This window comes from Lathamus discolor, chromosome 2 (assembly GCF_037157495.1).
Source record: "Lathamus discolor isolate bLatDis1 chromosome 2, bLatDis1.hap1, whole genome shotgun sequence".
Classification (NCBI taxonomy): Eukaryota; Metazoa; Chordata; class Aves; order Psittaciformes; family Psittacidae; genus Lathamus; species Lathamus discolor.
This window is the reverse complement of record NC_088885.1, coordinates 27783596-27927774: the sequence shown is the minus strand read 5'-3', so window position 1 is coordinate 27927774 and position 144179 is coordinate 27783596. Positions and strand designations below refer to the sequence as shown.

The following is a 144179-nucleotide window of genomic DNA, read 5'->3' as shown; positions in this document are numbered from 1 at the left end:
AACGGGGCTGTACAAGCAGAACCCAGAAATCCTAGTAGGAGGAGGACAAACATCTTAAAGACAGAAAAGGGTTCCCTCAAAATTCAAACCACTTTAGATGTCAGAAGATACATGAAGACACACCAACCTTACAAAGATACTGTTCAACAGCCAGATCCTTCATTCCAGAGAACTACTTGGCTTAAGAATAGTTGAGGTTTTTTCAACCTTATAGAAAGGACTTTCCAGCTCTAGGAAGGCATGGATATTGGTATGCTGCTCAACTTCTTGTAAAAGTAGAAACACCATACACATTCTCTTTGGGTATCTGGGAAACACTCACTGTCAGAAGTGTTATATCAGAACCTGTCATTTTGTGACTCACTCAACACTGTCTAGACATGGCTGTCATTTTATCAAAACCAGATATTGACACAACAACTAATAATTGCTCCCTACACCCGTTTCAAGTGCTGTGTAAAACAGTGTCACCTTCTTCAGACTTTTCCTTATTGTGTATTGTCGCAGAACCAACCACATCACATCTAAACCTTCAAAGCCAGGGAAAAGACCTTGGAAGTCCTTCAATATTTAAAGAGTGACAGTACTTTGGCTGCCATGTGTAGTCCCTATCAGAGATGCAAAGGCAATTTATTTTCACCAGTCCTTCCCAGTAGCAGTTTGACATTTAAAGGAAATAATGAATTAAGCTTTGTTCTACCTATTGAAGTGAATCATTGGAGTATATGAAGAGATGAGCAGGCTGGACCAAAAACACTTTAGCATTTCCCCAAATTTATATTTGCTTTGTTATTAGTCTTGTTTTAAACAAGACTGGGGATCTCTCTAGTTGGTGATTCTCTCCTCCTTACGCTCTATTCCTTTAGCAGGACTCCTCTAATCTACTCGGGAGCAGCAGTCATACAGAAAATAGTCAAACTGCTAAAGTTCTCCTTCCCATCATTCTTTTTTCCTCTTGCTGACCTGGCATCTCACACATTCTCCAAGCCTTTTGTCTGCCATGTAAATGAGCAATTAATTCTATCTAATATTTTAGCATCCTGATGAAATATCATTTTCCCGTGCTGATTTCTCATCCTCTGGGACTTATTCTACAGCTCTGAAGTAATCCCTTTCAGTATAGACAATACTGGCATTTAAGAGAGACATTAAAAAAGAATAAACCACTTAATAACAAATTAGTCCTTCAGCTTACGTTAGATACTAGAAAGAAACAAGAGCTGTGAATTCACAAGAGGAGGTATGAACTATTCTTTCCTCTTAGAGCCTGCTTTGATCCTATTCTAAGAAAAGGAAACATTATTCCAGATCTCCCTTATTTGGAGTTGCTCTGTAATTTGTTTCTTACAGAAACCTCTGCAGGCTTGAAGACCCCAGGGATTCTGCAGGTGTGTTGAACTGCAGTGCCACACATTTCTGACCTTCAGAAGTGTATTCTGCTATGCTACTGAAGTCTTTTTTCTCTCTGCATCTGCATCAATAAAATGCTGTTCAACTGCATTTTAGCAACTGAAGAGTTTATAATGTAGCTCTGATTTCTTACGTGTCATACACACGGATTTCCCCTGGCAAAACTCCGAATGACGCACTAGTCTTACTGTAACCAGATAGGAAAGCAGAATAATTTCCCTTATGTAGACAGTAATGTCCAGTATATACCACAGCCTGAATTCCAATCTCAATAACATCTCACTTATTTACTGGCTGTGGTAAATGTGGTTTAACTAGGTTAATGCTTTTTGTGAGAAGACGTCTGTAGACCCCACATACTACATCAAAGTATAATACTGAATTCAAAGCAAGGCAGATTCACCATCAAGAATTATCATAAATCTCTTTATATATAAATATGGAAACAGCAAATATATGTGCTCTATTCTCAAATACTTACATTGAAGTCATACACTTGGTATTCATAACAGTTGAATCAGTCTGAAAGCTGGCTATTATCAAGGTCTGATGCATTCATAAACACTGCTGTCATGTTTCAGTACCCTCTTGGTTTCCAGTATACAACCTAAGGAGCTGACTTGAACAAAAATAAAACCAAACAAACAAAAAAAACCAAACCACCCAACAAACAAAAAATCCCACCCCCACACCACACACCAAAATGTCCAAAATACACCCCCCAAACCAAAACTTTTATTCCAGATTTACAACTTTTAAAAATTTGTCTCACCTCTCTGAAAGCCATTAACACAGGTTCTTGTGCTGCCACTAAAGTAAAGAACAAACCTTGTGCGAGGGGGCATGTACTATCAGGATGTAGTGAGGTCATGCATAGGGCATTAAGTCTTTTTGTGGCTTTAAACATTTGTCCTCAGATTAGTCAAAAATATGCAATGTAGTTGCGCGTGGTTTCACACTTCTGATTTCACAGAACCCTGTTCCCTTAGTTACCATTCTTCATGCTTAGAGAGTAGGGGGGCACAGGGAGATGGAAAAGTCCTTGATTGAAAGAACACTTCTGGTGAAGCACTTACTCTGTAGCAAGTACTTTAGGAGGAAGTATGGTTTGTAACAGAGAGGACGCACCCTTTGAAAACCCTCATCTCAACACCTGCAGGGGAGGGGTGTAATAAAAGAAAAAAAACACTAATCCTAGAGGATCTTGATGTATCCACTGCTCTGCACCATTCCCAACCCTAAACGCAGGGGCACAATCCTATCCCCTTCCAGCTCATAGCTTAGTCTTTGGGACACTGCTTTAAGAAATGAATGTGGGCTGAAATAGCACTCAGATTCTGAATGTCTGCTTCCCATGTGAAAGCAGGGGGATACTGAAAATAGGTCAGGCTATAGGGCTACACCTGCGTGCTTGACAGCAACTGCAATGACCAAAGTTTACTGTGAGGAAATAAAGTTACAGCCTTAGACTCATTACGAGGGTATCCTTCATTGCATCAACACAATACTCTCAGATGCCAAAGAACAGCATAGCCTGAGATTTATTGCAATTGGGACATATAAGGCATAGTAAATAGAATTGGTGGTGTGCCTTGGCTATTATCCATCATCTGATTAAGAAAAATAAGGCCAGAAGGAAATAACTAGAGGATCAGTACAGAATTGGAAAGATATCCCTGAAGGACAGGGTACAGTGAGCCTTGGAAAGGCAGAAGCAGCTTATGTTTCTTCCTGCAAGAGTCTTAACATCATCTGTTCTAAAAGCAGCTGGGACTTGCTAGCACCCTACTTCTAGTCAGGGCATTATAGATGACCAGTGCCTGAGAGGCAGTATAGAAGCACCTGGGAAGACTGCATGCTGTAAGAAAAGGCTGAAAGTCAGATCTACAAAGGAAACCTGAAGATGGTAGAAAAGTGATGGTATGGCAGGATATGTAGAGTACAGAGTGGCACATAGAACACACTGAGGAGGAGGAACAAATCCTATTTCATACTTTCTCAACTGTAGCCTCATTCCCATTTGTAACAGATGGCACATCAACCATGTGCTGGGGGAGCTTTGCTAAAGTTTAACATTTTGAAAACTGGTTTCCTTTCAGCTAGCTGCTCGTGGAGATGCATGTGACAGTTGTAGTGAGTGAAAGCTGAAAGGCTGCTTTTCTGGGCTGCTCATAGCTTATAAAGAAAACACTCTCCCACTGAGGAAGACTTAAGAGGGAATTGAGAATGCAGGGAGCCAGGCATGGAAGGGAATGCAAGTAGTTGTCCCAGAAGCTTCACAGGGAAAAAAACCAACAACCCAAAGCCATGAATAAAAGCAATAATAACTGGATGGGAAACCTATATGAGGAGAGAAGCCTACAGGAGGCTGCAGGCTGTAGAAATTTTATATAGAGAAGTGTCTGCAGCGTGGTTAAAGTCTTCAGTTAGAGCAGAGGGAGACCCTCCTCACTTCCATAGAATTATCCAACTGTGGTAAAAAAAACAAACCAAACAAACCAAAATAAAACAAACCAACCAACCAAACAAACAAAACCCACAAAAAAAAAAAAAATCCCACCAATTATGGAAGGCACTTTTTTGATAAAAATAAATCACTGATTTCTTATAGGAGATGTTAGAGACACAGGGGTATGGGTCTAAGCCAAGAAAAGGATTAATAGACATTTACCTTTCATGTCCATGCAAGTCTTAGAATACACTGACTCTTTCTGAGCCATCGATGATCTTAAACAGCCATAGGGAAGCAGAAAGGGAGACCAGAGGGAGCCCAGCAATATACAAATTAAAACGGAGCATGGGGAGCAGCTGCGATTAAAATAATATAAAGTTGGACCAGATTAGATCAGCTAATATGAACCTGCCTCTTACTGTTTACTAAAATAAGAATGAAAACTACTTTTGATGCTGTGCATCAGAAACAAGCTTCAATTTCACAGCTTCATTAACCAAACATCACTCTTTCAGGTATTTTCATTTTAATTTTTATGCATCTATTATTTAAATACAAGGTACAAAAGACAAAAGGTCTTGCATTAAATCATGGTTTATTCATTCCAGTGAAGATGTTGCTTTATGTAAATGGTACCTTTTGAAGTTGGAACAGAAATTGCCACGAGGCCCTTCTGGGATCCATTCTAATTTCCTAGGTATTTGCTCTATTTCTATACATGACTGATGGAATTGCACTGAAATAAGAGTTTCTCTGTTGCTGTCAATTCAAAAAGGGAGAAAACCAGCAAGTAACAAAAGCAAAATGCAACAAAAGGCTCTAAATCAAGCACTCTAAAGAGTACAGACTGGATTCAGATGACTTATTTCAGAACTGCAAATGTACACAGACCAACCTTACAGAATTTAAGCTAGGAATTTTTGTTTCCCTTGCATTCAGTAGAATGAAATGAATGCCTCTGAAAAACAATTCTAAGTGTTTAACTGAGGCAGATTTGGCTCCAAACTCAAAGTAAAATTAAACTCGGCCATCTGATAGGGTATCAATAGAGTAGCAGTAGTGTAACTACTAATCAGAATGTTCTGATTAAGTAATCAAAACACAGGCACACACCAAAACCCAGTCTTTGGGCATGGAGCACTACTTCTGTTCTCCAGTGGACGTCCCAAAAACACAAAGCACAACACACTTAGGAGAAAAGGTGCTGGGTCATCCTTTGACTTGGTGGCATTACCACATGAAGCTGCTGACGCAGCTGAAGAATCAGGACTTGTCTGCACTGAAGAACTGAATAACTGTGGGGATGTCACAAAAATCAGACCCAAGAGTATTCCTTATAGGTGTGCAGTGCAGAGGGGTAGGTGTTTCAACAGTATAATCACACTCCCACAGCCCTCAGCCTGGAAGAGTACAAAACCTGCAACCAAGTATTGCATCCCAAGATCTTCCAGATGTGATTTGAAAGAATAAGTCCAAAATGGATTTAGGAAATTAATCTGATGGGTTGAAGTAAGCACACGCCACAGCTGTGGAAGTGTCTTCCCAATGGCAATAACACATCCTACAAGAGCAGCATCTATCACAGAGTTTCGCTGCTCCCAACAGGACTGGCTGGCTGAGCAGCAATAGCTCCTTGCTGGGGATGCAGTCCCTTGGCATGATTTTAAAAAAATGGGTCAGTCTTGCAGCTTAGACAAGGCTGATCTGCTGTTATTGGCTTTTCTGAGCCCTTCTGACCTTCCAGGGAGAAAACTAATGTGACACAGTCCCACAAAACTCCACTTGAACACTCCCGGGGGGCTGCTGTTTTGTTATGTACCAGTGCTCCAATACAACAGCCATAATGAGACCTTTGTCTTTCAGAAGCAAGTTAAGGCAGCTTTTATCCCAGGTTCCTTTCCATCCTCTCAGGAACAAGCACAAGACTGACATGGAGGAGGAACACACAGTGGCCCTGCCAGAGACAGAATAAGGGAGTGTGAAATCGCTGTTCAAATACTGCTATTTTGAACTGATTACGTGATGAACAACTAAAGAGAATCTCATCACTGCACACAATAAACCTACGAAACCTTGGCAGGTTTCTTTTATATGTCTGAGAAGCAGCTTGCTGCCATAGTGATTTTGCTCCTCCCTCAAACTGACACACTGTGAAGGAGGAAAGATTGGGAAATACAAACAGAGATCAGGGACCATTTGCAAGGGGATTTAGCAGAAATCTTCTCTTTAAGCAGAACAAACACGATTGCTTTCAGTGGAGGGGGAAAAGGAAAAAAAAAGGAAAAAAAGGAAAGATCAAACTCCAGCAAAAACCTACTAGCTCATAAAACAGCAGTGGGAATACTAAATGTGGAATTACACTGTACTCACTTCTGAAGGTCTGCCTGTAAGGGTAGCTGCAGTATGACCAGCATTTTCTTTCTCTCCCATTGCTGCTACCTCAGGAATAGCTCAAGGAGTGAAAGTGGGAGAATGTCAGGTGCCTGCTAGATTTTAACCCCAAACCTCATGTAAATGATGTTCAGCCTGGAGAAGAGAAGGCTGCGTGGAGACCTCATAGCAGCCTTTCAGTATCTGAAGGGGGCCTATAAGGATGCTGGGGAGGGACTCTTCGTTAGGGACCGTAGGGACAGGACAAGGGGTAATGGGTTCATACTTAAACAGGGGAAGTTTGGATATAAAGAAGTTCTTTACTGCAAGGGTGGTGAGGCACCGGAATGGGTTGCCCAGGGAAGTTGTGAATGCTCCATCCCCGGTGGTGTTCAAGGCCAGGTTGGACCAAGCCTTGGGTGAGATGGTTTAGTGTGAGGTGTCCCTGCCCACAGCAAGGGGGTTGGAACTAGATGATCTTGAGGTCCTTTCCAACCCTAACTATTCTATGATTCTAAATCATTTGGGCTCATCTCCACAAAGATGATAGTAAAGTGCACAGCTATGCTAGCACTAGTGAAGATGCATCATTGCTGAGTGAAAGAAAAGGGGTGTCTTGCAGCATGAAGGCAAAGCAACCACGTTTTAGACCCCCTTTTTACTGTGAATTGAAGAGTGACAGGCAAGATAGGGAAATCTGAAGACCACTAAGAGTAGTCAGATCCAGGAATTTATTAATTTTTTGTTTTCATGCCATTCTTTTTTTATGAATAATCTTTCAATGCAGTTAAAATTATTGCTTGGATCAAGGTCAACAGGTTTGAAAAGCACCACCACTAATAAGGACTTCTACACATGTAACATTTCATTTCCATGTTAAAAATCCCTCTTAATTGGAGGCAATCATTTAAACATTTGATTTTCTCTAGTGCCTCATGATAATTATTGTGATGCCAACACTTTAAAAGGGAAGGTCAAAAGTCAGTCACATGTTATCAAGAATGTTCTCTGGAGACTTAGTCTGCTAAGAGTCTTACCCTAATCCTTCCAAGGTATTCCTTAATGCTAACAAATCTGCAGCGAACCCTCTGCAGGAAACTCCTGTGCAGAACACAACGCCTACTCGAGTTGCTATTTATTGCGGAAAAGGCAGAATTAAGAACAGAAGAAAGATTTTGCTTCTTTCAATACAATGAGATTTCATCATCTCTTTGTGCAGTCTCTGTGAGCACCATTCAGCACTGGATTTCAGATTTTTCTTCTGGTCAGCTTTAAATTGTACCTTCCCAATACAAAATAACAGCCTGTGACCTTCAGCCACAGAGACTCCTGGAACAGGCAGCATACTGTCAGTGTTGCACAGCAGGACTGAGGCACACTGATACATCACATGGTATGCGGCTCTTGAAGAAGTTCCCATACGCAGAATGAAGCAATGAACAAATTTTCACACATATCCCCCCCCACAAGCTTCCAGAGTAAATGGGGGGGGGGGGGTAGGACACAACACTCAGACACAGATGGACACCACAACATGGACAGGGAGAAACAACACACACCACAAGCAAACAACATATAAAGTACCATCAGACATAATATTTTAACTTGTTCTCAGTTCAGAGACAGCAATACAAAAACCTTGAAAGGTCTAAAGGCCATCAAGAATAGGTCAAGTGCAGCTCTGAGCAAAGTGAGTAAATACTTTAACAAACCAAGTCTGTGTAGTTATTCAGTCAAGTAAAACTACAGAACAAAGTTATATACTAGAAGATTAAAAAAAGGAGAGAGTGGGGATTTCATTGTGGGTTATCATGATAAGAAAATCTCAATTTAAAGGCAAGCATAAAGAAAATATAGAAGTAGGGTTAAAAAAGTTTGCTTTTACTCTAAAGCAAGCCTTATACCTAGCTGCAGTTAGATTTCCTCTCTTACTACCCTTGCTGACAAGTAGTATATCATTCAGATTAATAAACAGCAGTCAACATTGTCCCATTACATGCTGGAATTACAGCAGAATGGGCTGATTTCTTCCTTGTTCTATGCACTGGTGAAACAACTAATACTGAGGAGCTTAACAGCTCTTTTCTCCCTCTCTTCTGCTTTTTTCTATACATTAATTAGTCAAAGACGGCTAATAAAAATGAAATCAAATTATGACTATTAAACTATGCCCTCGGGGAAGATTTTCAGCATGGTTAGCAGAGAATTCAGCAAACTTTTCCTTTAGCATTAATAAGAGTTTTGGTCCCAGTTCCTCCACATTGCATTTACAATAGCCTCTACCCTAGCCAACCCCTACAACTCCATCCTGCATTTCCTTGTTTAGATTAGGCTTGTTAAGCACCATGAAACATGCACACTGATCATTTACAACTTCATACATGGGCAAAGGCCCAGGGAGATTCCAGGAATATGTTTTATTGTGAAATAAGGAAGCAGAAGGTGTACAAGAGCTATTACTGAAGATAACCTCATTTCCTTTACTGTATGAACGAACATTTTTCAGTGTTAAAGAGGATATCTTCCTCTGCAAAACTTCACCCTTGACAGATGGGCGGGACAGCCTGGAATAAAGCACAGATACACAAATAGCATGGGTCTTCCATCTGAGGGGCTCAGGAAGGCATCCTGCTTCTCCAGCGGAGCAGATATCACCATGGTGCTACTCAGGGTACTCCCCTCCCTCCACAGGTCCTCCAGGCTAAACAAGGACAGAGCATGAAATTACCCACCAGCGATGCTGCTGGTGGTGGTATGATGAGCTCAGGGACAGTAAAGTCCTCCATTAAAGCCAAGAGCTCACCACGTGTGCCCACATCACACCAGTGTTAGATGAAAGGAGGTTATTACAGCACCCATTTTTCTCACTGTAAATCAGTTTTCTGCTGTAGGAAGACTGAGAAGTGGTCGCTGAGTTGCATTTTCTTTGTACCAAACACAATTCATTGTGGAAGAGAAGCAACTGCCAAAACTGCATTTTTGCTTACCCTGGCACCATAAATGACAAGACTGAGCATACTTTCTTGATTTTGCCCTTTTTACTCACTTTTCCTTCTTTGATTTTGAGAGAACTAGGAAAAAATAGGGAAATGAAAAGTTGGCACATGCTCCTCTTTCCTTCCTGAGCACAGAAAAGGCTTAAAAATCCTCCTTTTAGATATCATGATCAAAAGCAGAAGGATTTAAGAAAACATGAATCGTTTTCAAACACTAAGTGGAATTAATTTGCATTTCTAACAACTTGTTTTTACTACATGCCCTTGATAGGTAATTTACCTTTTAGAATTTAATAAGAAAACTAGTAAAAGTATTTTAGAAAAAAAAAATCTGGTTTATACTATGGACTCGAAAATTACTCATAGAAAGGACATTTCCTATTGTTATCCCATTTCCTAGTTTTCTGCTACTTTTTGCACTTATCCAAAGGGTACTAGAAATAAATCTTTTTCCCATGTCTATAACGTTTCCCTGTAAGAAAACAGACCTCCTCTTTTTTTTATTTTTTAATTTTGTATAAGCTTTTATACAAAAAATCTTATACAAGCTTGTCAATTATTTTTTAAGCTTGTATACTACATAACTAAATAACAATTCAGAAACACATCCTGATAAGCAGGCAAGAACTGAAGCACTAGCTTGGTGTAACTTAAGTTCACAGGCAATGCAAAAGTCATTTATGTGAGTAGAGAGAATTGGATCTTAGAAGGAATAAAACATTGTGAAACTTGGAGCCTGCACACACAACCTGAGGCATTCAACTGTCTGCTTTGCTGGAAACTAAAAATAAACAAATGAACATAACATACAGCAGCTTTTACTGGTATCTCTTCATAAAGAATACTTTCCTTCCAAAACCAGCAAGAAATAAATGAGCTGGCAAAAATATGAAATCCCTTTACACACAATGTTTACACTGAAAATACTAACAATAAAGAGGATGTCAACTGAAGCAGCTCCAACCTTGTTTGTCACTAGATTAACTAGAGAGCCAAGGAGGACAATGACTCAACCATTCATGCCTACTAGGCTTGCTGTGAAAGGCTCCATTCACTCACCAGCTGGCATGGTGGAAAGCTATCTAAAGTTGTGAACAAGTGCAAGGGGTTGAGACAGCCTGGCCCTGCTGCAGTCTGAAATCAAAGCTGCAATTAATTATATATGGGATACAGCCAGGCACTCCTAGCATTGTAATCAAATGGGACCACACAGAGAAAATCCGTTATCACAGAACATGCACTACAGAAAGAGTTAGGGCTCTTGCAAGAGATCTTTCTCGTTTAAACTTAATTCTTTACTGCACTATTCCCATTGACAGGCTCTATGAGTTTACCTTGAAACTTAAGTCTGCTGCTTCCGTTCTATTTCAAATAAAAGGCTTATGTGCCTGTTTATCTGTTGTCCTGCCACCAAATCAGCCACGTTATAGTTGTTTCCTTTCATACATGCCTCCTGTCCTCACACTTATAGCAATAATTTTATACTATTCCAGTGCTTATACCCATTTAGATCTTCTGGATCACCACTCAAACAGATTGCAGATCACAAGTCTAACCTGGGAAGTTCAACTATACACTGTCACAGTGTACAGAATTCAAGATGCTGTAGGCATGTTTCAGATGAGACCAGCCTCAGATAGTTTCCCCTTAGTGTAATTCTCCAAGACTGCACAACTATTTTTCCCTTGGTGCAAACTGAATGTAAAAAGTGCACCTCAAAACAAAATTACAAGAACAGCTAAGGTGAACCAGAATGCTGGAATCTCATCAACATCACCCACATCACGAAAGAAGCAGCATTCCCAACATTTATCTGATGTGCAGTGCTAAACTTGTATCTTCCTATCATGATCATCATTAAACACTATTATAGTACTATTTTGAGTCTGTAACAAAATTAGGACCCCAGGGCATACATATCAATAGTAACATACTGTAGATGCAGAACTTTGCAATTTAAATCAGAAAAAAAAAAAAAAAGACAACCCAAAACAGGGGAGGAAAAGGGAAAAAAGTGTCCTACACTGTTTCTTTCTTCTGAAAAGGTGAACACACAGGCAATGCACAGCAGGGCCAGGAAGCAAAGGAAGCTTCAGCAGGTATTTAACCCCATATGTATCCTTCTCTATCTTCATCACTCTTTATTCATTATTTCTGTAATTTGTTTTCTTGATTAATATTGCAAGACTTATTCCAATATACTTATTTAATAATCTAATTTCTATTCAGAGTGTAACACTGAAATCAGTAGGAAGCTGATCACTTTAAATAGAAGTGGTCTACAGTCTTTGCAGAATAGGGTACAAGTTATCTGAGAATGGGGTATTACTTATCATAGAATCATAGAATAGTTAGGGTTGGAAAGGACCTTAAGATCATCTAGTTCCAACCCCCCTGCCATGGGCAGGGACACCTCGCACTAAACCATCTCACCCAAGGCGCTGTCCAGCCTGGCCTTGAACACCACCAGGGATGGAGCATTCACAACTTCCCTGGGCAACCCATCCCAGTGCCTCACCACCCTTACAGTAAAGAGCTTCCTCCTTATATCCAATCTAAACTTCCCTTGTTTAAGTTTTAACCCGTTACCCCTTGTCCTATCCCTACAGTCCCTAGTGAAGAGTCCCTCCCCAGCATCCCTATAGGCCCCCTTCAGATACTGGAAGGCTGGTTTAAACCACGACAGGTCTCCCTGCAGCCTTCTCTTCTCCAGGCTGAACAGCCCCAACTTTCTCAGCCTGTCTTCATATGGGAGGTGAAAGTTTACTTCAAGTTTATTTTTTACAGTATGTCTTGGGTTTCAAGGTATTAAAATACTGAACAATAACTAAATAATTTTAATGATCAATAATCATGAAGGTAGAGTGAGGGGTGTTAATGGCACAAGTTGTGAGGATGCGCATCTGGTTTACTACAAATTACACACAACCAAACTTAGAACCATTAAGAAAGGTACCAGTGCAACTGCCATCATTTAAGAACTTATAGTATGCATTCACCATCTAAAAACCTTCCTGATTCAATGCCATAGTGGAAAGCACCAAAAGGCTGAACCAGACCAAGCTCCCTGCTTGCAGTACAACTCTTCTTTTACTGCCTAGTGTACTTTTTATTGGCAGGTGTTATTTTCATGAACTGTCACCATGTATTTTGACTCCGAGGAGAAAAGGGCCTATTCAATGTGCATTCATGGATATATACAGTGGTAAAATATGCAAAGATCTGAATTCCCACATACTACAGCATATGAGCACCAGTTAGCATCTCTCGGGAACACTGGCTTACTAGCAGGAAAATACACTATTTCTGAGGATGTTGGCGGGTGGTTGTGTCTTCTTTTTATTTCTGATTTTTCCTTTACTTATCATTGACAATTGAGGTTCTCCATAAGGCCACAACATGTTGAAAAAATGAATTTGAAAAGGAGAAAGAGAAGTTGCAATGACCAGGTCTGGCAGCACCAGCACCCATTCAAATGTAAGAGCCTTAAACAGACCTTATCAATGAGGTAGTGTAAATAGGTATGTCTGAGATACTCTCTACTGTCAGTCATCTCTGTGTAGTTAGGTAGAAATATGACAAGCAGCGGTGGGACTGCAGATAGAGGCAGAAGAAATGTACCCCCTGGGGGCAGAGATCCCAAGCCACAGTCAGAACGCAGCTGGCTCAGTGCTCAGACAACATGAAAAAGGGGAAGAAGGTGCACAAAAGGAGCTGCTTGGCAGCAGCCTGAAGTTACATCATCTCTATTGTAAAGTTTGAACTTCTCCTTAGAGTCAAAGAAATATAAACACCTTCACAGCATGACTGGGCAGCAAAAGCAGGTGCCTCCCATCACATGGGGAAAGAGACTCATCCCCCAGCATAGCTGAGTGCACTAAAAGGAGCCCAAGTAAATAGATCTTTTGTTTGGTTAGTTTTTAACCTCATGCAGGGTATTACTGGGGCATCTTAGGTTCCCCCAGCTGTGTAAAATTCCTTCATTAAAAGTAAGAAAGTATTATCATCCTTCACAAATGTAGAAAGGCTAACGGCTGTATTTTCAACATTTCAAAAGAGTGAATAAGGATGAAGTGGGATTTCCAAATGCCTGCAGGTACTTAAGACTACTGATGATTATGCAGAAAAGGGAAGCAAAGAGAAAATTAGTACTGGAAATCCTGTATGACTAATAATTTGAATCCATTGTGGTAGATTTAATGCACGTGGAAGAAATGGATCTGCCAGCTGACCACTGTAACCCACTCCTCAGAGAAGCAGAAGCAACATGTTGATCATGTATCGATACATAAACAGACACACAAACCTTTCAGTCCTTTTAAATTGGACAACCTACAATATAACATGAAAAACACACTGAGACCAGTTGTCCAGTGATCTGGGAGGTGAGCAAGGAACAAAAGACCCAAATGAAAAAAAAAAAAAAACAAACCAAACATGTAACACAAATATTTCATTTCTAAAAACTGAAAAATTACCACATTCAGCTGGGCTGACCACTTGAGTTCATAATGCAGAAACACCCACATTCTGCTTTAGGATTTAAACGCTTGTTAAAATCAAACATCAGATACAGATATCACTGGCAAGTGTAGCCCAATCCAATCTCTCACTTTAAGCTAAGAACCTAGGAAACTTGCAAGCAGCGAACACAATGCCAGCATGGGACATGTCTGCTTTGTACCATCTTAATTTATATCAGTGACCAAACTGAAAAGGAAGTGCGACCATGCAAGGCAAGTCAGACATGGGGGGCCAAGGTTAAAAAGGGAGGTAAGATGCTGGAACCAAACAGCAGATCTCAGATAGCTTTCAGGTGCCTGAAGACATCGTAGTTTGGATGCAAAAATCACATTGATACTGTATTCCAGTTCCCTAGAATGCAAGATTAACCTAATTGCCTAATAACACAAGTACTTAATAGTCCTGTTTTCCCCACTGGATGTGAAGCTGAATCCAAAACACTGCAGTTCAGGGCCATTTATACTGCCAGGAGACCTGGTCTACAGCAGAAGGCCTCTCAAGGCAATTGTGTAACATTTTAAATTGCTTCTAAATTACAGTTATTCTAATATATCCATTATCAGAAGAAAAAGTACACACAAGATCTGTGAAGACAAAACCCGAGAAAATAGGCTGTTCTATTTTGATAATACATATTAAAGTATTCTGTCAGCCCTACTGTTGACAAGAATCCTGCCTCTAGTTCTCACAAAAACATCTTTCTTTGTAATCAGAACATCTTGTGCCCCACAGAAGTTACTTCGGGAGCACAGAGTTTGGAATACCTCAGGACACAAAGTGCCTTGCTCCCATGGAGTAGGACTGCGTTCCTATCCAGGGAACAGCAGCTCCCCATCTGCGCACTGCTTCAGTGGTGACTTACTGGCATTTAGGAGGCCAGTACAACCAACCCTGAATAACATGCTTATAATATCTAAAGAAGAAGAAAAGAAGTGCTAATGAGAAATCAGCTCATTGTCATCTCATTTTTTCCACATCTTCAGTTATTTGTCATTTGCTTATGTCTCCTGACTGACAACATTCATGGCAGCTGCTAGCTGAATAGGAGCTTTCCAGCGACTGCTAAATAGACTGTTTGTCTTCATTAGCGCTTTGTACAAATTCATGCAGCAAGGACTGTCATTAGGCAGATCCAGTCTTTCAAGTTCTGCTACCACAGTCCAAGATGTTTGCTTTAGCAGACTTTCCCCTAGTTTTGTTAGCTGGGCATGGGAGAACCAGTTTCTATTAACCTGAGTTGTTCTTTGTTGTGACCCATCACAGTGGTTTCCAAGCATACTTTCACGTTGCATTATAAGGGAAGAAGATAAAACACACATACCACATCTTCGGGGTAACAGGTTTCATTGTATTGCATTTATTTGCTTTCCACTTATTTTTTTACATAAAAAAAATTAATAATGAATCCATATCAACTAGATGGTTGAACAACCAAGAAGAGAGACCTAGCCTGACCTTTGGGTTTTTTGCAGAGAGACTGATGAGGTGACATTATAGTAAGTGGATAAAAATGGCACATAACCTCAGTAGCTGAAATTGAATGAAAATGATTTTTAAAGTCAGGGCAACATTACAGCTGTATTTCAAAACAAACATCCTTGTCCTTCAGCATGCTTGGGAAAGGACATGCAAAGCTGGAGTCAGGCTTTAGATGCAAGACGTATATTCAAGAGAAGCATCAACTGTTTTCTCTGTGGTTCTAATTCAAATTTTTGTTGTTTTGTTTTGTTTTTAAGAAAGCTAAACAGCAGTAGCAGATCCTTCTTCTACTTGGTTCTCTTTCTAAGACCAAACCCCTTATTCCTACCTAAAATTGTGGCCCTCCTGCATCAAGTTTTTTCCAACAATTTACCACCTTCTTAGACTATTCATTATAGGGAATATAGAAACATAGAATCATAGAATAGTTAGGGTTGGAAAGAACCTCAAGATCATCTAGTTCCAATCACCCTGCCATGGACAGGGACACCTCACACTAAACCATCCCACACAAGGCTTCATCCAACCTGGCCTTGAACACTGCCAGGGATGGAGCACTCACAACCTCCCTGGGCAACCCATTCCAGTGCCTCACCACCCTAACAGGAAAGAATTTCCTCCTTATATCCAATTTAAACTTCCCCTGTTTAAGTTTTAACCCGTTACCCCTTGTCCTGTCACTACAGTCCCTGACGCCCTCCCCAGCATCCCTATAGGCCCCCTTCAGATACTGGAAGGCTGCTATGAGGTCTCCACGCAGCCTTCTCTTCTCCAGGCTGAACAGCCCCAACTTCCTCAGCCTGTCTTCATACGGGAGGTGCTCCAGTCCCCTGATCATCCTCGTGGCCCTCCTCTGGACTTGTTCCAACAGTTCCATGTCCTTTTTATGTTGAGGACACCAGAACTGCACACAATACTCCAGGTGAGGTCTCACAAGAGCAGAGTAGAGGGGCAGGATCACCTCCTTCGACCTGCTGGTCACGCTCTTTTTGATGCAGCCCAGGATACGGTTGGCTTTCTGGGCTGCGAGCGCACACTGCCGGCTCATGTTCATTTTCTCATCAACCAGCACCCCCAAGTCCTTCTCCGCAGGGCCGCTCTGAATCTCTTCTTTGCCCAACCTGTAGCTGTGCCTGGGATTGCTCCGACCCAGGTGTAGGACCTTGCACTTGGCATGGTTGAACTTCATAAGGTTGGCATCAGCCCACCTCACAAGCGTGTCAAGGTCCCTCTGGATGGCATCCCTTCCCTCCAGCATATCAACCGGACCACACAGCTTGGTGTCATCGGCAAACTTGCTGAGGGCGCGCTCCATCCCACTGTCCATGTCAGCGATGAAGATGTCAAACAAGACCGGTCCCAACACCAATCCCTGAGGGACACCACTCGTTACCGGTCTCCAGCCGGACATCGAGCCATTGACCACAACTCTTTGTGTGCGGCCATCCAGCCAGTTCTTTATCCACCGAGTGGTCCATCCATCAAATTGATATCTCTCCAATTTAGAGAGAAGGATGTCGTGTGGGACAGTGTCAAACGCTTTGCACAAGTCCAGGTAGATGACATCAACTGCTTTACCCTTATCCATCAATTCTGTAGCCCCATCATAGAAGGCCACCTAATTGGTCAGGCAGGATTTCCCCTTAGTGAAGCCATGCTGGCTGTCACCAAGCACCTTGTTTTTCATGTGCCTTAGCATGCTAAGGCATATAACGAATATGCACTAGCCATATTCGTTCATGCTATTCATTTCCCTTTCAGGTGCTGCTCTTCAAAAAAGAGTATATCTCCACCATAGTTCCAAAGCACTACCAAGAGAAAATGGTCCTTAGGACAAGGCCACAATCTGCTATTATACTATACACCTCCATGAGACACCAGGGGTTTGCAAGGGAACCATACAAGAGGAGCTGAAAGACTACTGCCAGCAAGATTTTAAAGAAGAAATTAACTAACCTTCCTACCCCTAATTTAAAGATTTAGGGGCAGGACATCAAGTCTTTTCTCTCAGTGTCAGAGATGAATACACCATATAGATACAATAACTGTTAAATTATCGCTGTACACTGTATTCAAATGTTTATTATAAGAATGTACTGGAGGAATGCTCTTAGGGTAACTTTTAGCTTAGACAATAACTCATGATCAGTCCTTGAATTCATTCTTAAATGTCTTCTTGCTAATATTTTATTGTGGCTTCTATGATATCTGAAGTTTGTTGGGAAATGAAAATTCATTTTCAGAATATCTACAAGAACGTTTCAGCCCTTATTCAGCTTTGCTTTAACAAGAACTGCTTCTAGATTTATTACTTTATGCCTGTGAAGAGAAATTTAAAAGTATCAAAGTGTGGTCAGAGATAAAGAGAAAAAGAACACATTATTTTAGGACACATTTTCAAGGAGGGTCTGCATAAGTGACGTTTCATTGCTAAAGAGGATAATGCTTTAAACATTCCTGTAATGTAGTGACACTTTAAAGGACAGAAAATTCAGTAGAAATTAAAGATAGCTTAAGAGACTCTTCTGGAAGACAACAAAGACCAACTAGTTTTCTGGAGAAAAAAGGAAACAGCGAGATCATTCTTACTAAATGACAACATTTCCTGGCAAAGGTAGATTTTCCAGAAGAACAAAAGCATTCCAAGAATTCTTACACACAGTCTTTAAAATAAAAAAAAAAAAAAAAAAAAAGTTTTTAAATGTTTATATTTATTACTGGACTTTCAGAGAGCACAGCCTGGTCGTTAACAGTATTGTCTTTCTTTAGTCCAGTTTAAAATACACTAAACAAATACATTCATCAACAATAAAGCATTCTACAAGTAAAAGAATGAAAACAGGTTTCAACAGGAGTCTTTAGGTGCCATATACATTAACATCTGCATCCAAAATCTCTGGATTTTCAATTTTCAATTTTCAGTTTTCAATGCTAAGTATAATGCCTCATTAGCATTTTCTTTCAAATCACTTAGCCTAATTTAATAATTTTTCTGCATTTGATTTACTGCATGTCAGATATAATTGCACTTCTGAAAGGCAAGAAATAAAAAGAAACATCTTGTCAATGGAGCAGATACGTACTTCCTAGATGAATTAAAGTTCTTCAGAAAAACAGCAATAGCGACAGATAAAATTAAAGCTACGATGGTATTTTTATTTTTGCAATTTATTCAATTTTTGCTCTTTCAAAGGACTGAGTTAAAAGTAGAGCATTTTATTTAATTGCATGACAACTTCAACATGGATAGCAGAAATGCAAGCTTCTATGCATTTCCTAAGCTGCTGTCTACTCTGTCTTGAAGAGACTGCTCTGGAAATTGTTTTCCATATATCTTGTTTGGTTCATGAGCTACTTTTATTATTCATATCACAGTTTCAAATTCTTTTATTTGATCATCAAAAGGCATGAGCAGTGAAAGCACAAGGTTCCTGTTGCTACTCAGCCATATCAGACCAGCCATGTCAACCTTTCACTGTTTTAGTCCCATGCTAGATGAAGTTGCCTTTGCTGGTTTCTTTAAATATCACCACTCCATCTCTACAACGGACAAACAGCATCTGTGGAACTCAAGCTTTCACAATGTAACCAGAACCCAAGAAACCTTAAGATATTATTTTCTATGATCATTAAGCTCTGCAATCTTATCACAGCACATAAAAATAACAGAAGAAATAGGAACCATTTCCTCCAATCACAGAGGAAGATCATGCTTTCTCCCAGAGGAGATCCTGTATTACACTGTCTTCGGAGTATTTCTCAACAGTCAGATCCATCTCTTCTAGGAAAAAGCAAAGAGTTCTTTGGAACAGGAGGATCTTTTCACTGGAAAGATGTGGCGTGTACAAAGAAATTGGTTATTTGCCAGAGAAATTAATCCCAGTCAGAATTTTTCAGGCTTTGCATTTTACTCAGCAATTTGGTTAGGTTTTGACAAGTTAAGTAACAAATATTTATACCATATTTGCAAAAGCATACATCTAGTTTTGGACTTAAAATGGACGCACAACTTCTACCATACAACCTGAAGAATGAAAAACCTCTGTAGAAAAGATTCCAGATGCTACCTGCAAAGAAAAAAAAAAAAATCACAGCCCACAAAAGACTTGTCAATCAATTTAGTTCCTTTGGGACTCAAATATTTCTGGAATAGTATCTTTTTTTTCCTGTAGTCTTTGATGCTATAAACAATATTTTTTCCCCACCAGGAAGTAAAGAACAATCTATTAATTATTACCTTATTTTGTTAAGGTTAGGAAAAGAGGATTCTCAAAGCAGAAGAGCATAAAAGGTCCTTCATGCTTTCCAATCGTTTTTTTCATACTGTCCAGGCACTGTCTTATAGATTGAAGTTATGCTAATAGAACAGTAGAATATCTATAAAACAGAAATATGCTTCTTTCACTTATTGTTTTTCAGTATCCTCATTTAACAGGACAAACACAGTAGGGTACATTTCCAGTATTTTTAGAGCAATAGTCTTCCTTCAGGCACACCAGAAGGAACGTGATTTGCTGGCTGTTAAGGAATATCAGGGTTTATTATTCATTGCTTATTCTTTCTGTCTTGGATTGATTTCCTCCCCCACCCCCTCCCTTTTACCGCAAAAAGTAGAATTTAGGAACTAGTTTTTTGTTTACAAAATCCTAATACTCCCACTCTCCCAGTACTTTTCTCCACAGATTTAAGTCCTCAAGAATTTCCATAAGGCTACTCCAAGGACTGAGTCTTGGTTGTCGGAATATGTTCTTAGCTCATTCTAATTTTTATCAGCTACTTCTGGAAATAATTAACAATTATATTTCTGTTTCCTACTGGTTAAAAAATTAGCTTCTAAACAGTGAGAAGGTTGCTAATAGACACAAGCTAATACCCAGTGTCTTCTCCTGTCCTAAGCAGGACAAAGAACTTGAGGTCTGGCAGGCACTTAATTCTTTAATTATAAAAAAATAAAAAAAAATAAAAAACATAACATATTTTAAGATGGAGAAGTGAACCGTGAGAAGAAGAGATAAAAGTAACCCCCAATTATTTCAATAAAGAGATCTGTCTAAAATGTGGTTATGAAAGAAAAAATCTCTGGAAGTTCCAGCAGCAAAGAGGGTGTCAGAAGGAACTGGTCAACATTCAGGGCTTTGGGTATGACATTAGTCTTAGTAACTGTAAAGTTTAGGTGCTTGCCTTCTCCACCCCCACTCCCCCCTCCAGTTCTGTAACTGTACAGTTTCCTCCATGAGGAGATAAAGAGTAAATGTGTCTAGAAAAAGTAAAATAGGTCATTTTTCCCCTTTTTTTAACCTATACATATGATTATTTGCACCCAGACAATGGGTGTTCTGGAGCATCCTGTCACCGTATTTCAAACAGTACCAAGGCTATATTTGTGTGAATATGCTGAAAGTAAGCTCTGTTGACTTTCACTGCTCAACTGGAAGATGACCAGGAGCACATTACCCTGACTAAAACCTCCAAGAACTCATTAACCATATAATTAGAAGGAAGGTGGAAAAAAATACAATTTCTACTGCTCTCAACTTCTCATACTATTTATTGAGTTGCACTGTGCAATGCCTAGGAAGTTTTATAAGGGCAGTATATAAAACTATCAGGTCATCCTTTGCTACTTTGCTCCATGTTATGAGTTATCATCCCACTGAAACAGTCACATATTGTCCCAGTTAGCCTATATCTATTATACAAAGGCAAGCAAATGCTTCAGCACAAGGCAATTAGTAATTATGTTGTATGTTAATGAAGCTGAAATTTCTAAGCAGTATTTCCTACAACTGCTTTTCATAGGGTTGATTTTTTTTCCCCACTTCTTATGTGAATGCCATTTTGCCAAACATAATGCCAAGCCATTCTATTTGCCAGCAACAGCTGCACTTACAGCACCATCTTCTAAGCAAAAACAGCTTTACAAATGTTGCAATGCTGCTTTCTCATTGCGATCTGTGATAGAATAATTATGATAGACTGTGGCTGAAACTCCACTTTCTGCAGAAACAAGAGCTCCAAATCCCTGACAGTGTTTAGCATGACACTGATGTACTACATCCTGAAAGCTACCAACTAAGCCTTCAGACAAGGTTTCTGCAGCTGTCAGGTTGCCGTTATCTAACATCTAAGACCTAATAATACATCTAACAATGTAAAGAATTACTCATTAACCAGTTATGATTGCCAGTAGAGATACATCTTAGGAAGCAGGGTAACGCACAGGAGTCTCCAGGGGAAGTAGATATTATGGACCCCTTCCTAACACAAGGAGTGCTGTCAATACCTTAAGGAATTTACTGGGTGGTATCTGCACATCAGGAAGGTGGAAGTAGTTTCATTGCTTTTCTGTGATCTGTTGCTCTGCACCAGCATGCCTATCTGAGCAGCTACTCAGTGCAAGAACCTTCATCTGCCCTTTCCTTCAATGTGCAGGTCATTTTCTTCCAGGCAGGCAGAATTATTTAGCTATTATGTGTGGCATGATGATTGAAAGCCTAGGAGACCTACTTTTAGCAGGTCAGCCCCAGTGTTGAAAGGGGCGCCCATAGGGATTCACATGTAAATAGGTTTAGAAATGACTGGTGGGGATGAAGGGGAGGGGAAGAGAATTGCTGTTGACATGGCAAGGTCCACATATCCATGAGAATAAAGACAGCTTAAGAATTACACACATTTAGACCTCAACATTGTTCCTGCCCATCACCTCTCACTGTTGTAGGAAAGCAAACCACAATCAGTGATTCTGCAATGCTGGCCCTCCACACACCGGCTCTCTTACTGAATGCAAATGCAACAAACAAGTAATTTCAGTTCAGCTTTGTGCTCACTCTCCCTGGGAGAGAAACTGGCCGCTCCACTCACATAGCATAAATATTTTCTTCAATTCAACACTCAGGAGTACAACCAACATTCTTAATTTATATTGCTCTCACTACAGCTGCTGCTCACAGCTACCGTGAGGCAGGGATGAACAAGCAAGAGGTACTGTTTTGAAGAGACAGACAATTAAAGATCATCATTACTTAAATCAATTTTCTTTAATTACAACAGACACCCCTTGAAATCTGTTAAGGTGCATCATTAACAAGTGTTAAAACTTCATGATTCTTAACTAAAAGTTAAAAGCTTGACCACAGATACGGCAGGGGATTTCCTGTCCTTTTGGCTGATTTAATAAATACCTGTGGTGGGAAAAAGCAAATGTGTTTGCTGCTGAATGCCCATAAAGTGCACAGGATATTAGATGGGAAGGGGGTGCAAAGGAACTAAACAAAACGTGAGGACTGGTGTAGGATCCGAAACTAGAGATAACATTTACACTTCTTTTCCCAGTAGTATTTGATTAAGTAATCCATACAGACCACATGATATTCTAATTAGGAATCTTTAGAAGGAGACATCATGTTAAGTAAAACATTCCTGCCCTATCTCAGTCAGGAGAAATAAGGTGGCTGCAGGAAATACAGGATGACACTTTCTAGATGATCATAATGGTTTCACTGGTATTCATACCTCTGAGCCCCTCCTGCATACTGCAGAAGGGTCTGGTGTACTTCCATTTGTTTGCCTTTATGCAGGAATCAAAAAGCTACTAAGGAATTTAGCTTCCCTTTAGCATTTTGCAGCCTCTCCCTCTGCCTTCTTGATTGAGCAGCTGTTCATGTTAAACCAGAGGAGCACCACAGTAAAATTCAGTTTTTGGAGGAGTGCAGGAAAACCAAGTGAGAAATACGCAAGAGGGTTATAGAAAGGAGAGAGGGAAATTAAACAGCATTTGGATATCCACAGTGGAAGCTGCAAGGATATTATAATTACACTCAAAGTGTGTATCTGCAGTTCATAGCTCTAATAAGAAGTCTGACCTGCTAGACCCCATTTCTACCACAACAAAATTTCATATGTGAAATTTAGAGAACAGCCGAAGTGAGGGGGAAGGGGGAAAAAGAAAAAAAATCAACTGCCATATTTGATTAGGAGAAAAGAAATGGTGCCAGAGGCAGAGATCCAATACAGTTTTCAAACTGAAAGAAGACAGCAAGCAATTATTTTTCATGGCCACTAGGAACAGAAAACAAGAACTTTAGCTTAATTCACAATAGCTAATAGTCAGCTTAGGTACTGGAGGAAATTCTGAAGGCACCGAGAAAGAGACGAAACACAGACTAGCTAGGGAGACTGGAAAATCATCCCTGAAGGTTTTCAAGAGCAAACACTAGGAGAATATGTGTTAGGGAGGGCTGAGTACACTTGACCTCACATCAGTACAGAGGCATAGATTAACTGGTCCCTGGGATTCCTCCAGCCTTTGTGTAAAGACAGAGAATAGAAACCCTCTTATCTGAAGAACAAAGTAAGTTTCTGTTCTTTTTTCTGGAAGGGAACACAATATGCCTGTCTCCACAGTCAAGATAACTTTTAAAGCAGTCACCAAACTATGACTATTTCCAACACTTTTGCTGAAGGGAATGGAAATTTCTGCTATGATTGGAAGTCAATCTCTACCAGATTCTCAATTAAAAATACATGTGTTTCACTGCACACATATTGTAAAATTCATTTTTTCCCCCACAAACATTGCAGAGAAACCTCGGGAAGGCATCAAATAGTTTATCTTAAGTAAGGTTTATCTTAGTTACAAGCTCTGACAAAAAATCCACCACCACCACCCCCCCAAAACCAAGAAAAACAACCAAACAAAACAACCAGCAGTGAATTTCAGTCTTGCTTCATTGTACAGTAGGGTTGGCCCAAAAGGAACAGCAGCTGCCACAGCACTGGATCTTGTTCTCTGAGGAGGTAAAGATAAGAGCTAAGCTGGGGGGAAACACAACAACAAAAATAAAGCCATCTTCACTTTCTTACATAAAGTTAATCACACACCTACAGTATATTGAAAACAAAACCAAAAAAAAAGTCAACAAAACTTTCTCCTGCAAACAGGAAGGAGAAACAGAAATAGTTTATATTACGCTGACCAACTGTATCTGGGAGGGAAGCGTTCAAGCCCATACTGAAGATAAACAGGCTTTATACTGAGGTCATTATTTGTAAGCAGAAAATGGTATTGAAATCAGTCTCTTTTGCTTTTACACACTTCATTTTGAAGTTACACCCACCCTTTAGCATCTGTAGAGAGGTATCCTGTGGACCTCTGTTAGTACTTGTATAGCATTCCCAATCACTACTCCATTAACAAAATGCATGTTTTCTTACCCAAACCAGACCTTTCAAATTATGCTTTCAAGATCAAATGCACCTAAAGTTATTCAGCAAAACTGTCACATTTCTTGCTGTTTGTATCAGGATCACCAAGAACATTTGCTTTCCTTTTTTCGTCATTGCAAGGATTGTTCCCAGTGCTTTGCTGAACAAGTGTTGTCCGTTGGGTCATGCCTTTTCTTGCTGTTTCCCTTCTGCCTTGACCTCCTGCGCTGTCACTCACAGCTGATGTGCATTTCCCTGGCAATTTCAGCTCCAGGCCACCTCCTTTGCCCATGTTAAAAGTCAGCCCTTCCAAAAAGGTCTCTCACATTCCATGCCCTACTACAGCTTCAGTCCAATCCCACCCCTTCCTCCCCACTGGCACAAAGCATGCCAAACCTGTGCAAGTCCAAAATTCACACCAATCCACTTGTGCCTACACCTTTGTATTAACTATGCACTTTATGTATATTACACGTGCAAGCTTTCATAACTTGTTTTCCTTGGTTTCTAGTAATTTAAAAAGTCCAAAACTAGTATTTTCTAGGATCCCTTCTGCAGCAAGAATTAAACAAAATAAAACCAGACCAACACACATACAAAAACACCCAGCCACCTTCAAGATTTCTAACTTCCAATTTTTGTGTTTTAAGAAATTTGTTAACATTAATTTTTTCATAGCTGCATTAAATCACCTACACTTACTGTAATATTAAAACTTTTGTTGTATGGGTTTACACAGTAAAAGAGCTTCTGTGCCTAATAGGCTTTTACACTGATGTAAACATGGCCCTGCTAGGCAGAAGATACACTGTGATTTGGTTTTAGTTCAGTAAGTGCCAAGGAAGTCATCATTCTGACAGGGAGAGCTCTACTCTGACCCAAATGGCATTAGATGTTCAGCCTTAAGAAGTGGAGAGGTTGGTGGCCTGGTAGGAAAAGTGTTTAAACAAATGTCATGAACAATTAATTGATCATGAAATTTACAGCAGGGGGATGAAGAATGTTGGATATACACTCAAAATATCCAGTTTCCATGTGAAGAAGGACATGCAACCTCTTAATCAAGAGCCCCCCTATAACAAAGGCAAGTTTTAGGATGAAGCATTTACACTTCTCACAAGTATTCCAAAAAACTCTGTAGGTCAACAAAATGGTTGGGGAAGACTATCCATTAGAAACAGAGAAAGACTTCTTTCTGCACACCTCTGTAGCCCATGACTGTGGTCAATACTCAGGATGTATAAGGTTTTTAACTGTAAGCCTCAGGTGGTAAAGGATGCTTTCAAAGTGATGGTCAAACAGCATTCCATTCCTAAGGAAATGGCCGCCTCTCCTAACAGGGCCCTGGATCATTCAGCACCCAGCCCTAAAATTAATAGGGAAAAAGAAAGGTGAACAACTATCCTTTCCATCTAAGCCAGTCTAGGAACTGGTAACTCATGATGCCTACACTGAGTGAGGGTTTCTGTTGACAGGTATTAGCCAGGAACTCCTTGGCGTGCAGGCATGATTGCAAGGAGCGTGCCTGAACTCGAATAGAGGGTTGCCAACAGTAAGCTGGCAACTCAGGATTAATTTATTTACATCTACACCTCTCGGGAAGCAAATATAAGATTACCACTGCAGTGCACACTGCTTCACTTGAAGTCAGCCGGCGCTCTTTACAGACAGCCTTGCAAGGCTACACAGCAAAAATAAAAGAAAGAATCCACATTCCTTGACGGTGCCAGCAAAGACTACAAATAAAGACAAAAAAAATCCACCCCGGAATAACAGCTGGATTGTGTTCCAAGTCTGAACCACTGCCAGTTACTACAGTTTGAATTAATCAGCAGAGTTTCACCTAGTCACTACACAAACCACACTCAATTTCACACATACATCTTATGTGAGACCTCAGCGCCACAGCCCCTTGCCCTTGACACTGTATTTCTAGCAGCAATCCAAATGCCTGGATGAGCTAGTATGGCTGAAATACTGCTCCTGATCATTTAAGAGAAGCTCTTTTGAACAGAGCTGCCAAGGGCAAGGCTTCTGCCCTGCTTCTGAAACAAAGCTCTGTTGCATCTCTGGCATGGGGTACAGCAACAAGCTGTGGACTTCTGCTTTGATCCCAGCTGTGGTGCTGCCTCAAGGCTGAGTGCATGAGGCAGTCAGCCCCAGCATACCCTGCTGCACTTTGTGTGTGGTTGTTTCCACACAGCGCACCAGCTCTGATGATTTTGCAGCAAGTTAAGAGATGTATTTTCCTTTAAGCCCCAGCTGCTACACATGGTGGGAAAAAAAAAACACCAACCCTCTGACACTATATTTCAGGTTTACTGCCCAGCATTCAGGTTAGGGAGGTGCACTGAAACAATGCAAAGCTTTCGGGTTTCCAGCAGTACAATTACAAGACAAAAGCCAAGCCTTGCTCTAATTATATGTTCATCTGACTCAGGAAGCTGGAGCTTTCAGGACAAAATCCAAGCAGCCCGTGGCTCAACAGTACAATCATCTGCCTCCTGCACAGCACTGCACTGCCCAGTATGAGAGCTGGCCTTTGTTAGCCCCCTGTGCTTTAACTGTTCCTGTCCCTTCACATGAAACGCCAAAATATTTTGCTCATGAACCATTGGGGAAAGCTCAATCTAAGCCAGTGACATAAAAATGAAAAGGTGAGCTTGTTTGATAGGCAAATAGTGTTTGCCCAATGCAAGGCTGTTCCATTTCTATGGGCTTTACAGTATCTCATTCTTAAACTTGGAAAACATTATTTATGTTAGCAGGGAACAGCACCTAGCAAGAATGATAACGCCTCTTGCAGGAGATAAGTAGCTCTTCTGATAGGCCAACTAACATGAAAACATGTAATAAATTAGATGCAAAATGGAGTCCCTCTGGATGTGGTGCCTGAGTACATTTGCTTTGTAATTTATTTTGCTGATACATACAGAATTATTCAACCATTGAGACCAAGTAAGGTTATTTGTTTGCAAGTGACTTCTCATTACACTTGTCTCCATTTTCTTTTAATAAAACAAAGATCCTGAGGTCTTAATTCATTAATTCTTACTTAAGTATCTCATGAAGGCAATCTGGGAAGCATGCTCAGATACAGAGTCCATGTATCCTGTATCAATGCTTGGAACAGAAGAAAGCACAGGGCAGCTCAGACTGCATGAAAGCCGTAATTCACTTACTTTGGACACAAGGAAACTGATTTCTTTGGTCACAGTTCTCTATATTCCCCCTGCGCTCCTGAGTTGCAGAGCTGAAAGGGGGGGGGGAAGAAGCAACCAACCAACCAAAAATGCTCCAAGCTACCACCCCAGCACCTTAATAAAAAGGAATAAACAAATAAGGCAAATAGAAAACAAATCAGAACTCAATGAAGTCTGCAAAAACTTTTCAGTTTGAACCTTAGGGGTTTGTTTGCCTGCATTCATATTTTAGAAAGAGTTGACAGAGTAAATTTGCCAATGTGGACATTCACGGTAAATTAAAAGCAAACATTGAAGATCATTCATGAACCAAATTTTGATGCAGTAAACCCAACACATATATAGGATGTCTATAGTTACCTGATCAAAAAATGAAGAAGTCAAAGACTATATGAACAGCCCTGCTGAAAAACACAATGAAATGGAAGCACTTTTAATCAGTATCACCTAACTAATATAGAACGCTTTTGGCCAGCTACCCATGTGATTTATGTATCTGATCATAACAGCTCAGCTTTCAAATATCAAAGGTTTTCAGCTCATTCCTAGTGAAGCAGCAGCAGACCAAGGCCTTTTCTATAATGTCAGGGAAAATACCACTGAGAATAGATGATCTCTTTCTGGAAAGCTGCTCAGGGAACTGTTTCAAAGACTGAGACCCACACTTCAGGCTTGCAGCCCAGACTCCATGCAGCCAGAAGCAGATCAAAACAAATAACACTAATTTGAGACAATTATTACTACTGTCTGGGGCCAGGCCACCCACAGGAGCATTTTTAAAGACCAGGTGGGAGAGATGCGAGACAGAAGTGGAAACGAAACGCTGCAGTACAGCCCTGCTCACGTCCTCCAGCCAGAATTTTCATCTATATATCCCTTCTGTCAATTTCTTACACGGGGAAAGGGAGAGGGGGTGAGAAGAATTAGGCAAGTGAGCTCTCCCTTCACTGCAGGGATTGCTACAGGAGGTAGCACATCCTTAGGCAACTCCAGCACAAGACAGAAAGGAGGTGAGATACTGAGGCCACATCATGAATCTTGCACAACTGCACTGTCCAACAAGTGCCATCCACAGAGCACTTCAGTCACACCAGCACTTGTCTATCACTACCAATTAATTCATTGATAGGATGTTTGCCTAAAACACAGGGAAAGGCTTTCAGCAAACCCTGCCAGAGGAGCACTACCAGCAGGGCTCACATGAAGGGAGCACACCACTTCCAAACTTGCAGTCACCTTGACCCTAAGGTCCTACTTGGGCAAGTTCCTAAACTGCAACCTTGATGTAGCTATCAAAAAGAAAGTATTACTTGTTTGTAACCTTTTTTAAAAGTAAACAGCTCCCCTACCAGTACTGAGCTGAAAAGGAGCATCTGCAGTGAAGGCTGCTCAAAAATATTCTTTATCTAAGGAAAACACTTCTCAGGCACACCCAAAGACACTGCAGAAAAACCCCACTTACCTCCACAAATAGTGCAGGATATCAAAATCAGAAACAGAAAACCTAGAAAACTGGGGGTTAGAGATAACCACAGCCTTTATAAATTGCAAGTAGGTAAGAATATTATTCAGTCTCTTGAGGTTTCCATGTAGCGGAAAACTACTGAAGCTATGCAAATCATTTTGGACCTGCCCTTGGTATAAATATATCCTCACTGTGGCACTGCTGTGTTTCACCTTCTAATTCCATTCAGCTCTATTAATAAATTATATTCAGAGATCTCAACTCCCCATAGATAATTAACCAAAAGGTACTAGATATTCATAGACTTTGTAGCATATATGCATACACGAAATTATGCAAGCCGAGTTGCTGCAAAAGAAATAGGAAGAAATGAGTTTTGGAAGTAGGCAGGAGGATCTCTTTGTTGCAGTCAGTTTGAGACAGACTTAAAATGAAGGATGAAATATTCGCTAGGATACAATTTTATATACCTACTGAATGGTGTGTTTGTTCACTTTGCTCATTGGAAGTACTCACTCTTGAGTAAAAGGTTCCCAGTGTAAGAAAACATGAAATCACCAGGTACAGCTATGTTGTGGTTTAACCCCAGCCAGCAACTAACCACCACACAACTGCTCACTCACCAAACATCACAGTGGATAGTGGGGATAGAATCAGAAGGATAAAATATGAGAAAACGTGTAGGTTGAGATAATAACAAATTATTAATTGAAATAAAATAATAAGAATAAATTGTAATGAAAAGGAAAATAACAAAGAGAAATAAACCCCAAGACAGACAAGTGATGCAAATGAAAATAATTGCTCACCACCAACTGACTGATGCCCAGCCAGTCCCCAACCAACAGCGCCCTAACCAACCTTCCCCCTAGTTCTGTTGCTGTGCATGACACCATATGGTATGGAATATCCCTCTGGTCAGTTGTGATTAGCTGTCCTGGCTGTCTCCCCTTCCAGATTCTATATCTCCATCTTCCTCACTGATATGAAGGTGTGAGGAGCAGAAAAGGCCTTGACTCTGTGTAAGTACTGCTCAGCAGCAGCTAAAACATCCCTATATTATCAACACTATTTCCAGTGCACATACAAACCATAGACCCATACTAACCACTAGGAAGAAAATAAACTCTACCCCAGCTAAAACCAGCACAACCTATCCAGTAAGACAGATAGGTCTCAAGGACAATCTCTACGTATCTCATCCCACAGATTAATTCTTACATTTTTCACAAAATTGCCTCATTCTACACATACACAAACACAAATGTAGTCAACATTCAAATTGTTGACTGTCAAGCTGTCAAGAATTCAGCTATCTGTACTTCCATAATTTTACTTCCCTAGTTACTTTACTAAGGAGAGATACGTAACCAAAAAAACCCTCACAAACCCCCTTTGGACCTTCAAGCCATCCATTGAATTTGACATTGAAGAACACACTCTGCAAGCAGGTGGGGACTTTGGCTGACACATGCTTACCCCAAACAGAGCATCTTCAGGTCATAATGAACACCTGCTTCACACCTGCATTAAGTGGGAGGTAGTGCCCTTAGGAAAGCAAATTGGGCAAAGGGAAAACTGAAAAAGCAACTCATGAGCAGAAGTTCACATTAGGAACAATGTTTTTCTCTCCAGAGCACAGAATTTCTATTTATATTTCTTCATATTTTCCCGTAGTTATCTACTATTGGCTACTGTCCATCTTGAAAACACACAGACAGGGGAAAAGAAAGCAGACATATCCTAATAATAAATCCTCACCCAAAACAGAGACACATGCTGAGATCAAAACCAGAGAAAACAGATGGTGTGTGGGGTGGAAAGGCTGAGGGTCGCAGGAGGCAACTTGAAGAGAAAGAAGGGAGAAAACAAGAAAGAAGAAAATACCTGATTGCTATTCAACAGCACTGAACAGCAGCCAGCAGTTTCTGAAGGCATCCAAGGGACAATGAGCAATCCCCAAGAGCAATGAGTGCTGCCCCAAGCCACCAGATATGAGATATGACCAATTACTTGTGCACTGATAGAGATGCCTGGAGCCCCTTCCCTGCTTGCAAAGCAATTAACAAAACAAAAAGGTTTAACGGCAAGAGCCTGCATCTGAAAATGCTTTGCCTGATCACCCTCAATCTGTGGCACTGGGCCATACAGCACAGTCTTTGGGGGGAAAGCATGCATCACTTTCCTCACAAATATCCATTGTCTGCTTTTGCTTTATGGACATAAACCACCTTTTTTTTTGTTTGTTTGTTTGTTCGGTTTTGTTCTATCCATACCTCTACTCTTGACCCCAGTGAAACTGAGGTAACTTTAATTATATTCATAACTCTACAGAAAACTTCTTTTGAAATACTTTAACCTCCCTTTGGGGCAGATTTTCCACCACCAGATACCTATAAGCCTATTGCTACAGAACTGTGTCTGTCATGACTGACAGGTAGAGAGTTTGACCTACTCTTCTTGCCCATTTACTATTTCATTCCTTGGAAGAATAAAGGAAGAAAAAAAAAGAATCACACTCCTGTTGTATACCATACTGTTGACAACATGCCACGCAACAAGCAGCTCATGTTGAATTTATGACAGTATAGCTGGCTGTAGTTCCAAATTGGTGAGGATAAGCAACCTAGCTATAACATCATAATAGCTGCAGGAAAGAAGAGTTACACTGACTAGCTATCAGCCTTCTCAAACTAAATCCTGCTCATAGGCAACTGACTGTCTCTTTGACAGCTGCCTGTTGAGTTCGTTTTTGATGAAAAATTGTCAGTTGCTAATCTGTAGATTAAATCTCCACAATTTCACTTTGCAAAGACAAGACTCTGGTAGGCTTCAACTCTAGAGCCTTTCCTCCCCACCTTCATCTTCCCCACCTCCCCTCAGTAGGGTTAGGTCTGACTGTCTGCACAACTCCGCTGTATATTCATATCTGGCTGGGTTCAAGAGCAGAGTGTACTTGTGAGCAAATAGCCAGAACAGGAATTTATACCTCATTTTTTGTGCCTATATCTCCTAAAGATGCATTTTGCTATAGTGCCAAGCCAGGTGTACCCTTATTTTATGCAACAGTAAGAGGTAACAGTAAGATCCTTAGTCAGGCATAATTGATGCAGTTCTGCAGATAATCTTGACTCTGCACTAACACTGTCAAGCTAAAGCAGTTTAAAACAAATAATTGTAAAATAATGGTCCATAACCCTTTTGAAAGTGGGGAAAGTCCCTTGCTCCCATCAGTTATTTTAGAAATAGTTCCTACTGTGAATACAGCAAGGAGACTAACCGAAGTACAGCGAGGGTTTAATTGTATGATCTAAGTTCAGCTGACTTTGAACACAAGTTTAAACGAGTTTTCTTGTCATAAACACTACACATCAAACCAGTTGTTAAAGAGCATCTGCCCAGATCTGCAGTTCCATGATGCTAGAGACCTGCTATGATCTATACAGCAGTGCAATGCAGAAGAAAACACAGCCCCGTGCTTCCAACTATGTGCTCTCAGACAGGCCTTCCAGGGCACAGCTTACTGCTGTTATCTTGCATAATATACTTCTGGAAGGGAGCCAGTGCTGCAACTTGGTGTAGATTTTTATTAACATACACATCCCAAACAAGAGGGAAACAAAATTAACGAGGTTTTGTACCGACTGGAACTTAGGAAACAAATTATGAGATCAAACCTAGTTATTAGGTTTTGAGGTGCTCCATTTTAATATCAGATCTTATGCAGTTAGAAATTTATGACTGGAGATGGTGAAGAGTACCTGATATTGGGAAAAAAAAAAAAAAAAAGGAAAAAAAAGAATAGAGCATTTCCCAACTTTGGAGCCGATGTACTATTAGTGAAGAGAATTTTTAGCTGCTCAAGTAGATAATAGAGAAATCTCTTATATTTCAAGAAACTGAAAACATTGTTTTTAATTTATAATTCTCCATAGTACAATATTAATGCAGCAAATGGATTCCCAGAGGCTTTAGATTTTTGTTGGAAGTCTTTGCACTCAGTTCATTGGGGTATCCAAGACACCTGCCTAAGGCTGTGGATGTAATCAGACACTATGGGATCTGTACCCTGTTGGAATAGCAGCTAGAGGCAAGGCAGAAATCACCAAAATGTCTGGTGCTGTTAGAATTATCCTGTGTTATTATTCAAATGAACTGAGGACTTCAATGATTCTATGACTTTCTGGCAAGATTATTTGGGGCGGAGGGTGGGGACGGGACACGAAGAAAAAAAGCACCCTTAACACAACAAACCCAACTTTTCTGTAACAGAGCCTTGCATTTTCTTTCCTTAGTAGTTCCACAGCTGGCTGAAGCAAATTCCTATAAAATGAACTGTTTCTTTATATAGATTTTATTCTTTCACAGCTGCTTTCAAGGATGTAATCAGAATTTCTAAGTTTATCAAGCTATAGCTCAAAAACCTGATTTGTACCAGATTACATACAGACTCCTCATGGTGAACTTAAATCTTTTACATCTCTGATTTTTGTAGCCTCAGCCATTTCTTTCTTTTATTTATTTATTTAAAACACATCCAATGCTGTCAGAGCTAGCCTGCAGTTTGGCATTATTTGGGAAACAATATACATCCTGTGCCAAATATGTAACAAATCAGTTAATATTGTGATTATTTATACAAAACTGTATGTGCTAGTACACGTGCAAGCATTCAGACCATGAATATGCTAATCTACTTCAAATTCAGTTACTTGGTGACTTTGCAAATTGCTGCAGTGCTTATCAGGCATTAATACTCCCTTATTCTTGCTTTACCATCTGCGTCATAGCTTGTAAAATAGCAAGATGAGCTAGCGAAAGCGAGAGTCACATAGGATTGCAAAAGTCCCACAGGGTGACTTGTTAAGACTTCAGTCTCCATCCCAAAGCCTGGTTTGCTCAGTTTTAAGTGATCTCTTAAACACCTGAAATACCAAAGGGGCTTTCCTAACTAACCCTTGCTTATACAATTAAATATAATAAGCATCTGAAGGCTGCATTTCTCTTAATTCAGACACCTTCAGGGAGACTCAAATTCCATTTCTTTCTTCCCAGGGCTTCTGGCAGATACTAGATAATGACTCCCCTCATCAGGATTTTTTTAGGACCTGCCAGGATTGTAAAGCAGTAGTTCGCCCTTAACAAGTCTGTTCATAACAGCACGATGCAGCCACAGGGCCAGGGAAGAAAGGAAAAAAGAACTAGAAAGGGCTGTTTATGAAGTGGTTGGTTTGTTTGTTTTCGATGAGCTTGTTTTCAGAAGATAACATCCCTCTCTTCTTACCAATCCCAAGACCTCTGACTTTATCATCAATGCTTTTATGAGAAAGGAATGCATTGGAACTGGAGGGTCCTGGAGCTGTCTGTGCCATGGACTAAAACCAGCTAATTAAACCTGACAGACACTTAGAACTGTGGTACATACCCTCTAAGCATACTATCTGCTAGGACTTCTTGCATTTGCAGCCTCTGATCTCCCTCACAAATATTGGTGGGGCTGAAAGCTTTCCTGGGAAAAGCATAAAGAAAATAAGAAAAGGCAGAAAATGCTGATTGGTTACAGCTGAAGACAACGAGAGACTACTTATGGCCTCCAGAATAAGATGCCTTAGCAAGCAGTGTCTTCTTCAAGGAAAAAAAAAGGCACTAGGGAGAGAAACCTGACAGTGTTTCAGATACAAAGAGTTCTGGTGCTTGCTAAGAAAATCTGTTAAAGGCAAAGCCTCCATTTTACTGCAAGTTAATCAAGGATGTTTAATGCTGCTGGACAGAAGCAGAAATTACTTTTCCTGTTAGAATTAGGAAAAGCATTAGTACAATCAAGGTAAATCATTAGGGTGGTATAAAACAGCAACAATTCCATGAACTCAGGGATATCACTTCATGAAGACCAGTCAAAACTTGTTCTCTCACTGGAGTAATGCCCAAGATGAAAAGAATTGGGTTGTATGCCAGCAGCACGAGCAACTGGAAGCAACGAGGTACATTCCTAGCAGTAAGACTTTACATCAATTAAACACCTTTCATCCAGGACGTCTTACAAAAGGAAGAAAGAATTACCCTCATTTTACAGAGAGAGACTGCGGAATGCACACTTGGTATAACTCACTTGGATGTCAGACAGGTATCTGTTTGCACTGCACACTGCAGGCTCCTGCCAAGCAGATGGAAGTTTTTTCAGTTCACGTACCATTCTGGAAAAAATTAATGTCTGTGTGATCATGTCAGAACAGCACCAAGCCCAGCATGCAAAGAAAGCCTTTCACCGTTACTTTGTAGCCTTAGGCATGGCATTACCTCAGCTAACACGGTCACCTGGTTTTAGAGCAAAACGTATAGGCAGATATGTGGTTATATATGCCTCTGTCAGAGATTAGATTCAATGCTGCTATTCAAATCTCTCACCAGTTACAGCACTGGTTCCAAGAGCTTTCCTTTTCATAGAACAGTTGGGTTGGAAGGGACCTTAAAGCTCATCCAGTTCTAACCCCCTGCCATGGGCAGGGACACCTTCCACTAGACCGGGTTGCTCAAAGCCCCGTCCAACCTGGCCTTGAACACTGCCAGGGATGGGGCAGCCACAGCTCCTCTGGGCAGACTGTTTCACTGCCTCACCACCCTCACAGGAAAGAACTTCCTCCTAATGTCTAACCTAAATCTAAGCTTTTTCATTTTAAAGCCATTGCCTCTTGTCCTATCACTACATTCTTTTATAAAAAGCCCCTTTTCCAGATTTTTTTGCAGGCCCTTTAGGCACTGGAAGGCTGGTATAAGGCCTCCCCAGAGCCTTCTCTTCTCCAGACTGAGCAAGCCCAGCTCTCTCAGCCTGTCTTCATATGTGAAGAGCTCAAGCCCCCTGATCAACTTCATGGCCCTCCTCTGGACTTGCTCCAACAGATTCACATACTTCTTATGTTCGGGGCCCCAGAGGTCCTGGACACAGTACCCCAAGTGCTGCTGATCACACTTCTTTTGATGCAGCCCAGGATACGGTTATCTTTCTGGGCTGCGAGCACACACTGCTGGCTCATGTTAAGTTTCTTGTCAAGCAACATCCAAGTCCTTTTCCTCAGGGCTGCTCTGAATCTATTCTCCGTCCAGCCTACAGATGTGCTTGGGCTTGCCCCAGCCGAGGTGTAGGACCTTGCACTTGGTCTTTTTGAACTTCATGAGGTTGGCATCAGCCCACCTCTCAAGCATGTCCAGGTCCCTCTGGATGGCATTCCTTCCCTCCAGCATATCAACCAAACCACACAGCTTGGTGTCATCAGGAAACTTGTTGAAGGTGCACTCAATCCCACTGTCCATGTCACTGAAAATGTTGAACAGTGCCTGCCCCAGTACGTACCCGAGTGAACACCACTCAGCACTGGTCTCCACACAGCCATCAAGCCACTGACAACTCTGAGTGTGAACATCTAGCCAATTCCTTATCCAGCAAACGGTCCACCCATTAAATCCATGTTTCTCCAATTTAGAGACAAGGGTGTCATGCAGAACTCCGGATAAATGACATCAGTTGCTCTTCCTTTGTCTCTCAATGCTGTAACATCATCATAGAAGGCCATCAAATTTATCAGGCACAATTTGGCCTCATTACCCCCTTATTTTACATGTGCCTTATCACAGTTTCCAGAAGGATGTGCTCCATGATCTTGCTGGACATAGAGGTGAGACTGACCAGCCTGTAGTTCCCCAAGTCATCCATTTTTCCCCTCCTTAAAAAAATGGGAGCTTTGGTTCCCCTTTTCCAGTCAGTGGGAACTACACCACACTGTCAGAATTTCTCAGACATTATGGAAAACGGCTTGGTAATTTCAACAGCCAATTCCCTCAGGCCCCATGGATTCGTCTCCTCAGGTCCTATGGACTTGTACACCTTCAGGTTCCTTAGACAATTCCTAAATAGCCTGTATCCTTCCATTCAATGCATCTTTGTGATGCCAATAAGATCACAGCCCTGCAGACTATGCATGTCTGTAACTGCTTTCACGTTAGCTGCATTTGCATAGATGCACTTAAGTTAGGCCCCAGTGAAGCTGACTTACTGGCTGGAATTCCTCTGTCCTGCTCTTCAGGTGCTCTCCTGCTGACCTGTGATCACTTCTCAAGGCTCTGGGCATCTATTGCTGGCACTAGCATCAAACTGGTAGGAGTGGGGTGGACTGAGGCTCCTCTTCCCGCAGCAACTTTGTTTAACAAGAGTTTGATACTAACTTTACTAAAGCCAGGGGTTTACCCCAGAGCTCTGACTGGCATTAGCACTACCCAAATCTCTCTGTGGTATAAACAAGCAACAGGCAGAGACAAATTTCCCAGTGCTCAGCCTAGACCACATAAGAGTCCAAGAATAACAGCTTCAGTCCTCTAGCATAAAAATGAAACAAACAACAAAACAAAAATCAAAGTGGCAAGGGGCCATCTTAGTTTTGTTCAAGGCCCAGCAGGTTCGCACCTGCACTGTCATACCAGCAAGGCTATTTTTGTTTAGAAAGCCAACTGGTGCCAAAATGGGAAAACCCAATCAGAATGCCAAGCGTAGAGCGAGTTATTGAGTAAACATATCGCACTACAGGAGCTTTCAGAGAGAAACTCCTGGGTAATTATCAAGGGAGGCAGATGTTCTGCTGCTCGGGAAGCCCAGCCCATTATACAAAAAAAGTCCACTAAACATAATAAAAGCCTATTGTTGAAAGGCACTGTGTAAAAATAAAATGAAAACATCAGGTCACAGGACAGGAGGAGCAGCTACACCACCTGGTCCCTATTAGGAGTGCTATTTACTAGGAGTTTTCAACTACCCACTCCAACAGATGACAGTCAAACAGTCCTTTATTTCAGAACATTCTGTTACAGTCTGAAGAATTCAAATTAATTTCTTCTAACTCCTCCCTTCACATTAGCAATGTATTTGTTGTTCCATTAGACTGTATCACAAAAATCTCCAATTAAAAAAAAGACACAACTGGCCAAAGTGTAGCTGTGCATAAGGCTTTGGCATCAGTTCTCAGCTTTCATTTGTACTGACCCCAGGGAAGAGCTCAAAGCTGCTCCAAAGCAATTTACAAACAAGAATATGGAGCTGGCTAACCCACTGTGTGAATAGAGGCCATGCTCATAAAAAGAATAATGTTATCTGAGAGAAAAGTACGGTTACACAGCACAAAACTAACACACACAAACACTGTTCACTGCAAGAAATTCCACCTAAACTGCAGCAATGTGACAAATATGTCCCTATTGGAGCCACAATATTTAAGCCATATTAGCTCACCCAATACGAACAGGAGCAAAAAGTATTTCTATCCCAGTACAGGGGGGAATTAGATTATTATTTACCTACAGAACCATTCATACCCCAAATTAGCTACAGACTGTAAAAACAAACCCACACTTTTAGGAGGCAAAGACAATACTCACTACTGCTACTCTTTACCCTTGCCAAGGAGAGTGTTTATGATTCAGAGGGCAACAAAGCCTTTGTGTCTCAGCGCTGTGTGCATTTCAGGATGTGTGCTATTCAAAACAGCACATTTCAGAACAGTTCAGAGATGCCATGGTCCATCATGTCACCCTGAGTCACCTTGACATTTCTGAGATTATGCATCATTGAGATGATAGCCTCAGGGCTATAAAACTTCTTTTTAATACATTATTAATGATAATAGCTGTTCCAGACTGACTGCAGAGTCCTAACATCTCCTTTTCCTCTCAGAAATCTAACCAAGACTATTGTGTGCACTTAACACAATAATGCCCTGCAGGTCTAGATTAGGTTCTTCCAGGATCACAGACTTAAGATACCAAAGTGTCTCACTGTTAGCGTGTCTGCTCAGGAAAGCATACTTCAGGTCCCCAGTTCACTCCCTTGTTCTATGAATCAAAGGATATGGGTGCTACAAAAGCACCAGCAGTGTCATGTTATATCTAACAGAGGTCTTGGACCTAAGTTTGCTGTGTCAGTTAGCCCTGTTGTTAACCTAAGTTGCCCCTGACAGTTGTTGTGAAAAATACAGGCAACATACCTATTCTACATCTAGAAGTAAATGCTTACCTAGTTCTAAAATTGTATAGAACTGGAAAGTAACATTAACAGAGTATAAGGGAGACAACACTGAAGGCACCCTTCAGTGTATCAGGCACAATTTGGCTAGGTATGAAAAAGCAAAACCAAAAAAAAAAGCCCCAAACAACCAAAAAAAGAACACAAAACCACCATCACACAAGTACCTGAAGACTCTCTATGGAGCCATGGGTTGTTTCCAGGAGCACAGATAGCGAGTTATTGGTACCAAGAAAAAGCCCTGAACACGCCACCGGTTTTTTCCACCTGTCTCCCATTAGCATGTCCTTTGAGGGCTGCATCCACCCAAGGGCTGCAAAGATGCGTAGTTTATATTAAAACTTAGTGAGCTCATCTTATTCTTGCCTGGGGTTGGGCCCACACACTCCATACGCATACTATCAGTGAAAAAGGTTTACAAATACCCTCTCTCCCTTTAACAAAGTCAACAGTGTTGCTGTTTACAATTCCAAGGCTCTTTTAGGCTGTCTTCTCAGGCTCTCTGTTCATGAGAAAGAAACCTTAGAAGAGCAGTAGCTAAATTCCTGCTGCTTGCATTTTGCTTAGTTGTTGGCAATGATACAAGTCTGATGTGGAACCTCCTCTTCTTTTACCTGCCTAATTACACTGCGTAAATACACAAGACTACAGCGGGGTTTAGTTCCTTTTTAGCTTTTTGGGTTTGTTTTTAAACAGTTATCCTAAAACCGGTCAGAAATTTCATGCCCACCCCCCTTCCTCAGTGGGTTAGCCCAGCCTACGTGTTACAAGCAGAAGTGCCTGTCTGAAAGTCTTCCATTAGCTCTTCAAAGTCAGCACTTATCTGACTATTAACAGCATTACACGGATATTCATCTCCTGCTCCGATAACATTGTTATCTCCCAAGCTGCTGGCAGTAGAAACAGCCGGCTCATGCTCCCGCTCAGCTTTGCACATCAAAGGGAACGCGACAATAGCACGGCCTTGGAAAACGCCCCAAACCGGCCCGGGCACACAGTCCGAGAGCAGCCGGAACGCCGTGTTTATCTGGCGGGCGGGCGCGGCCCGGGCAGGCCGGGAGGGCTCAGCCACCGGGGCAGCCCTCAGGAACAGCTCTGCGCTGCTCCGGCTCGGCGGAAAGCGGTGGGAAAGGAAACGTGCGCTCCTGCTCCTGAACCCCACCAAAGCCACGCTCGCCTGCCCGATGCTGTCACAGCGAGAGAGGAAAGGGGCTCCGCCAATGCAAGAAAGGAAAAAACCCGGCGTTTATACAAGACCAGGGAGGAGGAAGGGAAAAATAAATCACTTGGAAGAAAAAGCACTGGATTGCACCAGTGCACTTGACTCTGCCTTTGACCTCATGCTGACGCTCGGCTTTACAATTCAGGAGGAGCGAATGGAGACACACACACACCTTCCATCCCCCAGCAGGAACCTAGGCCGGGCTACAGCAACCCAGGGCTGGCACTGGGAACTGCTCTGCCTCCCTGCTCTCAGCAGCTGCAGGACACGGGGGTCAAGGAGGGGTGGTGTGAGGGGCAGCCACATTGCACACACACACGTGCATTTGGTTTTGTGCATCTGCATATGCATCTGTATACACCATCACACACAAATTGCTTTTGAAGAGCGCTGAGCCACCCGCACTGTGGGCTTGTTCCTGCACTGTGTTTTAAACAGCTGCCAGAGTTCAGGAATAGGAAATCAAAATATTTCCACCTTCGCCTATGTTACTCCAGAAAGTCACATTTCACTTTTATACAGATTTTCAGATATTCAACTATGGTTTTTTTAAAGTACAGTATTTGTATATATATATGTGTGTGTGTGTGTTATGCAAGCAGACAGAGGCATGACTTAGCAGGGGATGAAAAAAAAAACAACACCAAATCAAACAGGGTCATGAAATAAGAGAGCAAAGTAACAACACGTTTCCTTCTGCCTCCATTTGTTTTGCTCAGAACACCACTTCTCACTCAGGTCGAGCTTTCCAGTATTCATCAGTAAAACAAGATACCAGGGACCAGCAAGAGCCCTAGAGGTGTTTTATCTTCCTCTTCTCTGAATCATATTTTCACAAGACAAGAGGATTGTTCATCAGTATCTTGTAGATCAGCAGCATGACTTCAGAGTGATTGTTCAAAAGCAGAAAGGACAATAGAAATGCAGCATCTCTCCAGAGCCTCTAGCCTTTCTTATCAGTCTTACTCTAGATATGTCATCCGCTCCCCCCTTCCCCCCCCCCCCTCCATATAAAAAAGAAAGGCCTGTTAATAGTACCTAGAGAACCTGGCACGATTTTAATGCTATAAATAGCCCAGAGAGGTTCTCTGGCCAGCAAAAGCAGTCCTGTGTTTATACCGGGAGAATACAGACACAGGAGGATAACGGTTTGTTTTGTTTAAGATGGAATGACTTTGGCATGGAACAGTTGTATTGTTACTAATTTTTATACAGTTAAACACAACAATAGAATCTGAAGTGTACATTTCAAGACAGTTACAACACAGACTTAAAGACATCTGAAATACGGCTTGTATATGCAGTCATCAGCATAAACACACAGAGTCACAGTGACTGCAATGCTGATGGGTTGCTTTGCTTGTCTTTGCAGGGCACACCACTGTACATCAATACTCTGAACCTTGTGCTCCTACAAGAACCTTGCAGAGCCAGGTGGGAGCTGCATGTTGCACATATTTGCACTCCAGTAACGTTACCTACTTTAGAAGCCTGCTCCTGCATTGCGCCCAGCTCCCTCTTCTCCGCACAGCTCACTTGTTTTCATGCATTCACCTATCCATAACTGCTTGGCATAGTTTAATTTCTCCTCCGCATTCTTGTTTTTCTCCTTTTTTTGAATAGGCTTTGTCAAGTCCAGTCCTAAATCTTCATGTCGATTTTGTTTCAGGGTCATATTTGAGGTTTTTTAATTTAAACAAAGGAAAACTAAGAGTTACAGATTAGTTGCTTTTTGTTAAGACTTACTTGTGAAGTCAGCAACAAGGAGTTACAGCTCAGCTGATAGCACATGCCACCATGTGAATGATGTTATTTTCCTGAAAGGAAGGGGACATGCAGTACTCTTACTGCAACACCAGCACTTCTTGCCATTGTCTCAGTTTTGAGATTCAACCTGACTGGCTCTGCAATTTGCAGCATAGCTAAATGCTTGTAAAGAAGGGTTGCCATAATACAGTGCAGTGCAATAATCTAGAGAGGGCATAAAAAACACCACAAGCCACCTCCCTACCCTCACCCACACCCCACACCCCCCCCCCCAGACAAGAAGTCCGTGGTCAGAAACAACCTATAATGAAATACAGTTGAGTAATTCCCCCCTGAACTGCTGGTGCTGCAGGACAGCATCTGCTGTCTGATGCCTCCATACCCCACAGGGGATCAGCTAAACCTGTGGGACTCTGAAAGCCTCCTGCCACCCAGCCCAACCCTAGGCACATGGTACCAATACAGTCTCTATCCCCCCTCACTTCCACCCACCAAGCAACACATGCTGAGTTCCTACTCCAGTAGAGTGCAGTGTCATCTGACCAACATAATAATGCCTTAGATTAGACAAAAAAATTATAAATTCATGTTTAGACTCAATTCCTTCAATTCGTTTTATACCAGACCATATTATCCTCCATCCTTGGAGACATTGAAGGCCAAGCTGGATGTGGTTCTGAGCAACTTGACCTAGTTGAGGACGGCCCTACTCGTTGCAGGGGGGTTGGACTAGACAACCATTGAAGGCCCCTTCTAACCCAAACTGTTCTATGATTCTATGATTCAGAGGGGTTCCACCTAAATAGAAAAGGGGGGGAAAATAATTATATGTGTATCTACACACACATTATTTTCCAAGACAGTGTCCCTGTTAAAAACAGGAGCATAAACTATACCTTGCCTTGATATATGTGTATTTCTTGAAATACATGTTTAGAAATATATATATCCTGATTAGCTAGTGACCTCTAGTTAGAGAGCTATGTCAGCCAATTTCAAGGGGGTCAGCTTTGCAGGGAGAGAAGGCACATTAGTTGAGGAATGCCATTAGGCTAATGTAGTTATGCTGTTTATCACTGAAGCTAACGTGGCTTGTACTGTGCAATGTGGATTTATCAGCCACCTCAAAGCCATAGACTTTGAACTTCCAAAGACTCTGAACTTCACTCCAAAGAGTGGGTACACCCATATACTTGCACAGAATTCCTGTTGGCAGATTGATGAAGGCAAAGTACATACAGGTGGTTAAATTCACTACAGAAAGGCTTTTCCACTAGGGTTGTAAATTGTAGAGATTTCTTAATAAAAATAAGTAAAATTAAGGTCACATGACTAAAAAAACCCCTTAACTTCATACAGACTCAACTGGATTACCAGGCACCCATGACTGGTTTGTCAGCACAGAGGGTGCTAGACATAATGCACTGCTGGCTCAAACTTGCCATAAATTGAAGTAACAGACAAATGCATCTGGGCACATGCCAACACTTGTTAAAAGTTTGACAGCAGAATGTACAAAGCTAAGCTAACACAACTTCCTAACAACAAGGAGAGCCATGCACTGCAGACAGTACAACTCTCGTTTGTATGATATGGGTAAAGTTCACATGAACTTCTATAGTCATCCATTCCACACTGGAGTAATATCTCTTTGAAGGCAGTTTAATTATAGCAGGATGTGACAAGATGAGAAAAGGCAGAAGACAACTGTGTGAGAGTAAAGCAATTTAAGCCGAACACCACCCACCTATACACTGCAGAGACACCTGTGTGGACAAGGACTTATGGAGCCAAACCTCAGACAGAAGTCCAGGAAAACATCCCTGTTTAGAACAAGTCAGACTCCATGCATTTATTTTAGGTTCAGACTAAGAGAGGTCACTATATCATGGGTGACCTGCTCATTACTGCATGCCATTTCTAGTTCACTGTTTTTCAGAATTAATGTGAAATGTGAAGATTCTCCCACAGGCCCAGAAGCCATCTGGTGCTGTTGCTGTACTTCATGAAAAATTCATTGCCATTTTATCATACTAGGTTATTTCAGAGATTGTAGTGATCTATGTCTTATAAACAGAATATTTTCTTCACTATTGATGTTCAAAAATCTGCTTCACCATCACAGTTCAGCATATTATGTTCTTTCTAGCTTCATCCTGTGGATTTCTAGCAACCTTGATGACAGCAGTTGAAAAACACTCACTTTTAGTAATAGCTTTATAGAATGGACATCACTGAATAGTCTGTTTTCCCAAGCTAAATAAAGCTAAAATCATCAGTGCCAGTGAAATATGTCCAGACATCAAGAGCCACATTACAGATCCAAACGCCCATTCAGCTCCAACAGATCTATCTGTCAACTAACACAGTTTAGTTTGATGTTCATTGTAGCTCAGAGATACTTTACAGTTCTCTCATATTCTACTCACAGGAGATTCTGCACCCAGAAGCACTTCAACAAGCTATACAGAGACTAAAATGAAGTTAGTGGGTTAAGGAGAGCACAGGCTGAACCCTCCTCGTGCAGTGACTGGACTTGTAACTAGGCATCAGAGGCTTGGCTGTAACACCTACCCTGATGCTGTCCTGTACCACACCAGTATGAGCTGCCTGTGCTGCGGCTTTTGACTTGGAGCACAAAGTTTACACAAGAACCCAGGTAATATAGCCAAGCAGTTCCTTTAATCAGGATAAGAGTGCTTATGAGGGTTGGCACCACCTGCCGAGTGGGTGTAGAGGATGTCCCTAACAATTCAATACACACCAGGCAGCAATGGGAGGGAGCTATAAAACTGAGAAGGAAGTGAGTGAGTATTCATAAGTTCTCATGAAAACTAAGGTCAGCTTCAGCAGTCCCTTTTCATATCTGAAAGTAGTTCATCAGCCCACACAAGACCTCAGCCTCAAGCTCTGGGTTTTAATATATGCTAGTAAGATTATTTTTTTTTTCTAGTCTTAAAAATATTGCCTACACCCAAGCAAAATCCCAAGGCAGGTATTTTACCTTTTCAAACTAAAAATCTTAAAAAAAAAAACGGCAGCAAGAAGCAAACCCAAGGGCTTCTCCTGGTTCAGAGTCAGCAACAGCAACTTTAAAGAAAGCATGGCTCTGTTGCTGAATGGGCTAGGGTACTTGGTCGTAACAGAAGAAAAGGCCTTTACTGGTAAAGTTTGCTCCCAACCTTTTTTTGGTTCCTCTGCTTCATGAAAAAGCTTGGTAGAGCAGATTGAATACCCGCCTGGTCCTAAGGGCTAATGTGACAAATGAGGTCAGCGAGACTGCTGGTCAGCACCTTTAAGTGGTCATGGTAATTTGAGCAGGGGCCCAGGAACTTATAGAAAGGCAAGAAAGTCACATTCCTCTTCAAGAAAGATGGTCTTGGGAAACCACAGACTTAATCACAGTACCTGGAAAGACTGTGGAACAAGTCTTCAAAGCCATTTCTAAGCACAGTAAGGATGAGGTGGCCATGGGGAACTGGCAACAGGGAGTTACCAAAAGCAAATAATACAACTGAATTGACCTGCTTCTAGGAAGAGAAGGGTGGCTGTGAATCAAGGAAGAGCAATGGATATCATTTACCTTGCCTGTAGCAAAGCTTTCAGCAAAGTTTTCCTCATTATCCAGATCTGCCAAGTCATAGAGGTATGGGATTGTGAAGTGCTGTATAAGGGAAGCAGAGAAATGTCTGGACTGTTAGGCTGAAAAAAGTCATCAAAAAGCCTTCTTGGAGGAGGGGGATCAGAATAAGGGTGATGAAGTACTAGACTAGGCTGCCCACGAGGTTGTAGAATCTCAGTCTTTTGAGACTGTGAGCAACCGCACCCCATTTCAGAGCTAGCCCCGCTTCGAGCAGGATTTGGACCAGGTGTCCTGCAAGAGTTTGATTCAATGATCTTGAGTGCCAAGACCCAGGCTGTTCTTGTCCAGGAAACAAGAAGATACTCAAGTACAACCTCATGTGAAGTTTCTTTCACCTAAAGGAGGAAAGAAATAACTTGAAGTAGGTTTTTCAGAGGCACTCAGTTCCCCTTATCTTCCATTAACACTTAAGATGGAAAATTCCAGTCTCTTAGAGGTTCTGAGCAGAATCCACAGCAGACAGAAGATATTATAAACTGCCAAGTTTAAAAGAGTAAACTATGTGAACAGCAGAACAGCTTGAACTTTTAGCTTTCCTGCATTACGGATGTCTGCATGGTCAGGCACTAGCTGTTCCTTTGAGCTAGCTTCGCAGGAAATACCTACACCCCTAAACAAACAATAATAGAGTAGCAGGGTTCTTACCCCTCCTGCTGTCATTTCACTAAGATCACCTCATGATGGTCTCAGAGTCATTTATGTGCAAGCCAGTCAGTCAAACAAGTCCTTAACTCAAAAAAAGAGTTTCAAGGATCATGAAAAAGACTTTCTGCTTTGAGAAGAGTTCCATCCTGCTTAAGACAGAAAGAGACCATGGCCTCTCTTCACTTAAAGCAATCTTCACAACTTAACAATATTACCAGCTGCTGTGGCATAAGGCATATGGCTGTTTTAGTTAATTATTGCTTTAAGCTGCTGATAAATCATTTCACAGGGAAGAGTGTGGAGGCATTGCACCTGTATGAGTTCTCAGACTAACACCACCTCTCTCCAACATCAGCAGCATTAGCATTCAGCTAACAGAAAACGGAAAAAAATCCTCTACTCCCTTCCAGTATGTCTTCTGCATTACCCATTCCAGTCTCCAGGGGACTAAAACAAAGAATAGAGAGGCTTCAGCATGGTTTTCTAGGGCATTTTAAGTTTGCGGTTAAAACAATCATTATAATATTCAAAGCACAGTATTCCTATTGGGATGGGTCTAATTTAAATGACAGCACTAAGACGCCTCAGAAGCCAGAGTTACCCCATGGTTTGCTTCATTACCAATATGCTATAGTTGCATCCCAGTTCTGAAGGACGCTGGTTTTGCGTGAGGCCACATAGCACACCAGGGTCTGGCCACTACCCTAAGTTCCTCACACTTTCCATCACCGTGTATTCCCCTCCTTCCTATTTATGTAATTTAAATTACAGGGCTGAGTATTGATATTTTGGTCTGTGTTTGCACAGCCCTCTGCACAACAATGTGCATGTCCATAAGCAGGTCTTAAGTGCAATGTTTGTACAATCTAGACCAGTTAGGTCTACTAACTGGGAAAGCACTGCTCCCATTCCAAGTTCTGGCATACTTTTTTCGGTGCTTCAATCACTCTGTTCTATAGCAAGAGTAATCCAACTACTGTCCCAGTTCTAAGAACAAAGTCACCAGCAACAGAACATGAATTTGTAATACAATAATATTGCCACACTCTACCACTGGGCTCCTTTTCCTCTAAAAAATGTAAACAGAAGGTTGGCTGGAAAAATTAATCCATTCAGTCAGTGGCAGCCAAGGATAAAAGATTTCAGAGTCAAAAATCCCTTCCAAGGAAAGCTAGTCTTAGCCTTTGCTAACCTGAGTGTCCTTCTGTTTAAATGTCTTCATGAGTGTCAACCATGGTTGCTCATTAGTATTCCCAGTGCTTGACAAGTTTGGTTAGAAGCCTAAAGCTCCATCTGTGATGTGCAGTGTTTGCCTAACAAGGAGATAGACCACAGACTTCAGTGGGATTGCTTTTCTGCTCATGCTATAGCAGGCCCCAGACTTTGTACTGATAGAAAGGAAGGAGACAGGATCTGGTCTTCCTCAGCTTACATGAGAGTCTTTCTGCTAAGAGGAAAAGGGAGAATCAGAGTCAACACCTACTGAAATCAGTGGAAAATCTCCCATCTTTTTCTACCCACTTCGTCCCCCATTTCAGATTCAAAGCTTGATCCAAGCATATGCAAGTAAGTAAAAGACATGTTTTACTTCTGTCTGCATACACCAAATCAGACCCAGAACTTCAGTTTAGATCATCTTGTTTTCCCCAACCAGAGCAAGATGACAGTCAGTTTAGTAGCATTGTGTGCTGTATGTAGCTATTTCAGACACCAACTCGTTTTTAAAAACCATTCTTCAAACAACACCTCCTCTACACACACGATTTGTTCATGATACATTTCCAAGTTTGTTGCAGGAAAGCATCCTCCAGAGCAATATATTTAAATTTTCACTCTTAAAGGGTCTTAGCTAAATTGAGACTGTTCACAGAAAGATAAATATAGTTTTTAAGATAAACACATTCTTACTAGAACATTCAGTTACAGTGTTACTGTAGTAACAGTAGTATGTACTTGCACCACAGCTAAGAAAAATAAGAAGGGACTGACTGTCAAGCAAGTACTGAAGCAAAGTTCTCGGATCACATCTAAAAAGAAATGGTCACATCAGCTTCAGTGACATCAGGCAGTGTGACTGATATTTCAGTAACTCACTTTCGTTTTCATTAATGCCAATTCATACAATCCAGCTGTCAGGTTTAGCCAGCTAAGCTGCTGCAGAATCATTTCCTCAGCCTAAAACTGTATGTGCACACAGGGCTGGGCACCATCAGTAGTCATTTGCATCAGGCAGAGCAAATAGGAGTCCAAGGCTCCTGCTACAGGGAACGCACAGCCTGTTGCACTCTGAGATGTACAGAAAAGACAGATTGCCTCAGAAGTCAATTTAAGTTCATCAGCAAAGAGACTATATACTTTTAACTGTCTATCTGAAGGGAACGGTAATCAAAATTAACCATTTTATGTGCACTGATGAAGGAAAACTGTGAAGCCCTGTTTTCCTAAAATGCAGCTGCATTACTTGGTTTCATTCAGCCTCCTTGCTGGCCCCAGTTTCCTTTGAAGCATGTAGTACTCAGCCTTCGTAGAGAAGACCTGGGCTATTACAGCTGCCTGAGCCAGCTCTACAATACTGCTGAAGGGACTTTGCCTCTGCCATGCCCTGGCATGTGCCATAAAGTATATGGTATGGGGGGAAGTAGCCATTCTCACTTCCCAGGTGTGCCAGAGCCACCCCAAGAGCATTCCAGGGGGTGATAATAGACTTGGTCAACAAATAAGGCTTTCAGACAAGTATCAAGTCCACTGTACCAAGCCAGGGAGGTGAGCAGTCACAGTGAAGCAGTAATATCAAGGCGACAGTAATAGCTCAAGGGAACAAATCTTTGTGTCACTGTGGCAAATGACAGGTTAAGGATGCTGCAAAGGAAAAAGCTAACTTCCTCAGCAGTGACAAAGACTTTTCCATATATGAATGTGGCTATAGCTGTGCTAACAGATGCACCACCATTGTTCCCATACACCTTCACAAATGAGATTTCCAGATAAACATTCTGTTTGAAGCAGAAGTGACAATCTTTCCTTTGAAATTAATATTTTCTAGCTGTTTATCACCATTAGTTTATATGATCAGATTCAGATTAGGTAGAATGAGAAAGACCCACTAAGATCACAGACATACCCAAGACAGACTAGTAAAACTGGAAGGTGCTTCCTTATCTGCACCTTCACATTATGAGGAAAAGCATTTGTTGTGGCATAATGCCTTAACTTCGCTTACCTCACCAGCATAATTTTATCAGCACAAGCATTTATTCTGTTGTGATCAAGTCTACAGCACCAGTACAAGTAAGTATTGCCGAGGTGTCATCCTGCATCAGTGCTTTGCCAGGTAAAGTGTAAAAGATGGAAGCACAAAACCCAGCCACGTAAGAGTAGAAACTCTTATATAGTAGTATACTACCACACCATTGTTGACTCTGTCTTTTTAACACCCCTTACCCCCCACCAAAGAATGATTGCTGCAGAAAAGGTTACAAAAAACACAGGTGTATGAAATACTAGCAGTGCAATGGTAAGACTAGCAGCTGGGGACAGCAAGCACATGAGTCTCCCACGAGAAGCAGCAAGGGAAGTATTCCCAAAGGCAGTACTGATGCCTTACATTTGATCTTATCCCCACTTCACAATCTACACATTGTTTTCTGGCAAGATGACAGGTAGATGGAGAGCAAGTCAGTGGGATGATTTGGCATGGTACAAGAGGCACGTATCCTTACAACTACAAAGTCATAAGGCTTAGCAGAACCGCCCTGTTTACTTAAAGTGACGTAAGCCACACAACCATGCATGTGTAGCCTTTGTTCTTTCCTCCAGCTATCCCTGGCTTTCCTCAATGCCCTCCCACTAATTTCAAGTCTAGCAAAGTCATCTGTAAATCCTAAAGTGGGTACTGCATCTTTTTAATGTGCAAGTGTGGTCTGAGTGGGCACCAAGTACTTGGTCATGATAAGCCTGAATATAGTTGTTGGCAACTGGAATGCTCCTAGAAATTCTGTACATATGTTTTACTATTATTAAATTCTCCTTCAGGAAGTTGAGCACTTTGAAGAAAAGATGATGCCTCACAAAGTATATATGAATGTTTCATTATACTAAGGAGTTACCAAACAATTAACAGATAGCGTTATACTATCCTAAGTTCAATACTTTATAGTGATCTACATAGAAGGCTTCACCATTTTTATTGATGTGCTTAAGACATGCTGCTCACATGTATAACAAGATGATGTCACCTATTAATTAATTATATTGAGGGTAAATACCCAATTTATGAAGTGTGACAGAGAAAACAATTACCTAACACAATAGCTGACTAAGTGGTACATAGCTCAGCTGAACTGTAAGATATTTGCCTGTACATGACAATTAGGATAAAGAGAATCACACCGGGTTTTATTATTATATTTCAAAACTCAGCAGGCTTGTTTTCAGTCATTCCAAGATCTTTTGTCATTTCAGTACCCAGAGAGACACAGAAATCACAATGAAGTTGAACAGACTTAAGGGCAAGTCACATCCCTCAGTTAAGACTGTTTTCACTTTAGAAAATACTTCAGAATGTCATAATCTGTATTTTTGTCTAAGTAAATGTATGCAAAACAAGGCTGGACAAAAGGCTATGAGGGACCAAATACAAGTTGTGATTATTTGTATTTATTAAACAGTGAATACATTATTGCTATTCTCTACATGTAAGCCCAGGTTTCCAGCCTGACGCAAGCAGCACCACAGGAGGAAAGGGGCTGAGCCTCAAGCTGGGTCCGGCTAAGCAGGGGAAGGGGGATGCTGTGGCCTGCCTGCACTTCCCTAGCTGGCAGCACTGCCAGGGAGGCTGGGGAACCTGCAGCATCCATCAGGGACAGCCCAAGCTCCTAGTGCTGTCACAACAAGGTGTTAATTTAGAAAGAAGTGAAGAAGAGGCTGGAACTTCCTTAAGTGCACACACCCCGCTCCTAACCCTAATAAATCCACACGCGGGAAGTGAGAGGTTGTTTATCATGAAAGAGGGAGCTCATCTGTGTAATTGTTTTCCAGTTTACATAGTCACCAGAGCTGGAGATACCTCAGCAGTGAGTCATCAGTTCCCATCAGTCAGAGGTGTCCAGCGAGGTGGACAGATGCTCTCTTCCAGAGCACCTCCTAACACTGTAGGGAGGACACCCAAACCCTTCAAGGGACCTTGCAGGAAATGGCACCTTGCAGGCAGCTCTTTGGCCTGTCTGGAAGCCCAGATTCAGTGGCCTTCCAGTACGCAGGTATTTCTCAGCTGCAGGAGTAGTCACTGCTGCCCCTTGCCTCATGGGCTGCTTGCCTGGCAGAGGAAGGGAGGGAATGACAAGGCTGTTGTGTCAGGGGAGATCGACTGCATCCTCCTGCCTAGTGTTATTAGGTAATCTGATCACTAATCTAAGAATTTGACAGACTGACAGTAAGCCAACTCTGCTATTATTGTGTCTTTTAAAGAGTTAGTTATATCTATCTCAAAAGAAGATACGGCTCACCTCCTTCTGAAGTGAAAATAAACAGCATTTGAGCCAACCAAATAATGCCACTTCAAACATTCATTTCAAAACCATAATGAAACTGGAAGTAAAAGTGACGTTTACTTCATTATCACAAGCTTTCATACGTACCTACAATTCTCTAGCCAAGAATGTAGTTGACCAAGATGATTTGAGAAGCTGTCAGTGAACAATATCATTTCAGAAACCGAAAATGAAGTTTGAAGACAATTAATTTCACATCAGATTTTAAGATGCCATATTGCATAATATAAATGTATTAATATTTTGGTAATAATATTACAAGTCAGGTATTTTGTATGTTGAACAACACCACACTAATTGAAGAACCAAAGGTTAAAGATAAGGTACCTAGGAATTACTTAAACAAGGATGACATTTCTAAGGTATCATTTCCCCCCCTCACACACATCATTGGTAGGAGGAACAAGAAGAGATCAAGGATCTTCATGGTACCTATGCTTCTTCAAGGCCTGCCTTTCTTACACATCGTATCAAGAAATGGTCAAGCAGGCTGAGGTACTATAGTAGTACTCTCAGAATAGACAATTCCTAGTCCTGAGCCACCACCAAAAAAGCCCATTACACAAAACCCCCACAAACCAAACACATCATGAAAAAAAACCCACATTTTCCAACTCCAATAGCCATCACATCTTCCAGTTGATCTCACATACCCTCCAGTACCTCAGAAATTATCTAACATAGTAAGAGTTTTCACTCTCCAATTTAACTTTTTCCTTTCCAGGTAGCTGTTTTGAAGCTTAAAGCAGGCTTGTAACATTATAACCTACAAAAATTCCTGTTCTGCAGAAACAAAGTTTGTATTTTCATCAGTGAATCAGAGCATGAATCACAAATAAATAAGTGTAGAAATTGCATACTTACAAAATGTTTAGAAACTTAGAATCTCTGCTTTGAGACTGAAAAAAAAATGCCATCAGTACATTTATACTGTACATCAGTACAGTGATATAACAGAAGTGAATGTGTGTTAGGAAGTATCAAACCAGCAATCACAAGAAACCTTTGTAGATTCAGGCAGACACTTAAGAACTGAGGTTCACCTCTTTCTTCCGCCTAAAGCAATTTCAGGCCTGTATTTTGGTGGTGGCAGACAGTGAGACCAATGACAGCTATCTAGGAATCCTTTCACATCTGTAATATTTTTTGCAGCTTTTCAAAACAAAGTACATTTTATTGAATTACATTTTGTGCATGTTGTTACTACTTAGTAAACATCAAGGCTCTAATCCATGATCCAGAATTCTTCAGCAGCAATAGAACTGCTTTGAGGTATTGCCACTGTTCAGCCCCATCTTTTGAACCTCTGCATGGCCCCCACTCCAGTTGTGCTGGCTTATTAGTCTAGTGAGCTGCAGACTGAACTGATAAACTGGGAAGATAACCCAGAGATTTTACTGAAGCCAGATCAGCTCACTCTAAGAGCCATAACACAGCTGCACAGGCAACTATGCCAGCACAACTACAGGGTGCAAGGCAACATTTTTGCTGAATGCTTCATACCATAAAGATACCTACCTTTTAAAAAGTGTTCAAATTCTTCTGTCTTATCAATACATAGGATTCAGAGATCCCACTTAAAGCCAGCCTTAATATTGGAACACGGCTTAATAATAGATAGTCCACAATCCAAAGGTTGAACAAACACACCCCAAGTCAGTTTAAAAAAAAACTGATAAGAAAACACTAATACTGGGAATAACAATCTCAAAAGAATGAAAACTTGAGTTACACAAAAGCCTTTATCCAGACAACATTCCCCTGGGAGAGGCAGCACTCCACTTGATTATATCCCTTTTGCTTTACCGCAGCAAAGAAATTTAGAAGTTGTTAATACTTGGAAGCCACAAAACAATTTCTAAGAGGAGACACTGAAGGACTTCACCATAACAGGACCAGGTAAACACAGAAATAGTGCTGTATTCTCTCAGAGCACTAAGAGAAGGCATCACGTATGTACTGCCTGGAATAGACACCACCAACATGCCTTGAACAGGCAGCAAGGACAAGCAAAAGTGATTCTGGTTCGCAAACATCCCCAGAGTAAAATCTGCATGGAGCTAGTCCCCAGCCCTGCCTACCAAGGCAGGGCAGAAGCATTACACAAGACAGCCACCTCATCCCCAGCTTGTCATAGCCACTCACACTCATCAGGCTGTCAAGATAAAACTGCCAAGGACCAAGTATCCAGGCTGGGTTCTCCCACCCCTCCCAAGGCACAATTACTCTACAGGAGCAGAGGACTTTGAACTTCAGAGCCACTGCATGTGACTGCATACCGAAGCTGCACACTGGATGTGTTGGCACAGGACTGCCAGGAGACCCAAGGCCTTGCTGAAGGGATGGAAGGCAGGAGAGCCTGGTGACACTGCTGTTACTGGGATATACCCTGGGACAGGGCAGCACCTCCAGTCCAGTCACCCAGTGGCTGGAGCTTCCTGAGAGTCTCTGCTCCCCCTGCTTTGTGCTCCTTTTCCCTGCAGGACAGCATACACCTGTATGTATCCAAGAGCCTCTCCAAACACCTAGCAGCCTGAGAGTCACCAATGGAAGTATCCAAATAGAAAACTTCAGAGACATTCACTGCTCTTTTCCGTGCCAACTGCAGCAAAAGACAGTTAATTTCACCAAACCAGTGCAATCTGAAGCAGGGAACCACGGTGCACAGAAAGGTAGTCATCTGCACCTACCACTGGCAGCGATAACCACTCCACCAGAAGCCCTTCAGAGAGACAGAAATACTACTCTGTTCAACTCCTTTGGTTATACAATATCCTATATCAGAGTGACTTCAATTGCTTTCCCCAGGAGAGATTTTATGAGCAGTACAGCACATTTCAGAGCCCAGAGGTCATTTCAGATGTCAGACGAAGCCTCCGGCTGGTCAGACAGAGAAGGAAATGTGGATGCCATTGCTCTGCAGGCTCAGAGACACCAACACTGACAGCTTCCAGCTTTACATGCCACTGACAGCTGACCAAAGAAATGCAGCAAAGGGCTCTTCAAACACAGTAACAACAAATTAGTCATTAGCCTCTCTATCAAAATATTTCTCAAGAGAGCCTATCCCATTTTTCTATTCCTTATGGAAGAGTGGCAAGGTTACTACAATACCCTCGGTGTTCTGAGCTCTTTCAGATGCAAGAAAGAGGAAGAAAATTCAGCAGTCTGCTTGGATACATGATTATTTGATGCACATCAGGATTTAAATGACCTTTTTAGGATCACAGTACAGGACACAGATGGAAACATGGAGTCCAACACCAACGCTGCAGGGACAGGAGTCTGGGGTATAGAAGGCAGAAATACATATGTTGGATCCCCATTCACACTGAATTGCTATTGGCACTGTAAGAGCTTTTTAGTGCATAGAAAACACACTGTTCTAGAGATTCTCACCACCAAGCTGGCTAAGGCAGACAGCCAGAGCCCAAGTGAGCCTAGAGCTGCTAGAGCTTGTTGAAAGAAGGTTCTCAGCTGCTAGCACAGAAACTGTGGCTTTGTGACGAAAGTAACCTAGTACTTACATCAACTTAGCACGCTAAGTAAAAGGAGCTCTCCCATGTTTGTGGCCTTGTTCACCAGCCATGTGCCAGTGGGTATCCTAAGGGCTTTACTGCTGAAGGCCACTGAACTGAACAGCTTGATGGAAGGAGACTACCAGTGTAGTTCACTTTGCACCAAATAAGACCCCCAAAAACCAAACGCATAAAACCACACACACCACCCTATGAAGTATTACTATTAGCAAACAAAACCTGAAGTCACTTGTTGACTGAAGTTTGTTTATGAGAAGGCATTTATTAGGGCCAAAAAAACAGATACAAGAAAAGTTTCTATAATTAAGTTTAACTAGTCACTTCCCAAATAGTGTTTACAGCCATGTTCAATAGCTTTTTAATAATAGCTTCCAAACATTGTATTTTCTTACAGACTGCATTTTTGGTTTTTGTTTAAGTCTCTGTTCATACATCTCTACATTTCATTGTGCAATAATAGTCACAGCAGGCTTAAAAATAAGATAATTAAAAATCAATAACCCAAACAGCATTACTACACACATTAAAAAGGAGATGAATGCTTGCCAGGTTCCCACCCCAGGAGCATGGAAACTCCTGAACCACTCTGCCCCAAACATCCAGATATAGCCGTTGGTCATCTAGTCCTCGCAGGATCATACCCTTGCACCACTCTCATCTTCTTCAGGATTGAAAACTTTGAATCCCCTCAAAATCAGCACTTTTAAGTGTTTGTTTGCACTATGTTATGCATTATTAATTCACTGCCAGAGGCCTGAGAAGCAGTAGGAAAATGCTTTCCATCTAAAGAAAGAAAGCAAACAGGCACAGTGCAGCTTTTGAGCAGCAGTCTCAGTTCCAGCTTGGATGTCTTCACAACCCTGGTTTAATCCAGACAATTCACAGAGTGAACAGGATGTTTGCAGAAACAGATAATATCTGCTTTGGAGTCTATGCACAGTTATTTTCTCACTGGAGATAACTGATAGGACGTCACAGCACCTGGTCTCACATCAGAGATAACAAGCCTTCAGGAGGTACACCCGTACTGTGCTTTCACATGACGATATGGTTATACAGAGGATGCAGATCTCTCACTAAGTCTGCACACTGGCTTTAAGATCAAACAGTATCTCAACAAATCAGTCTCGCACTTTTCCCCAAGACTACAGAAGTGCACATCATGCTCAGTTTTGTCATTCAGTAAACACCAAGGCTCATAGCACCATATCCTAACCTCTCTGCATTCTAGGTCTCTTCCTTCCTTTACATGTCCCAGCATTTCAGCTTGGCTTCCTAGAGAAATACATTGTATGTAATTTTAGAGCATTGACTGTAGTGGCTTTTGAACTCTTTAACCAACAAAAGGTTTGACCACAACAGATACTTAAAAAAGTATTAAATTATTAAAATTTGCACAAGATAAGGACAAGGGAAGACCCCTTTTCATACCCCTTCCTAAGTTAGGGGCTTTCTTATCAGAAAGACTATAATTTTCTCATACCTTGTTAGACAAAAGAAAACCTGAAGACACCCAAGCAGTTCATTAGCTCCTTTGCTTACAGAGGTCCTTATTCACATCTTGGTTTTCTGCCCAAGTCACCCCTCAATTCCAGCTGAAAAACTTTCTTTAACCAATCCCTCTCATCCTGGAACAATTTCAGCCTGCTTGCTGGTAGCCTTTTCTGTAGTTACACCACAGTGGTTGGAACTCCCCACACACACAGAAGCCAGAACAGGTGTTTCTAGACTCAGTTACAGTGTCAATGAGTAGGTGAGGATTTACTTACATAAAAAAAAAAAAAAGGCAAAAGTTTGATATGTAAAAACTGTTATAGATGGCAGTTTTGTTGCACAATTCTACAGCCTTATCTATCTAGCTCCCACTGAATTCAATGAAAAAGCTGCCTTTGCATACACAAGTGGTTTCACTGAGCCATAAAACATTGTAAGAGGAAGTAATTTGGTTTACTGATTTCTCTAGCAAGAATATCAGGATTCTGAAACGTGGAGTTGACTGTATAGTAAAAGCGTTCAACTTCTTTTAATACCTATTATTTAATATACAGGCCTTTATATTTTCCTTCTATGAACGGTATGGTCATTGATCAACACCCTAAAGCCCTGGGGTGGCTTTGCTAATGAAAAGCACTGCAAGAGACTCTCAGCTGCTGTAGATTGACACAGATTTCAAATGGCAGACACCTGCATTTTGCGGCAGAGTAGCTACCACAGTTTTGGGGCTATCACTTAGGATATAAATATAGACAGTTGGTGTAAAAGGCAGGTGTCTATGTTTGAGTTAATCAACTTATGCTTTCTATAGAGCAGAGAGAAAAATAAGCACATCACAGGGCAATTTATCTGTCCTGCCTTAGACACCCCTCCTGACCTAAGTTGAATCATACCCTAGTCAAACATGTTTCTTTCCATGAACTGTACAAAGATGTAGAGATGCATATATCAGACAAGAATGCCTAATGCTTAGAGATCTAATATTAGGTAAATGAATCCTGACCATTGTGCCTGTATTATACTGAAAATCCACAGCACCACTTCGGGGGGGGGGGTGGGGTGGGGTGGGGGGTGTGGCATTATGGATGTTCTAAGTTTGCCTTAGGGAGGTAAATAATAAAAGGAAATCAAGTGGAGGGGAAGGGTACTCTAAATGTGACCCATAGCTCTTGAAGTGGGTAAAGATTTTCCAGCGCATAATAGATAATTGCAGCCCTCCCACTGAAAGTGAGAGTTGCTATTTGAAAGGAAGAGAGGAGGAAGGAAAGAAAGAAGTGTTGGGTTTTGGTTTGGGGTTTTTTTTGACTATGTAGGGTTTGTGCTCTCTATAAAACTGACTGGATGAAGCAAGAGTAAAGAGCATGTCTAGTCTTCTGAGCAGATCAACACTCTCTGGTAAGGACGTTCAAGAGCGGCTTTGTGCAGGCATGTTCTTGCAGCTAAAACTGAACGCAGAGGGAGGATAAAATATTGCAGATTCAAAGAGTCGGATTCTACATCCCCTGTGCAGAGGCTTAAAGAAAAAGCCAGAAATGATTTAGGTCAGACTAAAGCCATTGTTAATACAGGATCCCTAAATTAGTTCTACCTTTAAGAAAAAATGCTTTTCTATGCATTTGTGAGAATCAAGACCCTAGGCCCACTGTAGGAGAGGATCTGGTTTGAGACCATCTTAAAAACCTGAATGTGCACAAGTCCATGGGACCTGATGAAATCCATCTGCAGGTACTGAAGGAGCTGGCGAATGAAGTTGCTAAGCCGCTGTCCATCATATTTGAAAAATCATGGCAGTCAGGTGAAGTTCCCGACGACTGGAAAAAGGGAAATATAACCCCCATTTTCAAGAAGGGGAAAATGGAGGACCCGGGGAATTACAGACCAGTCAGTCTCACCTCTGTGCCTGGCAAAATCTTGGAGCACATTCTCCTGGATGGCATGCTAAGGCACATGAAAAACAACAAGGTGCTTGGTGACAGCCAGCATGGCTTCACTAAGGGGAAATCCTGTCTGACCAATTTGGTGGCCTTCTATGATGGGGCTACAGAACTGATGGACAGGGGTAGAGCAGTTGATGTCATCTACCTGGACTTGTGCAAAGGGTTCGACACTGTCCCACACAACATCTTTGTCTCTAAATTGGAGAGGTATCAATTTCATGGATGGAACACTCGGTGGATAAAGAACTGGCTGAATGGCCGCACACAAAGAGTTGTGGTCAATGGATCAATGTCCGTCTGGAGACCACTAACGAGTGGTGTCCCTCAGGGATTGGTGTTGGGACCCGTCTTGTTTAACATCTTTGTCGGTGACATGGACAGTGGGATTGAGTGTGCCCTCAGCAAGTTTGCCGATGACACCAAGCTGTGTGGTCCGGTTGATACACTGGAGGGAAGGGATGCCATCCAGAGGGACCTTGACACGCTTGTGAGGTGGGCTGATGCCAACCTGATGAAGTTCAACCATACCAAGTGCAAGGTCCTACACCTGGGTCGGAGCAATCCCAGGCACAGCTACAGGTTGGGCAGAGAAGAGATTCAGAGCAGCCCTGTGGAGAAGGACTTGGGGGTGCTGGTTGATGAGAAAATGAGCATGAGCCGGCTTCAGTGCATGCTTGCAGCCCAGAAAGCCAACCATATCCTGGGCTGCATCAAAAGGAGCGTGACCAGCAGGTCGAAGGAGGTGATCCTGCCCCTCTACTCTGCTCTTGTGAGACCTCACCTGGAGTATTGTGTGCAGTTCTGGTGTCCTCAACATAAAAAGGACATGGAACTCCTGGAACAAGTCCAGAGGAGGGCCACGAGGATGATCAGGGGACTGGAGCACCTCCCGTATGAAGACAGGCTGAGGAAGTTGGGGCTGTTCAGCCTGGAGAAGAGAAGGCTGCGTGGAGACCTCATAGCAGCCTTCCAGTATCTGAAGGAGGGCTATAGGGATGCTGGGGAGGGACTCTTCATCAGGGACTCTAGTGACAGGACAAGGGGTAACGGGTTCAAACTTAAACAGGGGAAGTTTAAATTGGATATAAGGAAGAAATTCTTTCCTGTTAGGGTGGTGAGGCACTGGAATGGGTTCCCCAGGGAGGTTGTGAATGCTCCATCCTTGTCTGTTCAAGGCCAGGTTGGACAAAGCCTTGGGTGGGATGGTTTAGTGTGAGGTGTCCCTGTCCATGGCTGGGGGGTTGGAACTAGATGATCTTAAGGTCCTTTCCAACCCTAACTGTTCTATGATTCTATGCAAGAAGATACTATGTTCAGGCAAGCTAAGCCCTTCATAACCCTCAGGATAATAACAGAGTTATCTAGATGGGGTGAGCAAACATCAAAAGATTCAGCACTCTGTAGAAGAGACTAGAGCCTTCTCCCATTTGTATTCTTTTGATGGGTTAGGAAACAGCCTGGAAATTTTACAAGCATGGGCTTTTCCACAAGACAGAGAAAACCCAGCATTTGATTTTTTCTACACATCACCACTGTTGGGACAATGGACTTAATGAATGAGAGGACTTGAAATTACATATTAAAGAAACTAAGGAAAGATGTTCACGTTTCTGTTCTCTGTACACATCCAGCTCTACAGCTGTAACTGCATAGGAATAACTCTACTGACACTGATGAGCGAATTTCACTGTGAGTGAGCTCTGCAAGTTTGTGTGATGTGTGCAGGTCTGACTTGCAAATGTTAATGATTGCAACTTTCAACTAAAGCAAAAAGCTGTCAAAAGTTTCCCTTTGGAACTCTGAGTTCTTACCATTTCATTTCAATAAACAAAATTAACATGGAGATGGAAAAGGCAGCAAAACACAATAAGCTTAATTTTTGTTTACTTACAGTCCTCTCTAATATGTATTTTTATTTAATGTGGTGAAAGGCTAAATTAAGACTGTGTGCCAAGTTTCAGACAAGTGTGAAATTTCAAGGCTTACTAGGTTATTAAGCTTCTGAAAGAAGGATTTATATTTATAAAAGGAAGTGCTGACACAACCTGAACTCTTGAGTAGTTGTAATGCCACCACAACAGCATGGTTCATATGCAGTGTGAACAGCCCAGATTACCTTATCCTAATAAAACTAAAGATTTAAACCAGAGGAAATTATTTCAAAGATTGTATTTCTAGTGCTGCCATGTGTGCAGTCACATTTGGGCTTAAATGATACGAAACCATGAATCTATTTATAAATTCACAAGTTACACCCACAAAACAGGATCCCAGAGAAATTCTTGCAAACAGGGTTTGCAAGAATACAAAAGTGTGCGTAGGTAGGTGTGTGTGTGCCTAGGTGGGTTATATATGTAATCAACATGTAAAGCTCCATAATGCTGAAAATAATAAATTGTTGTGAATGTGTAAGGGTGGAAAGTGCAGTTTACATGGATTATCTGCCCTAGTTCCTGTTCTTATTTTTGGAAAGCAATCAGCTCTTCGTGAGAACTCAGCACCACGCTGAGCCACCCTGGGGCTTTTCATGGCCCAGCCCTTCACTTTGCATTATCATCTGTTAGCAGCCACATCCTGTGCAGACTGATTCATTACAGCCAAGAAAGGCAGTGAGAACAGGAGACCCTCTGAATCCTGAGGTCTGTAATCACTCTAACATACTCCTCTCACTGTACTATATAAAATAAAACTATCTTTTCAAAGGGATTTACAGCCATTTTTGTTACTATTCCAAATAAAAGCTTATTTTAAGATAATGTGTAATTTTACCTCAAGGTCTTTGCAAATCACCTTTACTTAGAAACTTTCATATGTCTCCTTTGCAATACCATTTATCCCGATTTAAATCAAACATAAAACCAAATCATTTTGACTGCTTTTGCTTAGTAGATATGGTCAAATGCAAAATAATAATAATAAAGATAATCAGGTAATCATCGAATGATCCAGCTTATTTATTCACTGATGAATATTAAATAAATTATTATTTTCAACTATGGTAATACTGTTGTTTTCTGTGAAGCTGAAGCTCATGCAGACAAAAATAATACAGTAAATTGAACTTGTATTTTTAAACTCTCAAATACATTACTTTTCAAATGGTACAGTTTCTTGATGCCTAACGAACACAAATGTGTTACAAGTCAATCAAAACATTCAGATTACTGTTACAATCCTTGCAATATTTTCCATTATACTGGATATTACTGTACTATCTTAATATCTCACAGCACTTCTAAGCATGACTTTAAATGTAAGAGCAACTGTGAGATTCTTGCTTTACACACAGATGAAGAGACTTCAGGAATAAAATGACCAGCCTTCAGTAGCTGGGCTGGATATACCAATCTGCAGTCTTAAACTTCCAGCTTTCAGCATTAACTCCAGTACTTTAAATTATGTGGTTGGATGTATTTGTTTTATAGTTGCAGTGTAAAGCTGAGTCTCTGTACAGAGTATTTTCCAACAGTTCCCTATCATGATTACAACAATAGCAGGACATAAGCAAATACTGTGTATAAGCAAGTTATATGACAGAGTGGCAGAAATACAGTTGCTGAACCATATAGAAATATAGTTTGCTGGTACCAGTGCACACAGCAAGGGATGTGTATTGATGTGGCAATAGGAGATCTGTCAAAAAGCATCAGTGTGGGCTCAGTTCATGAATCCCATTTGTCTCCTGTGTAACATGACTGATTACAGCTGAATTACAGCGACTTTAAATGTGTAAGTCAATTTTCAATGCTAATTAAGATCAGGGAGGCTGATCTTAATCATTTTATACAGGATACTGTATAAAATACAGTACAATCAAGAAAAATTGAATATATATATCTGATTCAAATAGAAACTTAATAGCTGGAGTTCAAGGGAAATAGTACTACTAATAATCTGTAGATTGCCTTTTTACTGTATCACTTATACCAGAAACCAAACAGGAATAAACTGTGTTTACAGAGACATTGACATGTTAATCTATGTTTCACAAAGAATCAAGTGTCTTTCCTGTGTGACCCACAGGAACTCCTCAAAAAGACAGCTAAAAAGTTACATCGTGGATATATAAATTCAGTAAGCTTTACTGCAGAGACCTTACACGCATAGTCTGTAAATGTCTGAAGGCCTCTTAACAATCATGATGCAACTGGTGTCAAAAACCCCTCCTGCATCAGCCCATGCCTACAACAGCATCCAATAATTACAAGACCAATGGAGTTCAGCTAATGTTAGAAACAAGAAGATATTTTTAAAAGGTTTCCCTGGTTTAGGTCCTTTTTGTCCGTGTTAAAACCAGCTTTACAAAAAGACCAGTCTTGGCTAACCAAGTCACTGCAGCAAAGGTGAACACTGTTCCTGACATTCTTCACTCACAAACTCATCCTTACAATACCCAACTCGGTGATGTTCTGATAAAAAGCCTGTTAAAGCTCTCAGGGCAAAAGGCATTGAAATAGGAAAGGGATGCAAATGTTATGCTCCAAAGGAAATTATTCTTTTTTATCATTCATAAAGTGGTAACAGAAGATAAGCAGTTACCGGGTTGGGGGTACCTCTCGACTGTGTCTAGTGGCTGAGGTATCAGGCTTCACACCTTTACCTCACCTGACCTAAATTTCACCATTCTGCTATTTTTAGAGAAGACCTTGAAATACAGCAGCTTGCGAGCCAGCCAGGAGCCCTCAGCACGTTTAACAAGGCTCAACACCCGTGCTAACCTTATCCTTTGTCAGTGATTAATGCAGTGATTAGGTGGCTTTCTTAAGTGAGGTATTGTTTCATTTCAGCAATAGGAAAACTACAGTGCAAAAAACAATAAATATTTTAAACCAATCAAGCAGCCTAGAAGCTTATCTGTTTCCCTTAGGGCTCAATGTGTCTTGAAAAGGTAGGAAAACCCAACAGTTTCAAATCCTCTCTCCCTCTATACACCCCACAGCCAACAACCATATTCGACCTTCTCTTTTCTAACTATTCCATCATCTTCAGCTCTTGATTCTGGTGGAGCAGCTGTGCAAATATAGCTAGAACTAAGAAGCCACAATCTTCACAGCCCAGGGATTATCATCTCTTATTTTCCTGAGCTGTTTGCAAGCACTGTCTGGCCCCCCTGCCTATTTTTTATCCTTAGATTTTGGGTTTGCCTTTGAATAAAATCATTATGTGAGTACTTGATGACTGCCCTTTGCCAGGCCCCACGGCAAGCCAGCAGCATTGTCCAGGTGCCTCACCACTCAGGTGCCTCAGATCACTCACAGCCAGCCCCAATAAAACAGGGCACTGCCAAGGAGGAAACACAAGCTCTTAATTTGCTGCTTGGGACTTTTTTCAGCTAGGTCTTTGAAACTGCAATTTCGCTTCTTTACATCTGGTTTAAGAAGACTGACTAATGCTTTACAGAACGGCAAGGTACCAGCTGTGTATCAGCCCTTTATTTTGCTCCTGTATGGTTAGGACATCTGTGGGAGTCCATAGGACAACCCTAGGCATCAACCTGCTGCCAAGTCAGGCTGTGTATTTCCCCTCAGTTTAAAAAACACACGCAACAGTTTATCCACAAAGCTCTGCAGTCTTACTCTGCTCCTAAAAATAATGACAGCCTGCAGAGCAACGTGAGCTGGGGGGAGGCCTTCACATACCTGTGTCAGTCAGGATTCAAAAAATAATAAAATGCTTTCGTCATCTCTCAGACTAGATAAGCAAGAGATGATGCCGATTCACAGCTACCTACTACACATCCCTTCCAGCAGCAACAAGGGTTGTTCTGGCTCAGGAACACAAAGCTGTAAGGCTATCAGCGGGGCTGTAAGCTGTGACCCTCTCAAAAGATGAATTGCCCACCAGTAAAGTACAAACACTGATCCAAAAGACTGATGCGTGCCTAGCTTTCTCTCTCAGAAGAGGTGAAGACAGCATTATAAGCACATTACCTAGCCTTCATGCATTGCAACCTGCACAGCTGAATAAATACTGCATACTACCATCAGCGCCTGCATAGCATATGCAGATTGCCTAGGCTTGCCACATTCTACCTTACCAAGTCCTTCTCTCTTAGCATCAATCCAGTATCTAAATCCTCCTCAGATGCCAAGAATGACACTCAGCTCTCAACAAAAAGTTTCACCCCGGCACCAATTAGCACCCTGCTATTTGTAAACAAATGATCCAAGATGCAGATAACCCCCCAGAAGGCAGACCTTTTGGGGTCCAGCCTGGCTTAGCTAGCCCCCACCAGCCTGCTTTCTGCTTCTTGATGACCCATCCCATGGAATAAACTCCTGCAAGACCAAGATGCTGTGCAAGGTGGTACAGAAGGACCTAAGTCAGGCTGGGAACCATGGACTGGCTGTGGGTACTGCTGCCCACAGAAAGGATCAATCCTGTCTCAGTAAGACATGAAAATTTGAGGAGAGAAAGGTTTCACCTATCATCTGTCTGAAAACCAAATGTAAATGAACATTCAGTGCAACACAACTTGAAACTGATGCCGACAACCTGAAGGAGTCTCACCATCCTATAGTACTTTTTCTAGCTGAACTGGTCACAAGGTAGCACACAGCTACACAGCTAGAAAAGAGAGACCAGATTCTGAAGGTTGGTTAACCTTAAACGACTGCATGTGCATGAACAGCTGAGGCAACGCCATACTGACTTTCGTAAGCTAAGACAACACTGATAAGGTTACAAGACTTTGTGGATTGTTCAACAGTGCTGCACCACTTTAAATGCAATTCTGTACCTCCTTCAATTAGAAGCATTTTAAGATATTTAACTTACCAAGTGCCTTGAAACAGAGCATCATTTATAGCCCATTCTAGCAAAACATGTTTCAAATTTTAAGTTGTGTAACTCCAGCATTGTTACAAAATTACACCTCCTTATTCAGATCCTCTGAAGGTTTTCTTACACATACCAGTATTTAGGCCAGAATCTGTCAATTCATCGTACGGAAGAAATTGATCTCATGCTGACAGCATACGCCAGCAGAAACTTGATCAGCCAAGATATCAAATGCTCTACTGCAGTCACCATTTTGTTGATAGTTGAAGACTTTGTCATATTAATACAGAACATCTTTTTGGAGGTACTGCTACGTTTGTATATTTTACTCAGAAAAGCTACTGTAATATTCCAGCAAAAAAGTTCTAGTACAGACAAAGGTACAACTTGAACATAAAACTTATCCTCCACTCATAAGTTTTCTATTTCCAAGTCAGTATTAAACATGATAACAACCATAATATTTTAGAAACACTGCTCTCCACCTTATCTCACTTCTTCCTCCAGAGTACTAGAGTACAGACCAGTCAAGACTTTGTATTTAAAAATCAGTCATCTGAATTTTTTATATAGAAGAGTTTAGGCAGCCTGTCACCAGACAAACACTAACATGGGTAATATGCACAACAAAACACAGCTGACTTTTTAAAGCAGGATGCTTTTTCAACTCTTCCCCATAGAAGTCTGATGAATACTCATAATGAAGTTATTGATTTGTATTACACAGTTTGTTTACTGGGTACAAAAAGCCAGCCTGCCATCTCACCTTCCTAAAGCTAGTAGTTCTGTACATCCAATAGGAAGGAAAATGTTAGCCAGGTTATATCAATTATACCCCAAATTCATAGGGCTCAGCATCGCTAATGAAGCTTTTTCTCAAGACTGTTAGTAACCTGCATTTTCATGTGCTATGTTACATAAATAGAAATGAAAACATCCAGTTTTTCAGAGATAGGTTTGGATATTCATGTTCAAACTCAGCAGTTTTGGGTTGCAGGCTAAATGAAGCTTGTCTTGTCTGCATTCAGGTCCTGAAACTAATTAGAAGCTTCCATGTTTCTTGTCACATTCTGCTCATTGCCAGAAAATCTGAGGAGGAAATTTATCCAAGGCTTAAGTACTTGCGAATCCCTCAGATGGCTTCAGATACAGGAGCCTGAAGATACTAATTTAAGTACCACCTGTGAGTACATGTGATAAATGCCCAACATTGCATGTGACACAAAGTATGTTCAGCTATATGAAAGATTATTCAAATTATGCAAGATCCATCACTTCAGAAGGGAGTCACTGCGGTTAGTTTCTTCTGTGAATACACAGACATGCCACTGATTTAAAGTTTATAATGAGATACTGCAGTTTACAATACTGTAATGCTTACGAGCCTCACCACACAAGACTTTGGTTTTCAACAGAAAAGTTTTACTGTTACTGGAATCAGTGCACAGGGGTAGGTGAGAACATACTGCTGCAGCACAGGAAGTCAGACACCTCTCTGCAGGCTTGTTTTGAATTGTTTATTGAGGTTTAAGAAGTCATCCACATTTCTATAAATATAGACATTACTTGAGTAAGTGACTTACAATGTCACCAGTGCAGGTACATATATAACCAACATACAAAAGCTCCACTGGAAGCTACTTCAGTTTATTCAAAAAGGACCAAGATGCCATAAAATTTAAGGAAAAAAAAAAAAAAGAAAAAAAAAACCAACCCAAAACAGCTGTCACTTTCAGTTATTGAAGACACTAAAGTGCATTTTTGGTTACCTCCTGGACCAACAGCTGCTGGTTAAAAAGTTTGATTTTTATTTTAAAACATATCTAAGTTACATTGATTGACATTCAGGGTTGTAGCTGTCATCCTCCTGATACCCAGCAGCAGGTAAGAAAAACGTAATTATTTTGCTGGTTGAGTAAGAGGAGGAAGTAGATTTTGCTTTTTTGTTTTTACTTTTTTTTTTCCATCTGGTATTTCCAACAAAAGTTTGAAGAGAATCTAACATTCTGATGAATTTTTACAGCACCACTAAAAGTTCGTCTTAAAAATCCAGGCTCTATTTTAGCCCTTTTAATTGCTAGCCAAGTATCTAAAGAGCTCTGTACCAGTAAGAAAAACTACCCTCCCTTTTCCATCAAGCACTATCCTGCCCAGTCAACACTGTTTGCACACTCTGTAAACAAGAACAGCTTAAAGCATAATTAAAGCAGAACACAGGCCTATCTTGAAAATCTTCTTTCCCCACTCATTCCCTCCCCCCACCCCCGGCAGTGTCAAATGTTTGAGTGTATAAAGCATTATTACATTCCTAACCACAAAATACTTGAAGAGTCACAATAAAAAAAAGCATACATTGAAAGTGACATAGCAATTACCACTTTAATCAAATGGGGTATTTCGGGGAAATACAAGATGTGCTCTGCTAATTTTAACTTCATCTTTACTTCATTATAATTCTGTTTCATGGCCAGAATAAGTCACTAGTAGAGTGAAGAATGCTGCACTGGTTAGAACCACAACAGCCAGAGTTGTTCTTTATAGTGCCTTTACTGCAATTAATTTACTTTTAACTTGCTAGGAGGAGGCCATAATACTCATCATTCAGAAATATATTACTAATTTTGAGTAACAGTTTAAACCAGATTAGCACTGTATAATGAAGAATGGCTACATCTAAAAAAATAAAGACCTTACATACCAAAAACATGCCACATGTTGGGAAACCATTTTTTCATGCTCCAGCATGTTGTTTACATTTTTTACTTGTCAGAAAGTCATTCTTTTATCAGCTGAAGAATCCACAGCACTTAAAATTTCAAGTATTTGAACTGAACATGATTCAATTTCAAAAAGTGCCAAAAAAAAACCCAAACAAAAAAAAAAAAAACCAAAAACAAAACCACAACCCTACACATGTAGCCAAGCTTTCATAGAAATCCCCAAACAAGGTAAAAAAAAAAAAAAAAAAGCCTCTCGAAAGAATGGCTTACTAGCTTCATACATGTTTTTAAAGCTGTATAATGTTCACCTAAACACTCCACTTACGAGCATCAGAAGTTTAAAAACACAGAACACCTTCAATGCAAATTGCTTGCAGCAGGTACCCTCAAACATGAATACAACACTAAGCAGAAAACCCTCATTTTATTTGGCTATTTGGATATCCATGTCACATATACCCACCCATTCATTTCCTGATAGTATTACATCATCTATTAGGGCTTCTGAAATAATGCAGAGCCAGAAAACTCAGAAGATACTAGTGTAAAAAACACAAAACAGAAGAAAACCCAAACCAACAAAAGTTCCATGACGGCACAGCCTTCCACACGGCAAAGCTGTGCAACTTACTGTTTAATGTAACTAAGCTTAAAAGCATCCAAACAAGCAGGCCTGGGTTTGGAAGCTGTCTCATGTCAAATTTTGACTATGTTACTACTCTAAAATAGAAATGTCAAAATAGAACTCATCTCTTCTTTTTCTGTTGCCTCAGCATTTTCCTTCGCTTAATTATCATATCATGTAGCTTCTCCAGTCCTTCTTTGAGTCCATCTCCAATGATTGCACAGGTGGGCTGCAAATGCCAGGGTGTTGAAGAACTCAGCTCACTCATCGCTAACATCTTCTCGATTTCAGAAAGGGAGAGAGAGTTCCTCAAGTCCTGCTTGTTAGCAATTATAAGGACAGGCACTCCTTGATTTTCGGATATCCTAGTGATCTTATGAAGTTCTGTTTTAGCCTCCTCCATTCTCTCAACATCGACGGAGTCCACCACAAACACAATGCCATCGGTGCACCTCGTGTACGACTTCCACAGCGGCCTCAGCTTCTCCTGGCCGCCGACATCCCAGAAGTGGAAAGTGACCGTTTTCGAGTTGCCCAGCGTCACTTTGATTTTCTCCGTGTTAAATCCTTTCGTGGGGACAGTGTTGACGAACTCATTGAACTGCAATCTGTAGAGCACAGTCGTCTTCCCAGCGGAGTCCAGTCCCAAGATGACAATGTGGAAGCTCTGGAACGAAGGCAGGCTGGAGAGGATCGGCGTCTGGTCCGAGAGTCCATTCCCCATTGCCAGACGGGAAGGTGACAGCAGACTGCCACAAGCAGAGGCCGGCTCCCACGACTACGCTGGCCGCCACGCTAGGCTCAGATCCTGCCAACGACACAACCGACGTTAGCCTTCAGACGGTCCCTCTCCGCCACAGCCGGGCTTTTGGGGCCGCAAAGCGCTGCCCAGCGCCGCCGCCCTAACCGGCAAGGCGGCCGCAGGCAGCGCGACGCGGCTCGACACACGTCCCCCTCCCGGCCCAGCGGGCTCTGCCGCCCCGCGGCGGCGGCCACTGCCGACGCTGAAACTCGCCCGGCACCTGCAACCCCTCACCGCCGCCCCTCACCACCTACCGCTGTCCCTGCCGGCGGGCGCGTCCCTCAGCGCGGGAAGACGAGGGCAGCTCGCGACCCCATGACCCGAGCGCCGCGTCCGCCGCACGCGCCACAACCGCTGCCGGTGCTGCTGCTGCCGCCGGTGCTGCTGCTGCTGCTGCCGGTGCCCCTGCCACCAGCACCACGACGACTCCCCCGCATCTGGCGGCAAGGCGCCTCCCAGCCCGCGCCTAGCCCCGCGGGCACCGCCCCGCGGACGCCCATTGGCTCCGCCGCGTGGCGGGGGCGGGGAGGAGGACGCGCTGCCTTTCGCCTATTGGCCGGCGGCACAGGCCACTCACCGGAGAACCCGGGTTCTATCGTCCTCAGCCGGGCGCTGAGGCCGGGCAAAGGGCCGCAGCCTCCGCAGCGGCCGGGGCGCCCCACAGCCTGGCCGAGACACCTCACTCCGCCCCGCGCGGCCCCACTCCCGCCTTGCTGGGCGGAGTCACTGCGTTACACGGCCCCCTCCGGGAAAGCCGTCGTGCTCCAACGGGCGGACGGCAGCGCCCTGCCGGCCTGGGCGCCCCGCCCCTTCGCCGGACCCGCCTGTGCCCATTGGGTGAGGGTGCTGTCACTCTAGCCCCGCCCCCTAGCGGCCTGCGAAACTGCTCAGCCGCGGCTCACAGCGCACCTGCGCCCCTGCCGGGGGTACACTGGCCGGCCTCGCCTCTGCACAGCCCGCGGGGAGGGGGAGCCGGCGGCAACGCCCTGCTCCGGCCACCGCTCCGTACAGGCAGTCCCCGGAGCGGCACGGGGGTACCTGCCGGGGCCGCTCAGCTCGCTTTGCTGTTGCCTAGCTTCCTCACCATCCGCCGACAGCTCCCGTAGCAGCCGAGCGCCCTCCCGTCGCCTGGCAACGGGCCTCGAGGCGGTGGCCCTGACCACGTGACCGGCGGCGGGCAGTGTTTGCGGGGCCCCGCCGTCTCCGGTCCGCGGCGTTGGGGTTGGGGGTACGGTGGGGCTGTTCGGTGATGGGGAGGTCGGGTCGCTGCAGTGCGGTTCGTACTGTTGCTGGAATATGAATTGCCTTGCTGAGCTCGGTCTCTTTGAGTGACGCAGCAAATACCGCAGGCTGCGAGCCACCGCCGCCTAGGATCGCTGCAGGCACTGATAGGGGCGAAGTGAGAGGGAAGTGCTGTAAGCGGGGTTTCTTGCTGGTGTTACATAAACAAGAGAGAGTGGCCCAAGGGTCCAGGCGCGGTTGTATGTTCTTACCGTACTCTTACTGCCTTTTTGCTTGTCCCTACGAAACAGGAAAAGAACAGTCCGGGAGCAGCTGAGGGTAACAGAGTGGATGAAGTCGACCTGTTAAATGCCTGGCACAGAAAGGGCAGCAGTGCTCAGTTCTGAATGAATGTAATGTCACCTAGGTTAGCTACAAGGAATGTTTCCCACGGCACAGGGCTATGTTAAGTTATTCTTCATTTTAAGACCTAAGCATGATTTGGGCAGTGAAGTCTTTCAAAGTCAGAACTAATTACTAGCATCTAATAAGACATATTGCTGTGTTATTGCTTGCAGAGCATACAAGTTTTAGAGGAGGACTGCGGGGGTATTTTGTCTCTGATGTTCTTGCTGTCCCACCTTCGTTCTATTCCTTCCCATGGAACAATTTTCACAATGCATTTGCCACAACTATAGGTAGTTGTGGCAATTTGGATGGTTACTTCTGCCCGTGTTGGGTGTACGCCAGCTCAATGTAAAATAGCAGTAGTACACAAGACAGATTTGCTGGTTTCAGAGCGAAGCATACTAGAAAGGTCTTCATATATAACCATTTCTTAGATAAAAAAATAAATCAATCTTTTTGAAAGAAGCATATATTTAACTGCCAGTTAAAGCTCTTGTGCTGATGAAGTCTACCATTCTAAGTGTGTTTTCTTTACTTTGTATCACAATCATCGAAATCTTTGACCAGTTGGTTTCCAGTAAAAAGGTGTCGCTTTTGATATTAAACTTGGTTTCATTTTTCTAGAGGACTTTCAGATTTCTTGGTGTGGCTGCTGAAAGGGATGAATTTTTAAGAATATTCTGGCAATCACATTTCTTTTTTCCTTTTCAATCATTGCACTTTATATTTCAAATCACAAATAATTGTGATGTATAAAAGAAGTAATTTAATGGAAAAAAAAATCCACAGTGTGCTGTAGACAAGGTTTCATATAGTTGAAGTGTTAAGAGGCCTGTTATGGTCCTACTAAAAATAGCAAAATTCTCATTTGCTTACATCTGAGATTAATGTTTCGCTGCTTTTATCTTTGCTAGTTATTTACATCCTGATCTTCCTCTCTTTGGAGGAAGTGGCCTGTTTGTATAGGAAAGTGCTTTTACATCTATGGAAAAGTAGGGGTAAGTTACTACCCTTAAGGCTAGCCATTAAGGTTTCTGATTTGGCAGTATTTTAACCTACTTTTACATAGCATAAAAGACTGCACAGCATGCAATGTGAAAGAAAAGCACTTTCCATTACAGTAAAGGCAGGCCTTAATTATTCCTTGGATGGTTTCCAATAATTTAAAATTGGTGGAAACCAAGTTATACGTTGTTAAGGAATATTACCAGAGATAATAGATTTATTCGTAATATTTGACAAGCTGAAATCAAATTGACCTTTATCTCCACCTACAAAATAATGTATTCCCTTTTTTAATGGAAAAATAAGCCTATTAGATATTACAGTCTTCTAAACTTTAATGTCTGATTGTTACCAAGATCTGTTCACACTTCTAACACAGCTTTATAGTAACATATTTTACAATTAATTCCACAAGGAGGGATATGGGCCAGCTCCTGTTTTATTGGAGTATTTTAATTTTAAACATAAAATGAGGAAAAATAGCCTTTATCTTTTTCTCTGCTGAAAACCAGTCAATACATAAGAACAGATTTTGGTGCCCTTGAAAAGGGAGGGACACAGGTAGAGTACAGTATAACCAACACGCATACACTAGGTGAAGAAGGAATGTTGTAGGTGTTTCTTTGGAAGAAGAGTTTTATGACATCAGAGAGCTAATTTTAAAATCAGAAATTACTATCTTCAGCAAAATAAGCATACTTTTATTTGCAAATATATATATGAAAGTGATCCACACTGTCCAGAAAATGCTTGGAGAACTAGATTATACTACTTCTCTCTCCCTCCCTACAGTTAATTTATCTCATCTGCCTGTTGTAACTTGCCATAAAGTGAATTATGAACTGTCTGGGGCAGGAACTATTTTTCAGTGTAAGTCTTCTTAGTGTTTAGCACTTCGATCTTAATTAATGCCTGTAGGCATTTCTGCAAAACAGCTATTAAATAACAATTCAAGTTGATCGGCTCCTCCCATGCACTTCATGCTACTTTAGAAGTCAAACGTGCAGAGTGGGCAGGTGTTCCAGGTGTTACGAAGGGAGTAATGGTATCTAAATTAGTGGGAGTGTAAGAAAGCTGACACATTCAACCTCTGATAATTGAAGGTAGGGGTGAAGCAAGGCTTTGATTATCCCTTAGAAGTCCTGGATGAAGGAGGTGTACAGTAAGAAGTATTCTTAACTTTCTTTTCAAGTATGTAGCTAAGTGGGGGGAATGGGCTGTTACTAGATGAGAGGTGAAAATAACTGAATGATCTGTGTATGAGGAAACAAGGGGAAAAGACTCGAGCCATGTGCAGACTTTGTAATGCAAAATGAGGAGGTGTCTAATTTATGTATTGGGTTATTTCGCATACAGCTATTTTTTTTTTCACTTCCTGTCTAACATGTCTATGGCTCTCAGTTCTTTCTGGCTCAGCATTCCTTAGCTCCTGAAAACAACTGCCACTTCAGCTTCGCTAGGCTAAAAGTATTCTTTGATTCCAATTTACCAAGGTACATGGTAATATATTATTTTCTACATACGTTTCATACATATAGTCTATGTATATTTTCCACACAGGAGAGGTAGCTTGGAACAAACCTTTGTGTTCCGAGACAAACTTCACTTGCATAACATGCGGCTGTTATTATGTTTTATTATGATAAAATAGGATTTATTTTGTTTTTAATTCCTAAATGGTCCAGGGATAATTTTGGTTCAAAGCAGGTTTGGGAGGGCCAGGCCTGAAATATGAAGCCTAGATAGATCTTATAAGAGGTATGGACCATGGAACTGGTTGAAACATTACCAAGAGAGAATCTGCGTAGGGTGGAAAGTGAAAACTCTAGAAAATTTTAGCGTTATTACCCAGCAGAGCCTTAGGTTACCTTTTAATGCATATCAACCTGTGCACTGCAGGAGCTACCTCACAGTGCCCAGGTAACTACAAAACCACAAAGGATCATCAGACATCCACTTGCAAGGCTGCACGTGTTAATGCATATCAACCTGTGCACTGCAGGAGCTACCTCACAGTGCCCAGGTAACTACAAAACCACAAAGGATCATCAGACATCCACTTGCAAGGCTGCACGTGTACTTCACAAGGACTCTCTTTCATATGGAAATAGAAATTAATGGAAATTAAAAGCTAGCCTTTCATGAGAGACTCACTCTAGCAAGACACCATGTCAGAGCTTTCACTTAGTGCTGGCCATTTTAAAGCTAAATTCCATTACAGCAAGCATGACTGTGGTTATACAACCACATATAGGAATGCAGCATAAGAGAAATTCTTTCCCAAGCCAAGTCAGTGGGCTTAATTTCCTTGGCCAGATAAGCACAATACTCCTTTTGTTCTGATTAAATACCATCATTCCATAGAACAGGCTAATGACATTAATTATCCAGTTCAATAGATATTCACCTCAGCAGCTACTTTTTAGTAACACCATGTGTTGTGAGTAGCATGCAAATCAAATGAAAAGTGAAACAAGATACATGACCCACATCCCATATACTGCTGATGCAGAGGGTTACAGCCAGAACTGTAGATCAGCAAAGGACAGAAACAAATGAAAAAAAGGAGAGGAAGAAACCAGCTGCATCATGGAGCTGAATCAGTTGTAAACCACAAAGGAATGGTCATAAAGAAAATTTAATTACTGCAAAGGGCAGTGCACTGCCAGCTACAGAAGGCTGGCATGTAGTGCTGGGGTCCCAACACCTCTGTCTTCATGAGAAGAGGCATGTTGGCAGCCTCACAGCACCAGTTCTTGTGGCTCCATGTGGAAACCAAGCAGATTTCTCAATGTGTATGAAAGAGAAAATTAATTGCATTTCAGTGCAGTGACACAGCAGGCCTAGACTAGAGTAATAATAATTAATGTATGTCTAATAATAATGGTCATTATTACAGTAACCTTTAGCTTGGTTGTACATTCAAAAATTGAAGTTACTCCTCTTCAGCTGTACTCTAGATCTAGAGCTAAAAAAGTATTAGAAGATGTTATATGCGCCTAAGAATATCAAGTTCCTACATAAAATACTACAGGAGTCCCAGCATGGATTTCGAGAACCCCCTTGAAAATAAGCTGTAACAATGAAATTGCTGACAAATTGCAACACGTTTTGCTCTTAAGACTATCTCTTAAATTGACATACAAAATGTTTTGCACAAAGAAGCCTTTTATTATCTTTGCCACATCTGCTGAATTTATGTATGATAGCTTACAAGGTGCATGAATTATTTTGCTTTGATTATTAAAAAGTAGTTGGAGGTAAAAAATATAATTTATTTCCTCACAATAAATAACAAAGCTCAGAGCGGTAGGAGATGGAGTTGCTGTGTGTTACAATATCAGTTGCCACTCTGATTAGACCAGTTAATTAAACCTGTTCTCATTTCATACATACCTTCACATGAAGTCTAACATTTGCATTTTACTGCTTTCATTTCACAAACATCATGCCATATAGCAGGCTAACAAACAAAAAGCCTTGTTCCTTCACACTGACAGCCACGCTGAGCTGCGCCTTCAGTGCTGCCTAGGTGTGTTAGCTGCAAAGCAGTGGTACCAGCTCATAAACGTTCCTAGTCATACAGAACAATTGTTGTCTCAGGGTGACCAAAATTATGTCTCCACCTTCTAAGTTCTGTGAATTTTGGTTGCATCATCCCCTGACAGCATGGCTGCAGTGGTGGTGACTCCAGGCATGCAGAGCACAGGGAACAGTCCAACAACTGTCCGTGCCGTGCCATTGAGTGAGCAGTGCACCTTCTTCCTGAGGCTGGGTGGAACAGCATCTGTGCATTAAGGACTTGTATCACAAACCCCTGTAACATGCTGAGTGTTCATTTAATAGCAGCATGTGATTCATAAAGGTTAAGCATAGATCCTGTCTTCATACTGCCTTCATCAAGGCAACGTGTCTGTAAACCTGGCGTTAAAATTAGTTAATGGAGAATACTTGATCGGTGGGAGGGAGAGATAGACAGCCATGAGGGGAGATCGTGAGGGGACAGGAGGGGCAGCCGTGAGGGGTGAGAGGAGATTGTGAGGGGACAGGAGAGGCAGCCATGATGTATGAAGGGAGATTGTGAGGGGAGAGCAGGGGTAGCCATGAGGGAAGATCATGAGAGGAGAGGAGGGGCTGTTGAGAGGAGAGATTGTGAGGGGACAGGAGAGGTGCGGCCTTGAGAGGAGATTGTGAGGTGAGGGCATGGGCAGCCATGAGGGAAGATCATGAAGGGGGTGATGGGGCCTTTGTGAGGTGAGAGCTGGGGCAGCCATGGGCTGTGAGGGGTGGCCATGAAAGGAGATCTTAAGGGGAGATGAGGGGTTGCCATGAGGGGTAGGGGCAGCAGCTGTATAGTGTGGGGCCACTATGGAAGGGCAGATGGAGGGTGGCTGTGACTGGAGATCAGGAGGGGCAGCCGTGAGGGGAGATAAGTTTGCCCTTACTGACACAGTTTAGTGGTGGGCTTGACAGTCCTAGGGTAACAGTCAGGCTTGATGATCTTAAAGGTCTTGTCCAACGTAGCTGATTCCACGATTCATATGATACCAAGTTTATAGTCACAAACTTCCAGCCCAGACTAGTTAAGCTGCTGCTAAAGGGTAGAAAAAAGCGTTGTTGCAGGTACCCTGGTTTCCAGTCTCCTTACCTACTTCCCTAAGCAGCTGGCACTAAAAATAAACAGCAAAGATGTTTCTTTAATAAATGGAAAACATCCCTGCTACCTTAATCTTTCAGTGCATGAGGTAAAACTTATGCACCATGAGAAATTCAAGTGTTCAGTGTGTGATACTGGATCTTGACCTACATGTTTTCTTCAATGGTTTTATACTGATCAGAGACATCTGTACTGTCACCACAGCTACAGGTTCCTCACCTTCCACCCGCCTGCCCTGACACCATTTTTGTTGTTTTGCTGTTTGACTGGAGTCAACCACACTCTTCTGCAGGGAATGCTGGGCTGCTCAGTGCTGCTATTCAGAATCTTGCCAGTTACAGCACTGGTTCCAAGAGCTTTATTTTTTCATAGAATCACAGAATGGTTTGGGTTAGAAGGGACCTTAAAGCTCGTCCACTTCCAACCTGCTGCCACAGGCAGGGACACCTTCCACTAGACCAGGTTGCTCCAAACCCTGTCCAACCTGGTTTTGAACATTGCCAGGGACAAGGCAGCCACAGCTTCTCTGGGCAACCTGTGCCAGGGCCTCAGCACCCTCCCAGGGAAGAACTTCTGCCTAATATGTAATCTAAACCCACTCTGTCAGTTTAAAATCATTCTCGCTCGTCCTATCACTACATGCCCTTGTAAAAAGTTCCTCCAATATTTTTTCCCCATAAAAGCCATGGACATTTTAGAGCTTTTTTGTATGCCAGAGTTATTCCAAACAGTTTAAGATTCTATCAAACTGAGATTTCAGTATCAGCCACCATCTCCTCACAATGCTTCCTTTGAAGAGGGTTGCACAACTTTTAACTATATCACTCTTACACAATGAAAGCAGTTTGCAAGCAGATTAAGAATACTACAATTTCAATACAAGAGCAGCACCTGTTTTATTTTGTCCCTGCACAGCTAGATTCAATATGTGAAGGTATTTTCCCCTATCCAAATAATAATGCAAATAGTAGCAGTGTATCAGAAACTGTTTGGTTTGCAATACTGTGATCATTACTAGCCCAGAGTAACGATGAAGAAAAAAGAAAAGTACAATTAAATTCCTGCTTTTCTAAAGAATTTTCTAAATATTGGCTGAGTATTTAACATTTCTGAGGGTGCTGAGGTTTGCTGGAGTTGTAAAAGATCAGATAAACAGACACACCTTGCACATCAGAACTAAGAAGGTTTAATTTTTGATGAATTTGTATCTCGGTTGACTGTAGTGGACAGAGAGAAGCAAGTTCTGACTGAGGCTTTCTGACCAAGTGGTTGTGGGATGAAACATTCATTAAAGCCAGTCATTTCATAATAATCCATCCACTTGCAACAGTTACTTATTTCGAAGCTGTGCTTTGTTCTTCAGGTACTGCATGCGTCCCAAAGGAGGTGCGAGCACAGGAAGCGTATAGCACTGAGTTCACAGGGTAAGATTTAGCATACAGTGAATGAAATACCTAAATGCCCAGCACAACACACTAAAACCTGCGACAAGAGAATTTCACAGGCAATTTCAAGAGGCATAGTGCTGAAACCCCACAGATGTGCAGAGACTGGCTTGTCCCTGCAGCTGGTGTGGTAGGGAGCACATGTTCCGTGTGCACATAGTTAGCTCTTGGATGTGCTCCGACCCTCCTGGCAATAGCTGAGTGAAGACACCCTTACATTACACTGTAAAAAACAGCAGGCTGTTGATCTGCAATTACATTGTGTAAATCAAGTTAAGTGCACACCTTGAAGAGCAAATTCAGTTGCTCATCTCTCCTTAAAAAAGGCATAGCAGAGATAGAAAAAAGATTTCACAGAGATTGCAGTGTATGGAAACAACATTTTATAGGAGATACGCCTAAAATCCCAGAAGGGCTCTGAAAAATCTAAAGTCTCTGCTTCAGTGTATAATGTTGTAGGTAGTATAATGATAACATCACGGCTCCTTGAGCTTAGTGTTCAGGGGCAACAGCTAATGTAACTTTGTAATGTAATTTGTCATCTTTCTGAGATGATAAAACAAAGCACAAACAATTTGTTTTATGCTCTCCAACCACTGTTCCATGATTTATCAGTACTCTTAATAACAGGAGCTTGTGAGTGCTCCTTATAATTCCTGGTCACCTACAGAATGAACATGTATGGAATATAGCTACTTGTTGGCTTTGTGAGACCATCTCTTCCTGAGATGAGTAAAAAGAAAGACACACTGGCTCCCTAGGTACAGGGGGAGGGCTTAGTTTCATTTTTTAAAGAAAGCAACAAGTTATTAAGAATTTTAGGCAGATAGCAGAACTGAAGTGGGGTTATAATTACTTTAATGAGCTTAGATTTACTTGCAATTTCCGCTCTTCCAAGCCAACAGCATTCCAAAATATAGCACACACAAACCATAGCAGCTGTGCTGGTCTGCAGCTTTTCCAGTGTGTGGCAGTTGCATCCAGCCCCTGAACATGTTTGGATTTTGACTAATACATTAAATTCCATTTTGGAAAAGAAGGGTGCTAAAAAAATCGCTTTGCAGGAAGCAGTGGAAAGAACAAATAACTCTTTTGCTTTGATTTCTAGTATTAAAAGTAGACTTCAGTCAGCAAAATATGAACCAGAACTAAGTGTTCTAGATTGGATTTTTCTCAAGCCCTGAGTTGTTTGGCTGCTGGTGATAAGAACTACAAAAGTTTCAGTGCAGCCAAAGAGTTCTTTTCCCCAGGGCTGTGGACAGTTTCACCAGTTAGCCTGAACTGCCACGTGAAGGTTTCAGTCTCTTATGTGGAGACACAGTGGGCGTCTGATACTCATGTAAGTACTGGATATTCGTTGCAGTTTCTAAAACTTCAGCAAAAAAAAAAAAAAAAAAAAACAGGGTAATTATTCTTCCTAGTCACAATGCTTAAGAGTTTCAGTTAGAAACCTTAAGTCTATAATTGTGTGCTATACGAACATTGCAAAAGGAAAACCAACCCTTATCCCAGGGAGGTCACCGGCTTGTATTATGGTTGGGTGGAAAAAAAAAGAGGAAGAAACAAACCAAAGGAGAGGAGGATGAAAGAACATGGTTTCAGGGAAGACAAACGTTGTGTGGGTGGGGAGCAGTTTTTCAGCTTACTGCTCAGCTGTAGTCTGGAATTTTGAAGATTTATCAGCTCACTACGTCTTTAAGTGACCAGTAGGTCTCAAAATTACTTCAGTGAATGCAAAATTGGGCTGTTTGCTAAAGTTTAAAAGCAAAGTCAATTGAAAATTGATTTGAAAGCTGATCATGAGCGTGCTAGGCAGAAAGCTTTCTTTCATGCTCCTAGGTTTCAATTTTTGGATGGAAATAACAGTAAACGCACTTTGAAGACCTTATAAAAGCTGTCTCTGAAAAATCATTTTGCTTTCATCTCACAGAGAATATGATTCAAACAAACCACATTATACATTCCAGTTTCATAATATTAAAAGAGAGTAGAAGCCTTTCAGAGAATCTGGCACCTAACAGCTGTTGCCACTAGAGTTGCAAACTGTACTTATGTAAAAACCTGACAAAATATTAATTTTTAAATGCATACATTTTTAAGCCTTATGTTGACATCACAGCTTTTTATCACAGTGTAGGTTCCCCTTGTTCTGGTGCTCATGGCCATGCCATGCTACTTAGCAGGCTTTAAACAAAGTAAGGAAGGCAGATAAACAAATTTAGGGAGGAACAGATTGTTTAGCTGAGATTTTAATCACATCACTGAACTCCAGTGAATGGAGACAATGGTGCAAGTAGTTCGGAGTTCTGCTAGGGTAAACTCTGTAGTTTTCACCCAGTCTTTGAAGGCCTTTACACCTCTACCAGGACAGGACACAAAAAAGATTAAGAAAGAGTCCAGACACTCTAGGAAGCAGAAGCAACAGTGGGATACTATAAAAAACATCTTATTTCTTCCCAATTTACTTATTCCATTCAAAGCCCTTCTCCTGCTGGGTTATAAAAAGAAAATAAAACAAATAATACCTCTTTATGTAAGGAAAAAATAAGCATGGACATACTGTAAGTGGAAAGGAACTATTTCGGAAATTCTTCAAGCTTTGAAGTCGTTAGATTTAAGATGGTAAGTAATATGATAGATATATGATGCTTACAGTTTGTGAGTACATGCAACCCCAATCTGAATCTTCAAAGGAAGCATCAGAAAGCTTTAAAGAGGACAGAGGAACATTGCTTCCCCCTATTTTAATGATGGAAGGCCTCTGAAACCATAGGTCATTCTGTGAAAGCCTGTTATTTAGTCTTAGAGGTCCTACCTGCTGTGTCTCACTTCAGAGCCCAGCCCTTTTGTTTAGGGACACCAACATCTGCAATCTCTCATCTCAGTACAATGCCAGAGAGAGGGCTTTTTAGGTGAGCATCACTGCACTCCCTTCAAATCACTGATCTTTGAATCCTTGCTGAGAATTTATTGAAGGCCCAGCAGTCTAGCACATAAAACATATACATCTTTCTGTGTTTTTTCAGAGCTGTGGTAACTCAGAGTTGAGATAAAACGATAGCCATTAGCAGCCACCACAGAGTTCCTAGCTCCAAGATTTTGCAGTTATAGAACTATGAAATTCTTCCTTTTATGTGAAACCAGCAGCCAATAGACACTTCAAGAGTGGAGATACCATTAAAATGCAAAACCAAAGCCTCAAACTGAACAAGATATTCAGTAGTTATCTTCATCCTTCCATTTGTAGCCAGCAGGTACTTTTTAGTCCTCTCAGTTCATATACTTCACTGTGGACAGGACCCCTCACACCCAGGCTCCTGATTGAAGCCATGTCAGTGGATATCTATTACCCAGTGTAATTCAGCAATGAAAGAAGACAGATCCAATAAATTGCCAACAGCCACAGTCCTTGAGGCACCCAGAAAATACCACTTGCTAGAAACAAAATGAGCTGTACTTCAGAGAGGCTTCATGACTTTAACAATAGCAGCAGAAAAATGTAAGGACATGGGAGATCAGACAAGTTGACATACCTTTTAAAAGCAGATGTTCTCACTCTTCAGGTTAGAGTAAAGTGGCACCTGAGGATTTTGCTGCTCCTTTGTAAACACAGCAGAGCCTTGTTTTCCCCTCACAATTACTATGCCCAGAGCAGCTGCTCTTGATCTGGAGAGGAATTCTTTTGAATCTGATGCACATACACCTAGACTTACTGCTTATGGAGTGCTCTTGACATATCAACCCCAAACCTTCAGTACTTGGGGAGTGTGTGTATTTTTGCTTGGTTTAGTGGGGGGTGTCCCTGCCCATGGCAGGGGGGCTGGAACTAGATGATCTTAAGGTCTTTTCCAACCCTAACTATTCTATGATTCTATATCATAAAAGCTTTACTTCTCAGCTGAGCTGGCTCCTGCCCCAGTGTCACTGTTGGTGGCAATGCACCCATGTTTCAGCAACTCTCCAAGACATCACTCTTGTCTCATTGTCTCATCTTGCCCTTAGGAAGTCTGTGCAGCTTGGCCCTAGTAACCCTGGCAGCTGTCTGGATTCTGAGCAGTACCTGCAGGATGACAGTGTTGAGAAGTGACTTCATTAGGTCAGGCACTGTACAAACACACAGTATAAGTCAGCACAGCTTAAATAAACAGGGAGAAGACAGAAAAAAAATCCTCATTTAGTAGGTGGAGAATAGAAGCACTGAAATTCAGTGATTTACTTCAGGTTACACAAGGGTGCACAGGCCACAGGAAATGCAGGTTACCAGAGTCCTTGTTTGCTGCTTAAATACAGGACAAATTTCCATCACCTTTCCTCACACAATCTTAAGAAAGATCACTCTGAACTTTGGGAATTCACATACGGGATATGTAGCTAATGGCTGCTGAAGTGCATCTGTACATGCCAGGCTGCGACAGAGTCTGGCAGCAGCAGCAGGTGTGCAAGATACCTACTGTTGAGTGGGACTATTTAGCAAGAAAGTAGGGGATTGTCAGTGGGCTTCTTGCCTGTTGTCCTTGCTGATAAGACATTCACTGCCACTCCTGTCTCTTCTCCCTGCTACAACAACTCATTCTCACCCAAATCTGGTAGGAGAGCAGCTGGTTAGTGGTGGTAAGGACAGAAATCTCTGGCACCAACAGATACTTATGGCCCCTCTCAGCTGGTTAAATGGGTACTCAGCAGCAGTGCCTACCTGTCCAAGGAGACCTGTGACCCTTCTGAGCCACTTCTGTAAAAATCTAAGCCTGGAGGGCAATTTGCCTTAGGTTCCTCCAGGCCATGGTCTGTTTCAGTCAGGATTGCTGCTGTAGCTGGTTCTTCTGTAGGAATGGTATCAGGCAACACAAAGCATGGTGAACTGCCAGGTTAATGATGTGAAAATCACCTGATTGTATTCAGCCTTGATGTTAATATTGCTGTGAAATCACCGTATGAGCCACCTCTGTGATATGTGTTAAAGAACAGCAAGGAGAGCTCTGCTCTTCTGTTACTGGCCAAAAGGCTTTGTTAGAATAACCAAAGCATTATGGCTGCTAAAGGAAATGTGCTTGTCTCTGGGCCTTGTGGTGGGATACTGTCCAGATTGTCCCAGCCTCACTGCCTGGTTTCCTGATATATTCCCAAAGAAACATTGCACACACCTTCATTGGCTTTACTTGCCCCTGTCCAGGTAATTTTCTAAGCAAATAATCTGTAGTCTAGCAAACAATAAAAATTACTGTTTTTCACTTGAGGCTTTCATCTCCTGTACACAGAGACCCATGTTTCACTGCTGACTGATTAAACATGTTGGTAAAAAGTACAGTCTTTGGGATCTCAGTATGCTTATAACATTCCTTTGAGGAGAAAGCATTTGCAGGGTGGAAGTGTGGATGCATTTAAGAAGAAGCTTGGTACAGGCTGATTCCCTTTCTATTTGCTGCTCTGAAATAACTCAGTTTGCTATTCTTTAGAAGGGAAATAAAAATTCTGTTTTATAGGGACAGCCTTTTTTCCTTTTCTTGTAATGCAAATATTTTTTAATCCAAAGAGGAAAATGACATGCAGGGGGAGAAGGGCACATAGCGGGCCTCCCAATTCCCATTGGTATGCCCTTCTCCTTCTTGCACCTCAGAAGCTTTAATTGAAGAGAATGTAGTTTATTGATTTTTAGCATAAGGTAACATGTTAATAGTCAGAGGACGTCAAAGTAACTTTAGGCCAGTCTAGAGAGGATATAATAAGAAATTAAGGATGTGTGGTAGATTAAAGATCTGATAGTGTTTCCCATTAAATCAGAAGTTCTTTTGATTTTAGCAACAAAAGTCCCAGCCATAAGGAGGGAAATGACAAAAAAAAAAAAAAAAAAAAAGAAAAAGCAAGGACTTGGAGACTTGGAAAGTCAGCACATTAAAGTATTATCTAACTCTGATTGTATGTGATAATTATTTTTGTCTTATATACTTAACTTGGCTCAATTAAGCCACAAAGGCACAAGTTCAGTGGGACACTGAGGGAGCAATTGTATTCTGAAGTAAAGCTTCAACTTCAGTCCATGGAAATAATGGGCTTCTTTTGGCCTTTGTCTTTCTTTGGGTTTTTGGTTTGGGTTTGTTGTTTTGTTGTTTTTTGTTTTTGTTTTTCTTCTCTTTTTTAGATCCAGTAAAAATGAAGACTACAAGGAGATTGAAGAGTTTGTAACAAGAAGTGTTCCTGTAGCGTATAGAGATATCTCATTCTACAGTCCAGTCAGCAAATGATTTCCTGTATGATTCCTTAGTTCTCCTGCGAGGGACAGTACTACAATCCCACTGTCTACTGTCTTCATCATTTTCCTGTTGTTGCAGGTGAAGCCTGTGTGTGTCTGAACTGGCAAGAGATCAAGCTGTTCAATTGAATTTAGCTGCATTTAACATGACCATTTATAGCAGATCTGATGCTGGATAGTACTATGTGCTGTGGTCAAAATGGATATTAAAGCAGCGATTCCAGAGGCTGGTTCCTCTCCTGTGTACAATCTGTAGTTATATTTTAACATTATGCTATTTTATGTAAACTACCAATACTATATAGTATTACAATGTCCTGTTGTCTCCAAGGATTCCTAATATTTTTGTGCTGCAATGAAATTCTATAAAACAAAGAGGAAAAATGATGCTGTATTTACAACCAAGAGAACATATGAATGCTTGCTGTTTGGTAGCATAATGAAACTGCTAACTCAGGGTTTAATTTTGCCATTACAAATAGAGTGGATATATATTATTACTGTGTGATGAGGATGCAAGAAATAGCTTATTCTTGACTGAGATTTATACATCTGTACTTTTTATTTATTCTGAAAAAAAGGGAGATAGGTTTGCTATATGTATTCATAAAGTTATATACTTTAATATTCTCTTGAAAACAGCTTAATCTTTAATAATTCCAAGCACTCATAGTTCATCCTGTCTGTTCTCCCTCCCTCTCTCCTTCTTCAGAGAGAGAAAGAAATACATCTTTGTGTGTACTGCACATATATGTATGAAAAATAAACTTCCTCTGTAGCAAGTAATCCCAAGAATAATGTTGCTAGCAGCTGTTGTGCTTAAAGCCCAGTGCAGAACACTGGTCCATTATGAGTTTTCAATGCTCTTCTCAACATCAGTAATCAACGTGCCAGTACAATGTATTATAAACTCAAATGCCCAGGCCAGGAGACCACAAAAGCTCCTCTGTCTTGTGTGAGTGAACTGAAAAGTCTTTCACAGTGCCGCAGAATATGCTGGCAGACTGCATCAGTTCAGAGACCACAGTGTTCCAGAAGATGGTTATGTACAAGGAGGGGAAATCTTGTCTAATCCTTGATTAAGAAGCTACTATAACTGTTACTTTTAAAAAATGAAAAGAATCATATGTATGTCTCAAATACAACCATCAGATAATTACAGGCTGCCCAGTGGCTGCATGAAGTGCAGTAGCTGAGGAACAGAAAAGGTCTTTGTGTTCCTTCAGCAGAAGGACATCTTATCCACTCTCACAAACATAAAGCAAGACCTATCCTTTAAAAAGTCATACACCTATTTCCTCCTAGTTTATCAAATATTCTCATAGACAATCATTTTTGCAAGTAGAAAGTTACAAAGCCAAAGAGTTTGATAGCAACAATGGTAGTTTTTCTTGAAGGTGAAATCCCAAGGTAACAAGCACCCAGTCCTATGATTTTCACTCAGGTTTGTACATTTGAAGTTGTAGGGAAGAGTTAACACTACATTAGGTAAAATAGCACTGAAGTGAAACCAAATAACTTCTCATTACATGGTCATCTAAAAAGGAAGGTACCTACTGGGATTTTTAGGAAGCTTTGCTAGATATCAGTGGAAGCAACAAGATGTCAGAGAGAGGAAGATCAGCTTAGCAAATACAATACTGTTTTTTGTAATTTTATTTAAATGAAATTGCACTCAGATACAGCCCAGTTATATCAGCAGAAATTTAGACAAATGTTTAAAGCTAACAAACTCCTGTAATTGATCTCTTAGCTTCACAATTCTTTTTCATTGATATTGATTATAAACTCAGACTAAATTCACTCTTTTGCATTACCCAGATTCAAAATCAATCATGTTAAAATACAAAAATGTCTTAAATTTCACTTTCCACCCTAGCTTACAAGAGTAATAAAACCACTGAAGTGCCTTTATTCATAAGCCACATTGACATGATATAAAACTGTACAAACTGTGGTTTAAAACAAGCATTATAGCGTAAGTTATCATAGCAGTGCTAAAGATTTTAAGCAGATATTTTCCCACTTGTCCTTATGTAGACTCTTTTGACTAAATTACAAATAAAAACTGCTTTGAAAATGTACTCTTAAATTCACCAGAATAAAAAAGCCCAAAAAACTGCCTGAGAGAAAAGGCTATATTCTATGGTGTGTATTCACACTCCAAATTCCCAGGATGTGGAACAAGGGGTTTCCTCATGCTTGAAGTACTTAGAAACACATCCTGCCCATGACAAGGTGAGCAGTCTGCATGCTGGAAAAGTAGTGAGTACTGCTGAGTAAGGCAACTGAGACGAAGTATGGCTTAAGTTCAATATGGTTAAGGCAGAGTATGTATTTTGAAGCTGTCACTTCTGCTTCCACATAAAAGCACTAGTGCTCTAGGAATGTGTTTAAGAGCTTTGGTTAAAAAGACCTGCTGGAGCTGGAGGTGGTTCCCAGAGATAATCGAAAGAAATTCACTACAATGAGCTGACAGTCCCTAAAAAACCCCTTCGTTGATGTCATATTCTTACAGCCATTCAGTCCAAAGCTCCAAATGTATATATGTACTAAAAAGACAAACATGTCAAGCACAGCTTTCTCAAAATACCTCCCACTTATTTGTCCCCTGTAAGACACATCTCCCCCTCTGGATCAGGCATCGTCTGAAATTTTACCTGAGTGTGGCAATACTTTGGCCTAATAAGTAAACCAGGTCCAGTCCTAACTTTGCAAAAGATGTAGAATTAATGCTTTATCAGGCCAAATTCTGCACACTGTTATGCTGACCTCAATCTAAAGGAATTTCTGTGGCATTAGTTTAGATTAGATTTTCAAGTGAAGGCAAATTGTAGCCCATTTTAGCCCATTAAAATAAACTGACCCACAGCTTCTGTTTGAAGAATCAATAGCTTAAACAAGGCATTGGCAGCACTTTCCACATTTACTACAAGAAAAGCCCCACTCACCCCATTTGACAAGTTTTCAATTATTATTTATCCTTTCCAGTGCTAACAATTTCTACCTTATCCACAGAAAGACACCAAAGCTCAGGAAAGCGTATCAACAGGGGCGTCATATTGTTGCATAACCTTATGCTTAAAGATACCAGAAAGTAACTGGGCTCTGATCATTCTTTGGCTTGAAGCTGGAGCCTCCTTGGATAGATCAGTTCTTCCACTTGTTGGAGTCCCATGCCAGGAACCAGCCCGTGAATGTTGGGGGTTCATGCCCCTGCTTCACAATGACAATGGAGGTCCTCTTATCTCTGCCAGAAGGATCTGTTTCAATATAGCGTTTGGCTAAAACCAGAGAGGAAATATAACATGTAATATATTAGTTCATTCCTTTGGTATAAGAAATACATTAAAAGCCCTAGTGAAAGAACCCAGGGCTACTATAACACAGTATTCAATTAAATTATTTCAAAGGCAATGAAATGTTCAGGTAATTGCTGATTTCTCCCAGCTGGCAGTGAAGGAATTTTCCACAAGGTTGAAACAGAGGGATTGTTGCTTTGATCAGTTCATTGCCATACAGCTGGGTTTGGCTCCTGAATAGGAGAAAAAAAACACTGCTAGTGCTGTGTAGATGCACAAGCTTCATTCCTGCTTTGCTTATATAAAAGCCAGTATAGTTTCCCCTAACATCACAACATGACATCCACACAGATCAGAAACACAGTCAGGTAATCCCAGGTGCTCCAGGGAAATACCTGCAAGTGTTTTTAGCACAAACTTTGTCAGAAGAGCTCAGCTATGTGAAAACACACCGGACAGAATATATGATTTTCCAAGGAGGTGCACTCCATATGAGTTGTCATGCTTTGTTCTATAGTTGGAATTTCCTCCTCCTAATTTAAACTCAGTGAACGGTGGCAGGGGAAGAACTTGAGGATTTGTTGGCATGCCTTTGACTGTATAAATTAGTGTAGGGCACAGCTCAGTAGGTTTCTCCTTTTCAATTCTTTCTCTTCTCAGTGCAGTTTCTTTTCATGGAGCTCTCCTATATATCTTTAAAAAGCTCTGCAGCCTAATAATACTATCTTGATTCATTTTATCCTTCGTATGCTTACAGATAATAAAGATAAAATTAGTTTTAAAGCACATTTGAAGGAGAAAATAATTTTCTTCAGGATTAAATCCTAATAAGCTCAGTAACTCTTTTAAACACTGTAAACATAATTAGATTTCTTCCAAATCATCTTTTTCACTTCTTTAAGTAATATTGATGCTACTTCACTCAAAATTCTTCCAAATTGATTTATTTACCAGATTTAACGGATTCCTGTCGCTCAGTTTCATTAGCATCCTTCCCAATCCAGACAAAAACCTGCAAACAGAGGAAAGAGATAGCTCTCATGTTGTTACAAGGATGTTGCCTACAGCAGGTAAAGTACAAAACAGATGATTCCACCAGGAGAAAGAATATACACTATAAAAAACTGCAGAGAAATACAGCTGTCAAAAACTACAACTGATATTTTTTCTTCCCTTGCAAGAGATAGTAGCTCTATCCTCCAAAATCCACAGAAAAGGTAATTAGAGTTTCCTTCACCACAGTGCATAAAGGTCTGTACTTCCAGTGTCAAGAGAATGGTAAGATTTCAGAGGGTAGAACTAGTCTCGCAAGGAAATCAGAAGCCTTAGCCTGCAGTCCCCACTTGGTTGGTTGGGTTTTTTTCCTGTCAAGGATTCTTTTGGAGACCGTGTGTCTCAGACTTCCTTCCTTCTTACCTGAGTCACTATGTCCCAACTACTTTCCATCCAGCTCTTCCACCCACCTTGTCCCATCACTCCTTCATACGTGAACCTTGGACATTCCTTCTCATTTCCAAAAACCTCAGCCTTTTTTCCCATGAGGATTCAGCTGAAGAACACAAATAAAGCATAGGATCTGTGGCTTCCTCCCCACTTTCCTCCAAGGAAAGAGGAAGGGTAGAGAATATACTGTAAGAAACAGATGTGCTCTATGCACCCCCAAGTAAGTTTACAAGTCATCGAAAAAGCTCTCAACATTCTCAGTTTTCAGTGAACCTGCAAAAATGACAGATTGTTTCTGCCAACCTCCACTCAGTTCATCTGAAGAAAAGTGTGTGTTTAGTGTTTGTCCCCTTCTCTAATAAAGCCTTTTGTAGGTGCTGCTGCTAAATGGATTTTGTGGCTTCTGAATACCTTTTATGCAATAACTTTCTTCTTTAAAAATCAATGAACTTTATTGATAAAATCAAGAACATTATTGAGAGCCTTTCAGAGGCCCATACTCTTGCAGCGTCCATTGGTTTTAATGGGGAGTGCCTGCCATGATCCTACGTGATGCTTGGAAAATCACTCGTGTGTGTTCACACTGGCATATCATGTAGCTCAAAAAATATAGCTCCCTCTAATATAATTTAAAGAAAACAAACCCTCTTCCGTTCTCAAAAGATTATTTTTCTTCCCATCTTATGATCTAAGTGGTAAGGAATAAATTATCCTCGTTACCATGAAAAGCAGTGGTTAAGGACGCAGCTTACCTGCTCCCAAGCATCCAGCAACATAACATCATCTTCAGCCAAATCGTCCTGAGTGAATTCTCCTGGGACCTCCTCAATCTGAAAAGGACATTATGTTTTGGTTTGGGTTTTTGGTTTTGGTTTTTTTTTCATCCCTTATCAAGATATTCTGATTTCGCACAGACCGAAGATACTTTCAAGACGGTAAGGCTAGAAGCTGTTGCGCAATTCCTTTTGCTCCTAAAGGATCAAGCCCTAAACTGATTTGATGAATGTGTCAAGGGTGTTTCTTTGAAAGGAAACAAATCACATAATTGCATATCCTATAAAATCAGCTCAAAGTTTGTCAGGATTGATAGGATATCCTCAAGAGGGGCAGAGATTTACATTGTAATTATGACTGTTGTTAAGTTGGGACTGAGGTCTGACATAAGGCAGCGACAGGGAAATTCCCATAGAGCACCTTGTACCAAGCAAATCAATCAGCTGATCCCAGCTGGTGTATTCCTGCAGCTTACATTCATTAATAAGGGAAAGAAACTGCATTGGTCTGCAGTGGGTGAGCTTAGTGATGAAACACACACCCAAGCAAGTTTTCCAGTTACTTGACAGTGGGATATTACAGTTGACTAAGGCATCTCAAGGCTTAGTCCCCAGAGGAAATGCAGACTGTTTGCTTCTTCCAAGGATGTGCAGGCAGATAGGAAAGCAGTTTAGTACTATTCTGTGTGAGAAGGAGAGATAGCAATGTAGCTAGTGGTCAGACCTCTACTCTTAAAGGACTGTCAAGGGTGTGGCTATACTTGGTCATGTAGGAGTGCTGAAAAGACAGTGAGCAGATGGTGCAAAAGACACTCCTTTTCTCCACCCTGTGTTACAGTGCCAGAAGGTCAGAGTGATCTGACCTACCTCTTCTGGTGAGCTCTAACAGTAATGATTCTGTTAACTGGAGAAATGTGTCAGGAAAGAGGGGATTTCACAGAATTTGGAGGGAATTTAAAACAAAAACCAAACAAGTGCATAGCTGCCAGAACACTATTTACAGAGAGATTTGTTCCTGTATTTCACAGGAGTGTTTTAGAAGCTTGTTAGGAGAATACACGTCACCACTCTTACTAAATAAAAAGTAATCCTTATTAAAAGTTCCTATTTGTTTTATCCCTCTTCAAATGAATGGGCTGTTTTTTAAGGAGACTGCAGAGATGGTGGCAAACTATGTCCCCTACCTAAAAATTAGTAGATCCCTGCCAGACAGTGACACAGTGTTGCCCTCCCAGAATACAGTAATAAAGCCTGAATCACAGGCTTAATACACAGGGCCCACTTTGGGGTATTTCTGCTAAGGAACTAGGTGTTCCTACCTCTTAAGCATAGGTTTATACCTCAGACACATAATTTCATGTCTTAAATCTCTATGGAAAAATTCAGACTGCTAGGGATTTTTGGCAAGGAACATTTGCTCACCACCACTATCAAACACATTAAGGTGCAAGGCACTGACCTGCACTTTCTCAGTGAAAGCAGTCTAGCAATGCTCTGCTAGAACACTATTGCTTTCAACTGGGCAAATACCTCATCATTTTGCATCTGCAGGCCTCTAGTCCCTGGCTGGAGCAGGCTCTTTGTGCAGACTTCTGCATTATTCATTCTTCTGTCCATCCATTGCATTTGGATTGATTTAAAGCATGAAACATCAATTCTCCAGCTCTTGTCAAGCACAGCTAACTAACCCAGATCCCCAGACTCATTTAATGTCTGATGATTCCCAAAGCAAAATATACCAGAAACTATACAATTAAACAGAGAAGAAAGTATCCCTCATATACTCACAATAAATCTGCCAGTCTTGTTAGAACAACCATACAGGCGAGGGGGGTGATCTTCAGCCTTTGTCAAGAGTTGTAATGACGTCTGGTACTTTTTTTTACCTCCAAGTGCTTTCCAGAATTCCTCTGAAATACACAGTATATAATTTATTGAGCAGTGGATTTAATATTTGATGGTTTAGCTTGTTAGATACATTGCAAGAATCCCCAAACAATATCTGTGCTGTCTCAAACATGAGTGCATTTTCCTATAGTTCTTCCCACAGTTTGTCAAAATAGTAATGAAAATATCACTTGCAGACCTAGAAAGAGCAATGCAGTATGTCCTTCTCCCCTCCTAGGCACTTGTGGTAAAGGACGGACCACATTCCTCTGCAGTTCCTACTACTGTCCTGCAGACTTCCAGGACATCACACTGCTCATGCATCAGCCAGTTCTGGGTGGATCTCCATAGTAAATGTCAGGTTGGATTTTAAAAGGGAAACTGTGAGCATATAATTCTGGCTACAAAATATATATGATCACAAAACCCCATTTAGGCTGTATTTCCATGCAGTACTCTGTATTCTTAGCTACCTATTAGCAACCATGTGGCCTCATACTAACCAGGTTCCTGGCCTTCATTAATCTTAGCAGTCTGGCAATTAAGAATGCTGGCAATATATTGAGCTCCATGTTCCTCTTCTTTGCTTGATCCTTTTCCTACCCAGGTATAGCCAGAGTTGTTTGGCAGTTTCAGAACAAAGACATCATTAGAGTTTAGAGACATTGCATCAACATCAACCTAGATCAAAAAAGAAACTGTTTAATCCTCTATATTTTCAAATAATGTGATCACTATTTTGCATGCTTATATAAACTGTGTAGATAGATCTTAATCAGCTATGCTTTTTTCCTTCAAATTCTCCCTAGATTTATACTGATATAAGTTACAGAACTTAACCTGAGACAGGGAACCTGCTTGAAGGACAAAACTTAGGACTGTTTGGCAGTGGGAAAGACTATCTATCTCATAAAGGTTGCTGATTTTTGTCTATTCTTTGTCAGCTGACTCTTCGCTACACGTTTTCTTACAGTTTCCTCTGAAAGCTGTAGATAGGTTGCAGCCAGTTACAGCATATTCTCTTTGATTTATTACATGGATTGGTCACTTAGGGTAGTGGATTTGATTTGGAATTCTGCATTCCTACTAGATGTGACTACCCAACAAGATTAGTCAGAGAGGCTATGGCAGCTATACCATTTCCCATGGAGAACAGTTGATTTATCTAGCAGGTGACCTTACCTCTGCAATCCTAGTAATAGCTGCAAGGTTCCTGCGGATTTGGAAGAGTCGTGTCGGTGGAGCAGGTTTCTGACCTTCTTTCCTCGATGTCCCATCCTTGTAGACAATAAGCGGTTTGTTTTTGAACAAGCTCAGTAAATGTGCAGGCTCTTTGCCTTGGCTGACTCGGATCTGTATGTATGTAAAGAAATGCAATAAAAGAAACAAAAGGACACGGGTAGTTATTTTTGGTCTTTGTTGAATAGTGCAGGGAATGTTAGCCAATAATGTGAAGTTTGTTAGCACAAGGGAGAAGTGGCAATCAGAGAAGACCTAAAGATATAGTTCCAGACACATTAAAGTTAGAGCATTTGTGAGACTTTTTTGTCAATCATGCTGACACAAAGACAAGATTCAACCTTCTAACATAACATTTAGCTGATTAAAATGGCTGCTATCTACTGTAATGAGAAAATTACTCTTTTTCAAAAAACTGTCATTTCATAGCATTTTACAGAGTGACTGAAGAACTATCATGGAAGTTTAGGTGCCTTGTATTTAAGCAGAACACAATGAGTATTCATCCTGTTCATTATTTCTATGTATTTTATCTGCAAGAGGGTGAAAAAGATGAGCATAAATCTATCTTGCAGATAACATAGATGACAAAAATGAACTTATATTACTGATGCAAAAGATGTTATTTCAATCTCAAAAAAACATTGAGCTATGAAGAATATTTTTAGGTCAATGTATGATAAAAGTTATTTGTATACAACTATTTATTCTTCCTTTTTATCAGTGCCACCTGTCAACGTAGAGGGCTGTGACTACATGCCTTCCACTCCTGAAAAGAAAGAGGAAAACGGGAATGAAGCGTGCTGCATAGCCAACAGAGGAGAATTGGAGAGCTCCAGCCCCTTAGCCCTGCCTGGTGAGGCTTGGGGCAGCTGGGCAGCAGTGGTCATGCTGGGCAGCAGTGGTCATGCTGGGCAGCAGGAGCAAGTGTTCCTACTGCAGAGACCACAACAGCTGCCTGATGAGGATACCCTGGAACACATACACTTGTGTGTATGCCAAACTGCAGCAGGATTTTACAGATGGGGAATAAAACTAATCACAAAATAGAACAAAACAAGACAACAAAAAAAGCTGAAGGAAACATATTCTTGCAAAACAAATGGGAATGACTTTTTTTGGTCATTTGTACTGTAGTGCCATCTAGTGACCACAAAGTAGTACATTTAAACCCTTCAAATAATGCTAACAGAGGTGTTAAGCGCAGGCAATATAATCTAGGTAGCCATGTACATGCATACAAATGCACATATATGTGCGTGTGTATATACACATACATATATACACACATATATACATTCCTAAATTTATTTCAGGCTAAAAGTGCTTTTAAGTGTTGTGTGCCTTGCGCTGAGATGGATCTCCTTCAGTTTTAATAAAGAGTTTTTAAACACATTACTATTGCAGTTGAGAGTAGTAATATTATTATTACTGTAGTATTAGTACTGGCCTTAGGTACGAGGCTGGCCTACACTGTGCTGGACTCTGTCCAAATATAGAACATGTGTTAGGAATATTTCGAGCAGTAATTGCTTTGAAGTGTTCTAATCCTTCCTTAATATAATTTCAATCATAAATCATTACTGATTAATGGCTAAAAGTACAGTCTGCCATCTAGATTAACTGTACCTTAGTGGGTGGGGGAAGCCTTTTACTTTGGTAATTAAAAAACGGCAATCACGGAACTCTCTTACTGCCTAGAAAATCTCTGTCCCTTGTTCTCTTACACCTCTAGCTTTCCTGTGAAAAGAGGAGACCTCTCACCTCTCCACCTACTCACCACTCCTCACTAGTGATGAAAGAACATCACACACCCCAGTCATGCTAGGACTAGCTTATCTCCTCACACCTGTTAGCTGTCAGTGTCCTGCACCTTGCCTTGCACACCCCACTTCTGCAAGTGAGGGTGTGTATCCTGCTTTCATGGAGATGCAAGCACTACAAAGTTATGTTCCTTAGTAAGGCAGGCACAAGCCAGATGCTGTCACACAGTTCATCATATCATAGAATCATAGAATGGTGTGGTTTGGAAGGGACCTTAAAGATCATCTAGTTCTAAACCCCCTGCCATGGGCTGGGACATCTTCCACTAGGCCAGGTTGCTCAGCATCATGTGGCTTTCATATCTCCCAGCTTTGTCCCACTAAAAGTCAGGTGTCCTGTCTGGGCTAAACATCACAGCTTCTTCCATAATCAAAAGGAGACAGGGGAGCTCCCACAGGGGTATCACCCTGTCAGACACCTGCTTCAGGGTGAGTTGCTCTGGGAGGATCTTATTATCTGGTCTCTGCTGACCATGTACAGCATCTGTAAGTCTAGGCAGGACTAAAACCTAAATATTAGACAGTGAAAGTCAAAGGAAAGAAAAGGCAGTTTTAGGCTGTGTTATATCTGTGTTCTTCTGAACATCTACATTCAGAAAGAATGATTCAAATGGGGAATCTCCGGCGACTTTAAAAGGAGCCCATGGTGCTTGGCTTAATACAGATCGTGAGCAGTTAATTTCCCAGTCTTCAAACACTACCTCCTCCTTTCAGTTCTTATATAAATTGGTATATCTTGCATGCTGTGCTGAATTTTATCCAAAAGACACTAACCTGCACAGCCTGACCATTCAATAACCGATCCAGCTGAACAGTCAGAAATGCAGACGCAGTCAGTTCATCTTTTGTAGCATGGGCTCCTTGCCTAAGACAGAAAGACAAAGAGAAAGACAGTGGTTAAGTCCAGTTTCAAACTGATCATAGATTCATAGAATCATAGAATAGTTAGGGTTGGAAAGGACCTCAAGATCATCTAGTTCCAACGCTCCTGCCATGGGCAGGGACACCTTACACTAAACCATGTCACCTAAGACTTCATCCAACCTGGCCTTGAACACCGCCAGGGATGGAGCATTCACAACCTCCCTGGGCAACCTATTCCAGTGCCTCACCACCCTAACAGGAAAGAATTTCCTCCTTATCTCCAATATAAACTTCCCCTGTTTAAGTTCGAGCCCGTTACCCCTTGTCCTGTCACTACAATCCCTGACGAAGAGTCCCTCCCCAGCATCCCTATAGGCCCCCTTCAGGTACTGGAAGGCTGCTATGAGGTCTCCACGCAGCCTTCTCTTCTCCAGGCTCAACAGCCCCAACTTTCTCAGCCTGTCTTCGTATGGGAGGTGCTCCAGTCCCCTCATCATCCTTGTGGCCCTCCTCTGCACTTGTTCCAGAGCTTATACTGCATAACAAATGAACAGTAAACAATCTTGCATTTATATGTGGTTCTACTGAAAAGGACATAAAGTCATCATAAAATAATATCCACATTCTGGAGGTTTGTGCAAAGCCAATCAAACACACCATGTGTAGATGATCTGTCCTTTAGGGTAAGTGTAGAGAATAATGTAGCAGTCGCCACCATAGAACTGTCCGTAAGTCTCAGGTCCCACAGGAACCCTGCCACTGCTTTCCACACGCCAGACCTGGGAAAACAGAGATATCACTGGAGCATGCTGCACTTCATCCTGAGACTCTGCAAGAAGCAATTCATTGTGTCATCCCTTTGAGTGATCTTTGTTTCTGTTCCCAAGTGTTATGGAATAAAACCAGGAAGGATTCTTCATTAAGTAGATCTATATACCCTGCACCCACTGAATTAACGAATAATGACCATCAACAAGCCAATGCAGTACACTTTTCTTTGTCTGATGCTTTAATGCCATATGATCATCTCATAATGCTATGTTGAACTTATTTTAAGATCTTAAGATGACAATATGACATGAATGGCACAACATTGTGATTCATCACAGTACTACCATATCATTTGGGACAGGCACACTGCAATCAGAGAGCACACTGTTATGCAGATTTCTTCCTATTTAATTCATTACAGCCCAGTTCAGTTAACAACTGTTCTCCAAAAACATACTACTAAAATGATAAATCAAAAACTGCTGCAGATCAAAACTGCTTTGGCTTAAGCCTACAGACCATCTCAAGTATGATGTTAGAAACCTAGAAAATATAGTTATGAGACTGTAGGTATTTATCTCTTCTTTTTCTTCTGAAATCCCAACATGCAGACCTGTATTCAACAGGCTGTGTTGCTACAATGCCAAACCAGCCCTGTGTAGTCCAAAGATATTCCTGCAGTGGGATATGGACAGATCTAGAAAGACTGTACAGTCATTTTTTCTCTCCAAATCCTGGCTACCTGAGAAACACAACAGGGACAAAGAAGGTTCTACTAGAAAGCAGACTGGACACATACCTAAAGACAAAGAATTGTATTTTTTGACTCCAAGGGGAAGTCTTCCCATTCCAGATTTCAAGCTGATATAAGCCAGAAGTCTTTCCTTAGGCTAAGGATCGTATTTAAAGTACATCTTTAACAGCTGTTGTGTAGAGATTCAATTTCTACTTCAAAGTATCTTTTCTAATGATAGAAGTAATACTGCCACTAATGTAGCATTACTCTACACAACACTGTAAATGGCAAAACATAGTGTATCAGCCTATCCCATTGCACGTAATAGACTACACTGGGTAGGTAGGATGCAATTTAACACAACACAAAAAATTACCTCTACTTTCCCTGAGCCGTCATCTACCATGTTGTGCTGGGCAGCCATTTGTGGAGACTCATGTAACTTGGTAGCATCAAATTCAATCTGCTCAATTTTAGCCACTCTCTCTGTGACATATACTTTGCCAAAACCATCACTTTGATCTTTATCCTTCCAGTCTTTAAAAAATTGTTTGAAAATTGGCGTTTCACCTCCTTCTGGAAGGACTTGAATCTGAAATGAAGCAAGACACATGAAATGGAAGGAAAACAAAACTGACCCAGTTACTCAAACAAACTTTTCTGAGTTACTTGTTAGTGAAATATTGCCCTTATGTCTTACAAGCCCTTGAAATATTTTTTGCTGATTTAAAACCAAAGTTTTAAACAGAGCTCATGTTTTCCTGGTATCATCTTATAAATAGATCGCACCTGTGTGTTGGCAGGATAATTCATCTGCTCTATGAATTGTTCAGCATTCTTCATGGCAGCTTTTCTCTCTTGTGGATTAGCATCTTTGCCTGGTTAAAACAGAAGGATAACAATACAACGGAAAGCGTAATGACCTCACAGATCCTGCAAAAACAAGATGTCCTTGAGCCAGGTTCTCTCTGACATTGCTCTTGCTTCAGCCTTGAACAAACACAAATGCTGGACATAGCATGAGCAAGAAGACTCACACCTAAGCTGAATGGCCAAAACAGCGGCTTTGAAAACAGCTAAAATAAAAATAAAAATGGGTACATTATTTTATTTTTTTCTTAGAGTGGGGGCCTCTACCAAAAAATGCTGTTTATAATATCTGCTTAGTTCAAGGTACAAGAACACTCCGCTGCTTTTCTCTGAATACGTTCCTCACTGGGCTGCAATGTGGTAAATAAAGCTGCTGTCCAGAACTGCCTTTACCTCTTCAGGCAGTGCCACAGCCTGAGTAAAAGCAACTCCCACTTTGTCTGGCTGGGCTGTGCAATTTCCACCGCCCTTCCCTACCCATTGCTCCTTTTTCAGCCTTGCTCAGTGCTAGACATCTCGGGAAATCTCTGTGGGATGATATTGTCTGTCAGGTCTGTGTCCCAGCTGGCTGTCAATTACTACACTGCAAAGACCTCTTAGTCTAATAAGATGCTCTTATGAGCTATTCATTGTATTCCATTCTGAATGAGATTATTAGAAAAGCCATTCACACTCCTCAGCTTAGCGGTCTGAAGATTTCCAGCAGAGATGATAACGGCAGCCTCCCAGTGCAGGGGTGAGACTCAAAGACTAATGTGAGTCATTACTGTTACACATTATTTTTACCAACAGTAGCACAGTGAGGATGCACGGAAGAGCAAATAGGTTCACATTCAAAGGGCCTAAATAGTATTTTATTTATTTTATGACTGATCCTATTGGCTTGGTTCTTCTTGAAGCTGTCAGGTAGAGAGTAAAAACCAGGAATCAACGGATCAGGTAGACATTAGGCCATCTGAGCATAATGCTCCCAAAATACTTTCATTTAAAAGGTGCTTCCCTAACTGCAAATGAAGTTTCAACAAAAATGCTTACACTGCTTCCTGGACTGACTCCAGCAGTTTGACCAATGCATCGATTAATTATTTGCTATTCACATGGTAAAAAGAAACGCAAATGCCACAGAATAATTAATACAGTGCCTCAGATGAAAAAGGGGAGATAGCACTGGAGGCAATGGCAGCACCACAACAATCCAGCTACAGGGTGTACAGACCTAATTCCTCATTAGTAGTAATCTCCTGGGAAATGTTCAGTCAAAGTAAATTCAGACACTACTACAAGCATTGATGATACTGCAGAGAAATATTCACAAGACAAAAAGAAGCATCAAAGTATGTGCAAGCTTATGCTTTTAGTTGATGCCTAAGACACTCATCTTACAATTTCACACTTCTGTGGAGCAATGTATGGAATCCACCCATTATCAAAATTTATGTGTCCAGATTTTGTCCCAGAAGATAGGCATTTGATGACAGTATATAGAATTTGTAGAATTCTTTATGTTTGCTTTGTAACTGCCACTTCGATAAGCACTTGGGCACCCAGGCTTACAAATATCTCAGAAATAACCAGGATCCTTAGACAAGACTTGATTTGGAGGCTGTTACCCAAATGAGCAGTCCACCAAGGAACTGCACCTGCACCAAGGAAGACTGTGTGCAGGGTACTGTGTCCAGCCAGTATTGAATTCTTGCTAGTGTCCCCAGGGTGTTGTGTCAATTCCTTAGATATATCTGTATAGCTTCTGCATTTGCAAGAGAAGTGATCTCTTACCTTTCCACACAAAGATCTTCCTTGCAGCACCATTGTCCAAAATGAAACACTCCTCAGACAAAAGCATAGCCATGGAGAAGGGGTTTTCCTCTGCTACTAGAGACACTTTCATGGATCCACTTGCATCTGACACCTAAGAAGCAAACATTTCAAATTTAGAGCAACTCTGGCTTTTATTTCCAAGTTAATTTCGGCTCCCAAAATTACTATAATGATCAGCTGCAGTTCCTATATAAATGGCTAGATGAAATTTGTGTGCTGCTGGAAAGTAAGGCAGGCTAATGACAATTTTGTTTCGTTTCATCTTACATCCAATAGAGGGAGATGTAGTACTAATTTTAATGAGTTTGTTGGATTCCTGTCTAACATGTCTTAAATCTATTTATTTCTACTAAATATTACTACTAATTATTACTGCTAAAAAGAAGTTATTCCTTTTGTAATAACTTTTCCAAAAGTCTTTATTTCCTTTAATTAGTAAGTATAAATTATAAATATACCATTATATCTTACCTTGTGTATTATGGAAGCACAAGATGGCAACTGCAACTTCACACAACAAATAAAAATCAACTATTACACCTGTCATGAGGGCTCGCTGTAGACCTGCCTCTTGACTTTGACACTTGCTGTTACATTGCAGCACATTTAAATTTAGCTAACAGAGCTCTGTTAGCAGGACAGGTATGATTAGAGGGATTTATTAGATATTCATAGAATTTTCTGAGAGTTCCTAGGATTCCAAAATTTACTGCAAGCATTTTTCTTTAGTCTTGTCTTACTACAGTGGTCCTGACCATACCTGCAGGCTTTTCTCTTCCCCCGCCCCAAACCTTCTTACAAAGTTAAATATATGCCCGATTTTTGGCAAGAATGGAATGATTAATGGGAACTAAACACAGCCCATAGACCACAAGGACTAAAAATGGCCTTGTAACAATGATCACCTCATACAGGCTTCTTGTAAACCCCTGCACCACATGTGGGTAGGGGAAGAATCATGCTATAGGCTGGGAGAGAGGTGGCTTTATCCTACTGTGGTCTGTGGGATGCAGGCGCTGCAGAGGGAGGGACTCACCCTCTCTCATACTTCACAGCAGCCTCAAAGCTACTGTATATGGCACCTAAAAGGTCATACACATGGCAATACAGCAGCACTCAGTGCTGTCAGTGTTTCCACTTGCTGACCAAATCCTTGCTCTTAAGTGACTATGGGGAAGACAAAAATGTACATTGTATGCCAGTGAAAGACAAGGCAACCTCACTGCATAAGCCAGAACACAAAATACTGAAGAGAAAGGTCCAGACCTCCATGCTGATGAAAGTTTGTAAAATAAATACTCTTCTTGCAGTCTTCAGGATAAAATCATCTTTTCTTATTGGGAGGAGGGAGGATAATGTGTTTTATAGATATTGTTAAAACATTCCCCTTTTCAAGTACTTTCTTACTGCTTTTCTCAAGTGGAAGAATATGAAAGAAAGAGGAGCTATGGGAAAAAAATATAAAATAAAAATAAAAATACAGGCCTGGAAACAGTTTGAATAGTTTGGTTTGGGGTTTTTTGGTTGTTTTGTTTAATAGTAGTGTAGAGACAGACAGGTAAGATACTGTATTGCTAGTTCAAAGAATAAATTCCATGCCTCTTCTAGGGAAGAGCAGTACGCCTAGCAATCATGACTGCAATCATGAAATTCCTACTGATTTAAATGGATTCATTTTTTTTCTGGCAGTGACACTGTCCTAGTCAGTGTTAAGCTATTGCAGATGAGGAAGGAAGAAAAGGGCATTGGAAAAGAAAGGAGGTTTACATTCAAATTCCTTTGGATTTATATATAAAATATAACACAACTGTCCACCTTTCAAACTTTGTTAAGAGTAACTTAATCACATACGCTTACCAAAACTCTCACTGTTAAAATCAAGAAGACACAAAATACAGTTTGATGTAAGACCAGTGAATTCTTCTTTGACCCGAACTGAGTGCCTCATAGGCAATGCTTAGCTTGCTTCCTGAGTAAACAGGATATAATACTTTTTTTTTTTTCCCCTGAAAGTATCTGGGCTGTCTTGATTGACATCCCTTGAGAAACTTGTCAATTGGCTGCAAATCAACTGACACAAAGGCAGTTCTGTAACTGAAGCCACAACTCCATGCATGAGGAACAAATGAATGCATGAATACTGTAGAGTGTACCTAACTTAAATAAGCAAATAAATTACTTACCATATATAGTTTAGCACTTCTCCTGTTTGTAATATCGGCCAGCTCATCTTCATTATCATCACACTCGGGAAGCTCTGGCTTGCTCCCTAAAACCTGTTCAACAAAAGAAGAACAAATTCAGTGAAGAGAGAGAGTAGGTGCTATAGTACAAATACCCAAGCACTGTAATGGCTGTTCCAGTAATTGATTAATCTGCATTATGTTTACATGTAATCCAGTCTAAATCCAAACTCATGGGTGATTTGTTCACCAATGCTTTTGTGTTGCTAGGAACAACTTATATCATTCCCAACATGTATTAATTTCAGCCAGTTTGTCGAAGAGACTGGAGGATGACACAGAGCACAGAAGGGAAAAATCTGTACTTAAAAAAGCAAAAGTCCCAAAGAGATGCCTTCCAGAGAAGGTGTCCTTCCTCCTTCTAAGACAAACTTCCGTGCAGCAGCTGAGTCCACACGCAGCCACACATATGCCTGGGTGGTACGACAATTGATAATTTTACATGAAGATTACCAAGTGTGTATTGAAAAACAGCTAACTGCTGTACTGGAATTGGATTGTATTATTACCTAAGCATATGGCTGGCTGAGCTGCAGCTTTCCAGGGCACCTCACCATTGTACGGATAATCTTCATGTGATGCATCAAAAAGAAAACAAATCCTGCCAGCTGAGACTATAATCAAAGACTCCTAAAGCTTCTCAGCAAGGTTCCCCAATAAGATGACTTAAACCAAGAAACAGTTTAAAAGACATTGAGTCTTCTGATTCTTATCTACATATACTCTTCATTTCACACAAATCCCATGGTAGGTATATACACAGGACTTTGCTCATATAATTCTCCCTGTACAGACAGTCACGCTGCTCCACTGGGTCTTCATACCTTACAATTGAGCATACTCAGAGCTCTGGGCTGGCTCCTCTGGGCTGCTGTGACTTTCAAAACCTAGACTTGCGAACTTGCCAAGAACTCAGACCCACAAATCCATCCTACACACCTGAAAATAGCAGAGGTCTCTTGGGGATACAAAACAGCCTAGCTACACTTTACCCTAGACATCCAACTGTACTGGCACCTTGTCCTGGGTTCAGCAGTAGCAGTTGGGTTTAAACCATGACACACCTTCAAACCATGTCTCTCATAAATACAAAATTGCACACACAGGTTTGAAACCACTTTTAAAATCATCAATTATTATCCTTTACTGCTGGAATACTGAAGATTATTTAGATTAGAAATAATCTAAAGAATAATTAGGGGCACTGAAAGGATACCCATGCCTCATCTTCTTCGTTCTTTGGCTTTAGCATCTTCATTCACAGCTGCTGATTTCCAAACCACAGACTCGTTATGTCACTTCACCTTACCTGTCATTGACAGATTAAGGTGTCAATCATAGAATCATAGAATAGTTAGGGTTGGAAAGGACCTTAAGATCATCTAGTTCCAACACCCCTGTCATGGGCAGGGACATTTCACACTAAACCATGTCACCCAAGGCAATGTCCAGCCTGGCCTTGAACACTGCCAGGGATGGAGCATTCACAGCTTCCTTGGGCAACCCATTCCAGTGCCTCACCTCCCTAACAGTAAAGAACTTCTTCCTTATATCCAATCTAAACTTCCCCTGTGTAAGTTTGAATCTGTTACCCCTTGTCTTATCACTACAGTCCCCAATGAAGAGTTCATCCCCAGCATCCCTATAGCCCCCCTTCAGATACCGGAAGGCTGCTATGAGGTCTCCATGCAGCCTTCTCTTCTCCAGGCTGAACAGCCCCAACTTTCTCAGCCTATCTTCATTTGGGAGGTGCTCCAGTCCCCTGATCATCCTCGTGGCCCTCCTCTGCACTTGTTCCAACAGTTCCATGTCCTTTTTATGTTGAGGACACCAGAACTGCACACAATACTCCAAGTGAGGTCTCACAAGAGCAGAGCAGAGGGGCAGGATCACCTCCTTCGACCTGCTGGTCATGCTCCTTTTGATGCAGCCCAGGATACGGTTGGCTTTCTGGGCTGCGAGCGCACACTGAAGCCGGCTCATGTTCATTTTCTCATCAACCAGCACCCCCAAGTCCTTCTCCACAGGGCTGCTCTGAATCTCTTCTCTGCTCAACCTGTAGCTGTGCCTGGGATTGCTCCGATTGAGGTGTAGGACCTTGCACTTGTCATGGTTGAACTTCATAAGGTTAGTATCAGCCCACCTCACAAGCGTGTCAAGGTCCCACTGGATGGCATCCCTTCCCTCCAGCATATCAACCGGACCACACAGCTTGGTATCACTGGCAAACTTGCTGAGGGCGCACTCACTCCCACTGTCCAAGTCACCAACAAAGATATTGAATTCAACCCTCACTCTCTGTTGCTCCACCACAGAATGATGCTTATCCTCTCCCTGATATTGGTTCTTGCATGCAGGTTGGTCCCGGAGAAAAGCATGAGCAACTTCAGTCTCAGCAAGGTGCACAACTGCTGCTAGTCTGCAGTGACCACCAGTGTGCACATTCTAACCTCATGGTGTATGTGATGGTGTTTAACCACTTAAGGCTTAATCAGCTCCACAGCTGTTTCAGACTTAGACATGCCCACAGCTGGCTATGGCAGAGCCCACTTTCCCTTACATGGCTATCGTCTAACAGCAGCTTATCTCTCAATGAGAGCTTTGGAATGCCAATTTAACATTGTTTTATCAAAACTATTCATTAACTACACACCTTTAGATCTTGTCTGAAGGGGGAGGGATAAAAGAAAGTCAATCTGCATCAATCTTCAAAGCTTTTGGTTATGTTAAACCTTTATGTTTACACTCCTTGTCTGGTGCAAGAATATCATAGTGAAAACCAAAAGAACATCAGATTCCCTACAAGTGCCCAAGTTCACTCCTATCTTGTGGTAAGTGCAATGTATCTTATCCTACCTGCATAACCATAATCCCCCTTCTTATTCTCATGTGCACAATCTCTTCTCTGTAAGTATTTGCACCCCCCAGAGAAATTGCAGCCAAATATTGCACAAAATATGCAGCCAAATCTTTTACTGACAAGTGAAATTCTACTTAGTTAACCTTAAAAAGAACAAAAAAAAAAAAAATCACAGACAAAAGGTTTCTAATCTGTAGGAATGTGACAAGGTAAATAATTTAAAATAAACCCATCAAAAGAAGAAATTTAGTAAACATTGTCTTCATAACTGGAGAAGCCAGCTCTGCATCATAAAATGGTTGATATTGACTTAATGGGAGGAACAAGTTTAAAGACTTCAGTGAGCCTGAAAATCCAGCTTCGAAAACAATACTCAAAGAACGTGTCAGGTGAAGGTTAATTAAGAGAGAAATCCAGTTTTGTAGAGTTTAACTTGTGTACACTAGCACTGTGTTTGTGTTTCTTCTTACTATACACATTTTGGGTTAGGTTTCTGTGCCTGAAACTAAACTATTTGTTGTTGCTGTGATCCCAAATACCAGATCTCAAAACCCTTGAATTCCCCTCTTTATATGCTAAGAGCAATAGAAAGAAAAGCAAGACATTTACATAGCTTAAAGCTGTCTTGTGGTCCTGATATTTTATTACTTAATACTTTCGGAAAACAATCAAGATTAGTAGGTTGTCATTTACTCTCTAGCAGCCTCTGACATAAGCAAGCATATCCTGCTCCCACAAACTCAAGGTACACATATAGGCTGTGATGGAGTATAAACCCTCAGTGCAGGTCAATAGGCCTGAACCACAGGCACAGCATGGACTCATTGGCAGACAAACACTCTAGATTTTTATTAACCTTCAAAGCAGAGAAGAATATTACAAGGAATGTCTCTCTGAAATAAATACTGCCTCCAGCATCTACTGCAGTGGTCTGTAAAAGAAGATTAATCCAGTAGAGAGAGGAAAGGATGAACATGATGCAAGCTAGTAACCACCTGGCTGACTCTGGGTACCAAGCAGACATACATCCTGGTGCTCATTGGGCAAAGGTGACTTTAGGACTTCGCTGCTGAAGTAACTGGGCAGTTTCATTTCTAATCATTTTGGCTTTGTGGCTCTCCTGCCAGGGCACAACCACTGCAGAGGATATTCTGGTCCACTCACAAACAACTTTTGACATTGGTCAGATTGTGAATAGCTGAATATGCTTATTTCACTGGTTACTGTAACCTGGAACTCTTTCCACTCATTCATAGACTTCGAAAAAATTACACTCCCAACAGGAAAAAAAATACCCTTTCACTAAACTGCTCCCAGGTAGCTAGCAAGATTTGTGCCTGAAATTGCCTCTCACTAGCAATTCCAGTCTTGAGCAGAAGACCTCCCACCTGCCTGAACAGATATTGAAAATAAGATGGAAACAGCCTTTAGGTACTGAGCAGTGGACAAAAATTATGGTTTATACTAGCAAATAGTTCCAGCATGCTTTTAATTTTGAGGGGGTTACCATGTAATTCATCAAAAGGACTTCCTAGTATTATGGTCTAAACCTGATCTGTATGCATCCACATTGCTATGAAATAGCAAAACACATCAGTTGCTCATGGCACTTTTGACACTTAAATTATGGCCTACATTTTTAGCCAGCTTCTGTTTTCTTGGGAATTTCAAATGCAAATCACAATTTTATTCATATCTCTATGCTTAACTTCCTAAAAATAGGGCATTAGTCCTTGGCAGCTTTTCATGCAATATTTGCAACTTTGCATATCTGTCTGGGGTAATTTGAATATAAATCCCTTACTGGTATGACAGTGATATTTTAACATTCATTTTCTGCTCTGTGAAACAGGCCATGGATAACATTTTCATTAGAAAAGTATCTAGATCAGTCTTGAGAGTATAAAATCGATGTTTTTCAGTTTGCCTCCAAGGTAAAACAAGCTACCTTCTGTCCTGCTGGGACTGCACAGCTGGCAGTACCTAAGTTAGATATTTACACTGCAACCGGGTGTGCGTGAGAGCTGAGGAAACCCCCAGCTGACATTATCTTCAAACGTCTGGCTTTTAGGATGCCTTCAGGATGAACAGTGATTCCACGCTAAAGAAACCGTGAGGGTGAATGGCAGTAAATGTGCACACACAGCAGCCTTTTTGTGACCATTACTGCTGCTGAACTTTGAGAACTGAGTTGTTCATTGACCTGCCTACCTGCAGCATAATTAAAAATGCAGTAAGTAATCACACTACATCTTTTTCACATTTATACTTATTTTTTAATCGTATTCCTTTGCTATATGCTCCTCTGATACCACCAGAACTATGAGAATTGAGGCCCAAATCCTGCAGAGACTTGCACGTGTGCTCAAGATGCCTGTTTTTTCTGCTTACTGGGACATAAAGTCAGGCACACACTGAAGTCTTTCTAGCTTTGCAGATCCCAGTTTGAAAGCCTTGCAGATAGAAAAATCTTATGTGCTTCATGACAGTGCATGTTTATGTGTTGGAAAATAATAGAAATAAATCAGTAACTAATGCCAACATGAAGCCTCAGACAAAGAATACTCATCTGCTAAAACCCATGAAACTCACATCTTTTCATACCTTAAGTGCCTCCACTTTTGCAGCAGGGCATTTGCAGTGCCACCACATGGGCAGGTCCTGAGGCTGTAGCATGCTGGATCATACTGATATGAGGAGTATGGCAAATACTCTGTGAAGCTTGAGCTGTAGGCAGAAGCAGGGGTTGGCAGCCACTGACACTGCTAGAAAAGCAGTTCCCATGGGATGCACAGCCACTGGAAGGATCAGCAGGCAGCCATGGTGAATAACAGCATCAGGGAGAGCAGGGGGAGCTGCAGAAAGGTGTTTCAGCACTTAATCCATAATATGGGAAGGTGGAAAAAGCTACTTGGACACTGAAATGTTTTCCCAGCACCACTGGCCCTATGCACAAGCTCAGCATTTCTAGTCCTGTAGAGCCCAATAAATCAGTCTGGGGATCCTCTCGGGTATGACACTCAAACTCTTGTATCCAAGACGAAGCATACATTTGGACCCTAATGTTTACGAAAGCAAACCAGAGAGTACTCTGATAGCTTTTCTCTAATGCCTCTTGCTGAAGCTTGAACTAAATTAAATATTTATTAGGATAGAAAAAGAGAGAGAGAGAAATAATGTTTCTTTCACCTGGTTGTCTAGGAGATGCATCCTGCTTAGCTCTTTGAAAATAATTTCCTTCTGCTAGTTTAGTGCCCTCCATCAACTGAGTTCTGTTTTTAAGTTCCTACACCTCCTCAAATTTTCTGTAAATCAGCCAAAATGGTCAGCAAAGGGGCTATGATTTACAGCTCTTAAAAATTAGTTGCCACACTGATTACTGCAGCATTTAAATTCATCTTAATTACCTACCTCTTATTTTTACAGGTAAAGCCAAGTAGTAGCAAAGTCATAGGCTGGTATGTAAGCAAAAGACCTGGCCCTAATAACCTGCTTTGCAGTAAATACAATTATTATATTTACACATTTCTTCAATGTTACACACTCAGTGATGGTGAAAATACTGAACTGATCCCATAACACATGGAACGGATTCATCTATGCAGCTTTCTTCATCCTTGCTTAGATGTGAGAGAGCTTTTACCTTTCAAGGTGTATCTGTCTTGGGGAGATGCAGGATTCCAGAAACAGCACATCCCTGAGCTTTTTATACAGCAAAGAAACTCTGTCCTTTCAGCTCTTCTCCATGAAATCCCCCTGTTGCTACAAAGTACATGGAAATAACAGCTCCACGTGGAGATAACTGCTAACAACTCTTTTCTTTGGCCTTGCCTTCTTAATTATGCTCATTTAATAACTGAAAATTATAGTGGGTTTTCATCAATGGATTTCTTGATAGCCTAGCACAGAAAGGAAAAAAGCCATTACAAACTCCATTAATATTCTAACATGTAATTATAAGATTATAATTGAGTAATGTGGTAACCCTGCAAGCGCTACAGCTGCTGAAGAAGAAAACATAACAAAGATGAGTGGTTTTCTCACCCACAAGAATGCAAACGAGACATATTGTAATTTAATTGCAAGCACTTACAGAAATTCATTATGATTTTAGAAATTCACTGAAATTACCTCCTATAGAAGCATCTTCCTTAATGTAAGAAATTAGGTTTTCAACCATCTATTATTAGAGCTTTTCATAAATGATTTAGCTCATGCCATGCTGTACAATACACCTGAACATATTCTGTAGTAAAATTTCTAATGCAGGCACTGAAATTCATATTTAGAGACTTAATTAAAAGCCTGACTTTCAGATGTACTTGCCACCTGCAGCTCCTATTCATTTCCTTGTCATTTAAGTACCTGGCTTCAGGCAGCCAGTATAGAAAACTGCAGCTTGAAGAACACTATGGATAACTCACAATGCAGCTGAAGAGTCCCCTGCCTTTCTTGGGCAGAGGACTTGCTGATTTTCTACCTGGGCCTGGGGAAAACAGTGGACAAAATGCTCAGCTGGTGCAAAGCAGCTAAGCCTGCTGAAATCCAGGCCATGCCTGCTTTGTCTGAGCACAGGTTGTGTAATTGAGTCCTTTCAATGGCAATTTGCATCAAGAAAAAAGACTGCCCTTAATGAAGGAGATCTACCCAGTAATTAGAAAGAAAACAGGACACCTGGGTTTGACAGCTTGAAACTGGCTCCCTGCAGGGCAAGGGGTTTGTACTTTGCATCCACATTCATAGCCTATCATAAACTCTAATTAAAGAGTGTAATGATAAATAAACCGACACTCCTTAGACTGGACAGATGTTGCTCTGAAAGGTGCACAAGCATGTGTAGTATTTTTCCCCATGGACTGTTTTCAGTTCATATCCTACAAACTCCTACAGTTTGAAATGGCAAGACCCAGACTGTGTTCTTGCTGACACCTGCATATATCCAAAACCATTCCAGGGAACAAGCAACTTTGCCTTCCTGAGGGGTAAATTTGAGCTTGAGAAGGTTCATTCGAGTACCTAATGCAACTACAGGTAGTAACTATAGTTAGTATAGTTGTAGTAATCTGCTGTTTTCTGCCCATTAGCTTTCTTCAATCTTTGCTTTCTCAGGTAAGTGTAGTTAAGTTCTCTGTGTGTCTGACTGCGTAGATGAGTCTTTGCACAGGGGACTGGTACAATTTTCATTGTCCTCACCCCTCTCCCAACGCATTAATTTTCCTTTGTACATGACTGTTCAATACTGCTTCTGCCCTGGGACTGAAATTAATTTCTAGTGTGTTTCACAAAAATCCCTTGAAGCTTGTTCATTTTTTCCAACTACCTCAATTTAGATAGTAAAAGATACTACTTTGGCTTACATATCCCCAAAGCCATGGATAATTTGGCCTAATATGATTTCATTAAGGTATTTTTCATATTGGGCATTTTCTTGCAAGCTAACAGGTCAGGCTGGACCATAATAGTTACATGCAATTCACTGCTTATGAACTAGTAACATTTGAGTTTATCATGTAGCTGTGTACAAGCTACATGATTAAACAATAGTTTGATCCCTAATAAATGCCTGGAATTTGTATTCCACAAAAGAATTTACCCCTCTTCCTCCTGCATCACTCCCACTGTTCCTCCACTCCTCTGTATACAAAACAAACAAGACTCTCCTTATCGTGACTCATAATACAACCAAAAGTAAGGGAACAAGAAGGCAAATGCCATGAGAGCAGCAGTTTTTGCAGGGCTGGGATGGCAGATCCTACTCTTGCTGCCTCAGGGAAAGGAGCAGGAAACAAACTGGTGGGGCACGCACTGCTCTTCGAGCCTTATGCAATGATCCAGGTGACAGGACCAGGGGACTGCAGGAACCTGCCTAGCTCCTTCAGAGCAGCATGCCCTTGCGTTGTCAAACCCACTTACGCTAGCTACAAGCCTCAGCAAGCCTTAGTTTTTCCCAGCTACCTCACTGTGCTTTGTGCCACCCTTGGAAATTATCTTTGGTTTGCAGCAAGTAATTTTTAGAGGCTTTCTAAGGAGAGAGGAGGTGGTTCTGCTCTTCTGTCCATATGGCCAGACATCTATCCAGCTAATTTAAGGTTTACTGGAGCTTGAAGCTGTGGTGATGTTTGCATTACTTGGGTCTCTAGAGAAGCAGCTTCTGTTACTTGCATTTGTGATGGGATTTTATTTTCTGTGCTTTTGATACTTTATCCGCATGACTGATTTAGGACCGTGTAGCGCTACCAGTCCCTTTCCAGTTACAGAGGTAGAAAGGCATGACTGGCTGTAATATGATCAAACTATTACCATACTTCTGTGTAGTATTTATTCATATTGTTAGCAAAAGCAATCACCACTGAACACTATGGCATTCAGGAATTGTCAGGATTTAGTGTCACTTAGGAGTTTTAAAGAAAAAAGAGGGAGGAGATAGCTGCATTATTAGAAAGGAGGAAAGGTGCCCTCTGTTGTTCAATATTTAAACTAGATGAATGTTTACACAAGTGTTTCATGAGGAGTGAGTCCGCATTCATCTGTTGTAAGGTCATGAGAGATCTCACAAAACCAGGGACACGACAACTGCAAATGCTGAGCAAACAAGGTTATGGCATTTTTTTGTTTAAAGGCAGAAGAGCAATGTCAAAGATGCGTGCTAACATGATCCTTCATTTTCATGTGGTTTTAGGCTTCAGCAGGCATGCTCCTCAGGTTTTATTGTTTCAGGCATGAACATCAAAAACCTCTGCAAAAATTAAACAAAAGCCAAGAGCCTCAGCAGTAAAAACTGCAGCAACCACATGGCTACCAAGAGCTTTGGTGTTAAGGGACTAATTTGTAGGTGAACGATGAAGCAGTATTAAGAATCAGACAGTTCTGACTTCATAGAAAACAGAGCCATCCTGAAAAGCATTAGCTGAACACTTCTTGATTAAGCAGAAGGGACAGATGCAGACTCAATACTTAGCTTAGTTAAAACTCAGTCTATTCTCCCTTTTGATTGGCTTTTACACCCTGCAGACACACTGTCAAACTGCCTGAAACACTTGAAATGTACCACAGGGAGATAAATCCATGTAGTCAGCACAGTACTGTCAAACTAAAAATCTTTTATGGTGTCTAGTATTTCAAATTGCACAAATATAGTAAAACAACTATACTAAGACGTTATCTTCCTCTCCTACTTCATCTCTAGAGATACCATACTAGATCAAGGTTTTGGTGTGCTACAAATGGAGGACTGGGTGCTTTGCATCTTTCTCTTGGGTAATGAACTAAATTTCTATTTCCTGCATTACTGCAAGTAACTTCAGCTTCCTGACCAACTAGTAAACTTCACAAACACAGGCGTTTCCAATTCCTTGTTTCTCCAGTTTGCCATTACTCTGAAAACAGAAGCACAGCTCACACATTCACTAGCCAAACAGTGGACAATAACTCCACTGAAAGGAGACAGGGTACCTCAGTCCATCACTCATCCCACTCGCCATTTCCCATGACACTACGTAATGAGATCATGGGAAACTGTTTTTAAAATTCAGGTTCCCCAGTGCTGTCCTCTCTTCAGAATTAGAGCAGAGATTCCAACTACAGTTAGAATATTGTCTGTCCTGAGCACGACTACCTGGTACTGTGGCTGCTCTCCCAGACCTCAGTGATCTCTTGGGTATCCAAATGCAGCGCTGTGACATGTCTGCTTACTACTGCAAGCAGTCAGAAAGACCCACAATGGACCCTAGAGAATTTGGGGTCAGTTTTGAAACTATATATTTAGTGTTCCTTTTGGTTAAAGTTAAAAAAAGAAGTGTAGCTAGCTTTAACCCTAATGTGGTCACTCTAGAGCACCCAAACTGACTCAAGCATTGCTAAGACCTATTTTTGGGTTGGTCTCATGGAGGTGAAAAATTCCCTGTAACACAATTTGAACATTTAGGCCTAAAATCCAGCAGAATGAGTAACTCTATTCAGCTGCTTACATGTTTAAGAGGAGAGTCAGCATCTGGTGAATTTTAATATGGGCAGCTGTGACTGTGGAGACCAGTCAGTTACTGAGCAGCAGCAGCAGCAATTTGTCCAAGGTGGTCTGTTACTTTCTAAATTTATGAGGCAGCAACCCTATACTGCACTGCTGGTTGGTACCTCACCTCAAGTACAAACAGCCAGATCAAATACCTCTGATGTGCCTGCACAGAAAGTTTCTGCCTTGTCTTTGCAGTCAAAGAGTTCTAGTGATTCCTGCAGCATCTTATGAGACCTTCTGTGCTCTCACTGCAGGTCTGAGCTTTCCAGACACCCTGCATTTCCTGAGTGCAAGCACAGGATGGTCACTGTGTTCTCAAGTGGCCCCTGGTCACTATAGCAGATGAAAAACAGGCTTGCTGCTGTCAAAACCACTCATGTGCCCAGCTTCTAGCTGCTCTCCTTTCCCAGGGTGAGCAAGCTCTATCTTGCTGGCCTGCCACATCAATTGATCAAGCCCTACAGCATGCTCCAGACAGCTCTCTCCCATGAGCAAATTGTTCAAGCCATGCCAGCCTGTTCCCAGTTCTTGCTAAAAACAGTGGCTGTGAGTAGGCAACTGCCGTTATCAGACTAGCTTGCCTCACCTGCAACTCCCCAGCTCCCAGTGGGAAAGCAGCTAGCCTGGAAACAGGAGCCTAGCATGCCCACAGCTACCTCTGCTAATCCCATAGCAGGACAGAAGGCTGGCACGGTTTGCTGAATCAGCCTGTGCCTGGCCTCTGTGGGTACAGGCACAGCAGTCTTCCTTTGCTGGCTGGGAGTCAGGACTCCGTGCTTACAGAGCAGGGCTACGATTGCTGTTGGCTGTTTACCTCGGTACTCGTGATGGGTATGTCAGCCTCTGCCTGGTGAACACTTCTCTAGCAGCACTGCACAAGCAGGTTTAGCCATTTAGCCACTCATATGTAAGCAGATTTCTAGCTCACAGGAGGGGAAATCATTCCTGACACTTATCAGAGAGAATTTCAGGAAATCTCATTCTGATTTCAGTGGCATACTGGATGACAAAAAAAATTCTTAGAGTACATAATTATTTTCCCTAGTAAATAAATGAACCTTTTTCTAAGAAAGCTAGAGATGGCAAAAATCCATCCTTCCTGATGCAGGGCAGTCAGCTTGGGTAAGGGCTATAGCAAATTAGAGACCATTTTGTGACAGCAAGGAGAAATCAAAATGAAGAGCACCAGGAACTGGATACCACTTTAATAGGAATAGGAATTAATAGGCTTTATATGTTTGTGAGATTAACTACTCTCCTGGTGTACCAGCAGCACATTTCAGAACTTGGAGTGGGACAGACACAGCTGAGCTGCAGACTCTGTTATGTGAGCAGCACTTCCTAAAGCACAGCTACCTAGCATAATGAAAGCTAGAAGGTAAGCTCTGGATGATGACAAACTCACTCTAATCAGGCTCTTTACGGTGGTAGTAATGAAAGCCATGAACCTACTTGCTCTGAACTACCCATTTTATTTCCCTCTATATTCACAGTGCAAAAAGAAAAAGCAGAAACTTCTTCATATACTACCGAGCAAATGACAAATAGATTAATTATAAAAATATTAAATATAAATAGAAACAAAATAAATGTAAGATAAATTAATAGAAAATGATAGAAAACATTTATTATTGGAGCGAGTCCAGAGGAAGCCATGAAGATGATCAGGGGGCTGGAGCACCTCTCCCATGAAGACAGGCTGTTCTGCCTGAAGAAGAGAAGACTCAGGGGAGACCTTATAGCAGTGCCTAAAGGGGGGCCTACAAGAAATCTGGAGAGGGACTTCTTCAAGGGCATGTAGTGATAGGACAAGGGGGAATGGCTTTAAACTGACAGAGGGGAGATTTAGATTAAATATAAGGAAGAAATTCTTTACTGTAAGGGTTGTGAGGCCCTGGCACAGGTTGCCCAGGGAAGCTGTGGCTGCCCCATCCCTGGCAGTGTTCAAGGCCAAGTTAAAGGGGACTTGGAGCAACTTGGTCTAGTGGGATGTGTCCCTGCCCATGGCAGGGGACTGGGAACCAGATGATCTTCAAGGTCCCTTCCAACCCAAACCATTCTGTGATTCCATGCCCTAATTAAAAAAAAAAAAAAGGCACTGCAGAATCAGAATGCCACCTTGCTCTTTTTGCCACCTTGCTGTTTTTCCTGCTCTTAAACATCTGTCAAGGTTGTTACAAAACAACAGTTGCACACAGCTGTATGACAAACAGATGCAGGGGTGAGGCCAGCCCATCCCTGCTGCTCATAGCCTGTCAGGGGCAGGAGGCAGCCAGCCTCCTGGCAGTCATCCCGGCAGCCACCCTCATCCATGCTGCAGCCACACAGGAGTCTGACTTTGCATCTGCATCTCAGTTGATAAGAGGTGCAAAGTGCAGCCTTTCTGATCAATGCTCCCAGCTCATGCTTACGTGAGCTTATCAGAAACTCCCTGCAGAGCCTCGAGCAGTAACTCTGGGACTGGTTTAGCAACAGGAAACTGCTGCCAGGGGACAGTGCCAGCAGGTTCACATGGTGCCACCCAGCCATGGGCCAAAGCAGGTTGCAACCCAATACTGTGATTCAAATAAGCAGCAGGAGGTTGGGCTCTAATTGTGAACTTGTGTCCTCTGTGTTAAGGTTACAGGTGTAAAGCATGTGCCACATCAGAGCTGGTGTGAGAATTCTGTACATGGAAGTAAAAAGCCACAAAAAAAGGATTGTTTGCTTGGGTTTGGTTTTTTAATTAACCCTCCAAAAAATCTCTGGTGTGCTGGGGGCCACCTCCCCTACTTTGAGCACAACCACATGTGTATTTACAACCCATAGCAAAAAAAGCCTTTGCAAGCAGATGTACAGATCATCAAAGGGGTGGTGATCACATCTAGCATGGCCACAGGAGGCAACTCAGCACCTGGCATGGTTTGTGCTTAGGCAATAACTATTTATACTGCACGTGACAAAACTGAATGCAAGCACCACCAAAACTAATGGCATACCTGCATGCACCACTAGCATTACTTCCTGAAGTTAATCTGAAGTACAAGACAATATTCCAACTGTACATTTTCCATTTTATTGAAGACTGCTTTATGATCCTGCTTCCCTCTTCCTTGTTTTTGGAGAATGAATAGAAAAGGCTTAATTTAGCACACAATGAAAAGTGACAATGAATGCTTTAATTAGTACATGTGGCCTGCAAAAAAATCAGTGCTTTTTTTTTTTATTATTTTTCAAGATCTGAAAACTCCGTAAGTTAGAATATTTTTTCCACTCTTTTTAAAGTAAATGGTTAAACATTTTAAATACATAAGGGTTACTAGAGGCTAGGTGCAGGAGAGTTTGTCATGGAAATGGTTAGGCAGTGTGCTTGGCTTCATAGATCTCTGTGCAATTTGCTACATATTTTTCCTTCATAGACATAGTAATTCTGTATCTTTCCTCTTACTTGGTTCTGTCCCACCTCCACGCAGCTCTTTCCCCATACAGAGCAGATGGTGTGGTTGAGGTGTGAGCTATGCTGTTCATTCAGACAACTTATGGCTAATTCAAAAAAAAGCAAACATTTAGTTCCTGAAAAGGTATTCCCAGATGATTAATTCTCTCAGATTCTGTTGCCCAATGAATTTAACAGTGCTTGGATAAGGAGGGAAAACAAGTATAAACTGGCCTCCCATAACCTAAATCTGGCTTCCTGGAATCCTTGAAGAACTTGAGGCTTGAGACAAATCCTACTTAGTTCTTGAGGCATAAAAAACATTTTATTCACAGCTAAGTTAGTAACTGGTATGTATATCACAATACCTCTATGAGCTGGTCTGGTTCACTCCCTTCTTCCACGGTAATCAATTTAGACCTTCCATTTCTTTCATTGTCCCGAATGCCAACAGCAACTTGAGTAGCCTTCAGCCGCTCGTATTTATTGCATGATGAGCCACACCACTGATAGATTTCCTATAATAATTAAAAGCACACACACATTAGCAATAAGATTCAATGCTGAGGAAAATTACGAAATTAATATTTTATTAATGATTATGTGACTGGCTCTAAGTCATGAGAACATCAGTGAAGCTAAATCTTTCAGAGGTACTCTCCAGAAAAAATTTGCTAAGTCAGCTAGATATTTATAATATGCAAGATATTTACATAACATAATTTAGTATCCAAATACTAGGAAATCACTTAATCTCAGAATAGTCAGAGTGCTGGCTTGACCGAGTTTTATCCCAAATACAACTATATCTCCATATATACATGTAAAGATATATATATAAAAGAACCTGAAAGTCCTAAATTTGCTACTGCAAATTGGGTTTTATTTCACATCTGGCAGTTTCTCATCTATGCTATTCAGCAGTGCCAGTTCTCATCTGTGGCAAGAAACCAAGTCATTTCAAAATCTCAAGGAAATCCTGACTGTATATGCTACTCACAAGTAATGTTAGATCTTTTAATCCAGTTTTTATTTTGGTGACTTTTTGTTGTAGAATGATATTTGTTGCACACTCTGCTGTATCAAACCACATCAAACTGGTGACGTCAGTGTATTCAATACAAAGTTTTCTTCACCAGAAGATTTTTCCCCAGTGTACAGCCAATCTAATGCTCATAAAATTTCATTAACTTCAGATTAATGCCAGCCCTTCCAACTGATGTTATCACAAATGTCTTTATAAATTACTTCTAAAGATTTACCCATCAGGAAGACCCTGATTTTTCTGGTCAGTTCCTCCCCAGCACAAGATGGACCCTTCCTGCCTCAGGAACAGACTAAAGACAAGAGACACATCTGTAGCAGATCTGTTCAGGAAAGGCTGCAAACAGCCACAGGTAACCTGCTGACCCAGGGGCCAACCCTGTGCCATTGTCACCTTCACAAGGAGCTCCTCAGGCACTGAAGAAGGTGCTCTTCATGTTGATAAGCGAGTGCACTAGTGCAGTAGCCCACCCCTACATACAGTCTTACAGGCCTTCCAGACCTTCCTCTCACCAGGCTGAATAGGTAGCAAACAGGCTTGCCCTGCACATGACTGGGAAAGTGCAATTCAACCAGAACAGAGTGTATTCCCAAGGCACCTCACAGGAAAGAGAGCCACCAGAACCAGCCTAAGACAGGTCACCTAACCCAGTTCACATCCCAGACCAAGGACCCCTAGTTTTGGCAAGTCCCATTATTCATCCTGAATGCAAAGCATTTCAGAATAAAGAATTTAGAATTCAGTCTTGATGAAAATTACTAAAAGAAGCAGAACATAGGCCACAGAGCTGCTAGAGGCTGAGCTGGAAAGAACTAGTCAAAGGGAATTAATTAGCTTGGCTGGTTGCTTTTCCCCCACTCCCTTCTCCTGGAAGAAAGTGATTTGATTCTATCAACTAGCCCAAGTAGTACAGAAATAAAGGTACCCTATAATTTTCAACTTTTAAACAGATTTAACTGGTTTATGTTCACCTACAGAGCAAATAAGCATTTAATCAAGACACTTACTAAGTTACAGGGTCTTACTTTTACAGGCTATACACAGCTGTATAAAACTTAGTTTTTTGGATGAAAACCTCTTTTGTTCAAAAAAAGATTTTAAAGCCATTTCTGCTGACCACTGTTATTGAACAGTACTTGAAACAGTCTGCAGCAAGTGAGAGATGAAGCACAGCTTCTCAGTACTAGCAGATGCAGACTTTTAGAAGACAGCTAATATTGATGCCACCTGCATGCAAAATAGTGCTAGCAACTTCTGGTATATACTTTTTGCCAGCTCCGATATAAAAAACAACAAACAAAAAAGCCTCAGTGATCTCACAGCCAAGTTCCCTTCCCTTTGGAAGCATCCTTCAAAGAAGAAGTTTCAAGCTTATGTCAGGATTATACAGATTCCCAGGACTGGATGCCTTTCAACTTGCAGATGTTGCACAACAAAAGCTGTGAGGTTTCCAGCTTGCCTTTAGCAACAGGACTGTAGGCTTAAGACAAAGAAAAAAAAAATAATACAAAACCCTGCTTCCAAGTTCTGGTTTAAGTTCTGTCAGCTTACTGAGTGTCCAGAATCTGGAGACATGCTTGGCTTCGCGTCTGAACCTTATCTTAAATCTGGCTTTCAGCGTTTCCACAGGAAAAGAAAATATTAGCACATATTTGGGGAAACAGGTTTTTTTTTCTAAATAACTAATGAAAGACTGCCTTGAGTCTGTAGAAAGTAAAAAGTTCCAATTTCAGCAGGATTTTTAATATATTTATTATAGCCATGCACTGCTTTAGACAACTTCTCCCAAGTTTTGGGAGACTTCCCAAAACACAGGCTCCTTTAATTTCTGGGAATTTCAGCACCTAAACTTACTCATTCTCATTTTGGCTTACTTCCTACTAATTGAGCTTATTTGAAATTACATGAAAAAGAGGAATCACTAAAGATATAGCAACAATTAATAGACATTTTTTAGTTCCCTATCTGGAAGCAATAAGAGGAAGAAGACATAGATACAGAATTATACAGAGGTTATGAAGCTATTGCCTTAGTGTGTATGCTACAGTTCATGGAGATTACTCATTCAGAAGGGTTACAAGTTCAGTTTCCAGTTTACGTGTCTGCCTTCTCTTGGTCTTTTGGTAACTGGCCATGCAATCTCAAACAAGTATTCTCATCTACAAAATTAACAGTACTTACCCTGCTGACCACAAGGATATTGTGAGAACTAAATTGTCACTGCAAATTACAAAGACCTTTACTTCTCAGACAATAAATTTACATTTTCTTTTCTTAGCATGTCTTAGCATTATCTGTCCCACTGCACAGCTACCCTCTGGCCACCCTGCATTCACAGCGCATTCTCCCAGTCTGCCTTCAGTCAGCAAGTGACTAAACTAGGCTCTCCTACAGCCCTCTGGCTCCAGACTTCCAATAAAAGTCTACAGTAACGGATTTCAGGTCTTCTGATTTGCAGACTTCATTATTTTCCTTATGGAGCCCACATTCCTTAACTACAGAAACATTCCCCCAGATAATATGGCCTAAATACTTCTGTCTTAAACTAAACTAAATAAGCATGAAATTCTGTTAGCTGTAACTCTGAGAAACCTTGTGTGGTAGGGTTTTCTCCTGCTGCGTAAAACAGTTGCATCAACAAGCAGTGTCTGAAAACGTCCTTGATCTGAAGTTCACATGGATAAACCATACTCTTCCTGTAAGCTTAATCTTCCCCAGTTACTTAAAAAAAAAAAAAAAAAACCACATTGATTTTAAAAGCCAGAGAAACAAAAATCTGATTTTTTCAGCACTAGAGAATAAAGACAGCATTCTTTATTAAAACCCTGAAAGCTAAACTTCATGTACAGTATAATCTAATAGAAGGAAGTAAGCAGCCACAAGTCACAAAGGTGTCTCAAAGTATGTAACATTTTACCATATTTACTACAAGCACTAAACAAATGTCTTAAGCACTTAGTGCTACAAGCTTTCAGGAGCTTAGATTTAGTTCTTTTCTCTTCTGAAGTAAAATCATCTTTACTTTTAAATATATCTAATTTTGAGGCCTCATGGTAGAAGTACAGCTGGATATTTACAAGCTTGTCTTTCCGATTGAGTTTACCCATTTCAATCCCTAGGCAGATTGGGGGGTTAACAATTTAAAGCCAGAAAAAGATATTTTTTTTAGTTAAAGCCAGTTCTAGACAAGACTAATGTTATAGATCTATATTTATCTGAAATACAGTCAGCTAGTTTTCTAACCGTGTCCAACAGACCTCTGAGCTTTTGGCTTGTATCCTAGTATTCGTGTATTTTTAGACATATATTATACATATAAAATTCTCAACTAGGGTCATAATACGGTATTTAGCTTTAGCTCACTCAATACTTTCACAATTTCTTCGGTGTACTACACCTTCACTATTTTTAGGCATGTTTTGCTAGCGTTATTTTGAATTGGCAGGCTGACAAAAAAATGTTTCATTAAAATGAAAATAGACTTAAAGTGTTCACACCCCTCAAAAAAAAAAAAAAAAAGGAACTTCATTCATCACTTTTTCTTATGCCAAGCTCAGTTTATTTTTGGAAGTTTGTACTAGCAGGTTTGGGTTTTTAATCTCTTTAACAGAGTTTGAGAGAGGTAATATGAAAGAGAGCTATTCTACTACCTGATATTAATATTTGTTGATATCAATATACTGGTCACATCACAGTGGGACAATTAGCAACTGAGGGTCAGCAAATGTTATCATAAATAATCAGGTTGGGAAGGCAAACCAGATCTGTGCCATACAACTCTCAGTCATAGCAATGTCTCTCCTCATCTGTGCATTCTGGAGACACAGTTCTGTCTTCCAGTTATAGAGTAGCTAGATTTACTGCTTTTATTCCTGATAGTTTCTGGTCTGAGAGCGACCTTGAGCAAATCATATGAGATTTCTATGGCACATTAAAGATGACCCAGCATTTAACTTCTATACAGCAGTGCATGGCAGGATAGTCTTGCATGGCTCATGAGCAGGAGTACCTTGGCACTTTTTGCTGTTTGGAGGGGGCTTGTGAAAGTACTCCTCCTGCCTTCCCACTCCAGTCCCAAAGGGCATGTAGAATAAAAGTAGGGAAAACAGAAACAACATGGTTATTTCAGGAGTGACATAAAACTAAGTTTTCCATCCTAACACACAGCCACCTCTGTATTCAGCTGGCAGCCTGCTCAGGTTGGAGGCAAACAAAAATATACCCTGCATCCTGGTGTCTTTTCTGTAAGTCTTAGTCACGGCAATGAAAGCCAAACCTAAGAAGCTTAAATCTGTGAAGAACTCAGTTTTGTTCTGGCTACAAACATGTCCTTAAAGCTGAAGCATTTTAAACCTGTATCTTTGTTGAAATACCTAGCAATTTCCAGGCCCATACTGTAATTTCCAATTTGCATTCTCTTACATGAGACATTAAAAAGCTAAATAAATCAGGTTTCTAATTCTAATTCAAAGCAAATTTGTTGTGAAACTTCAATTTGGTAGAAAATAGCAGTGGCTTGTTTAAGAGATTAAATCTCACTAATCTTAGAATATTCCATCTTGACTGTTGAATTCTTGATCCGGGGGGGGGGGGGGGAGTGTCGGGGGAGTGGAAATTGTTTCACATATTCATCCGGTCTGCCTTTTACATTTGTTAAACTGGGACACACTGAGCCATTGAAAGTTGTAGAGTTTTGATAATCCAAAACAAACTCTCAATTCACTCTGAATGCTGCAAGGGCCACCATCAGCCTGGCCCTGGTATAATCACAATAATGCCTTTGTAACCAGTCTTGGAGTCCCCCATTTGATTCAACTGGAACAAATTGTTGGACTAAAAATAAGTCAGATGTACCACATTCATACACTTACCACATTCATTTTTCCTCTCACACCTGTTTTAACAGTGTATGCTAGGAACAGCTTTTGCTACACCATCATGCATTAAATGGTAAGCACCAGGAGGATATTAATTCTAAATAATAGCTGCTCAAAGAGCAAAACATCTGGATTTCCTACAGTACCAGGAAGAAAACTGACTGAATCCTTGCGTATACATGTATGTGCTGTCCATCTTGAACTTTAATGACTGTCTCTGTTTCAGCTGCTTTTCTGCATAAAAGTGGGGTTGAGGGGAAACTTTCGAGTCCATAGAGTATGAAGGAAAACGACATACCCTAAACTCTGACTGAAGGGGGGGGGAAGCTTAATGTTCTGTTTGTTGTTTTTTTTTTTTTCCTCTCCATCTGATGACTTTGGAACTATGAAAATTTCCAGAATGCTGGAGTTCAAACTGCTGGAGCTGTAAAAATAATTGGTTCATGGAATTACACAAAAATGTGTGCTTGCTTACTGAGATACACCATGCACAGACAGAAACACACTTTAAAGTCTACAAAGTTAATAAAGAACAAAAGCAATTTAGTTCTTCAAGCTCCGCTACTTGTTTGGCAATTCTCCACTACAGCACAAGCAACAGTTTAGCTCTTAGCTGGGGAAACTGGGGAAGAGGTTATTTGTAGGAGAAACATGTGAATGAAAAACATGGAAAAAAAGACATGACTAATCAGTTGTCAATGCCAGGGAAATCAACGAGGGAAATCAACGAGAAACTCAAACCGACAAACCCCAACATGCAAGAATCTGCTCTTCCAGTTCTGTTTACATACAAACTGTGACTTTATTAAGACAAGTAATATGCTGATTTTAAATTGGTTTCTCTGAAGGAAGAAAAGCAAAGCGACCTAGAAGAGAGTGCAGGCAAGAAGCAAAACAGGAGCAAGCAAAACTACAGCTGTGCTTAACATGCAATGTGATACCCCATAGGCATAATCATAAAGAAAAATATATGTCCTCTTGGTCTTTTACTGCTAAAAAGCAGGAAAAAGCAGAAGTTAATTTTCTTTTTGCAAACATAATTTAATCTATAGCAGGTTAACAGGTTTTATGAAAAGCAGATGTGATAAAAAGACAGCCTTTTTGCTTTTATTTTTTCTAGTGTCTTTGTGCAAGGCAGCAATCTTTTTCCTTTTGACATACCTATTAATTCAGCAGCTCAGGTAGAAGCACACTGACAGCTACATGATCACAACAGCCTTATTCAGTCTTATACTTTTGAGCTCTAACATCATAGTTTTCTCTTGTGATTCATGGAGCCCTTGAGAAGTACATACACTAGTTACTGGATGGCACAAGTTGTTTTTAAGCACATCATAAGCTCTTAAATTTCAAACCAGCAACCTCATGGCTTTTTATAATTCAGTTTATAACCACCACTATAGGAATAGGAAGAACGGACAACTGGCTGCAGTTTACCTTTAGTCTTCACTTAACTTGAGATATAGTTATCATCTCACTGCCTGTATTCTTCCTTTGGAAAGTAATGATTCATTCGCAGAACTTTTACTGACAAAACTTTCCAGCCTCAATCAGGCCCAAGCTCAGAACTGTTTGGTACTTACCACACATTCCTCATTTCCCCTTATTTTAGGGGCTGCCTAATTTCTTCCAGGAGGCTGAGTGGCACACAGCCCTCTCCCTGTCCTCTGAAGCCCTGTGGCTGATAGCACTGCCACTGGCACCCATCAGGAGGGAAGTCAGCCAGGCTGAATCCAGTCCTACATTTCACAAAGCTCTATCTGAACAAATGTGTAGAGAATATTTTTGCCGATCAATAAGGATACAACTTTAGAGAGCCTTCATACAGCAGAGCTTCCTGAACTGAGCTGAGAAGCTTTCAGTAAAATCAGCTGATCACTTCGTGTTGCTTTATTGCTCTCCCACTACTTTAAGTCTTTTTTGTGAACTACTGCTAAATTCACCTCAGAGCTCCTGTAAAGACTTACCCATTTACAGTGGACCTCTAGTCATGGAAAATTTCAGTCTGAAATTGTTATTTCAGCTTGAATCATAGTTCTTATAAAATTTGCTCAGGATTGCCACTGTGACAGTGTATTTTTGACCACCCCTATTTTTCTATAGGCACTTCACGAGACTTACATATCTTCATCTTGAACTATGTCACACATTGCCTTTTCATCTTCCACAGGAAAGGTCTGGTTCATATAATAACCTATGATGAATTTCCTGCAGATGTCAACTGAAACACTTTTCCTTAATACATCCAAGAAAACACATCCCTCACATACCATTGACATGGCAAGACCAAGAAATGTTATTAGTCATGTGATTTGAGTGACATTTCCCATACCACGGTAAAAGAGATCTAGATGTTCAAATCTAATCTGTCTTCCTGCAAAGGCACAGGGCTGCATTGCTGCTTGACCTCTCTTGTCAAACAGGAAATCAGAAACCAGAGTGATGCTGCAGTATGAAAAAGGCTCACAGTGTACATTCATTATTAGAAATGAACCTATATGGCATTTAAATAGTTTAGTGACAGTGCTCTCCTCTTGACAAATCTCATCAAAAAGGATGAGAGCCAAGATATACATGTAACAACGCTACATATTAGTGTTTTTGTCATGCCTGCAGTGTGACCCAAACAATTACTTTGTGTTAGTTACCCAGTTCACCTAATGAGGGTCAGGACTGGTCAAATTCATGCAGTACACCAGTTCCACAACATGTTCATGGGAGGTGAACTCAAGGCCTGTGACAGCCTGACTGCAAAAGCAACATTTTCTCTATGTATTTAGCTCCAAATTGGCCATCTCCCACGTGTTAACTTTGCAAAGTGACATTGAGATACAAGTGCTGGGATACTGGTCATTAGACTCTTTCAGTTGATTAGACCACACTGACATAGGAGGAATAGGATAATGTTGGGAAAACACTGGTTGGTGTTCTGCCTGAAGGTTGCTAAGCATTATAAAAACCAGATATAATCAATATAGCTACTTGATACCAACAACTTCAGTTGTCACACCAGGGGATGCTTTTCAGAAGAAAAAGCCAAATGTGTAACATGAGTTCAGAAGAACTTTTTCAACAGGTCAGGGAACCCTTCTCTGAAATCTTGCTAAAGTAGCTGACCACTTCCTAGTGAAGCATTACAGCTAAGACCAACGGAAGATGTTGCCTCGCAGATAAGCTATTTTCCACCCTATGCTGTGTTCTACATGCCAGCATATCAGATATGGGAATTATTTCAAATTGATAACTAGCATCTAACTAGAGGGGACTACAACCCACTTGCTACTTTCACTATCAGAGTCTTAATCACAAGGTGACAGTACTATATTTTAAATCACCCAAAGCAAGCAAAATTATCTGTCCATGTGCACTATCTCTACTTGTTTTGAGTAGAAAACCTTGAAGTATAGGATTGCTTCTCAAGAGATATCTTGAGATATTAGTTTTATAACACTTTATATGACATTTATTAACACAACCGCTTTTGCAGCTACTTAAGACAGTTTTAGGAATATGAAGAAATGCTCTCGAGAGAAAGGTCCAGTCTGCGTTCTGCCCTGAACCCTAGCACTGATCTCATTCAGCTGGTCGGCAGTGCCAAAGTTAGAACTTACTGGGAACAGGTTAAGGTTCAAATATCAGTAGTAAAATATGCCAATGCCTACAGTGGGAAAGAACTTTTTCCTGAAAGATAATCTGTGCGTACTTCAGAAAACACTGATGGCAATTTTGAACCTTCAAAGTGTTGTGACAGAAACTGATTTTCTAAAGCAAATTCTTCCTATCAGTTTGAGTGAGTGATAAAATCAGTTGTGCATTTTAGGGGATGATTCAGACCTCAGAAGGGATGCTGCACCTTTTACTTTTCAGTGTGTTTTGCTCTAAGAAATACTTACCGTTCCAAGGTCAATAATGAAACAATCTCCTTTGTTGAAGCTGGTCCAAGCCAGGGGGACTTCCATGGCTCTTACAACTCTCCGGCCCTTGATATGCAGAAGCCTTTGGGCACTCAGATCATTAGTAACAACATGATTAAATCCAGAGGCAACACCACCTGCCTGAATAAAACAAAACAAAGCAGCAAGCTTTATTTCAGCTTGATTTTGGCAAGCTTTATCTTACAAGTGAGGAGCTATCAGGAGAAAAAAAAATAGTTTACGCAGTGAGAGGGGAGCCAAAATAATATACTGTTTAGCAGTGCTGACCACAAACCAGACAGACACAGCAAACGCTGCTGCTGCTCAACCCTCAGGTGTGAACAGCTATCAGAGGGAGCAGACATCACCATGTTTCAAAGGGTTTTCAGACGAATGGGCAAAAGGAAAGCACAGGATTTACAGCACTCTGCTGCATCATCCAGAAGATGAGGTAGTACCGAACCACACTGTGAGGACCAAAGTCAGTAGGTTGTCAAACAAGGACTGAGGAAAAGCAGAACATGCAGCCTCTGTATAAGCTTTCCTCAACTTCCTCACATCTCAGAGGTCTGGGTTGTTCTAGTGTCCAGTTATGTGTAGCAGAAAGGGTAATTCCACAGCAGCTCTGTAATTCTCCAGAAGGAATATTTGCAACACATGAGCAACCTAGCGAGGAGCACCAAACTGGGGGAAGTGAGACCAAACTGTTGATTTATAATCTATAAAGTCGAAATTTAAGCATAACTTATTCCTCTAAACTGGCTTGGCTGTCTGCCTCTGCGAGGGAGTATTCTCCACTCTGCCAGGAGACCCAGACCTTTGGCTGGAATGGGAACTGGTTCTTGAAATTACAAAGAAAGAAAGAAGTAAAAGGCCAGGTCACTGCCAAGGTCTCTTATGCAAGCAGAATTAGAAGCTTCAAATTGCTTGTTTAAACTATAATAAGTGGCAACCCTCCATGATGGAATAAAAGGCTGAATGAGCAACAGCTCTCAGAGCTCCTGCTATGGGGACATTTTCAGAAGATACACTACTTTATTCCTAAAAAAAACAACACAGATGTTGCAAAAAAAATTCTTTCCAAAGATTCAGCTTCTGGAATTGACACAAGGGGGCTTTAAAAACATCTTAAAAAAAAAAAAGTCATTAAAAGTATTTGGGAGGTTTTATCATCTACCGCAAAGCGAAAACCTGCAGTAAGACTGCAAAAGCACCATTTTTAGACTAAAGTGAGGTTTTGGTCTTTTCTATTCTGTTCATGTTCTTAACCACTTAAGCACATTGAGTTCTGCATTTGAACGAAATGATTCAGTCTATAACATAGACTTCTGTGATATTTACCATCTCCCAAACACAGAGTCCCTACTGTGAGCTCCCTTAGACACAGGTCTGAAATCTCAGGATAGCTAGATTTTGGGGGGGAAGAGGAGGGAAGGTTTTCACACATCAGAAGAGGCACTGGTAAACAATCTGTTGCTTTCTGTGCAATTACTGGGTCTCCTATAGTTTAAAATAGGTGGTTCAGATCTAAAACCCCTAAAGCATTAAGAAATTGTTTTTAAACTTTCCATTTACAAAGCAAAATATTTTATTTAGGTCACAATTTTACATATATTTTTTAGAATACATTTTGACAGATGAATCTTTACCTTGTATTTAATTCCTCCTTTGAAGTAGCCCACAAACTCAGTAGACTCATATCCTTGAATTTCTCTACTCTGCACAGGCTTGCCTCCTAAATAGTCATCCATTTGAACAGCAAAGATAGCTGCAGCTGTGCTTTCATCCTGGGTACATTCTTTTCCTGAAATAAGATGAAATATTATAAAGCACTAATATAACTTTGAATCCCGTTGGAGAAATTGTTTGGGTGATACTCAGGCACTGCCTTCAGCAGGCTGTACAGCCCATGTATATGTTGCAACAAAGCACTATGTCCTAACTTTGCTCACCACTAAATGCATGACCATCCAGAAAATTACTTAACTACTTGTAAAACTGCATTCATAAGGAAAAAAGTGAAAATTGTGAAATTTTTCTTCTCTCATAGTCTTTGAGGAAGAGAACATTTTAATTAATTTGGTTTAGCAAGTGTCTGAAGTAATGATTTTTGGACTCCAAGTTGAATTGCAACAAAGGAAGTTCGCATCATAGGTCTGATTACATGGTAAACCATATATATTTATGCTAATAACTCACCAAGCTATAAAGTCAAAATAGTTCAAAAGCAGTCCTCTTGACATTACAATGCAAACAAGGCATTCTGCTTAGATACCTTTTATTAGATTGCCTGGAACAGCCTGGAGAAAGAAAAGCAGCTTTGGGGCTCAGATACTTGCTTCATGATGTCACGCTTTGTTTTGCACCTTCCAGGGATTAGCCTCTTCCCAGGACTGTGGCAAAATGCCCTCCTTACCTAGCCTGTTGATGGCCCATTCACACTGCAGAGCAGGCTGTATGTTAAAACAAAACTTCTAATACAGGCTTATACATTTTCTGATTAACATTTTCAGCAGCTCCGATTGCTTTGAGATAAGCACAACAATTCTCAAGAGCAGCTTCTCACTTACATTAACCATTTCCTCGCTTCTTAGGTGACCAAGTGGAAAAAAAAGCATGGAGTCCCAGGCAGTCTGAACAGAGATAACTCCAAGACTGTGGGAGAAGGGGAAGTGTTTAGTATGGTATTGGTGTCACCTCACACCATCGTGAGTCACTGGTATCACAGGAAGCCTGCCAGTAAGGTATTAGGAAAGAATAAAGCATGGGAGAGGGGGAAGAGGGATGCCTAAGGGGTACCACCGACCTAGCTCCTCTCTTAGGGAGAGAGTGCCCTATTCGTGGCCCAGCAGTGCAAATGCCATAGGACAACTCCACACTGCCCACCACCAACTGTGCTTCTCCCAGGAGCAGTGCCACCATCACAGCTTTTGTGGTAACATAGATAGGCACAATGGAAACCTCCAGAAAGCAGCAAGGATGAACTAGGGAAACCATCCTTATTTGTATCAGCAAAGCAGCATAGGGAAGAACAAAGCATGAGGTCAACCCAAAAAAGGTAAAACAAAAACTAAAAGCAGGACTTAACACAAGAATCTCTGTGTGGGGGGGGGGAAATTTCCTATCACTCAGTGACAGAAGAACGAAGAACTCGTTATACAGCAACATGCTTTCTGAGACCTGGGTACCACCTTAACACTGGTGGTAAAGCTGGAGGGAAGGGTGTTCATTTGTTTGTTTTTACAGTTATTCATGTTCATTAGAATTGGATCCTTCAGATTTATTGCTTGCATTTATACAGGGGGTCAGAACATTGTTAGAGATAAGAGCCACTACCAGGCTTGGTCTGACAGCTGCTGTGCAACACAATACTCTGTGAAATCCTGTTTAAAAACCACAAATGGGCATCAGTCTAAGCAGAGGTTATTCAAGCTTGTATGAATAACAGATTTACCTTGAGTTTGAGGCACAAACATGTATAAATGAGGAAGAAAATATAGATGTATAGGAGAAAGATCCAGATTTTTGCCAGACTGGATCCTGGTTCACACGAACAGGTCTTACCACTTAATCTGAGAACAAGGGTTAAAAGAAGAGATAAGAACACCATGCATGATTTTATTTAAGATACGGAGTATAGCTAGTTTTACTCCCACAAGTAGTCTTATACTGGCTGTTTCCACTAGTGATAGTTTTGAGACAGCTCCCTTAGGATTAGCAATTTAGTTACCAAAACATTCCTCAGGTGCCAGCGCAGACAACCCAGCCAGGGTCTCTGAGCAGAGTTAGAAATGGACATAGCTACCACAGCACAGATTCACACGGATTGCTTATCCATTCCAGCATCATTGCAGCACGTGAGTTAGCTTGTTTGAAATTACCCAACCTGGGCAGCACTTCACTGATACTTGGTAAAACAGTGGCTTTTGCATAGGTCGCTTTAATCCGACGATGCCAATCACAGCACAAAACTGTCAGCATGCCAAGGTCACAGACCATCCTCCCATGACATAGATCTCCTTCTGGGTACACCCAAGCAAGACATTAAGAGGAAGTTTGAGACTAATATGTTATGAAAATTCAATGGTCTTCTAAATTTGGGACATATTTGGTAAAGTCAGAATCCATTCAGACGCAAAGCCACCATATGAGGCCCACACAATAACAAATGCCACAGATGCCATGCAGGAATGAGACCATATCACCAAATAGCAAGGCCCATTAAGTATCTAAGCTCAAAGCCTGTAGGGCTTCCACCCATCCAATTTCATAAGTGTTTCATCCCGAAGTCCAGCTGATAACTGCTGCAGGTGTTCAGAGACAGCTTATGGGAAGTCTTCAGAAAGACCCTACTGAGGTCTTACTGGCCCACGGGTTATACAGCCTTCGCCAATGAGGAAAAGCCTGGTGTGCATAACAGCAATGACAACTGGTCAGCAAAAATACCAAAATGATACAAACTCTTGCCCTGGGTGTGACTACCTTTCCCCGTACACCTTGCATGGACGAAGTTCTGGTCTCCAGTTGCTATTAAGCTTGCAGAAGTGTTTGAGCATCTCTGCCCCACTACTGGTGCAAGCAGGAAGGGATTTCCCAGCAGCTAGCCACCCTGCAGTCAACTTGCCAGCTGCACAGGAATAGTGTATGCCCAGATCACCTGAAGCTACTTGCAACACTGGGATATCACCACATCAACACAAGAGGTGCAGGATTTACCACTAAAGCTCCTTAAGCAACAGCAAAGATGTTTTAATCAGTGCAAATGTCACTGATTTGACATCATTTCCAGTTGCAAAGAGTCCTTGCATCTTTCCCTGGGAGATGCCTACTACACCTTAACTCCTACAGAAGTAGTTCTAGCTTCATTAACAAAGGTCTAAACAGCTGAGCCCTGCTACTAACTAGCAGTGCTGCTGTCATAAGAACATCTGCCAGAAATTCATTTACGCTGCCATCACGATTATACTCTTGTCAAAGACAGACACTAACCCGCATGCCAGCTGGATAACTCATAACACATGCAAAACTAAACAAGCTTGAAATATTTATGCAGAAACAATCCCAGCTTTATCTGCAGTTCTTTTTCAATGCACCCAAAAGTACAACAAGAACCACAGCAGCCCTATCACATTAACATTAATACACATTGACCTGTCTTTATGTGCTTTCACTGCGATGATTGCCTATAAATACAAACTTGATGGTGAAACAAGAAACAGGCAGCTACAGAACAACCACTGTGGCTGGATGTCTTGGTGACCGGACAAGGAAGTCTCACAAAACTCACAAAAAATGAGGAAGTCACCTAAAATGCATCCTTATGTCAGACTTCTATTTTACCCTAAACACTGTGCTAGGCAAGGCTAAAGGCAAAAGACAGCCCAATTGCAGGGTTCCCTGTTACTTTTGACAGCTTTACAAGGCTGTCAGACTGATACTGAGGAGGTTTCACAGAAAAACTGGTGACTTTGCCTCCAAGCTCTGTATCATCAGGAAACGTCGGAAAAGGCAACATCTGGACACAAAGCAGTGCAACAATGCCACAGGGAGATGGCCGAGATGGAATTTTAGCTCTAGTAGAAACAAAGGCAAAAAAACTTTCCATCTGAATTTCATTTGGTTGGATGCAGCCAAGACTCGACTGCAACCCTTCAGCGCTTTTCCAAGCTAATACCACAAAGCAAGCAAACGTTCACCTTTCTGTCACACCCCATTTTCTCACCCACAGAGCCCGTTCGCACTGCTACGCTCTTCGCAGCGAGGCTCGGCATCGCCCCGATCCTTGGCTGTAGCGCTGTTACTGAGCGCCTCAACTTGGGAGCTTCACGCACGCAGCCCTTGTGAAAAGGGAGGGGGAAAAGTCAGCTCCCCATCGCCTGCAGCCCAGCCGAGCCGTCAGAAGCTTCACCAGCAGCATCAAGGACATGCTCGCCCCGTCCCGGACCCCTGCACCGTCCCGCTGCCTACCGAGCCAGTAGTGGAGGCGGTAGGCGGCGGCGGCGGGCCGGCGGACGGTGTGCAGCACCAGGTACGCGTCCCCCACGAAGAAGTCGCCGTGGCGGCTTGGGGGCACCGGCACCAGCTCCAGCCGCTCCACCCTCCACACCTGCAGCCCGCTCTGCTGCCCGGCCCCGGCGAACGCCGGCGGGGGCCTCTCGGAGGCCATGGCAAAGACCGGGGAGTAGAGAAGCACCGCGAGCCACCCGCCCTTTATAACGCCCTTTATAGCGCCCAGCCCGACCCGGCCCCCCGGGAGGAGCGGGGCGGCCCCGCCCGGCAGCAGCCGAGGTGGGAGAGGCACGTCCCGGCGGGCAGTGGGATGCGGCTTCCGTGGCCGGCCCCGCTGCCGCCCGGTGCAGCGGTTTTATTTGTTAGTTTTCAACACGCGTGCTAAACTCACCCGTAGCTGCGGCCAGGGGTGGGGTGAAACATCTGCCTCCCTTGCTGCTAATGCGTCGTTTTCCGCTATTCTAAGACAAGAAGGAAAAAAACCCCAAAAAGTCACGAAAGCAAAGCACAACCAGCCTGACCCAGTACTGACGAGTCTTCCAGTGCTGTGCAGTTTGATGTATAAGGATCACACCTGCCTTGGTTTTGTAAGCTGCTGGCATCAGAATGCAAACAGTTTCTACAGCTTGTGCTTGCTGTCGGGCTCTGTTTTTACCCCAGATCGTAACGGCAGAACACAGCTCTCTTTTCTCCATTCAGCAGTTTCATTTCGTTTGTCCAATGTTATAAGGAAGCTTTTTGTAAGGGGAAAAATCTTGTCTCTTTTGGAAGATGCCAGATGAAGCCCAGAATGTATATAAATCCTTTCTCAGAAAATGGAAAAAGCACTGTGCTGCTGTTTTCTCAACACCACACAACAACAACCCAGAAGGTTTGAACCCACCTTGTCTATAAATGGTTGGTACATCATCCTGGCAGGCCATCACAACATGAAAATTACAGCAAATCACTGTTTTCATCTGATTGATAAGAGGTAGATTAATCTGGTAAGGATACAGGTAGAAACAGCTGAAGCTGTCAGTATATTGAAATACAGGTTTCAGAGAGGGTTTTGCTTAGGATCATCATTTTATTCACCTGGATGAGTTTTGAAGCTCATGATTTCCCCACTGTGTTGTTTTATCAAGTTAACACAAGAAGAGTGCAGGTATCCACCCGTGAGCAGTTCAGGGCTACCTCAATAGCAGGTACTAATGGCACTGCTATATGCAACAAAGCAGCTGGATGCATCTTCTCTGGCAAAAAGTTAAAAAAAAGCACCACATCTAAGAAATCTAATTATCTTCCCTGCCTTCTTTCTATACTGTCTGGTGCACAGTTTAGCTATGAGGGAAAAGATGCTGTTGCACAATGCATGCCTACTACCATGTTCCATTTTGGTGAGCATCCTCTCATCAGCTTGCCAAACAGAGGTGTACAGGCACCCTAAGCTCTATCTCCACTGTTTAAAAAGAGCCTGCAAGTGCTCTGCTTTGTCCAAGGCTCAACTGAACATGTCACAGCTCACCTTCAGCAGTTCATGGCTAAGCATTTTATCCCTCATTCTGCCAGGCCTGCAGAGACCCTGCTTGATAAAGCACTATGCCTCTCAAATGAAATGCCTTTCTGCAGACTGTTCACCATATGAAGAAGAAAAACTTCAGGAAGAGCAGCCAAAAAATTCCAGCAGTTCCAGTTTCAATACAGTATCAGATGTTTTTAAATACTCATAAATGATTTCTCAAGTTTACCCTTCCATCTATGCCTTTCACTTTTAGTCACACAATTGCATGAAGCAGATTTTCTCATATCCTGCCTTTTTGCATTCTTGTGCATTAGTTTGCTTTGGTCAGTGCAGGTAGAACTTACCACAAACTCTGTAATTGTAGGGCTTTACTAGTTCTTCTGAAGTTGGCTAGTTGCACTTGCTTTGGAACTGCGCTGAGTTTTGCCCATACATGAACTCAAAGCAGTCCGGTGTTATGCAGCCTCACGTCTCCTACCTGTTCTGCCTGTCTTGCCAAGCTGAGATTGTTTGTGCACAGATTGCACAGGCCAGTTGGTCAAATTTACATCTCCTTATTCTAGCTTTACATTTTCAGATCACAGTCAATCACAGACCAAATGCTGCTCTCAGCTGTAATCCCCCTTGCTGTCAAGAGACACACACTAATGCTGTTTGTTCAGCATTGACTGTGCCCAGTATCACACATCAATGGCCAAAGGTTAAAGACACAAGAATAGCTTGTTTTGTCTCAAAGTCTGTGGCACTACTCGGACACAAAGGATGTTAATACGGACACCAGAGTTTTCTCATGCCAAAATTCGACTTACTGGGATTATGAACTGTGTAATCAGTTACTGGCTTCTCAAAGAAAACCTTTGGTTGAAGTAAGTGACAAGATATTTGTTTGCACTCTTCAATATCAATTTTTGTCTGTTTGCAAATCTTGCTTTTGCAATCTCCCTCCTTAAGAAAGTAGTACTGTCTTTTGTCTTGGCCCATTTCCATCTATTTTTTGTAGCAAAAATAAGCACTGGAAGTGTTAACATTGCAGATTTTCATAACATCTCAAATATCAAAAGCTTTCCAACATGCAGTTATTCAAAAGCAAAATTTCGGAGAAAAATGAGAAGTATCCTCGGATTTGCACATTCAGAAAGAATATTTAAAATCACTTTTTATGTGCCCCTGCATGTTTTTGATGTAGTATTCGACGTGGAGAAGACTACAAAACACTATTGGTTTTGTGACTCAGAAGTCCCGGGTCAAATTGTGATTACTGCACTCAGTAGAAATTGCACTGTAATGGACTTTCAGACCACCTTAACTTGTCAAAGATTTCTGTTCTAAGTTCCTGGACATTATGTTTTGCTGATCCACTCTGGCTTTCTAGAAGGGTGGCAAAGGCCTAGTGCTGTTTCAGCTTTGGAGCAACAAAGGGAAATAAATCTGCCTCACACCCTTTTCTCAGGGGGAGGTCAGACACAGCCATTAGCTGCTGTTGTGGACCAGGAACACAAAACTGTAGATTTCTACCTGCTTGATTGCACTGTTTGAGGTGTGGCCATCTTTAAATGCCTACTTTTTTTCCCAGGAACTGAAAGGTCACACAGGAGTGTCAGAAGGTGTTCCTGCTCCTCATTTAGTCCTTAAAACAGCTGAGATAGATACAAGCATAGTGAGTTCAAAGGTTTGATATGACTCAGAGAATCGAGGACTTGTGAAAAAAATTACCATTTGATTTTTCTCATTTACTTCCAAAGTCTTTTGTTGCATTAAGGGATCTTCTTCCCTTACAGTATTGTTGCAATATACTGGTTATATGCAGGGTGTGGGTGTATATATACATCTGAAAAAAACAGAATGCAGTGTGCTGAGTTCTGATTTTTGTCCCAGTCTGGGGTAGGGATTGCAACAAAACAAAGTGGTGCTTCCAGGTGATACGCACAAGGAACCCAAACGAGCTTCCAGAAACTAAGCCCCAGCATCTTTACAAGTAGGAATAACTTTCAGTATGGATTGCTGAAGTCTAAGGTTGTAGTCCTTCTACAAGGCTGGTGCCCAGCATTGAATTAAAATTCCAGGAACTAACAATGGAAGGAATGAGAAGAGAATGTGAGGAGAGAATATTTTCAAATGTCACAAGTGTTTCCTTCTACAAAGCTTATTTCTTCTTCACCATGTATGCCAAATACCCTCTTGAACTCTGTGACCCTGCCTCAACAATGGAACTACAGATGTTTAACTCCAGTTTCATGTTACAAAGTTTGATGTACACACAGTATGTGTGTCAAAAGCACGCTCCTGCCCAGTTGCAGAAGTCAACCCCTGTCCTCATCTGTTCTGTTGCTGAATCAAGTGTAATTTCAGATTTACCTCACATCAGTAAGTCAGTTCACAGATCTAAGCTAAATTCCTATTTCCAATATACTCATAAACCCCCCCCCCAAAAAAAAAAATCACTGATACTGTATGAGCAGAAGAATTAGACCATACAGCTTAAAAAGCAGTTACCAAAACCAGGCTTTAGAATGATGTTACACTTGCTAATTCTTTCCATTCTCTCATCACTCCTCAAACCATCCTGCTCAATAGCCCAGCTTTAGCAAACCTAAAGCATGCTGAAGAAAGACTGAAACCCAGCTTTCCTCCTCACTGGCAAAGTTTGAGCGATGAGGCTACTAACTAGATGAGAGGTATGCAGAGCTTCAACCCATCCCCTGCCATAAGCAGTCACTCCTCCTTTACCACCAAGAGTCCGGGTTTAATCCTCCAAGTCCAGAGCAAATAAAGAGCTTTAGTGCACAGCAGGTATCTAAGTGTAGAGTGGGTAGGATCACAGCTATGCTATGTGATCCACTTGGCAAGTGGCTGGCTTCTACCTACATCCTGCTCTGCTTCTGTGAGTGCTCTCTCACTCACTATGGCAGTGTCTGTACCCCTGTACAGGCAGTGAGGGATTCTTCAGTGGCACTCACCACTTTCAGCAGTGCAGGTAAGGACACTGCATGCCCAGCAGCTTAGAAGCTCTGATTCTCCAAATTCATTCTTCAGCAGTGGTGCTGGAAACATTCTTAATATTGGCTTCTGTCAAAGCATCTGGGAAAACATTTTTGACACTGGGCTAGTGAGAAGTGAAGTGTTAATTATGAAGTATATTACATCTCCCTGCACTTTTTGTACCTTCTTCCCCTGAAATATTCAATGAGCAGCATTAAAGTTTAATCAAGAAATTCTGATTATATGTTCATCCCAAGCCACAGTATAATGTATTTCAAGGAGTCAGAAAGAGGGAATTGAAGCACTCCTTCAGCAATCTTCTATCTTCCAAGAGACAGAAGGTCTCCTTTATATGATATTTCATTGCATGTCATGGGAATAGACAAGATTCAGAAAAACATTCTTAGACTCACAATTTTACCCACCTTGGCTATCTAGACAGAGAAATACTGTCATTCACATCAATGACACATCAATGATTTATCAGCCTGTCCACGTTTCCTGCTCATTTGGCCTGCCATAGGAATAAATCATGCTGTTCTCTATGGATGCGTGGCTCAGTGAGTTTCACCAAAATAATTCCACTGATCCTTAGGTTTGCTTCCTTATGTTTAAATACAGTCATCTCAAGTCTGATGGGGAAAAATCTCCATCTCTTTGCAGAGTTCAAGTTTTCGATGAATCAGTGAAAAATGGAAAGGCCACTCTTTATTAAGGAAGTATTGGCCAGAAATTGTTAATAAGAAAGTTTAATTAAAACCCTTTATATCTGTTGATAACTTCAATTATTGCTACAAAATCTTTTATCAATTCCCACAGTATTGGTGGGATTCAGTGTGCACACTGCTCTGTGAAACAAGATGCCCCATGAAAAATGGTTGGTTCCATTTGTGTCATTCACATGGTGCACTAAAGGTTACACCCTGTCATAACACAGAACTCAGTGTCAGCTGATTGCCCCAGCTCCTCTATTTGTTCTAGAAGTGTAAGTGGCAATATGTAAGATAGATTGGTGACTTTTTTCTATTACAGAAGATGAAGCAACATCACTTTACGTCACAGAGGATGGAAGGCAGTGGGGAATGAAGCCTTGATTTCCTGCTTGCTTTCTCACATAAAATTCAAATACATGGCCTAAAAGGGCTAAGTATGAGGTAGTTACAGAAATTGTCTGCATAGACTGACATTCTGCAAGTGCCAAATAATGGTATTTATTTATTTTGTATTTGAATATACTGTACTTCTGGTCTGACTATAATTTCGGAATGATCTTTTGAGTGCCAAGAAGTGATAATTGAAGTTTCTTATTTGTATGTTGCAGCATACTGGTTTAGTGATTTTTGAATACTTGGAAAAAAGGGGAAACTGATGCATTCCCTTTTACCATCAGCACAGTAATTGAAGTTAAAAGCATCTAAGTAAAACAAAGGAAAAGAGGTTTACCCAAGCACAAGAAATAAGCAACAATTTGAAGAAAGCACAGTCATCATCTGGATCCATTAATTCAATATGCAACATCCATTAAGCTCATAGATCCACTCTACAACAAGATATCCTTAAATTTGTGGAAGGAGTGCCTGAAGTGTTGGAATTATACCAGCACAAAACACTAAGATCACTAACAAGAGTCCTGTAGCAGCATTTTAAAATAAACACCCTCAGCATTGCTTCAGTTGAAGAGGGCAGGAAAGCTTCCTTTATTGGCCTTCCCAAATTAAGTGAGTCGTTTCTAAGATCACTGACATTTACTGGGGATCTGCCCACTGAGTTTAGCAGTTCTAAAAGCAAAGCTGTCTGAAGGAGAACAAAGGCATCCATAAATTTGTTTCTATCTCAGGGTCACCAGATTTATAAAATCAACTTCTCTTTCTCTGAAATATTGCAAGAATACAAATTTGCTAAAAAGTTGCTGAGATATGCAAACTTGCAGGAGGCAGCTTCTAAAATAATTATCTTTTGGTAGTGCATGTTCAAGATGGGGTCTTGTTGCTGCTCATGAGGCCTAAGAAAGATCTATTTTAATTCAAAGCTTGGGACTGATTTCTGTTTCAAAAGTCTGAGACAAGCTTACTGAAAAAGGACCCAACCTTCCTGTTTTCCAAATAGAACTATGCATAGAAAGCATGGAGCCTATTATTCTAGAGAAGGCATGTCCTCAGGGACACAACAGACCCTGTTCTGACTCTAATTTGATTGTCCACTATAAAGGTGTGGATACCCAATAAAATAAAATGGAAGGTAAAATGCTTAACTGATGTGAGACAGTGAAGTGTTCGGATTATTTACACACCCTCAATCCTAGCTAGCATTAGTCATAGTTCCCACAATAGATGAATCCAATAAGAGCTCCAATATTTATCCCCCTCCCCATTTCCTTTGTGTCAATGATACTGTATATATTTGTGCTCCCAAACAGAACTACAGCATTCACTTCTTACAGAATAAAACAATTGAACAGCTATAAAGCACCTTTAGTTCTTTAGCTTCTCCCCCAAATCATTAGTTTAGGTACCTCTTTTCCCTGGGTCTCCAGTTTATCCTGCTAAGGTAATCCCATCCCACCATCCTGGTGCAATGTTCTGAGGTCTCTGGCACTCTCCTGTCCTGTGTTTCCAAGCTCTGCTCTGGAGCTTTTTCAACTAGATCTGTCTAGAAGCCAAACATAAATATTGTCGCTACCCAAAACATTACTCCTTCTTATATGACTTCTTGGAGTACATTTCTCAAAATACTACTTTGAAAAATAAAATCCTGAACAGAATAAAAGACTAGGGGATGTCCACCCTTATGGGACCTACAGTGGTGTGAAACTGTGATAAAATGTGTGGTGAGAGGAAAACACCAAACCAAAGCAACCAAACAAAAGACCCCAGAGCAATGAAGTCAAGAAATAAATTAATAAATTTCATGTTCTTATTTCCTCAATGACACAGCACTATGCACATTGGACTGTATGCTTGAAGTTCCAGATCTGGATGACACTTAAGGCTTTGCTCAACTCTTCCTAGAGTCAAGAGAAACATGTTTCTTGCTCAGTGCAAGGTAGCCAACATTATGTGATTCCACAGCCTCTGCGTGCTTGGGCTCATGTTTCACACAGGACATGCCAACCAGTTTTTAGAGACATGATCAGAGTGAATCGTGCATATTGATACACTATTTTAAGGCCATTATATTCCCTTTCCTTCCTTGCTTTTTCCACAAGGTCAGAAAATTTCCTCTGTTTTGGAAAAGAAAAATCCCTTTGGTATCCTTTGCCTTTCTGTTTCTAGTTGTTTTCACTAATAACACTGTTTGTTATTTACTTTCAAAGGTACAGAATCATGAACAAGAATGATTACCCTGTCAGGGAAACACGTGCAGGAACACATCTGTGTATGGCTCCATGTTTTGACTTTCCACTGGTGCCAGGTGATTGCTGTTTTCCTATGCATATCTTGAGATGAACATTCAAGGAATATCATCACTACTTGGCTACTATCTTCTTCAACTATGTAGGAAGAAAAAGAAAATAACTGTTTCTCTTTACAAAGTAAAATATGAGAGGTACAGAGTCAGCTGAGGAACATGCTATTACAGATAAGTTTATTGTACCAAGTATAATTTTAGTACAACCTACATGACAGACACTTCCTTGTTTTATTTTTCCAACTAAGAAAAGGCCTCTGTGGAGGAAAAGTAGCACTTCAATGTTTATAAAGCTTCATGTTTTAAACAGTTACAGAACAGACCTTGTGTGCTTCATGCTCTGCCTGTTGGTTTGTAACTTGAGGAAATCCCATGGTACTAAAACTGAACTGGCTTTTTATTAAAAGAACCACGCACAGGCATCCTGCAGCAACAACAGCCTTTCCTGCTGGCCTGTGGGCATCCTGCTGCCCCCTCCAAAGCTCTCTCCCCATAGCTCCCTACTCCCCTTCTCCCAGTCTTCTCTCTGCTTGTTGTCCTTCACCATGGTATGGGCAAAATTCAGCCAGAGAACTCCCGACACTTCCTGAGCTGTTGCAGCAGTGGGCAGTGAAGTAAGAGAGTATTAGTCTTATCTAAATGAAGACAGGCATCCCAGAACACTTTTCATTTCAGCATCACTCATTTATTTAGCATTGCAAGCTCTCCTACGTGTCTCTTTGGATGCAGTTAGTGCCTTTTTGAAAACAGTCCCTTTTAAATAAAAACAAATTAGTGTTTTTATTCCTGATATGAACTAACCAGAAAAGTGTTGGCTAACTGCAGTTGTGTTACAAAGGTAACAAAATTACTCTGTTATCACCGTAACACAATAAGGTATAATGCAATGCTCAAAGCAATGATTAATGGAGCAGAGAAGTATATGGCAGAAAATGATTCTTTATATTTTTTCCATTATGTTAATTTTAATTGTGATCAATACAAGATATTTATTTTTATTATTTCAAACAAATCTGCTATCTGCAATCAGCTTTTGTAAATCAGGTCTCAAAAAGACCTTCATAGAATCATAGACAGTTTTGGGTTGAAAGGGACCTTAAAGCTCATCCAGGTCCTACTCCACTGCCACAAGCAGGAACACCTTCCAGTAGCCCCGTCCAACCTGGCCTTGAACACTGTCAGGGATGGGGCAGCCACACAATTCTTTGAACTTTACATTGTTAGTCAACTGTTAGGTTGACTGTTTCATGTCTACTTATGAATTTGTTCCACAGGAAAGGCATGAGATTTGGTATTTCAAAGGCTTAGCATGACAAGCATATTAATACTTTCAGTACCTAAAATCTGCTGACCAGCTGAGTACTCCATGTGTATGTGCTTAATTTTTCAAATGTATGTGTTTGTGATGGAGGAAGGATAGAGAAAATTGTCTTTTAGTTGAACTTGGGCACAAATTCATGGCAAATAAAATATAAAAAACTTACAGAAATGTTGACATACCTTAGATTAGAATTAGGAGTCCTGTGTATAATTCAAACACTGATTTTAATCTGCATGGTAATCATTCACATGAGTAGGTAAATCATTCACATGGTTAAATCTAGCCCAAAATACTTTAGCGGTAACATTGAATTTGAAGTATATGGGGAGTAAGAGGGTGGAGGACATCCTGAACAGAGTCCTTGAAAGCTTTCTGTCTTGTAGTAAAGGGTAAGTTTTATACATATGTGGAATGTTTTTATTAATAACCTACAGAATCTACTGATTTGTCTTTATAGAGTCAGTATGCATGGGTGGCAGATCTGAAGATACTTTTGTGGAACACTTGCTTCTTGTGGTCATTTTTGAGATCACAGTATTTACAGTGAACGTGTAACCCTGCCTCATCCATTTAGTATTTTAGAAAGTATTGATATTCACTCTCTGCATTAATATAAGCTGTAGAGGTTTTCATAAAGCATTTCTAAAGGAACAATCCAATAGTGCTACCTCAAACAAAAGTATTCATGTCCATAAGCCAGTTTCAAAGTACACCAAAGTCAATGGAAAAATACCAACTGACTACAACAGATTTTGGATCAGTTGGCATTGTTGGTGATGGATACTGGTAATTTCTCATACACTGGACCAAGAGGTGACCACGCCACAGTTGACTGTGTGCCAAATGGCTGATGTAGCTGTCAGCAAGATTTACAGTGCATTTGCACCCCCACAATGAGAATGCAAAAATAACAAGGATGAAGAGATTTTGCATGTATCTCCAGCTGCTGAGGCATGAGACCACCACTTCAGCCAGTCCTTGATACAAAACCCACATTTTAAGAGCTTTGCAAAGAGTGTGAGAGGAGGTAGAGATCAACCTGAATGGCAAACATGTCTGAGGGGGGATCCTCAGCCCTCTTTGGACTCTGATAGAATTCCAGTTCTAAGGTGGTGCCAGCATGAAGAGCTAGCACAGTGCTCTGCTCAGGTTCTGTGTTTCATCCAGGTGCAGCTATAAACCTTTGCAATGGGCAGTAGTACACAAAGACACAACAAAAGGCTGGGCTGTGCTGGGTGCTGGAGTGCACCAAGCCAACAGTGCAGCAGATGCAGAACTGCTCTCCAGAGAGCACCTAAATCTCCATGTTGAACGGCACCATCACCAGTTCCTTCAAACCAAGCCACTGCATTGTACTGGTAAGCCTGGCAGGGTAACGGGGGTTTCTAGCTGCACAGCTGGATGGCAGCACTACATCTGCCCTTCACAAAAGCTTCAGATGGATGTCACACCCCTGTGGAAATCTGGAAGCAAGGCATCTGTCCTGTCACTAGCAGCAAGGGTCTCTAAGCCGATTTCTACCAAAGGTGTGCTGTTAGAGAAGAAAACTTCATACGTCTTTATAGGGTTCTTAACAGGAACAGTTTTTTGCTTAGTTGTATAGATTGCATATGATAAAGGTATATAGTATAATTACATCAAAACAGGTGAACAAAAAGCCAGCAATTTCAAGGCACCCTTATGTTTACAAGTCTTAGTTTAGATTCTTAGGACATCTCTTATTGGATATTTAGGAGTAAAGAGCATTATCCATGCATAAATAGATTTATTGCAGGTACCGTAGTTTCCTTAATAGCCTTATGTACCCCAGAGGCTCCAGCAACTTGCACTCTCCTCACTGCAGAGCAGCTCTGTGGCTTTTTTCCTGGCTCCTCTAATGAAAGTGAAGTTGCCTAAGCCAGGAAATGAGTGTCTGTAACATGCCCGTCTGTCTCACTTCCCACTGCAAGCAAACACAAGGGTCAAAAAGGATCAGAATGAAGATACACCTCTGTCATCTACATTTTTAAAGATGAGGTTAAAGACAAGTTTATTCTTTTTTTTCCCCTCAGGAACACTGGAAATACCTCCACATGTGTGATAAGAGATCAAGGTTACCTGCAAGAGTTGGCTGTAATGGACTCTTCCCTCATGCTTTTGGGGCAATTCATTTACCTGCTCTAGGCCTCCTTTTTCTCATCTGCAAAAAGACAAAG

The 144179-nt window shown here is 41.4% G+C and overlaps 2 protein-coding genes and 1 long non-coding RNA gene across 4 annotated transcripts; all 3 read right to left on the bottom strand.

Moving 5' to 3' along the window:
• Window positions 1–55773: 55773 nt before the first annotated feature.
• LOC136009146 (uncharacterized) lies at window positions 55774–57968 on the bottom strand. The gene is made up of 2 exons (XR_010610359.1): window positions 57015–57968; window positions 55774–56806 (listed from the first exon to the last, which is right to left on the bottom strand). It is a non-coding gene; the product is annotated as an uncharacterized LOC136009146 (long non-coding RNA).
• A 9277-nt stretch (window positions 57969–67245) lies between these two features.
• On the bottom strand, window positions 67246–70573 carry ARL4A (ADP ribosylation factor like GTPase 4A). Its single transcript, XM_065666229.1, has 2 exons — window positions 70144–70573; window positions 67246–69895 (listed from the first exon to the last, which is right to left on the bottom strand). The coding sequence occupies exon 2, from the start codon at window positions 69809–69811 to the stop codon at window positions 69209–69211; it is 603 nt and encodes a 200-aa protein (XP_065522301.1). The 5' UTR covers window positions 69812–69895; window positions 70144–70573; the 3' UTR covers window positions 67246–69208.
• A 15937-nt stretch (window positions 70574–86510) lies between these two features.
• Window positions 86511–137253, bottom strand: SCIN (scinderin). Of its 2 annotated transcripts, XM_065666228.1 has the most exons (17): window positions 137234–137253; window positions 133164–133233; window positions 128413–128567; window positions 126743–126904; window positions 117296–117445; window positions 102582–102674; window positions 100357–100489; window positions 98500–98588; window positions 98087–98302; window positions 96861–96982; window positions 96114–96204; window positions 93460–93630; window positions 92781–92958; window positions 92179–92300; window positions 90370–90447; window positions 89126–89186; window positions 86511–88156 (listed from the first exon to the last, which is right to left on the bottom strand). In XM_065666228.1, the coding sequence occupies exons 3-17, from the start codon at window positions 128512–128514 to the stop codon at window positions 88023–88025; spliced, it is 1902 nt and encodes a 633-aa protein (XP_065522300.1). In that variant the 5' UTR covers window positions 128515–128567; window positions 133164–133233; window positions 137234–137253; the 3' UTR covers window positions 86511–88022. The 2 variants fall into 2 exon arrangements, with proteins under 2 accessions (XP_065522300.1, XP_065522299.1); XM_065666227.1 differs by lacking the exons at window positions 133164–133233; window positions 137234–137253 and adding an exon at window positions 132731–132953.
• Between the last annotated feature and the right edge of the window lie 6926 nt (window positions 137254–144179).

What these genes read in the sequence shown, in the direction of transcription:
- SCIN (XM_065666227.1), bottom strand. Translation starts at nt 132,929, where the DNA reads ATGGCCTCCGAGAGGCCCCCGCCGGCGTTCGCCGGGGCCGGGCAGCAG. An exon ending in AACCAGACCAGCTCATAGAG is followed by an intron (nt 102,675 to 117,295) that starts GTATTGTGATAT and finishes TTTGTTGAACAG; the next exon opens with GTTTTAGGGAGCAAGCCAGA. An exon ending in ACAAGACTGGCAGATTTATT is followed by an intron (nt 90,448 to 92,178) that starts GTGAGTATATGA and finishes TGTCCTTTTCAG; the next exon opens with ATTGAGGAGGTCCCAGGAGA.
- ARL4A (XM_065666229.1), bottom strand. Translation starts at nt 69,811, where the DNA reads ATGGGGAATGGACTCTCGGACCAGACGCCGATCCTCTCCAGCCTGCCT.